At 33.8% G+C, this 129,458-nt stretch overlaps 15 protein-coding genes, 1 long non-coding RNA gene and 1 other non-coding gene across 31 annotated transcripts; 10 read left to right on the top strand and 7 right to left on the bottom strand.

The window, feature by feature from the left end:
• The first annotated feature begins 2,398 nt into the window (after nucleotides 1–2,398).
• LOC18106146 (uncharacterized) lies at nucleotides 2,399–4,960 on the top strand. Its single transcript, XM_024587403.2, has 2 exons — nucleotides 2,399–4,665; nucleotides 4,844–4,960. The coding sequence occupies exon 1, from the start codon at nucleotides 2,399–2,401 to the stop codon at nucleotides 4,493–4,495; it is 2,097 nt and encodes a 698-aa protein (XP_024443171.1). The 3' UTR covers nucleotides 4,496–4,665; nucleotides 4,844–4,960.
• Nucleotides 4,961–9,821: 4,861 nt separating this feature from the next.
• LOC112325841 (uncharacterized) lies at nucleotides 9,822–28,351 on the top strand. 6 transcript variants are annotated; one of them, XM_052447950.1, is made up of 3 exons: nucleotides 9,822–9,962; nucleotides 10,030–10,762; nucleotides 26,758–28,351. In XM_052447950.1, the coding sequence occupies exons 1-3, from the start codon at nucleotides 9,958–9,960 to the stop codon at nucleotides 28,189–28,191; spliced, it is 2,172 nt and encodes a 723-aa protein (XP_052303910.1). In that variant the 5' UTR covers nucleotides 9,822–9,957; the 3' UTR covers nucleotides 28,192–28,351. The 6 variants fall into 6 exon arrangements, with proteins under 6 accessions (XP_052303910.1, XP_052303913.1, XP_052303914.1 ...); XM_052447953.1 differs by having other exon boundaries at nucleotides 10,030–11,382; nucleotides 27,378–28,351; XM_052447954.1 differs by having other exon boundaries at nucleotides 10,030–11,415; nucleotides 27,411–28,351.
• Nucleotides 28,352–38,470: 10,119 nt separating this feature from the next.
• On the bottom strand, nucleotides 38,471–39,990 carry LOC112324476 (uncharacterized). Its single transcript, XM_024587334.2, has one exon. The coding sequence runs from the start codon at nucleotides 39,727–39,729 to the stop codon at nucleotides 38,752–38,754; it is 978 nt and encodes a 325-aa protein (XP_024443102.1). The 5' UTR covers nucleotides 39,730–39,990; the 3' UTR covers nucleotides 38,471–38,751.
• A 2,851-nt stretch (nucleotides 39,991–42,841) lies between these two features.
• On the top strand, nucleotides 42,842–45,889 carry LOC7468934 (non-structural maintenance of chromosomes element 4 homolog A). 3 transcript variants are annotated; one of them, XM_024588047.2, is made up of 7 exons: nucleotides 42,842–43,193; nucleotides 43,343–43,423; nucleotides 43,823–44,070; nucleotides 44,167–44,257; nucleotides 44,541–44,757; nucleotides 44,846–44,937; nucleotides 45,421–45,889. In XM_024588047.2, exons 2-7 carry the CDS (start codon nucleotides 43,343–43,345, stop codon nucleotides 45,676–45,678), a joined length of 987 nt encoding a protein of 328 aa, XP_024443815.1. In that variant the 5' UTR covers nucleotides 42,842–43,193; the 3' UTR covers nucleotides 45,679–45,889. The 3 variants fall into 3 exon arrangements, with proteins under 3 accessions (XP_024443815.1, XP_024443813.1, XP_024443814.1); XM_024588045.2 differs by having other exon boundaries at nucleotides 43,818–44,070; XM_024588046.2 differs by having other exon boundaries at nucleotides 42,842–43,423.
• A 315-nt stretch (nucleotides 45,890–46,204) lies between these two features.
• LOC7483981 (enoyl-[acyl-carrier-protein] reductase [NADH] 1, chloroplastic) lies at nucleotides 46,205–51,441 on the bottom strand. 2 transcript variants are annotated; one of them, XM_002322633.4, is made up of 13 exons: nucleotides 51,239–51,441; nucleotides 50,119–50,430; nucleotides 49,507–49,616; nucleotides 49,358–49,413; nucleotides 49,170–49,254; nucleotides 49,036–49,083; nucleotides 48,269–48,343; nucleotides 48,083–48,194; nucleotides 47,942–47,993; nucleotides 47,800–47,851; nucleotides 47,650–47,707; nucleotides 46,784–46,882; nucleotides 46,205–46,515 (listed from the first exon to the last, which is right to left on the bottom strand). In XM_002322633.4, exons 2-13 carry the CDS (start codon nucleotides 50,393–50,395, stop codon nucleotides 46,364–46,366), a joined length of 1,176 nt encoding a protein of 391 aa, XP_002322669.2. In that variant the 5' UTR covers nucleotides 50,396–50,430; nucleotides 51,239–51,441; the 3' UTR covers nucleotides 46,205–46,363. The 2 variants fall into 2 exon arrangements, with proteins under 2 accessions (XP_002322669.2, XP_052303948.1); XM_052447988.1 differs by having other exon boundaries at nucleotides 51,098–51,245.
• A 6,584-nt stretch (nucleotides 51,442–58,025) lies between these two features.
• Nucleotides 58,026–61,806, top strand: LOC7468933 (zinc finger CCCH domain-containing protein 31). The gene is made up of 3 exons (XM_002323249.3): nucleotides 58,026–58,310; nucleotides 59,641–59,701; nucleotides 60,735–61,806. The coding sequence occupies exons 1-3, from the start codon at nucleotides 58,235–58,237 to the stop codon at nucleotides 61,453–61,455; spliced, it is 858 nt and encodes a 285-aa protein (XP_002323285.2). The 5' UTR covers nucleotides 58,026–58,234; the 3' UTR covers nucleotides 61,456–61,806.
• A 3,887-nt stretch (nucleotides 61,807–65,693) lies between these two features.
• On the bottom strand, nucleotides 65,694–66,732 carry LOC7468932 (major allergen Pru ar 1). Its single transcript, XM_002322632.4, has 2 exons — nucleotides 66,451–66,732; nucleotides 65,694–66,257 (listed from the first exon to the last, which is right to left on the bottom strand). Exons 1-2 carry the CDS (start codon nucleotides 66,632–66,634, stop codon nucleotides 65,962–65,964), a joined length of 480 nt encoding a protein of 159 aa, XP_002322668.2. The 5' UTR covers nucleotides 66,635–66,732; the 3' UTR covers nucleotides 65,694–65,961.
• Nucleotides 66,733–67,436: 704 nt separating this feature from the next.
• LOC7483980 (18 kDa seed maturation protein) lies at nucleotides 67,437–68,813 on the bottom strand. The gene is made up of 2 exons (XM_002322631.4): nucleotides 68,482–68,813; nucleotides 67,437–68,081 (listed from the first exon to the last, which is right to left on the bottom strand). The coding sequence occupies exons 1-2, from the start codon at nucleotides 68,626–68,628 to the stop codon at nucleotides 67,638–67,640; spliced, it is 591 nt and encodes a 196-aa protein (XP_002322667.2). The 5' UTR covers nucleotides 68,629–68,813; the 3' UTR covers nucleotides 67,437–67,637.
• Nucleotides 68,814–75,366: 6,553 nt separating this feature from the next.
• On the top strand, nucleotides 75,367–81,962 carry LOC7483979 (delta(12)-fatty-acid desaturase FAD2). Its single transcript, XM_024587986.2, has 2 exons — nucleotides 75,367–75,535; nucleotides 80,601–81,962. Exon 2 carries the CDS (start codon nucleotides 80,612–80,614, stop codon nucleotides 81,767–81,769), a length of 1,158 nt encoding a protein of 385 aa, XP_024443754.1. The 5' UTR covers nucleotides 75,367–75,535; nucleotides 80,601–80,611; the 3' UTR covers nucleotides 81,770–81,962.
• Nucleotides 81,963–93,326: 11,364 nt separating this feature from the next.
• LOC7468931 (VQ motif-containing protein 25) lies at nucleotides 93,327–94,394 on the top strand. Its single transcript, XM_024587599.2, has one exon. It carries the CDS (start codon nucleotides 93,569–93,571, stop codon nucleotides 94,088–94,090), a length of 522 nt encoding a protein of 173 aa, XP_024443367.1. The 5' UTR covers nucleotides 93,327–93,568; the 3' UTR covers nucleotides 94,091–94,394.
• A 2,565-nt stretch (nucleotides 94,395–96,959) lies between these two features.
• LOC7483977 (probable plastid-lipid-associated protein 13, chloroplastic) lies at nucleotides 96,960–101,893 on the bottom strand. Its single transcript, XM_002322630.4, has 7 exons — nucleotides 101,549–101,893; nucleotides 100,246–100,367; nucleotides 100,086–100,169; nucleotides 99,821–99,917; nucleotides 99,149–99,365; nucleotides 98,094–98,146; nucleotides 96,960–97,357 (listed from the first exon to the last, which is right to left on the bottom strand). Exons 1-7 carry the CDS (start codon nucleotides 101,813–101,815, stop codon nucleotides 97,262–97,264), a joined length of 936 nt encoding a protein of 311 aa, XP_002322666.2. The 5' UTR covers nucleotides 101,816–101,893; the 3' UTR covers nucleotides 96,960–97,261.
• Nucleotides 101,894–103,788: 1,895 nt separating this feature from the next.
• TRNAA-UGC (transfer RNA alanine (anticodon UGC)) lies at nucleotides 103,789–103,861 on the bottom strand. Its single transcript has one exon. It is a non-coding gene; the product is annotated as a tRNA-Ala (tRNA).
• A 91-nt stretch (nucleotides 103,862–103,952) lies between these two features.
• LOC7483976 (DNA polymerase delta small subunit) lies at nucleotides 103,953–109,797 on the top strand. Of its 5 annotated transcripts, XR_008057551.1 has the most exons (15): nucleotides 103,957–104,072; nucleotides 104,188–104,317; nucleotides 104,975–105,081; nucleotides 105,231–105,357; nucleotides 105,739–105,846; nucleotides 106,488–106,603; nucleotides 106,684–106,767; nucleotides 107,187–107,255; nucleotides 107,365–107,436; nucleotides 107,521–107,612; nucleotides 107,708–107,835; nucleotides 108,027–108,128; nucleotides 108,222–108,289; nucleotides 109,281–109,442; nucleotides 109,649–109,797. XR_008057551.1 is itself a non-coding variant. In XM_024587363.2 (14 exons), the coding sequence occupies exons 1-14, from the start codon at nucleotides 104,007–104,009 to the stop codon at nucleotides 109,389–109,391; spliced, it is 1,380 nt and encodes a 459-aa protein (XP_024443131.1). In that variant the 5' UTR covers nucleotides 103,953–104,006; the 3' UTR covers nucleotides 109,392–109,590. The 5 variants fall into 5 exon arrangements, 2 of the variants coding, with proteins under 2 accessions (XP_024443131.1, XP_002323281.2); XM_024587363.2 differs by lacking the exon at nucleotides 109,649–109,797 and having other exon boundaries at nucleotides 103,953–104,072; nucleotides 109,281–109,590; XR_002978347.2 differs by lacking the exon at nucleotides 109,649–109,797 and having other exon boundaries at nucleotides 108,049–108,128; nucleotides 109,183–109,590.
• A 500-nt stretch (nucleotides 109,798–110,297) lies between these two features.
• Nucleotides 110,298–111,130, top strand: LOC7468930 (uncharacterized). Its single transcript, XM_002323244.4, has 2 exons — nucleotides 110,298–110,676; nucleotides 110,786–111,130. The coding sequence occupies exons 1-2, from the start codon at nucleotides 110,302–110,304 to the stop codon at nucleotides 110,873–110,875; spliced, it is 465 nt and encodes a 154-aa protein (XP_002323280.1). The 5' UTR covers nucleotides 110,298–110,301; the 3' UTR covers nucleotides 110,876–111,130.
• A 2,861-nt stretch (nucleotides 111,131–113,991) lies between these two features.
• Nucleotides 113,992–117,845, top strand: LOC7468929 (probable protein phosphatase 2C 68). Its single transcript, XM_002323243.4, has 4 exons — nucleotides 113,992–114,724; nucleotides 115,470–115,834; nucleotides 116,941–117,177; nucleotides 117,265–117,845. The coding sequence occupies exons 1-4, from the start codon at nucleotides 114,412–114,414 to the stop codon at nucleotides 117,532–117,534; spliced, it is 1,185 nt and encodes a 394-aa protein (XP_002323279.2). The 5' UTR covers nucleotides 113,992–114,411; the 3' UTR covers nucleotides 117,535–117,845.
• Nucleotides 117,846–118,624: 779 nt separating this feature from the next.
• LOC7483974 (actin) lies at nucleotides 118,625–121,437 on the bottom strand. 3 transcript variants are annotated; one of them, XM_002322628.4, is made up of 5 exons: nucleotides 121,280–121,437; nucleotides 120,878–120,947; nucleotides 120,377–120,770; nucleotides 119,333–119,946; nucleotides 118,625–119,018 (listed from the first exon to the last, which is right to left on the bottom strand). In XM_002322628.4, exons 2-5 carry the CDS (start codon nucleotides 120,935–120,937, stop codon nucleotides 118,953–118,955), a joined length of 1,134 nt encoding a protein of 377 aa, XP_002322664.1. In that variant the 5' UTR covers nucleotides 120,938–120,947; nucleotides 121,280–121,437; the 3' UTR covers nucleotides 118,625–118,952. The 3 variants fall into 3 exon arrangements, with proteins under 3 accessions (XP_002322664.1, XP_052303843.1, XP_052303844.1); XM_052447883.1 differs by having other exon boundaries at nucleotides 120,878–120,942; nucleotides 121,280–121,383; XM_052447884.1 differs by lacking the exon at nucleotides 121,280–121,437 and adding an exon at nucleotides 121,179–121,193.
• Nucleotides 121,438–125,029: 3,592 nt separating this feature from the next.
• LOC127904442 (uncharacterized) lies at nucleotides 125,030–126,331 on the top strand. The gene is made up of 2 exons (XR_008057646.1): nucleotides 125,030–125,229; nucleotides 126,145–126,331. It is a non-coding gene; the product is annotated as an uncharacterized LOC127904442 (long non-coding RNA).
• Nucleotides 126,332–129,458: the final 3,127 nt, after the last annotated feature.

Here is a 129,458-nt window from a genome sequence, read left to right as displayed (position 1 = left end):
GACCAACCAGGCTCTGATACCATGTTAAAGTAATTTAGATCAAACATAAAAGGAGACTAGAATTATCAATAATCTGTTTATTATGAGTGCTTCAGTTAACCTAAATATAAAAGAATTATATATAGGTTAAACTAAAAATATTATTCTACCTTTAATAAATAAGACTAAATAAATATTATTTAACACAATCATCATATTTCTTGATATACATGACTCAAGTTTCTTTAAGATTCAAATATTTGGTAAAGTTGGCTTACTCATAGCTTGTAATGCTAGATAAATTAGGCGAGAGAAAAAAAAATAGATAGTCAAGTTGTTTTATATATATATACTTAATCTGAATTTAATTGTTTGTAGTTAATGAACATGATGAAATATGACATAAAAAATACGAGAGGGTGAATCTGAATTGAATTCATACTTTACTTTGCATTCACTGTCAAATTATTATATATATGGACATGATCAATTCAATATAATAAAGACATTTGTTTACATAAAACGAAATAATTAATTTGGAAAGGAATCACACACATGATCTTCTTCCTTTCCCCATCCCTCTCTTCATTATAAAATCTAGAAAACCATATAGGAATGACAATGGAGACTTTGAGGTCGGAGGCTTTTTAAGGAGAAATGGTTTAATTGATGAATCCTTGTATAAGAGAATGTGTTTTTAATTTCTCTTTATATCTCTAATTATATAATTTAATTCCAAGATAAATGATTTTTTCTAACATGTTCTGTTAATTTTTTCCATTCAAATTAACAAAGAAGTCACACGACCTTCACAAATGTATTTTGATATAAAAAATATCACTTACTAATAGGGATGAGAAAAAAATCCAAAAACCCATTAAACCGATAAAACCAGAAAAAAATAACCGAAAAAACCAAACCGTGAAAAAAACCAATTAAACCGATTAAAATTTTAAAAAAACTGACCGGTTCGGTTTTATAAGTCTGAAACCGAAAAAACCAAACCGAACCCAAAAAAAAACCGGAAAAAACCGAGTCAAACCGGTTTGAACCGGTTTTTGCCTTAAACAACCGAACCGAAACCGGTCGGTTTGAACCGGTTTCGGTTCGGTTTCAGTTTTTTTTTTAAATTCGGTTTGGTTATTTTTTTTTTTATAAAAATCAAACCGAACCGAAAATAATCACTCATACTTACTCATAATAAGTAGCTCATATTTCCTTTTATCTTAAAGATTATTTCTAATAAGTCTTTCTTAAGTGTAATTATATCAATTATATCTTTAATTTTTAGTTAAGTTATTCAATAAAAGGCAGTACATAAAATATTAAACTTCTACGTTATGTGCAATTTGCTTAAAATATTTTAGTTAATTTAAATGAAATATCATAATTTTTGTTTATTATGTATTTGTTTCACATTTCTAGATTATTAAGAGTAAAATCGTTTTATTATAAAAATTAAACTATAAAGTATAGTTAACATTTATTAATTTATATAGTTCGTTATGATAGAAAAAAAGACCTATTTGAGATTTAGCTAAAATATGTTAATTATATATACATGTAATTATTGATTTATGATTTTAATAATTAAAGGATTTTATCATTAGATTTTTAATTTTAAGTACCTCTACTTGGAAAAAGATTTGGAGGGTGTAAGTAGTTATTTTTTAAAATATTTGTTTTATTTGAAAAAAATATTAAAATAAATATTTTTATTTTTTAAATATTATTTTTAATATCAACATATTTAAAAACATAAAAAAACTTAAATTTAAATATATTTTTTTACTCAAAATACCGTTTAGAAAGCAATTTTAAACCGCTACCCGTGGGCAAATGAGTAATATAAGAAGTTGAGGAGACCCAACTCAAGTCAACGAGTCTTCTTCTCCAACCAGAAAAGACATGGGAAAGTGTCTTCTTATTCACATACTTGAAGAATCTCATCCGCACAAATAGACGAGCCTGTAGCTTTCCTCGTGATCTTCTACCCGCCTCTTCCTTACGGGTAACACCCTTCCTTCCTTTTTGGGGTTTCTTTGAATCTTGGGTCCTTTGCATTATTTTTCGTTTCGGCTCTCTGTCCCATAATCTTTGATAAAGGGGAAGAGGGAAGAAAAATGCTCGCCCAGTAATTGATTGGTATCCGATCTTAATGGAAAATCACTGTGTTCTGGATCTCGTTGGTTGATCTGTAATGTAGCAGTATGCAGCTGTAATTATTTAATTAGCCGTCGGTGAAGAGGTCAAGTTTCAGTTCAGAAGGTGAGGTATTGAATGCTAGTAGCACTCAACTTTTATTTGCCTTTCCATTTCGATAACATATATATTCGGCAGCTTCGATTTGGCCTACCTGAGTCTTGCCTTGGCTCAACACCTCTCATTTCCTGCTCTGTCTTCTGAGAGAGCCAGAGACATGGAGGTTGAACATTTTAGCCACCCAGATCATCCATTGATCCTCGTTAATCAAGTTCTCGAATATAGTTGTGAACTAGTTATTTGCTCTGGATGCGAGGGACCTATATGGGGTCCTTGCTACAGTTGCACCTGTTGCTACTTCTTTCTTCATAAGAAATGCGCTGAGCTGCCCCGTGAGATCAAGCGGCGCATTCATCGTAGACACCCTCTTCATCTACTGGCAAAGTCACCATATAAAGGAAAATACCGTTGTAATCGGTGCACCAAATCTTTCAACAGTTTTGTTTACCATTGTTCTTCCTGTAAGTTTGATCTAGATATCAAATGTGCTTTTGAACCGGGTTTTTTTGAGGTTGATAGTCAATTTGCCCATAAGGATCATCCATTGATTTTGAATGAAGAGCAAGAATATCATGGTGAAGGAGTTGTGTGCTCTGTTTGCAAGGAACCAATTTCGGGTCCTAGCTATAGTTGCACTTCTTGCAACTTCTTTCTTCACAAGAAGTGTGCTGAGCTACCCCCAGAGATCAATCGGCACTTGCATCCAGAACACCCTCTTCGTCTACTGCCAAATCATGATACGATGTGTGATTTTTGCAACGAAACTTGTTGTGAGAGTTTTGTTTACTGCTGTTTTGTGTGCGAATTCAACATCCATATCAAATGTGCTTTTCCACCGTGCGTTTATGAAGCTGATCAGGATCAGGGGCATCAATTTAGACGCCTACTGAATCCACGTTCACTAAAATCAATCTCCTTCACTTGCAATGCATGCGGCACAGATGGAGATGACTCCCCATTCGGGTGCACCATGTGCCAACTCGTGGTCCACGAAGAATGCATTTCATTGCCAGGCACCCTTAAAACGGCACTGCACCATCATCCCCAAATCATCCACACATATCAACTTCAACAAGGTATCGAATCTATAAACAAGTACTGTGGAATTTGCCGTCGGGAAGTTGACACAGAATACGGAGTTTACTATTGCCCAGACTGTGACTTCGTTGCTCACGTGAACTGTAGTATAGAATATGGCGATTCTGCAACAGAGATTGTAGAAGAAAACGAAGAAGAGCAAAGTGTGACTGTTGATGGTCAATTCATGGAACCTAGCTTTCGCGTTGTCCGTGAGATCAAGCATGGAGAGGACAGAATAATTGAAGAGATCGACCATTGGAGTCATCAACATAACCTAATCCTTATTGACAAGGTCGATGATGATCTAAAGTGTGATGGGTGCATGTTTCCAATATCAACTCCATTTTATAGTTGTGCCAGTTGTAATTTCTTTCTTGACAAAACCTGCATAGAATTACCCAGGCGAAAAAAGTGGCAATATCACGAAAACCAACTGATTCTTTCATGGAGCCGAGGGCCACATGATCTGTTCTACTGTGATGTGTGTAAGCAATATTTTCGTGGGCTCAGGTACACATGTGATGTATGTGGACTCTGGATTGATGTCCGATGTTTCAAATCATTGGAAGATTCTTTTGAACATGAAGGTCATGAGCATCCCCTTTATCTTCCAGCGGACAGCAAGAATATTCTCCGTTGCAATAATGGAGGTCGCGGGCGTCCCCCATGGGCTGCAGCGGAAAGAGAGAGTATTCCCCATTGCAGTGGCTGTTGTGTCAGTGAAGAATCAAAGGTATTTTTTAAATGTGTGGTTTGCGATTTCAAGCTGGGTATGAAATGTGCTACACTGCCATACAAAGCAAGACACGAGTATGATGACCATCCTCTCCTCCTCACCTACATTAATGAAAATGACTACCAACCTTCCTGTTTAATTTGTGAAAAAGATAGAGACCCAAAGCTCTGGTTCTACCGTTGTGAGGAATGCGACTTCGATGCTCATCCTGAATGTGCTCTCGGGAAATACCCATATGTCAAGCAAGGGGGGGTTCGCACGTATCCTAAACACCCTCACCCTCTTGTTTCGGTCGACAAGACAGAGGATTATCGTCCACAGGCATGCGATACTTGTGGCGAGCCTTGCGATGACTTGGCCCTTGAATGTACTGATCCTAACTGCAATTTTATCGTCCACAGGAAAAGAAGGCAATGCATTGATCCGTTAATATGGTAATTGGATTGCAGTTGTTGGCTTTTTTCTTATTTTTGGGTTATGATTGTTGGCAGTTGCTAGACAGAGGATTATTATCTCTGTTTCTATTTTCTTGTATGAGATCACTTTTTTGTTTCTCTGTTTTGTTCTGAACAATAAAAGATGCTATTTTATTAAAACTGTCCTTGAAGGTAGTGTTTGTTGTCATATAAAAGAAGAATAAGAACAAGACTCGATTTTCCTTATCTAATTTCAAATCCCATTTCGATTATTTGGTTAGACAATATAAATCAGCGGCGAGGCAGTTTAAAACCTGATTGATTTTTAATTTAGACAATGGATGCTATTTTATTAACACTGTCCTTGAAGGTAGTTTGTTGTTTCTGTGTGCCTTCGTAGTGAGAGAGATGTCTGACCTTCCACCATTTTTTGTAGCTCAGCAGGAAGCTCTTGATCCTCTCCATAAATTATTCTACTTATTGTTTCGATTCCCTCTTTACATTTTTGTTATAGATTTTATTATAAAGGCATAAAAATATTGTCATATAAAATAACACTTATCTAATTTTTCTTAGATAATTACTATGTGTATATCTGCGACGTGTATATGTTGTCATATAATAAAATATTGTCATATAATAATTCTCTAATTAAAATATAATATTATAGTGTTTATATATTAAAAAAATATGAAATAAAAATAAAATTTAAACTAAATAGGAAAAAAAATTATAAATCAACTAATAAAATATTACAAGTTGATAGTTTTTGTGGTTTTATTTGAAAGTCTTACTGATTTTAAAAGGCTATAAAATTCTAATTTTATAGAAAATAAAGCTTTTAAAATCTTCTAATAAAATTTGAGTTGGATAAAGTAAAAAATAAAAATAAAACTATACCCTTCACAAGACTACTTATTTAAGAAAAAAAAATCATATATCAATCTTGTCTCCAATTCAAATTGTTGTTGCTTCAATTTTGTAGGTATCCAATTAAAAATCTCGAACCTTTGCATGCTGCTAGCAATATTCCTAGCTTTTTTATTATTAAAAATCTGTTTATTTTTGTGTTTTAAAAATATTTTTTTTATAAAAAATTTACTTTAAATTAATTTTTTATGATAAAGTTACAAGATAAAATAGTAGAGGAGATCACCAAATTAGAAAGGCCACAAATTAGGAAATCAAAATAAAGATCGGAGCAATCTCTATTCCAAGAAAATCCTTAATCTCTGTTTCACTTGCAATGCATGTGGCACTGATTTGTTGAAGATTATTATACCATCAGACGTCACATCTGTTGCATTTCTTCGTTCAGCTAACCCACTCTCAGACAATTTTCCCTGTGTATAGAAAGTTTCACCAAATTAGGAAATCAAAATAAAGATCGGATCTCTAGGCTAGAAAAACAAGAAACGGGAGCTTGGTTAATGTTGACATATTCACAGGCATTCACAGTTTCTTCAAGAATTCTCTTCCTATATTCTACCTCATTTTGTATGCTTCTTGCAACCACATTTTGTTTCTTACTTTGCCATGTAACTATATTTCCTCAAACTTAAGTACAATATTCTAAAATGGATCTGCATCAGTGTATGCTTGTATTGTCTGCGCTTGTCTGGTTTGCTTTTCAAGCATATGAGAATCCGATAAACTGCTTCAAGATGTTCATGTGCAATGCATGCGGCATGAACATCAATTTAGACGCCTATAATCTCCTTCACTTGCAATGCATGCGGCACAGATGGAGATGAGTGCTGAATATCACCAAATTAGAAAGGCCACAAATTAGGAAAAACAAGAAACGGGAGCTTTGTTAATGTTGGCATATTCATAGGCATTCACAGCTCTTCCTCTTCAAGAATTCTCTTTAGCCATAACATTTCCCAAACTTCATTGCCATAACCCTATATTCTACCTCAGCACTGCTTCTTGCAACCACATTTTGTTTTTTACTTTGCCATGTTACTATATTTTCTCAAACTTAAGTGCAATATTTTAATCTGTATCCTCTATCAATGACTGAACTTGCCCAATTTGCATCATGTATATGCTTCTTTTGTCTGCGCTTGTCTGGTGTACAATATTCTACCTCACCCTCTTGCTTTGGTCGACAAGACAGAGGATTATCCAGCATGCGATGCTGGTGTACTATATTATTGGTATGATCCATTCGATAGCTTTGTCCTTTAAGATATATCGTGAAAAGGGAAGTTAATTCCTGTTTTTAGTATTTTTCTTCTTAAGAAGAATAAGAATAAGCCTCCATCTTCTTTATCTAATTTCAAAACCACGAAGGGATTGAATTAGAGGCCCAAATCTCATTTCAATTATTTGGTTAGATAATATAAATCAGCGGCGAAGCAATCTAGAACCTGATTGATTTTTAATTTAGACAAAAATCCCTCTCGAGTTCAAACCCAATTTAATTATTTTTAATCGGGTACTTCAAAAAAATAATTAATGCTTTTGAAACTTCTACTGCAAGCAGAAAAAACAAGTAATACGAGTAGAATCACTATATTAAAATTCTCTAATTAATATATAATATTATAGTTTTTATTTATTAAAAAATCCTAAACAAAATTAAAATAATAATAATAATAGAATTTTAAACTAAATAGGAAAAAATTCTAAATCAACTAATAAAATATTACAAGTGTGATAGATTTTTTGTGTTTTTATTTGAAAGTCTTACTGGTTTTAAATGACTAAAACGTTCTAATTTTATAGAAAATAAAGCTTTTAAATTCTTCTAATAAAATTTGAGTTGGATTGAGATAAAAATAAATAAAATTATGCCCTTTACAGGTTGCTTATTTTTTAAAATATTTTTGAAAAAAAAATTATTTTTTAAAAATAATAATTTTTCTTTGTTTTTTCATATCATTTTGATGTGCTAATGTCAAAAATAAATTTAAAAATAAAATCACTTAAAAAACATAAAAAATGACTAGAGACATTCCATCAAACCTGTTACCTGGATTACGAGATTAAGATAATATCTTAGAAAGAAAAAAAAAACAACTTGATTTAACCAGGTTAAGCTGTCAAACCGATGATCCTAGTCATGAGACCGGGATAATCCTATAAACAAAAAAAAAAAAACAAATTATAAAGTTCATTCTCAACCAACATAATGTTGAATGATTAATTTTGAAAAAAAAAGTCAATAAAAAAGGATACAAAAAACAACTCGAGTCAACTTCGGTTAATCCGTTTAGCACTATTCTCAAGTCATGAGAGCAAGAAAACTTAGTGAAAAATAAGCCGAAACAAATCATAAAGCCTAATTCCCAATCAACCAAATATTAAAAAATAAAATTGAAAAATAAAACAATTAAAAAATAAAAATAAAAACCGAGTTAACCAGGCTAAGTTGTCAATCCCGCGATCTAGATCATGAGATTAGAACAACCCAATAAAAAAATCAATGTTGAAAGACTCATGACCTGGGTAATGAGACCGAGATAACCTTATAGAAAGAAAATAAAAATAATAACTTTATTTTAAACTTGGTTAACCTGCTAGACCCGCAACCTTAATCATAAGATAAGGATAACCTCATACAAAAAAAATTAAAAAAAAAATTGTAAAGCTCATTTTCCAACTCGTCCAATATTGAATGAGAAAATTAAAAAAAAAATATTTTAAAAAAGACATAAAAAATCACCTGAGTCAACTCGGGTTAATCTGTTAAGTTATTCATAAGTCATGAGTTGTGATAACCTAATAGAAAGCAAACTGAAAAAATTATAATGTCCAACTCAATATTAAATGATCAAATTGGAGGGAAAATCAATTAGGAAAATAAAAAACCTTGAGTCAATTGGGTTAATCAGCTAAATTTATTATTTGAATTATGAACCTGAAATAACCCAATAAAAAATAAATTTAATATTAAAAATGAAATTGCAAAAAAAAGAAGAAGCGTTTATTAAAAAAATCAAATGAAAAATAAGAAAGAAAAAAAAAAGGCACTATAGTGCTTCGTTTAGAGGCCCCTTCGAAAGAATATTGGTGAGGTTATCATAAATATAATACCTTGCCACAGTTACTTTGCCTTAATTTTTTCGGAGTTGATCAATGGATTAACCAAGAAATAGATTTTACCTCTGAAGAAAATCTTTGTTTCACTTTCTTAATACATTTTACTTTAAGAAACAAGGAGAAAGGAAAAATAAAAAGGACAAACGAGAAATTACTTGGTAGAGATAACCAAGAAATAGGTTTATCAAACGAATGACCTAATTTTTGTTCTAGATAAACTTCATGAAGCCGCTGTTTTGAATTTCAAATTATCAAAACTAGAGTTTTTAAACCTGAACTGAACCAAATTTTAAAACTATGATCGAAACACATCCAAACCACCATGTGTATTATAATAGTGATAATTTTTTAAAATGTTTTTTATTTAAAAATATATTAAAATATTATTTTTTTATTTTTAAAAATTTATCTTTAACATTACTATATCAAATCAATCTAAAAATATAAAATAAAATAAAAATTTAAAAACACACAAGAAAAATCAATTCTAAGGTTGAAATAAAAATACATCTATTTGATATGTCATTTCACCTTATTTATTGAACAGTGGTCATTCAAGCACAAACCTACCAGAGGCTCTATATTATATTTCAATTGGTTTGTTCATCGAAGAAGTTATATATAATGTGGGATGCATAAACAAAGAGAAATAAATTATATACATTATTATGTAATACTATTTAACTTACTTGATTTACTGCTGCAAAGATATTAACTTATCAGTAACCCTTCTTTTTGGTTATAAATAACTACAAAATTATAATTATATATCTAAGAAATTTTATAAATAACTACAAAATTATACAAAAAAACTAAATTCATTCGTGAATCACTATGGCTTGTGAGAGGATTTGTTGTGAAAAAAATATTAAAATAAATATTTTTATTTTTTAAATATTATTTTTAATATCAACATATTTAAAAATACAAAAAACTTAATTTTAAATATTTTTTTATTAAAAAAACCGTTTAGAAAGCAATTTTAAACCGCTACCCATGGGCAAATGAGTAATATAAGAAGTTGAGGAGACGCAACTCAAGTCAACGAGTCTTCTTCTCCAACCAGAAAAGACATGGGAAAGTGTCTTCTTATTCACATTCTTGAAAATAATCTCATCCGCACAAATAGAGGAGCCTGTAGCTTTCCTCACGATCTTCTTCCCACCTATTCCTTACAGATAACACCCTTCCTTCCTTTTTGGGCTTCTTTGAATATCGGGTCCTTTTAATTATTTTTCGTTTGGGCTTTCTGTCCCATAATCTTTGATAAATGGGAAGAAGGAAGAAAAATGCTTCCCCAGCAATTGATTGGTATCCGATCTTGATTGGAAATCACTGTGTTCTGGATCTCGTTGGTTGATCTGTAATGTAGCAGTAAGCAGCTGTGATTATTTAATTAGCCGTCGGTGAAGAGGTCAAGTTTCAGTTGAGAAGATGAGGTATTGAATACTTGTAGCACTCAACTTTTATTTGCCTTTCCATTTCGATAACATATATATTCGGCAGCTTCAATATGGCCTCCCTATGTCTTGCCTTGGGTCAACACCCCTTATTTCCTGCTCTGCCTTCTGAGAGAGCCAGAGACATGGAGGTTGAACATTTTAGCCACCCAGATCATCCGTTGATCCTCATTAATCAAGTTCTCGAGTATAGTTGTGAACTAGTTATTTGCTCTGGATGCGAGGGACCAATATGGGGTCCTTGCTACAGTTGCACCTCTTGCTACTTCTTTCTTCATAAGAAATGCGCCGAGCTGCCCCGTGAGATCAAGCGGCGCATTCATCGTAGACACCCTCTTCATCTACTGGCAAAGTCACCATATAAAGGAAAATACCGTTGTAATCGGTGCACCAAAACTTTCAACAGTTTTGTTTACCATTGTTCTTTCTGTAAGTTTGATCTAGATATCAAATGTGCTTTTCAACCGGGTTTTTTTGAGGTTGATAGTCAATTTGCCCATAAGGATCATCCATTGATTTTGAATGAAGAACAAGAATATCATGGTGCAGGAGTTGTGTGCTCTTTGTGCAAGGAACCAATGTCTGGTCCTAGCTATAGTTGCACTTCTTGCAACTTCTTTCTTCACAAGAAGTGTGCTGAGCTACCCCCAGAGATCAAGAGGCACATTCATCCAGAACACCCTCTTCGTCTACTGCCAAATCATCACATGATCTGTGGTTTTTGCAAAGAAACTTGCTATGAGAGTTTTGTTTACTGCTGTTTTGTGTGCGAATTCAACCTCCATATCAAATGTGCTTTTCCACCATGCGTTTATGCAGCTGATCAGGATCAGGGGCATCAATTTAGAAGCCTGCTGAATCCACTTTCATTAAAATCAATCTCCTTCACTTGCAATGCATGTGGCACTGAGAGAGATGACTCCCCTTTCATGTGCACCACGTGCCAACTCTTGGTCCACGAAGAATGCATTTCATTGCCACGCACCCTTAAAACGGCACTGCACCATCATCCCCGAATCATCCACACGTATCAACATCAACAATGCATCGAATCGATAAACAAGTACTGTGGAATTTGCCGTCTGGAAGTTGACTCAAAATACGGAGTTTACTATTGCCCAGACTGTGACTTCGTTGCACACGTGAATTGTAGTGTAGAATATGGCGATTTTGAAACAGAGATTGTAGAAGAAAACGAAGAAGAGCAAAGTGTGACGGTTGATGATCAATTCATGGAACCTAGCTTTCGCGTTGTCCGTGAGATCAAGCATGGAGAGGAGAGAATAATTGAAGAGATCGAGCATTTCAGTCATCAACATAACCTAATCCTTATTGACAAGGTTGATGATGATCTAAAGTGTGACGGGTGCATGCTACCAATCTCAACTCCATTTTATAGGTGTGCCAGTTGTAATTTCTTTCTTGACAAAACCTACATAGAATTACCCAGGAAAAAAAAGTGGCAATATCACGAAAACCAACTGATTCTTTCATGGAACCGAGGGTCACATGATCTGTACTACTGTCATGTGTGTAATCAAGTTTCTCGTGGGCTCAGCTACTTTTGTGATATATGTAGACTCTCCATTGATGTCCGATGCTTCAAATCATTGAAAGATTCTTTTAAACATGGAGGTCATGAGCATCCCCTTTATCTTCCAGCGGACAGAAAGAATATTCTCCGTTGCAATAATGGAGGTCGCGGGCCTCCCCCTTGGGCTACAGATGTCAGAGAGAATATTCCCCATTGCAGTGGCTGTTGTGTCAGTGAAGAATCGAAGGTGTTTTTTAAATGTGTGGTTTGCGATTTCAAGCTGGGTATGAAATGTGCTACACTGCCATACAAAGCAAGACACGAGTATGATGACCATCCTCTCTTCCTCACCTACATTAATGAAAATGACTACCAACCTTCCTGTATAATTTGTGAAGAAGATAGAGACCCAAAGCTCTGGTTCTACCGTTGCGAGAAATGCGACTTCGATGCTCATCCAGAGTGTGCTCTCGGGAAATACCCATATGTCAAGCCAGGGGGGGTTCACACGTATCCTAAACACCCTCACCCTCTTGTTTTGGTCGTCAAGACAGAGGATTATCGTCCACAGGCATGCGATACTTGTGGTGAGCCTTGCGACGACTTGGCCCTTGAATGTACTGATCCTAACTGCAGTTTTATCGTCCACAAGGAAAGACGGCAATGCTTTCAGTCATTAATATGGTAATTGGATTGCAGTTGATGGCTTTTTTCTTATTTTTGGGTTATGATTGTTGGGGTGAATGGATGGATACATCTAGCTTCATACCCTTTACAAGACTGTTAATTTAAAAAATATATCAATCTTGTCTCGAATTCAAATTGCTATCAAATTATTTTCGCTTTAATTTCATAGATATTTAATTAAAAATCTCCAACATTTGCATACTACTAGCAACATTCTTATTATTTTTGGTATTAAAAGCTTATATACTTTTATGTTTTAAAAATATTTTTTTCAATAATTTTTATTTTTATTTTTTTATTATAAATTAAATTTTTATATATTTTCAAATATATGGTAATATTAAAAATAATTTTAAAAAAATAAAAAAAATATTATTTTAATATATTTTTAAATAAAAAAACATTTATAAAAACAACATGTAATCAATGGGTTAGCCTGCCATGTAAAGCTAGACACATGTACGATGATCATCCTCTCTTTCTCACTTGTAATGATCCAAATGACTACCAATTTGTCTGTCAAATTTGTGAAAATCATAAAGCTCTGGTTCTACCGTTGTGAGAAATGCGACTTTGATGCTCATCCAGAATGTGCTCTCAGGAAATACCCATATATCAAGGTAATGGGCGTTTACACATGACTTTCAGACTTACCGATGCACGAATCCATGAATTCTTCTTCTTCTTCTTCTTCTTCTTCTTCTTCTTCTTCTATTACTGTGTTGTGTGTGTAGGTTTTTGGAAGAAGAAGAAGAATTTTATTTCTTATTCATTCAATAGATATGATTACAAGATAAATAGTAGAGGAGATCACCAAATTAGAAAGGCCACAAAATGCAATATTAGATCATGTTTGTGATAAGTAAATCAGCTTTCCCACTAACTTTTGATACTGTGTTGTACTCACACTGGATCACCTTCCTTGTCATCTTCAAGTTTCTGATTGGGATCTGTCTGTTATGCTACAACCACTCATCCCAGTCTCCTTAAGAAGATCAAGGACACACTTCTGTTGGGATATAACGATCCCCTTCTTTGACAGAGCAATCTCTATTCCAAGAAAATACCCGACAGACCTTAAATCCTTAATCTCTATTTCAATGGCATACATGTGATTATTAGTGTCGCACGTGTCACTCTCATATGTAGTAGTGTATCTATCTAGTAAATGTGGAAACTAACGAATTCTTATTTTTTATCAGCGGAAAAACAAATATTCTAATGTGGACTTGGTTAATGTTGGATTGGATCTCTAGGCTAGAAAAACAAGAAACGGGAGCTTGGTTAATGTTGAAATATTCACAGGCATTCACAGTTTCTTCAAGAATTCTCTTCCTATATTCTACCTCAGCACTGCTTCTTGCAACCACATTTTGTTTCTTCCTTTGCCATGTAACTATATTTCCTCAAACTTAAGTACAATATTCTAATGTGGATCTTCTATCAATGACTGAACCCGCCCAATCTGCATCAGTGTATGCTTCTATTATCTCCGCTTGTCTGGTGTGCTTTTCAAGTATATGAGAATTCGATAAACTGCTTCAAGATGTTTTGCGTGTGGTGAATGCATAAACTAGCATACTGAACTCACAACAAATGCAATATTAGATCATGTATTTGATAAGTAAATCAACTCTCCCACTAACTTTTGTTCACCTTCCTTGTCATCTTTAAGTTTTTGATTGGGATCTATTGGAGTGTCTGCTAGCCTACATCCACTCATCCCAGTCTCCTTAAGAACATCAAGGACACACTGTTGTTGGGATATAACGATCCCCTTCTTTGACAAAGCAATTTCTATTCCAAGAAAATCCTTAATCTCTATTTCAATGGCATATGGGTGATTATTAGATTGAAAGGTTTTCCATCTTTGAGAGCACCTTTTTTAAAGTGAAATGAACACAACTTTGAGTGTATACGCTGCTTGTAAGAATAGCATATGTGAGTATGATTTTGAGATTTGAAAGAATTCCTTGTTTAAGAGGAAATTGGACTAATTAAATTGTCATGTGAAATGAACACCTTTTCAATTTATGCCCTGCAAAATATGCAGAAGATTTTATACCGTGTTTATTTAAAGTTGATAATCAGGCACCTCAACTTGCCCACATAGATCATCCATTGATTATGAATGAAGAGCAAGAATATCATGGTGAAGGAGTTATGTGCTCTGTGTGCGAGGAGGCAATGTTGGGTCCTAACGATTGTTGCACTTTTGGCAAATTCTTTCTTCAGAAGAAGTGTGCTGAGCTGAAGATGTCACCTATAAAAAAAAAAGCATCTATCTGAAGATGTCACCTACATGATTTAATGACTTTAGTTTTAGCCTAAAACAAAATTTGACAACACGTTGAGCCATCAAAGTGGCCCGTTTTGGAAAGATTTGGGGGTTGTTTGGAATTGCGGTTTGATCGTGTTTTTGAAAAAAAAATATTGTTTTAGCTTCAAATTATTTTTTTTATTTTTGTATCGTTTTGATGTATTGATGTAATAAATAAATAAATAAATAAAATATTATTTTAATAAACTTATAAAAAAATACTTTGAAAAACAATCTCTAGTACACTCAGGGACGCCCAAAACCACATAACATCGGTTTTGCTTTGAAAACAATGTGGCATCTGAATGGTGGTCTAGTTAAATGCATTTTCCTAATCAACGACAATGATTTGTCATCTTTGCAACCAACGCCTTGTCATCTTCGAAAGAGTTTGGCAGTTTAACCTAATTGATTCGATTTTTTTAATTGATTTTTTTTGTTAATTTTATCATTCAATATTGTGTTTGATTGATAATTAGGTTTCATGACTTATTATGGTTTGCTTTTTATTAGATTATTTCAGCCTCATGACCTAAAAATGGTGCTTCACAGGTTAACTCGAGTTGACTTGACTTATTTTTGTATTATTTTTTAATTAGATTTTTTACAAATTTTATTGTTCAACATTGGGTTTGACAGGGTTGATTAGGAATTGAGCTTTATGAATTATTTTGATTTGTTCTCTATGAAATTATCTCAGTTTCATGACCAGATTCACGAATTTGGTAGGTTAAACCGAGTTAAATCAGGTCTTTTGTTTTTTCTTTTGATGAGGTTATTCCAGTCTCATGACCCTAAACATGGGTTTGGCGGATTAACTCAAGTTGTTCTTTATATTTTTTTAATTGATTTTTTTTAATCTTATCCTTCAGCATTGAGGTGATTAGGGATTGGACTTCATAATTTGTTTCGATTTGTTTTTTATAAGGTTATCTCGGTCTTATGACTCAGGTAACGAATTTGACAAGTTAACTCAGCTCACTTTTTTAGATCTTGTTTTTAGTTGATTTTTTTTCGATTTCATCCTTCGATATTAGGTTAATTGGGAATTAGACTTCATAATTTATTTTGATTTGCTTTCTATACGGTTATCATAGTCTTATTATAACCCGAGTCGTATATTTGACATGTTAATCCAGATTGACCCAAATCAATCAACTATGTTGTTATCTTAATATTAAAAAAAGATGTCATGTTTAGATTTTTTTTAGTCAAATTATGTTTTTACAGCTCATCCAAGTTATTTTTGAACCTGCAAAGTCAACTGGGTCATGTTAAGTCAACCCCACTTAGTTTAATTTTTTTTACTAAAAAAATATGTTAGCAACATCTGTATATTTTTTCACAGTCAAGAAAAATTTGACTCGACCCATAATGCAGCGCGGGTCAATAATCTAGTTATAATACTAAATGGTAATTGTGGTAGGAAAAAACATTTCGACCTCATAAGCAATATAACACTATACAAATAGAAAATGTACCCCCACAAAACTCGTGAACCAAGGCAACCAAAGTTACCTCACCAAACTCGCAAATCGGGTTATTGACTTTATAAAGTTTAATAACTTAGTTTTTTTTATATCATTTTTTGTTTAACTAAACTTTTTTTAAAAATAGACTATACCATGATATTGTGATATTTTTCTGATATCAACTTGATGATGAGATATTTTTTTAATACCATGATAACTATATAAAAAATAAATTAAAATAAATTATCAACTTTAAATCTCCATAAACACGTCGTATAAAAAATAAATTAAATAATAATAATAATCAAAGGGGAAAAAAGGGGTTAAAATGCACACAAAAAACTATGAATTACTATTTGTAATTTACAGTGATAAAGAATGTGGAAAAATAGTATTCCCCCCGTACCTTTTAATTGTATTCTTAATAATACTTAAAGCCTTGGTAAAAAATTTGATGCAATGATTACGAGACAAGTAAATCACTAATATAGCATCATTCATCACTTGTTAGGGTTTATTTATGAAATATGCTATGCATATAAATAAAATATACTAAAGCTTCATACAAATAGATGTTTATGTAATTTTATAAATATTAAATGATACAATAAATAATTTTATATTATTTGTTTGTGTGTATAGCAAGTTTTTAAATTTGGCCCGGTAGTGGATCCAGCCCAAGACCGTGATCACATGTTTTGATCGGGTTATAGAGTCATCCCGGGTCGACTCCAAAATTATTTATTTATTTATAAATCATAACGGCATTGTTTTGGTTAAAAAAATTATAGTCAGCGAATTGTAATGGGGTTTTTGATTGGATATTATTGGATCAAACCACTAAGTCACCCAAATTTTAACTTTTTTTAAAAAAAAATTGACCTAGTTTTGATCCCAAAATCAATCGAGTACAGACCTGTAAGGGGTTTTAAAACTATGTTATATATAGCATTGATTTGTATGTATTACTTTTATGCATATTATTAACAAACTCAATTTTGTTAGAAGTGAAGAAACTTAAAAACTTCAATCATGGAGTAATTGGTCGCTTGCAATGCATATCAATTATGAAATAGGAAAAAATAGAGGGAGTTTCAATAATAATTTAATAAAGGGAAATTAAAATTCGGTCAATGGAATAATTCTTTTTAATAAAATCTGATGGAGACCTTTAGCAAAACTATAAATAAGATATTTAAAAAATACACCAAGCTGTGATGAAACGCACCAAATTAACAGGCAGCTGATATGTGAAATGCTGGTTGTTTATCCTTTTAGAGGAATCTCCAATTTTCCTTGCATATTTAGGTTGAGTACTCGTGCTAGTCACAGTACTCGTGCTTTCCCTTGGACTGGATTAATATTGTTATGAAATAGTGGTTGTTGTTTTGTAAAATATTTTTTATTTAAAAATATATGAAAATATTATTTTTTATTTTTTAAAATTTGTTTTTGATATCATTACATTAAAACAATCCGAAAATATAAAAAAAAAATTAAAACAAAGAAAAAAAATCATATTTTTTTGAAAAAAATTTAAAATGCAAAAACAAACAGGCTTTAAAAGTGTTTTTTTCAACACAAAAAAAAATAAATACAACTATTGTTGATGCATTTTTTTTACCATAACAAAAATTTAAATACGAACTGAAAATTTCATGCGTGTATTTAATAAAAAAATCAAGAATTATACATGTCAATAGATGTTAAAAACAAATTGTTAAGGCCAACCAAATATCAAGTTGTTAAATTAAGAGAAAGACACATATTAAAATATTTAATCTCCTAACATCGAAGTTTTACAAAAAAATAATAATTATACAACAATAAAATTGTTTTTAACTAACATGATTTTTGTCTCAAATTAATTTTTTTAATTATATAAAAAAATAGTCGATAAAAAATATGAAGTTGAATTAAAACAAAAAACCACTCCACCAAATCCAGGGCAACCTGCATGTATCCTATCTTAATGGGAAATCACTGTATTCTGTTCTGGATCTCATTTCCTGCTCTGTCTTCTGCAGAGCCAGAGACATGGAGGTCGAACATTTTAGCCACCCAGATCATCCATTGATCCTCATTAATCAAGCTCTCGAATATAGTTGTGAACTAGTTATTTGCTCTGGATACGAGGGACAAATATGGGGTCCTTGCTACAGTTGCACCTCTTGCTACTTCTTTCTTCATAAGAAATGCGCCGAGCTACCCCGTGAGATCAAGCGGCGCATTCATCCTAGACACCCTCTCCATCTACTGGCAAAGTCACCATATGAAGGAGAATACGAATGTGATCGGTGCGCCAAAACTTTCAAGAGTTTTGTTTACCATTGTTCTTTCTGTAAGTTTGATCTAGATATCAAATGTGCTTTTCAACCGGGTTTTTTTGAGGTTGATAGTCAATTTCCCCACAAGGATCATCCATTGATTTTGAATGAAGAGAAAGAATATCATGGTGAAGGAGTTGTGTGCTCTGTTTGCAAGCAACCAATGTCGGGTCCTAGCTATAGTTGCACTTCTTGCAACTTCTTTCTTCACAAGAAATGTGCTCTCGGGAATACCCATATGTCAAGGCAGGGCGGGTTCGAACATATCCAAAACACCCTCACCCTCTTGCTTTGGTCGTCAAGACAGAGGATTATCCTCCATGCGATACTTATCAAATTAAATAATAGCATCAAAGTTCAATACCTCATTTGAAGCAATTGCATATTTAGAGATCAAATAAAATTTATCTTTATACATGAATAGTAACTAGCAACTTTGATTGTCCTACGAGAGTTTTTTCTTTCACTAGAAGTAGTTATTGTGACATCTTATTTTAAAACTCTCGTTGTTATGAATTTAATGATGCATCCATTCATAATTCTAACTAGCTGTAATGAATTATCACTTATTAAATATTTGAGATAATTTGCTAGATTCATGTCTAACTGAGCTCAGCATATAACTAAGAACAAGGACACTAGATCTGGTAACTCTCCAGACCTACACCCACCTGGGCTCGACACGGTGCCTAGCCCAAGAGCGGTGGGCTTGATATCTTGCCAAAATAATATCCACTTAGACTCGACACGTAGTCGGAGCCTAAAAACATTGGATCTGACAGCTGTCAGACTTGTGTTCCATTAGATTTGACACACAACCAGATCTAGAAACAATGAGCCTAGCATCTTGTTGAAACTATTGTTGGGATTTGCCATTATTGGGCAACCTACCCTAAGGAGTAGGGTTACCATTTGTCAATGGTAGTTGCACCCACCATTTACAAATGTATCAACCCATGTGCAGCTGCTGTTGTTGAAGAAGAGAAGCCACCATACTTGCCTATTTATAGGCATACGTGAGAGAGCAAAATGTAAGAGAGGGGTGAGAATGTGAAGAGTATAGAGAGAAAGTGAAGGGCTGCAATGGCAGCAGCCTTGCTGCCATTGCAGCAGCTGCAAGAGCAGCAATGAGAGTTGATGAGTTGAGTAGAGTGGATGTAATCCTCCTCCTCTACAAGTATTTATTGTAACCCTTTCTCTATCTCTAATACAATGACTCTCTCCCGTGGATGTAGGTGGTTTTGCCGAACCACGTAAAATATTGTGTCAGTGTGCTTACCCCTCCATTTGAGCAACTATCAGTACACCACCGGTCCGCACATGGGGAGCCGAAATTCCCTATCAATTGGTATCAGAGCACATGGTTTAAAGGGGTGTTTGATTTTTGCTCAAAAATGAAAGTTGTCAAAATTGTGTTTTGACCATACCACTGTGTAGAGGAAGAAGCGACGAAGCCACTGGTGAAAACGGTGTCAAAATCGGACGTCGGACATGACCGCACTCTCCGGCAAGGCGTTTGCCCACGCGCCCCACGCACCCCACGCGTCTTCTTCACCCGGATGGGTTGACCCGACCCGAATACCAGTTGACCCGACCCATGTGACTGACCCAGATATGGATGACGTCAGCATGACATAAAAGTGACGTCAGCATGAACAGTAGACATGCCAGGGATGACATTAGCATGATGTAATTGTGACATCATCATGTACAGCAGCATGGCCCATGATGCCATCAGCCTGATGTAAGGGTGACGTCATCATGCACAGTAGGCATGCCATGTCAGCAACCACGTCATCGACCAGTCAGCAGACATGTCAGCATAATGGGAGCCACCTGCCACGTCATCAGCCGCGAGCCGGGCTGAGCCGAGCCGAGCCGTTTTTGAGCCGAGCCGAGCCGCGAGCCGATGGAGAAGATTCTGTGCAGCAAAGTCTACATGCAACCGGATCTGAGATTGAATCTGAGCCGTTTATCAGGCCAGAATTGTTTTGATCAAATCTTAGCCGTCGGAAATGCGATTTAGACGATTTCAGACTTGTTTCCAGCTAATTTGATCGTTCCGGATGCAATGGTATGGTCTGATCATTGAGATTTGAGACCAAAATGATGGTGGTGAATTAACAAAAGAGATTGCCCGATCAGGAGGCATCTGAAGGTCATCATGGTGGTCGATGGAGATGAACAAGAAGAAGGTGCACATGTTTACCCAATTACATGTGCTGAACTGCTAAGTGGGGAGAATTTTAGCTGCCTTGAAGGAAGGCAAAATTGGGACACTCTGGACACCCGATCATGTGGACAATTTGAGGTGGAGAGTGAAAATTGACAAAGACCAATCTTGACGAATCTAAGAATTGGTAGTCTCGCCAAATGTTGAGAAATCATGTATTAAACCAATATATTCCAGATCACTTGTAAAGGGAAGCCGCATAAAAGCTAGCAAATGGTTGTATATACGGAAAGACAGTACGATGGATAGATATGGCCTAAGAAGTTCTGTCTAAGAGATTGGGTTTTAAGCGGGACCAGTGTGACCCCTCCAATCTTTCCTGGGAACTTGCTTAGTGGAAGGATTATCCATACGGTACTATTTTCGTATATATAGCAGTTTGTAATGAAACAGTTGAAGACTAGCAGGACGACGACACAAGGGAACAGTTGGGTTCCGTATGATCAAGGATTTGATGAAGTGGTGATTTCTCCAAAGAAGTTAGATTCGGTGACTGTGATTTCTTGAGGGAAGAATTGATGAAGACCCTGATAATGGAAGAGAAATACAGCAAGAGATAAAGATTGGCACCCTATTTTGACTTGGACAGGTGTTGTGACAGGATGAGCTGCTGTCAAACATAAGCAAGGAATAGGGAGAAATCTGGAGAACAGAAATTGCACGAGGGCACATGGAGATTGTGCAGGAGTACCCATAGGATCCAACAAGGTACTGTAATGAGACAACAGGTGCAAGGAGAAGAAGTGTTCCCAGATGAAGCTCAGAGCAGAGACTGGTAAAGTTTGTACAACAGGAAGTCTCTTATGTTCTTGATGAAGACAACAGGCGAAGACCTTTCCAATGCATGCAAGGATGGAAAGAGAGCTGTTGCAGAGGCACCTAATTGAGGGGGTGCAAACGCCTGTGATAAAAGGCGACCGCCTATGATGAAAGGCGAAGACACCAAAGAGAGTTGGTGTAGGTGGAGCTGTCAAGCAGAAAGGCGTAGAAGCTCCAAACATAGAAATCGAGGTGGAGGATTGCGAGGAGTATACCGCAACTTTCTCTTTCTATGTAGTCAGTGGCAGTAATCTCTCCCATAGTGCATATGGTGGTAGAGACTTTTGGAGCCACTTTGAAGCATCTCAGCTGAAGGAGGATGCGACCACCTATGAAAGGTGAAGACACCTTAGATGGAAGGTGTGTGTGTGGGCCGTGCTAGGAGCCCCGGATCAGACCGCCCTATGACAATGGGCGAAGACACCTTAGAGAAGGTGTGAGGGCCTTGATATGAGCCCAAGATCAGACCGCCCCATGACAACGGGCGAAGACGCCTTAGAGAAGGTGTGAGGGCCGCGATAGGAGCCCCATTTCAGATCGCCGCATGACGACGAGCGAAGACACCTAAGGAGAAGGTGTGTGGGCCACGATATGAGCCCAGTTTAGAACGCCCCAGAGCCAATGTGATGGCTGGATATGAGTGGACAGATGGATAGCCAATGAAGTGGCTATGATGAGTATGGAGACAAATGTAGGATTGACTTTCATGGATATTGCCCCCATGCTAAAGATCAATGAGCTAGAAGACATTTGTCTTGAACAATAAGTGTGTGACTTGTGGAGCATTAAGACGCGGCTGCTATGAAGGAGCAGAGGGCATGCGCAGGTTCCCGGAACAAGTTGACTCTTGTCAAGGTGGTGAGCTCAGTGAATGCATTGTAATACTCAGTATCAAGACATATATGGATCAACCTTTAATGGGCTGCCCCCATGGTTAAAGGTGGAGAGCTACCTGGACTCTTACGACTAAGAGTGAGAGACTCACGGAGAAGTAAGGCGTGGTTTCTAGGGTGGAACAGAGGGCAGACGCAACTCCTGGATGAGTAGACTCTTGGAAGAGTGGTGAGCTCGTGATCATATTGAGATACTTAGATAATGACTGTCGCACTTGGAAAAAGAAATTTCCGTTTGAGGGGGTGTTGTAAGCCTTGGTGTAAGGCTTGATTAATCATTCCGGACCGAGCATGGTTGATACGCTCGAAGGGGAATGCAGTGTGTGCCAGAGACAAGCGTTAACACTCTTCAGATGTGAAGTGGCAGACCATCTGGTTGTAGTGATCCTTTTTGTGTGAGAAAAGGTGTGCTTTGGTAACTCTGATGATTGAAAGGTTTGGCGAGTACCTGTAAACTTGGCCACAGACGCTCTCGGAATGGTAAGCTTGGAAGAGCTGCAAGATACAAGTTTGTGCTGAAGAAGCAAGAGGACAATTGCCCATATAAATGTCAAAGGGGGTGATTGTTGGGATTTGCCATTATTGGGCAACCTACCCTAAGGAGTAGGGTTACCATTTGTCAATGGTAGTTGCACCCACCATTTACAAATGTATCAACCCATATGCAGCTGCTGTTGTTGAAGAAGAGAAGCCATCATACTTGCCTATTTATAGGCATACGTGAGAGAGCAAAATGTAAGAGAGGGGTGAGAATGTGAAGAGTATAGAGAGAAAGTGAAGGGCTGTAATGGTAGCAGCCTTGCTGCCATTGCAGCAGCTGCAAGAGCAGCAATGAGAGTTGATGAGTTGAGTAGAGTGGATGTAATCCTCCTCCTCTACAAGTATTTATTGTAACCCTTTCTCTATATCTAATACAATGACTCTCTCCCGTGGATGTAGGCGGTTTTGCCGAACCACGTAAAATATTGTGTCAGTGTGCTTACCTCTCCTTAGAGCAACTATCAGTACACCACCGGTCCGCGCATGGGGGAGCCGAAATCCCCAACAACTATTTCCTTTTAGATTCAGCACCTAACCAAAGTATAATTATGCCTTTAATTTTTAGTCAAGTTATTAAATAAGAGGCAGTACATGTGTAATTTGCTTAAAATATTTTAGTTAATTTAAATGAAATATCACAATTTTAGTTAAATATGTATTTGTTTCACATTTCTAGGTTATCAAGAGTAAAACCGTTTGATTATAAAAAATAAACTATAAAATATAGTTAACATTTATAAATTTGTTAATTTAAATAGTACGATATGATAGAAGAAAGACCTATTTAAGATTTAGCAAAAATTTGTTAATTATATATACATGTAATTATTGATTTGTGATTTTAATAATTAAAGGATTTTATCATTAAATTTTTAACATTTAGATACCTCTATTGTAAAGAAAGCTTAGAAGTATGGTAGTATTTATTTTTCAAAATATTTTTTTTATTTTAAAAAATTAAAAAAGATGATGTTTTTTTTGTTTTTAAATCAAATTATATGTTTATCAATTATTTAAGTTATTTTTAGACTCGTTAAGTTAATCAGATCATATCAGATAAAATCTCATACAATTTAATTTTTTACAAGAAAAAATATTAATAATATTTGAATATTTTTTTTATTAAAAAAAAATTAATTTGACGCCAACATTGTATTTGCGATTTATTTTCTGTCATCTCTTGCATACGTCAAGTCTAATGCTGCTTCAATGTTTTCAGGCCGATGATTGGTTTGCTTGATGATGCCAAGCCCAATTGGATCACAACCCACCTTCAAATAGAATAAGTATTTTTATCATAAGAATTCCTCGTTCATCTCTTGAGGCCCATTTCAAATCCGAGCAGAGAACCAAACTGATGTTATTCCCTTGCGCATATGCTCATGTACATCATAAATTCTTTCAGCACTGTTTATTTGTTAAAAAATAATTTTTTTAAAAAAAATAAATTTGAAAAAGTGAATTTCAGAAAAATAAATTATTTTCTAATATCTGGTAGTATAATAAAAAATAAATAGGAAAACACTTTCCAGTATTTGATTATGTCATGAAAAATAAGCTGGAAAATAACTTATTAATATTTTATTTTTCTCAAGTTTATTAAAATAATGAGGAATAAATTTTACAAATTAAAAATTTGAATGAGAATAAAATTGAAAAAAATATATAATTTCATAAATTATCTCAAATAAAATAAATAATAATCAAAATAATAGAGATCAAATCTAAAAAATAAAAAAATAAAAAATAAAAAAATTAAAATAATAATAATTAACATTTCATAAATTATTTCAAATAAAATAACTAACAGTCAAAAGAATGAGGATCAAATTTGATAAATAAAAAATTTTAATAAAAAAATGATAAGCGAAAAGCAAATAACAATTATAAAAATAAAAACCAAAGATAATATAAAAATTAAATTTTAAGAGATGAAATTGAAAAATAAATATTCAAAACAAAATATATATAGCAATCAAAAGTTTGAGGACCAAATTTGATATAATCAGCAAATAATATGACATTTCTAAATTTTTCATAACTTTCAGAAAGTGTTTTCCACCCAAACTAAGTCAAATTTTTTTTTAACTGTAAAATATTTTTCGTTGATCAACTTTTCTAATAATAAATAAACACAAAAAAATTTAAAAAATAATTATTTAAAAATTACTTTTCAAAAAAACAAACATAGCTTCAATCTCATTTGTTATTTATCATGCCACCAGCAAAATAATTAAGAAGCTTAAACCATGTCCTTTCAATCTCCTTTGTTCTTTCACAGCCGCCTTCGTGTACAGTGCTCCCTTGAGAGCCCAGTTGAAGTTTTGATTTTGGTATCTCGTGGGTGGTTCTGGTTTCCTTTTTAATTCCACAAAAAAAGAAAGTTGACGGAAATGGATAGAGGATTCAATCGAGAAATATCTAAAAATATGATGACTTAATTTTAGTTAAGCTCGTAAGAAAAATAATTAATTGTAAATACACCAGTTAAGATGTAGACCACCTGCTCAAAATCAAACAAGAAACAAAAGTTGATAAATATCATAATTTATTTTAATTAATATCTATATTGATTTGTATAATTTGGTAAAGTTGATATACTTTTCTTTTAATCATCTTTCAATTTACATGGAATACAAGTTTGTTTAAATTGTTTTTACTCTAAAATATATTAAAATAATTTTTTATTTTTTTAAAATATTATTTTTAAAATACTTGCATCCATAGGCAAACGAGTAATATAGGAAGGAAGTTGAGGAAACCCAGCAAAAGTCAACTAGTCTTCTTCTCTAACAAGAAAAGACCCTTATTCACATACGCACAAATAGAGGAGCCTGTAGCTTTCCTCGTGATCTTCTACCCGCCTCTTCCTTACGGGTAACACCCTTCCTTCCTTTTTGGGTTTCTTTGAATATTGGGTCCTTTGAATTATTTTTCGTTTCGGTTCTCTGTCCCATAATCTTTGATAAAGGGGAAGAGGGAAGAAAAATGCTTCCCCAGGAATTGATTGGTATCCGATCTTAATGGGAAATCACTGTGTTCTGGATCTCGTTGGTTGATCTGTAATGTAGCAGTAAGCAGCTGTAATTATTTAATTAGCCGTCGTCGGTGAAGAGGTCAAGTTTCAGTTCAGAAGGCGAGGTATTGAATACTAGTAGCACTCAACTTTTATTTGCCTTTCCATTTCGATAACATATACATTCCGCAGCTTCAATTTGGCCTCCTAAGTCTTGCCTTGGCTCAACACCCCTCATTTCCTGCTCTGTCCTCTGAGAGAGCCAGAGGCATGGAGGTTGAACATTTTAGCCACCCGTATCATCCATTGATCCTCATTAATCAAATTCTCGAATATAGTTGTGAACTAGTAATGTGCTCTGGATGCGAGGGACCAATATGGGGTTCTTGCTACAGTTGCACCTCTTGCTACTTCTTTCTTCATAAGAAATGCGCCGAGCTGCCCCGTGAGATCAAGCGGCGCATTCATCGTAGACACCCTCTCCATCTACTGGCAAAGCCACCATATAAAATAGAATGCTATTGTAATCGGTGCAACAAAACTTGGAAGAGTTTTATTTACCATTGTTCTTTCTGTGAATTTGATCTTGATATCAAATGTGCTTTTCAACCGGGTTTTTTGGAAGTCGATAGTCAGGCACATCAATTTGCCCACAAGGATCATCCATTGGTTTTGAATGAAGAGAAAGAATATCATGGTGAAGGAGTTGTGTGCTCTGTGTGCAAGGAACCAATGTCTGGTCCTAGCTATAGTTGCACTTCTTGCAACGTCTTTCTTCACAAGAAGTGTGCTGAGCTACCCCCAGAGATCAAGAGGCACATTCATCCAGAACACCCTCTTCGTCTACTGCCAAATCATCACATGATCTGTAGTTTTTGCAAAGAAACTTGCTATGAGAGTTTTGCTTACTGCTGTTTTGTGTGCGAATTCAACCTCCATATCAAATGTGCTTTTCCACCGTGCGTTTATGCAGCTGATCAGGATCAGGGGCATCAATTTAGAAGCCTGCTGAATCCACGTTCATTCAAATCAATCTCCTTCACTTGCAATGCATGCGGCACGGATGGATATGGCTCCCCATTCATGTGCACCATGTGCCAACTCGTGGTCCACGAAGAATGCATTTCATTGCCAGGCACCCTTAAAACAGCACTGCACCATCATCCCCGAATCATCCACACCTATCATCCTCAACAATGCATCGAATCTATAAACAAGTACTGTGGAATTTGCTGTCGGGAAGTTGACACAGAATACGGAGTTTACTACTGCCCAGACTGTGACTTTGTTGCACACGTGAATTGTAGCAGAGAATATGGCGATTCGGCAACAGAGACTGGAGGAGAAAACGAAGAAGAGCAAAGTGTGACTGTTGATGATCAATTCATGGAACCTAGCTTTCGCGTTGTCCGTGAGATCAAGCATGGAGAGGAGAGAATAATTGAAGAGATCGAGCATTTCAGTCATCAACATAACCTAATCCTTATTGACAAGGTTGATGATGATCTAAAGTGTGATGGGTGCATGTTACCAATCTCAACTCCATTTTATAGTTGTGCCAGTTGTAATTTCTTTCTTGACAAAACCTGCATGGAATTACCCAGGCGAAAAAAGTGGCAATATCACGAAAACCAACTGATTCTTTCACGGAGCCGAGGGCCATATGAGCTGTTCTACTGTGATGTGTGTAATCAAACTTCTCATGGGCTCAGGTACAAATGTAATGTATGTGCACTCCGGATTGATGTCCGATGCTTCAAATCATTGAAAGATTCTTTTAAACATGGAGGTCATGAGCATCCCCTTAATCTTCCAACGGACAGAAAGAGTATTCTCCGTTGCCGTATTGGAGGTTACGGGCTTCCCCCTTTGCTTGCAGATGACACAGAGATTATTCCCCATTGCAGTGGCTGTTGTGTCAGTGAAGAATCAAAGGTATTTTTTAAATGTGCGGTTTGCGATTTCAAGCTGGGTATGAAATGTGCTACAGTGCCATACAAAGCAAGACACAAGTATGATGACCATCCTCTCTTCCTCACCTACATTAATGAAAATGACTACCAACCTTCCTGTATAATTTGTGAAAAAGATAGAGACCCAAAGCTCTGGTTCTACCGTTGTGAGGAATGCGACTTCGATGCTCATCCTGAATGTGCTCTCGGGAGAGACCCATATGTCAAGCTAGGGGGCGTCCACACATATCGTAAACACCCTCACCCTCTTGTTTTGGTCGACAAGACAGAGGATTATGCAGCATGCGATACTTGTGGTGAGCCTTGCGATGACTTGGCCCTTGAATGTACTGATACTGAATGCAGTTTTATCGTCCACAGGAAAAGAGGGCAATGCTTTTACTCATTACTGTAATTGGGTTGCAGTTGTTGGCTTTTTTCTTATTTTTGGGTTATGATTGTTGGCAGTTGCCAGACAGAGGATTATTATCTCTGTTTCTATTTACGCGTATGAGATCACTCTTTTTTGTTTCTCTGTTTTGTTCTGAACAATAAAAGATGCTATTTTATTAAAACCATCCTGAAGGTAGTGTTTGTTGTCATATAAAATAACACTCATCTAATTTTTCTTTTAAAGAAGAATAAGAATAAGACTCGATTTTCTTTATCTAATTTCAAATCCCATTTCGATTATTTGGTTAGACAAGATAAATCAGCGGCGAGACAGTTTAGAACCTGATTGATTTTTAATTTAGACAAAAAGCTCTTTGTACTCTAAAAAAATAATTAATGCTTTTGAAACTTCTACTGTGTTTTTTTAAGCGGCAAAAACAAGTAATACGAGTAGAATCACTATATTAAAATTCTCTAATTAATATATAATATTATAGTGTTTATATATTAAAAAAATATGAAATAAAATTAAAATAATAATAATAGAATTTTAAACTAAATAGGAAAAAATTCTAAATCAACTAATAAAATATTACAAGTGTGATAGATTTTTTGTGTTTTTATTTGAAAGTCTTACTGATTTTAAAAGACTATAAAATTCTAATTTTATAAAAAATAAAACTTTTAAAATCTTCTAATAAAATTTGAGTTGGATAAAGTAAAAAGTAAAAATAAAACTATACCCTTAACAAGACTACTTATTTAAGAAAAAAAATCATATATCAATCTTTTGTCTCAAATTCATATAGTTGTTGCTTCAATTTTGTAGATGTCCAATTAAAAAATGTCCAATTAAAAATTTCCAACCTTTGCATGCTGCTAGCAACATTTCTAGCCTTCTTGTTATTAAGAATTTGTTTGTTTTTTGTGTTTTAATATAATAATGTTAAAAAAAAATTAAAATTTTTTTTTTAAATTTTTTTTAAAAAAATCAATCGAATAGTTAATGTGGATTGCGATTTCAACCCTTGTAATAAATGGGCTACTCTGCCATGTAAAGCTAGACACATGAACGATGACCATCCTCTCTTTCTCACCTATAATGATCCAAATGACTACCAATTTGTCTGTCAAATTTGTGAAAATCATAAAGCTCTGATTCTACCGTTGTGAGAAATACGACTTTGATGCTCATCCAGAATGTGCTCTTAGGAAATACCCATATATGAAGGTAATAGGCGTTTACACATGACTTTTAGACTCCCCGATGCACGAATCCATGAATTCTTCTTCTTCTTCTTCTATTACTGTGTTGTGTGTGTAGGTTTTTGGAAGATGAAGAAGAATTTTATTTCTTATTCATTTAATAGATATGGTTACAAGATAAAATAGTAGAGGAGATCACCAAATTAGAAAGGCCACAAATTAGGAAATCAAAATAAAGATTAGATCTCTAGGCTAGAAAAACAAGAAACGGGAGCTTGGTTAATGTTGACATATTCACAGGCATTCACAGTTTCTTCAAGAATTCTCTTCCTATATTCTACCTCAGCACTGCTTCTTGCAACCACATTTTGTTTCTTATTTTTCCATGTAACTATATTTCCTCAAACTTAAGTACAATATTCTAATGTGGATCTTCTATCAATGACTGAGCCCGCCCAATCTGCATCAGTGTATGTTTTTATTGTCTGCGTTTGTCTGGTGTGCTTTTCAAGTATATGAAAATCCGATAAACTGCTTAAAGATGTTCATGTGCAATGCATGCGGCATGAACATCAATTTAGACGCCTACTGAATCCACTTTCACTCAAATTAATCTCCTTCACTTGCAATGCATGCGGCACAGATGGAGATGAGTGCTCGCCTTTCATGTGCACCATGTGTCAATTCGTGGTCCACAAAAAATGCATTTCACTGCCACGCACCCTTAAAACGGTACTGCACCATCATCCCCAAATCATCCACACCTATCATCCTCAACAATGTATCAAATCTATAAAGAAGCACTGTAGAATTTTCCGTCGGGAAGTTGACACAGAATATGGAGTTTACTATTGCCCAGACTGTGACTTTGTTGCTCACGTTAATTGTAGTATAGAATATGGCGATTCTACAACGGAGATTGTAGAAGAAAACGAAGAAGAGCAAAGTGACTGTTGATGATCAATTCATGGTACCTAGCTTTCGCGTTGTCCGTGAGATCAAGCATGGAGAGGAGAGAATAATTGAAGAGATCAAGCATGGAGAGGAGAGAATAATTGAAGAGATCAAGCATTTGAGTCATAAACATAACCTAATCCTTAATGACAAGGTTGATGATGATCTAAAGTGTGATGGGTGCATGTTACCAATCTCTCAACTCCATTTTATAGTTGTGACAGTTGTAATTTCTTTGTTGACAAAACCTGCATAGAATTATCCAGGCGAAAAAAATGGCAATATCACGAAAACCAACTGATTCTTTCATGGAACCGATGGGAACATGATCTTTACAACTGTGTTGTGTGTAATTAATATTTTCGTGGGCTCAGGTACACATGTGATGTATGTGGACTCTGCATTGATGTCCGATGCTTCAAATCATTGAAAGATTCCATGAAACATGGAGTAATTCTGACGAGATAGCTTGAACTTATTCATCTAAACTTTCATTTCTGTAGTCCAAATACATGCTGACGCATTTAACAAATAGCACCAACGTTTCCTTGATCAATGCTATATCCCAAATTCTTCTTCTGGAATCAAACGTCCTAAATGCGCCAATCCTGAAGATCAAAATGTAAGCAAAATGAAAGTTAATCAATGTCAACGTGAAGGCAAAAAGGGATTGGATCTAAACATGATGTTTTCCGTTTATGTTTAAGCATTGCAGATCATCTATCCATACAATTTTCTTTACGATTGTTCAATTCTCAATACCTTACTTTGACTTAGTTATGTTTCTGCTGATTCTCCAAGTTAGTGGTGCAAATGTTTGTTAGCTATTTGGAGACAAACAATGTCCCACCTCCACTATGTGCTTAGTGGGAATACCTAATCTCCACTTAGCACAAGTGGAGGCAAACGGTGGGCAATAAATCATGGCATGATTTATGCCCTTCACTCCTAGCTTAATATATATGTATGCTCAGTGAAGAGCTGGAGTGTTGGTGAGTGAAGAACGCAGAGAAGAGTGAAAACACAGAGAGAAAAACGTGAGAGAGAGAGCTTGAGTTGAGTAGAGAAGATTTTCTCCTCCTCCTTGTTTTGTTGTTTGTATTGTTTCTAAGCTTGATTAATACAAACCAGTAGCTCCGTGGAGTAGGCAAGTTGCCGAACCACGTAAATTTGTGTGTGTTTGAGTTCTGGAATTACCCAACAACTGGTATCAGAGCTTGTTCTTGAAAAAGAGGGTGTTTGATCCAAACTCAAAAATAAAAGTTCTCAAAACGTGTTTTTGACATTACCATCGCGTAGAGGAAGAAGAGACGCATTCACTGGTGAACACCCGGCGAAGAACCGACGTCCTGCATGACCGCACGCTCCAACACGCGCCTACAACAGCACTGCCCACGCGCGACCACTCGCGCCACGCTCTCCACGCGTCGTCTTCACCCGATTGTCTGCAACTGAACCGGGTTGACCCGCCACGCCAGCAGCCAGTCATCTGCCACGCCAGCAATTCTGCACAGTCATCCGCCACGTCATCAGACCAGTCAGCAGACACGTCATTACCTGCCACGTCATCAAAAAAGAGTGCGTGCATTTGCCACGTCATCTAAGGTGGGCCCGGATTGCTTACGTGGATGACACGTCATCACAGTGGGTTTTGATTCAGTGTTTCGCAGACACTATTTCCGCCTGACACGTGGCTTCATCAGCACCGTCTGTTGACCTGAAACTTTGCTGTTAAGATCTGAGCCATTCGAAGTCCGATTGGGGTGATCTCAGTGTCGTTTCCAATAGTTTTGGCCGTTCCGGACACATCTGTAAGGTCAGATTTGACAGATTTAAATCCGAGACATATTAAAATGGCAGATGAAATAAAAGCTGCGGGAATTGAAAAATTTGATGGAACAGATTTTGGATATTGGAAAATGCAAATTGAAGACTATTTATATGGGAAGAAACTTCATCTTCCTCTGTTGGGGAGCAAACCAGAAAATATGCCAGAAGAAGATTGGCAACTTCTTGATAGACAGGTTTTGGGTATTATCCGGCTATCCTTATCGAGAAGAGTTGCTCACAATGTTACAAAAGAAAGATCCACTGCAACACTAATGGAAGCTTTGTCTGGGATGTATGAGAAGCCCTCAGCAAATAACAAAGTGCACCTGATGAAGTTGTTCAACTTGAAGATGACAGAAAGCACCTCTGTGACACAACATCTCAACAACTTCAATACCATTACAAATCAATTGTCATCTGTTGAGATTGAGTTTGATGATGAGATCCGTGCACTCATTTTGCTAGCTTCACTTCCAAGCAGTTGGGAAGGTATGAGGACAGCCATGAGCAATTCAGCTGGAAAATCCAAACTGAAATATGATGACATCCGAGACTTGATTTTAGCTGAAGAAGTGCGAAGGAAAGACTCAGGTGAAAGTTCAAGTTCAGGATCAGCTCTCAACATTAACACTCGAGGGAGGAGACAGGATAGAGGCTTATCCAGAGGCAGATCCAAATCAAGATACAGAAGTAAAAGCAAGTTCGGACCCAGAAAGCAGGTTGAATGTTGGAATTGTGGCAAACCTGGTCATTTCATGAGGAATTGCACAAAACCGAAAAAACCTGAAGCTGACTCTGCAAACGCCACTACAGACGAGGTACAAGATGCTTTGATTCTTGCTGTGCATAGTCCTGTTGATGATTGGATTCTTGATTCTGGTGCTTCATTTCACTGTACACCACACCATGAAATGATGCAAAACTATATTGCTGGAGATCACGGTGTAGTCTATCTGGCCGATGGACAACCATTGGATATTGTGGGTATAGGAGATGTACAAATCAAGACAATGAATGGATCTATATGGAACTTGCAAAATGTAAGGCATGTTCCTGATCTAAAGAAGAAGCTGATCTCGGTCGGACAACTTGATGATAGTGGTCATTCAATCCTTTTTTCTGGAGGTATGTGGAAGGTTTCAAAGGGAGCAATGGTTTTGGCTCGTGGAAAGAAAACCGGCACCCTGTATATGACCACAAGATTTGCAGACATTATTGCCTCTACTGAAGCAGAAAATCAAGCACATCTATGGCACTGTAGACTCGGCCATATGAGTCAAAAGGGGATGAAGGTACTTCAATCGAAGGGAAAGCTGCCAGAGCTTAAAAATGTTGATCTAGACATTTGTGAAAGCTGTGTTCTTGGAAAACAGAAGAAGCTCAGTTTCTTAAAGGTTGGCAGGACCTTAAGACCAAGAAAGCTAGAACTGGTACACACAGATTTATAGGGACCGTCTCCAGTAGCATCTCTTGGAGGTTCTCGGTATTACGTGACTTTCATTGATGATTTCAGCAGAAAGGTATGGGTCTACTTTCTGAAAAATAAATCTGATGTGTTTGAAACATTCAAGAAGTGGAAGGCTATGGTTGAGACTGAATCAGGTCTGAAGTTGAAATGCTTGAGATCCGATAACGGAGGAGAATACATTGATGGAGGTTTCAAAGAGTATTGTGCTGTTAATGGTATCAGAATGGAAAAGACCATTCCAGGCACACCGCAACAGAATGGCGTTGCTGAACGGATGAACAGGACCATCAATGAACGAGCTAGAAGCATGAGGTTGCATTCAGGGTTACCTCAAACATTCTGGGCCGACGCAGTTCATACCGCAGTTTACTTGATCAACCGTGGACCATCAGTTCCTTTGGAGTTCAGACTGCCCGAGGAAGTATGGAGAGAAAAAGAGGTACAACTCTCTCATTTAAAGGTATTTGGGTGTGTTTCCTATGTTCATATAGATTCTAATGCTCGCAACAAGTTGGATGCCAAATCCAAGAAATGTTTCTTCATCGGCTATGGAGATGAAGAATTTGGATATCGGTTCTGGGATGATCAGAATAGAAAGATTATCAGAAGCAGGAACGTGATCTTCAATGAGAAAGTTCTGTACAAAGACAGATCAAGTGCAGAAACAGATAAGGCTGATTCAGATACAAGTCCACAAGGATCTGAATTCATAAGATTAGAAGGCCTTCCCGATGTTACTGAGCAGAACAACAATCAAGAGCCTTTACAAGAAGACTCAAGCATATCTGTACCCGCTACTACACAAGAAGAAGCGGAGCAAATTGAACCAGCTGTTCGCAGGTCTTCGAGGACGATAAAGCCCCCGCAACGGTTCACACTTTTACTGAATTACATTTTGTTGACAGATGGTGGTGAACCGCTAACTTATGAAGAATCCTTACAAGATGGAAACTCAAGCAAGTGGGAGTTAGCCATGAAGGATGAGATGAGTTCGTTGCTGAAGAACAAGACTTGGGAGCTAACCACACTGCCTGAAGGAAAGAAGGCTTTACAAAACAAGTGGGTTTACAGAGTGAAGACTGAGCATGACGGAAGTAAACGGTTCAAGGCAAGACTTGTTGTCAAAGGGTTTCAACAAAAGAAAGGCATTGACTACTCTGAGATATTTTCTCCAGTTGTGAAGCTCACAACAATCAGAGTTGTTCTGGGGATAGTAGCTGCAGAAAATTTACATCTTGAACAGTTAGATGTAAAAACAGCATTCCTTCATGGTAACTTGGAGGAAGATATTTACATGCAACAGCCAGAGGGGTTTGCAATGCAAGGAAAGGAGCATCAAGTCTGCAAGCTACAGAAAAGCCTATACGGTTTGAAGTAAGCTCCAAGACAGTGGTACAAGAAGTTTGACAACTTCATGTGCAGTTCCGGGTATACAAGATGCCAAGCTGATCATTGTTGCTATGTCAAACATTTTGACAACTCCTACATCATTCTACTATTATATGTAGATGATATGTTGATTGCAGGATCCAGCATTGAGGAGATTGATAAGCTGAAACAGCAGTTGTCAAAACAGTTTGAAATGAAGGATCTGGGAGCTGCTAAACAAATACTTGGCATGAGAATCTTCAGAGATAAAGACAAAGGCGTACTAAAGCTTTCACAAACAGAGTATGTCAAGAAGGTTCTCAGCAGGTTTAGTATGGATAATACTAAACCAGTAAGTACACCACTGGGGAATCATTTCAAGCTCAGCAAAGATCAGTCACCAAAAACTGAGCTAGAAAGTGGATACATGGATAAGATTCCATACGCCTCAGCTATCGGCTCTTTGATGTATGCTATGGTCTGTACCAGACCAGACATTGCCCATGCAGTGGGAGTTGTAAGCCGATATATGAGCAATCCTGGAAAGCAGCATTGGGAGGCGGTCAAATGGATCATGAGGTACTTAAAAGGTTCATCGGAAACTTGTCTTAGTTTCACAGCTGGTGGTTTGAAACTTGAAGGTTTTGTAGATGCTGATCTAGCAGGAGATGTTGATAGCAGAAAGAGCACTACAGGATATGTTTATACTCTAGGAGGTACTGCTGTTTCCTGGAGTTCTACCTTGCAAAAGATCGTTGCTCTTTCAACAACAGAAGTTGAATATGTTGCAGTCTCAGAATCTGCAAAAGAGATCGTATGGCTGCAGAGTTTCCTGAAGGAATTGGGCAAGTTGAATGGAAAAGGTACTTTGTATAGCGACAGTCAGAGTGCAATCTTCCTTGCCAAGAATCCAGCATTTCACTCCAGGACGAAGCATATTCAGATCAAATATCACTTCATCCGACAATTGCTAGACGATGAACAACTGATGCTAGAAAAGGTCTGTGGAAGCAAGAATCCAGCTGACATGTTAACCAAAGGAGTTACACTTGATAAACTGAAGTTGTGTAAAACTTCAGTTGGTCTTCAAGGATAAATGATGATTTCATTGTTTGTCTCCAAGTGGGAGATTGTTAGCTATTTGGAGACAAGCAATGTCCCACCTCCACTATGTGCTTAGTGGGAATACCTAATCTCCACTTAGCACAAGTGGAGGCAAACGGTGGGCATAAATCATGGCATGATTTATGCCCTTCACTCCTAGCTTAATATATATGTATGCTCAGTGAAGAGCTGGAGTGTTGGTGAGTGAAGAACGCAGAGAAGAGTGAAAACACAGAGAGAAAAACGTGAGAGAGAGAGCTTGAGTTGAGTAGAGAAGATTTTCTCCTCCTCCTTGTTTTGTTGTTTGTATTGTTTCTAAGCTTGATTAATACAAACCAGTAGCTCCGTGGAGTAGGCAAGTTGCCGAACCACGTAAATTTGTGTGTGTTTGAGTTCTGGAATTACCCAACAATGTTTTGGTTGGTGAGGCTGTTGATCCCTTCAATGATGTAAGGAAACCCAGAATTAAATCCACCATCTGAGCATCATAATTAGGTCCTTCCATTTCAAAGTGTCTCCCAAACAGAATTGAAGCAGTTAAGCCAAAAGGGTAGCCTATGCTTACATAACCAATAATTTCCTCCAGCTTGTCAACAGCAGAACCTTCTAAAATATAAGAACAAAACATCTCAGCCAGTTCGAAAGAAAACAAAGAAAGAAAGAAACTGGGAGATAAAATTCCTTAATAAACCTTCTAAAATATATGTGCAGAAAAATTGTAAGGAAAGATTGTAGGAAATTTTGAAGAATTAATTGAGAGAATAGGTCCACACCCACTTTTTGAGAGGCTTTGAGTCAGGCAAAAATATGTTATCATATAATTCTAATCTCTAGGGATTTTGGCAGCATTATTCAATCATAAATTTCATAATCATCAATGAAAACCAGGCCAAAAATATCTCAAAAAAAGCAAAGACATGTTCACCAGCCATCAGTGATGAGCACATGCAAACAGGAACATAAATCAATAAGTACAGATTCATCTATAATTTTATTTTTTATTTTTTGATATAGATAAAATTTATTTTTTAAATAAAAAATATTTTATTTTCATATAATATTTCTAATATATACAGTCTTGTATAATATTTTTTTTTTATTCAATCAATTTAATGCGTATGTCTATTTCTATTATCGTTTGATTAAATAAATAAATAAGTTTAGCAAACATAACCGGATAAATATCTCATCTTACGAGATTAATAAATATCATAATTTATTTTTATTTTTTAATTTTTTTAATTTTATTTTTAATTATTGTTTATTGATTATTTTTTTTATTACATGGATGCACAGGCTTTTTAAATTTTCGCATGGACTTTTTTTAATTAGAAAAAACTTGTATATATAAGCCACAAAGCTCGGTCAAAAGTATCTATTGAGTGTTATTTTTGGAAATTCATTCAAACATTTACACGAGACCTTCCATCTGCTTGACGTTTATAAAAGGTTCATCGATTCAGATGCTGAGAACTAGTTTCTGCTGTTCTTGGATGTCTGAAAAATCAATTTTTCAGATTTGCTGGTTTTTTAGCAACATGAACAAACCAAACCAAAATCAATCAGTTTGAAAATACTCACCCCTAATATTAAGAGATTTAACAAATGGCGTAGTGAATTTAAACAAAATTCAATATAAATAATCAATACCAGTAATTGTTTATAATCAATAATATCCTGGGCATTTATGAAGCAAAATTCTTTAAAATTCATGGATATGCAGTGCAAACTCACCATGGATGAATCTATGATGGTCAGGGCCGTCACTTGAGTTTTAGGACGTGATGTTCAAGCCCCCAAGTTGTATCAATGAAGACCAGATAAAGAGGACAACAAGCCCATCCAATGAAATTAGACACCACACTGGATTTTTTTGGGAAAGGTAGAGTGACCCAACTCTTCTTCACGCATGATTGCATTATCTGTTCATGTTCATAAACTTATAGGTATATTAATATTAACCTTTCGTATACCTTAAACAAATATGGAGTATTATATTTAATATTAGGGATAATTACATAACTTAAATGATATTATTAAGTGTTCTAATTGTTTACACTCGAGACAGTACCAGTAATTGTTTATAATCAATACAAAACAAAATTAAAGCTCCAACTTTCATTTCTCTAATAAATCAAAATGTTGAATGCGCCAATCAAGGGATTCATATAAATAAATCTTTTAGAAATTGAGCAAAAAAAAATTTTAAAAAAAAAATTAATAATTTTTTATATTTTAAAATTATTTTAATATATTTAAAAATTAAAAAAATATTATTTTATTATATTTTTAAACAAAAAATAATTTAAAAATCAATTACTACGATTCTCTCAAACACTATGCTACCAACAAAAAATAAATAAAATTACAGTTAATTTCGAATTCCTTATCCGAAACACTAATAACCCTTTAATTAATTTACATCTTTAACTTACATGACTAAACCAACCAAAACCCCAAAAAACATAGTTCATCAAACCCTAAATAAACTGAAAAATTGATATGAAAAAAAAACTTAATGTATTAAGCACCAAATTATAACTATCCAGTAATTTCAAGGACCAATTACCACTAGTAGCAGTTCCCTTAAATGCCTTCTTCTTCTTCAATCTCCTTCCATTGATTTCTTCCTCTCATTGTTTCTCCTCCTTTCTACTCGAGGCTTTTAATTCCATTTCTCTCGTATTTTCCAGAATCCAAATCCCCAACTAATAATTTCCCTCCGCCAATTTCTTCACTCAATTCCTCCACTGCTTTCCTCAAATGCCCGTTCTCACTCTGCAAAACCTCTAATTGCCTTTTCACACCCAAACACGCCTCTGCCACCTCAGCATTCCCCGAATCCATCTCCACCTTCCCTGTCGTCCCCTCTTTCTTACTCCTCTCATCTCTACCATCCACGTGTTCAATTCCAATCTTATTCATCACAAAGACCGGTATCGTCCTAAAATTAATCCCAGCCGTTGATTCACCGCCACTCTTAATTTCAGCCGGAACCCGAACTCCCCACCGGAAACTCACCACCGCCTTGCTCCTCACTGGAAGCCTCGTCTTCGCCGTAACCTCCACACCAGAAAACAATCCCGCAACCGCACTCGCCGTCACCGGTGGCAAAACCGTAATCCTCTTCCCACAAAACACGCCATCAACCACATCCGGAGTCGGAGTCGCAGCCTCAACGGCCTCAATCGACCCATGATCATCAGACGAAGCGCCCCCGTTCAGAATCGACCCCGTCAGATGACTCACGTGAGTCGACGACTGCGACTTCTTAATCGAAAAATCCCCAAACTGAGGCTTGAAGTGGAGCATAAAGCTAGGGTTTAAATTACTATTACCTTTACTCAATAGATTGAACTCCGCACTCATAATCATGGAGCTAGAAACCGGAGAACCGAAGTGACCGGTTCCGGTTTTGATAACGAGGGAGAAGGGGTTCCACGTGTCACTAGGACGGTAAGCGATTTTGATGGAGGGTCCAGATTGGAAGAAAGTAGAGAGATTTAAAGAAAGTTCTTTGGACTCTCCGGCTATAATTCCTGATTGAAATGGTAAACCCAAGATGTTGAGTGGCACTTTGGCTCTAAATACCGGGTTTTGCTCTTCCCGGAATTTTAGTGAGGCTTTCATTTCTTGTTTCTTGAGCTCAAGGTTTAATAGTGATTTATCAATGATCAGTGAAGATTGGGTGATTTATATAGTGAAGTGATTATAAAAAGGGTTCAATTTTAGGGTTTTTGATTTGATTTGGAAGGATTTTGACATCTTGGCTGGCAGGATTGGAGAAATACTATAGGGAAGTTGCGGCTACACTTGGGAGCTCCTGTTTGGGGTGTAATTTTGCCGTTTAAAAGGATTATTAATTTTCGAAAGAAAAGGAAATATTTTGAAATTTCGGAAAAGTTTTGTCTCTACTGAAAGGCTCGATTGAACTCCCAGAAATGGATGTTAAACTCTCCGGACCTAGCACGTGGATTTTGTGATCTGTTTGTGAATTTGTTTTAAAATGATATTTATTTGAAAAAATATTGGAAAAATATTTTTTTTATTTTATAAAATTTATTTTTGATATTAATTTATAAAAATATTTTAAAAATTAATTTAAAATTAAAAAAATTAAATTCACTCTCAAACAGTATCAAAATCTTGTCCAGCTTTAGTTTCGACACTGTTAGAGACAAGCCGACATGACTTCCCCGATTTTATCAATTCCAATCATTTTGGTTTTTTTTTTAATTATTTAAAATAATATTATTTTAGTTTATTTATAATTAAAAAAACAAAATCTTTTTATTTAAAAAAAGAAAAAACTAAAATGAACTATTTTATTTTGTTTTTAAAAATATTAAAATAATATTGTTGATCCAAATTGACTGAAGGTTATCAGGGAATGTTTATTTATGTGATGAAGTTTTTTTTAAAAAAAAAATTGTTTTTTAAATTGTTTTTTTTTGTTTTAAAAATATTAAATTAATTTTTTTATTTTCGTTAAATGTTTTTTAATAGTTTTAATGGGTTTATGTTAAAAATAAAAAAATAAAAAAAATATTATTTTAATATATTTTTAATTTAAAAATATTTTTATAAAATACCGCATTACCATCACGCATTTAAATCGGATAAATACCATAGTTATTAAACCCGGACAGGCCCGGCGGGTCGACCCGGGACCCGGCCGACCCGGTGTCTGGACCGGTTCGGGTTTGTTAAAAGACCGGCCGGTGCAACGACCCGACAAAACCCGGACGACCCGGCGGTTCGACCCATGACCCGGTCGACCCGGGCAAACCCGGACGAGACCCGGCGTTTTGGAGTTGGGTCTGCTTGAGATAATTGCAGATCTAGGTTTTGAGATCTTGAGGGTTGGCGTTGGGTTCCATTTCTTCCTTCTGATTATTGATGACTGGAAGGGGATGTAAGAAAACTTGCAAGCAAGATAACTAAAAATTGCTAAGAAATGGCTGGTAGGAGGACTGCAATTGAAACGTGAGCCTTAGGGAAGGCAAAAAAGAATTAGATTAGATATTCAAAGGGAATCCTTCCCTGCTCCTCAGACAAATCCTCCAAGAGGGTACGATCCGTTTCATTATTCAGTCTCATCCAATCGAGGAGCTGGTCAGCTATTTTGTTTTTCCTTTTGACGGCTCCGATTTGAAGAAGCAAACGAAGCTCTTCGCTCACCCGTTTCCTCTTCGTTAGCAGGTCTTGGTCGTCTAGTCGGGGGGCGAACCAAACTCACAGTTTCAGGAGAGAGAGAGGCAACAGGAGCAAGGATTGTGCTTCTGGGCTTCAACAGGTCGTGTTCAACCCTGCACAAAACAGATGGTAAAAAGAAAAAAGACAACTTGGTTGCCTGTGATGAAGTAAGAGAGGATAGATAAAATTTGTGAGGAGATGAGCTGAGCTGAGCCTTTTCTCTTCATAAAACAAGCGACAACATGACTGCCACATGGATCCCACTTCACTGCCTCCCTTCTCCATTTCTTATCTTTAACCTAACCTTACCCTTAAATAACCCGGGTTTTATGGGTTGACTCGGGTTAACCCGGGTTGACCCATAAAACCCGGGACCCGGCCCTTTAGCCGGGTCAATTCCCGAACCGGGTTTAATAACTATGATAAATACTATAACGGGTCTAATAAGTGTTGTACCAGCAGGTTCCCTCTTGGAAATTTTAACTTTGAATAGTAGTCGATTCCTGCAATCAAGGAATACATGAAGAGTAAATTAGAAAAAAGTAAGCTAAGGAAAGGAACTGGCGTGAAAAAGAAAAAGAAAAAAAAGAGAGATCGAGAAAGAAAAAGAATAAGAAAGTATTAGGAAAAAAAAAATGTATACATCAAATAAATATTGTGTCAATAAACGAGGTGATATTTATTTTTATATTTTTTTGATACGTTGATATTAAAAATAATTTTTTTAAAAAATATATATTATTTTAATATATTTTCAAATAAAAAATATTTTAAAAAATAATTACAGCTACATTTCTAAACTAGCAGAGAATCCACAATTTAAACCCTCAAGATCAAGTGAAGAAAACATACCTAGAAAACTCGGAATTTTTTTCTGTGAAAAGAATAACAAAGTTGCTCCATTTCTGTAAAACTTCAAAGAACCCGCCACTGAAAACTCTGGAATCAAGACAATGACACAAAATTAGAAATCCCAAAATCAGTTATCCATCGACTCCAGCAAAGGTTGACTAAAAATTGAAAAAAATATGAAAGTCTGTATCAATTACAAGAAAAATGAAAATAGAAATGAAATCAACTATGAAGGTTAGCTAACTAATCAAGTTTTGAGTTTATTTTTTAATAGTTATGTGTTGAAATCCTTTCAGAATCATTAAAAGTTTAAATAATTATTAATTTTAAAATTTATATAATTAATCAAAGTATGTATAATCTTAATTGAATATCATGTTAATAAAAAAAAATAGAAATGAAACCTAACTCTGACGTAGTTTGTAAATTTTGCAAAATCCTCCGCATACTTATTAAATTTCTAGGAAATTTTTATAAAACTGCTCCTCTAAAATGGAAATTATACATTTTGACCCTCGGTTTATAAAATCTATTCTAGTCTCACGGGCCAATACATGAAGTCCTAAAGACCCATCTCCTTTTCGCAAAAGGCCCAGTTTTAGAATCGCTTCTGCAACCGTTTATTTCCGCTCGTGCCCTCCAAAAGCCGCACGTGTCCCGTTCCGTATTGAGGACGCTTCTCCATGGCTGAAAGCAAAAGAATTCCTTATTGTTAAGAAACCGCGCAGCGCAAATAAAAAGTGAGCGAAAGAAAATAGACTATCGACATTTCTCCCCGAAAATCCTAACAATTAAATTTAAATCTCTTTCCATCTTAATTTCAAACCCTAACAATACCCAATTCTTCTAACAAAACCCCACCTCCATGACCCGACCCGTCAAACGCGAACCCCACATTACCCCCCATCCTGCTGCTGCTGGTAGTACTAGCAGCAGCAGCAGACTCAATAATGGTGGAGCCGAAACGAGCGATATGGACAGTCAAGAGGCCACTGAACGGAGACATCTCCGTTCACGTTACCGTGACGTGAAGAGAATCATAATTGGCACTCTTTTCTTTCTTTCTTTTTTTCTTAATTTTCGTAGTTTGTTTTCGAGTCCTTTCTGTCTTCAGTATTTACAAGTTTCCTTTTTATTTGGCTTTCTTCACAGTTTGACACATGAGTGATGCATTTTTGTTGAAAAATTTGAGCAGATGGAAGAGAGGACGTTGAAAGGGTTGATTCTGATAAGTTTAATTCCATTATTAATCAAGTGGAGGACTTGCACAAATTGGGTATTCGCTACTTCTACATTTCACTAATCATTTCTATTCCTTTTTTTAATTGAGAATTAAGGCTCAAATTCTTGTTCTTGGTTTAGAATTTCATCGTTCGAACACTGATGTGCATTGAGTTTTTTTTCTTCTAATGCTAATTTCTTAGAGCTTTAATTCTTCCCGAAATTACTTCCTGAAAAGTATTGCATTGAATGAGTGCTTCCCATTATTCGAATGCTTTAAATTGCTCTGTAAGTGGTTTGGAAGAGTGTTTTGGTGAGATTGGTATTATTGTTTTTGTTATTGTTGATTAACTCTTGCTATTTTTGTAAAACTAATTACGGTTCTAGTAAGAATGGTCATTTATGATTTTCTTAATTGTTCTTGGTTTTGCAATTTATGTGATCTTCAGTGCAGAAACCTAGAGAACAAGTTGCTGATGCAGAGGCTTTATTGGATATAACAAACTCTTTGGTAGCCTCTGTTAAGGCGCATGGACATGATGGAATAACACCTTCAGATTTTGTCAATGGTCTCCTTAGAGATTTTGGCCGACAAGATGGGCCTAGTACTAGTGCTGACGGTAGCAGAAATTTGATTGCTTGGAAAGATATTGGAGTTGCTGTCTCACATATTTTCAGTAGTTGTCCTGGATGCTGTACCATGTAATAGCAGCAGAGCATTGTCCTTTTTGGAACACCCTTTTGTGTTGGAAAATTTTGAATGAATTTTTTTTCATCTTTGTTTTTCCCCCTGTTTAGGGTTGGGCCGATGGATACTGAGTTAAAGCAACGGAAGGCTGTTGTTGGTAGAAGACGTACAAGACCAACCGGAAGTGTTCAACCCGAAGAGGTGAGGGTGCTTTATATGCTTGTGCAATTGGTTTCTGTTTTGTGAAAAAAGTTGATTGAGTTGGAGTGGGAATTACCAAGTTTGACTGCTATATGCTTAACCTAGGAATGGAAAGAACTATTCTTCTGTTACTTTATCTTGTTTATTCACCTTCAAATTTTGTTTAATTATTCAATTGAGACCTCAAATTGCTCATTCTTCAATCATTTCAGCATTAATATATGCATACCTGAATCCCTTGTCTGGAATCTAGGGTACCAAGCTTTCCTGTTACTTTGTGCAGGTCAATGACAGTGGTGCAAAGGAGAGAACAGATACTGACAAAAATATGGCAACTATGTTTAGTATTTTAAAGAATAAAAGAAGTGTCAAGCTTGAAAATTTGGTTTTGAATAGAAACTCTTTTGCACAGACAGTGGAGAATTTGTTTGCTTTGTCATTTCTAGTTAAAGATGGAAGGGCTGAAATAAAAGTGAATGAGAATGGCTGGCATCTTGTTTGTAAGATTCTTATAAATGCTTTCATTCTAAAATGCCTTTCTCCCCCCTTTTTTCCCTTCTTATTGTCTAAGAATCCCCTACATTTCAGCTCCAAGGAATGCGCCTGATGCTGGTAAAGTAGTCTCGGGGGAGGTAGCTTACCGGCACTTTGTCTTCAGATTTGACTTCAAGGATTGGAAGGTACCTGGATCTTAGTTTGATGAATTAGATTTATATTTTTTATGATAAATTTCTGCAGAATTTTTCTTTTATTTATAAATGCCGACCATTTCAAGGATTTTTAGCCAAAGTTGGGTTCTCTAGCAGCATAATGGAATAGTAGCACAAGTACATAAGTGCAGAATAATTGTCTTAATGATTCTGGAGTAGTTATTTGAAGATTTGATTGTTGCAGGTGACGACCTAAGATAAACTTGTTGGTTTAACATAGTGGTAGGAAGTCCAGATAATTGAGTGTTAAGCTTTGTGTACACACTGCACTTGCCTCATATTCCTTTCACAAGAAACCATGTGCCCAATAGATACATTTACCTAGTTTAATTCTTATATGTTATACCAATATTGCCTCTGAAGTTTGTTGCATTTTCTGATAATGTATTTAGAAAATAAACAATCTTTATAGCTGGTCTAGTTTCTGATATGTGCCAACGCAAAATTTTGCAGTTGATGATATCTGCTGTTGAGGTAGGGGAGGAGCTAATGCCAAATAGGAATCAAATAAACATGCCAAGTGATAGCCTAGCAGATCCGATACCTGTAGAAACTCAGGCAGGAGGACCTACCACTCCCATTCGGAAGTTCTCCAGGAACCGTGGTTTGGTTTTACAAGAGAAGACAGTTGTGGAAGACTCAACTCCTGAGAACGATAATATCCAAGTAAGAATACCCGCTTTTCGGAAAGGGAAGCGAAAAATGAGGTGAGAATGTAAGCATGCGGGGGGATTCAGCCAGAAGATATTGGGACCTCCCCATGAGTCAGTCATATAGTCGTGTACATGCATAGAATGATAGAGGTTAATCAGTATTTTAGCATTTAGGCCATCATATTAATCGTGGCCTTTTTCTGTGTTCCCTAGGGATTCTTTTTGGTAGAAATTTGAGAAGCAAATTAGCAACCATCTTTCCTCTGTTCTCTCATCCTCTCCCTGGTGTTTTTTATTTTTTTGAGCGTGCTATTTTGTGAAGTTGAGACTACGATTACTAACCAAAAAATTCCTTTGACATAAAGTATCCCAATACTTATTAATCCAATATATCAGCTGCACAAGAACACAACAGCCTCCGATTCATTTCTGTTGCTTACTGAAACACTAGATGATGACATAAATTAATTTTATCATTTTGATTTGTATTAAAATTAATTTTATCATTTTGATGTGTATTCTTGCGTAAAGCAGGAACATCAGGTGGGTGAGAGAGAGAGGGAGGGAGAGAGACGACAACAACGTTTTAAAGCTATTGAATGTCATTAAGAAAAATAAGTTCCAATTAATTAGGTAAAGGCAAGGGCTGTCAAGATTTTTTGTGGAACCGATTTACTTTTTGCAAAATACAAAATTTTCAGCTGGCACAATAAACAACATTGTTGGAATTTCAACCTCGAGCTCTAGTTATCCTTCGGAATGTCAAGATCCACAAATATTGGGCTGTCAACTCCCACTCCCATAGCATTCAAACCATTGTCCACATAAACAACTGCTCCAGTGATAGCCGAAGCCAAGGGTGAAGCCAGGAAGGCAGCTGCATTCCCCACCTCCTCTGCAACATTAGATTTCAAGCTCAGGATGGAAGAACAAAGCATGTGATTAAAAGGCAACATTTAGCTGTGAGTGCTATTACGAAACAGTTTTCAAATCTGGCTTTTTTGATTGGGGGTCAAAAAATGAGTCATAGCAAGGGAAAGCCAAACTCTTAATTTTTGAACTTAGATAAACACTTTCATGTAGTTTATGTAATTGTCCTTTTTGTTTCTTTTTATATAACAGTACAATCAAATGCAGACCAATTTGTATAGTTCATAGCTTACCAGCAGATAGTTCCTTCTGTAGGGGTGCATTAGCCGATGAGTAATCGATCATCATATCAATAAATCCAATTGCTTTCGCAGCACGACTTCTTAAGGGGCCTAAAAATATTTGTGAGAACAAATGTGAGTGACATGCACACACAACCCTGCGTATGTAGGGTAATTTAGCATGCTTAGCATTTGACCCGGCAATCCAAAGAAGAAGAAGGAATACAGTCAAAGACATGAATGTGCAATTCTGAGCCACCAATTCTGTTGGTGCTCATGCTTCAGAAGATAGCATTTGCATTTCACACACCTAGAGAAGAACAACTATGCTAATGTTCAAACTTGCAGAATTATAGACGAGGACGGATTGGTCGACTCTTGAGTAGTGTGTATAGACAGCTCATATACCTCAGGACCCAAATGGCAGCATGATTCACAATTTGTCCAATGCAGGGATGCTCTATTTACCTGTGCAAATTACAGTTATGGTGAAGGCCTTTCCATGTTGTGCACATGGATACACCATGAATGGTTGCATGAAGAATTAAAGAGAGAAGCTGGCTGGCTGAACTGACTCCTTAGAGAAACACATGCATATCAATAGGGTGTAGGGGGATCACGGAGAATACAAGTATCTCAACTTCAGCAAGAGATCTTCTTAACAATTATCAAATGGCAACGATCTTCGGATCGCACAGGTGCAATAGATGGCTGCAGTTTCGTTCATGCTCTAAATTTTTATGTTTGAAATAAAAAAAAATCTAATACATTCATGAGCATGTGCCATTGGGCCCTAAATATAGTTCAAGAGATTGCAGGATTGTTATGCTCCTAGCTTTGGCGCATGTAATTTAGTTAACTAGGAATAGCCAATATACCTGCAGATATAGTGTTGACTCTGATTTTGTGTTTTCTTCCAGCTTCAAAAGCCAGCACCTGAATCAAGCATGGAAAAATCAAAATGAATGCTAGAATATGGTAAGCTAGAGATTTAGAAAAAAGAAATGGGAGAGAAATAAGAAACCCACTCTTGTATCACTCTCGAGAGCAGCCTTTGCTGAACTCATGCCTCCACCATATCTGCATATGACAATTTCTAATGATGTTTTTGAAAGGGAAAAAAAAAAAGGCATGGTGACTTCTAGAAGCAATAAAAAAGCATGTGAGTACCCTGGAATGATCCTTTCAGAAGCAATGTAGGTAAGAGAAATTGAAGCGCCACCTGCAATATTAACATTCAACATTGAAACTTAAATTTCCAGGAATAATCACTGGTGATGCCCAAGAAAGAAAATAGGATGATAGTTATACCTGGATTCATTATTGAAACAAATTCTTTCAGTAATGAAACAAAGGAATAGCTCGAAGCTGAGATGGCAGCGAGATATCCATTCCTGGATGTCTCTAGGAGAGGTTTGCTAACCTGTGAAGTTAAGTGATTCAGTGACACAAAAATCTTGAAAAGAAGCACAAGAGGAAAAATGAATATCACAAGACCTCTGGCCCATTAGCAAGTGAATGCACAAGGATGTCAATGCTTCCAAAATCCTGCTTCACCGATTCGACAAGCTCCTGCAAGACATATTACTCATTATAATCTGGTTTAGTATTTTAACTCAACGGATGGAAAAACAAGTACATCCCAACCTCCTACTCAGAAAAACAACAGATTGAGATAAGTTCAATTAATTTCATGTTTCACAGATCACTGTAACAGATTGAGAAGGAAATGACTTTGTTTCTGAACAGAACTCGAAGTAAATTGAACACCAAGTGGAAGCACTAGATTTATGCCCTCACAAACACTAGCATGCAATGCTGAATTCTTAATTTATGCAAATTATTTCATGAATTAAACCAAGCAGCTAGCCCTCATGAGAAAAGAAAGAACAAAATGATTATGAGAAAATACAATGACCCAGCCATCTTATCCTGTTAGAATTACTTTTGAAAATTCATTTATTGTTACTCAAGTCAATCAGTTCAAATACATAGGATTGGAATCTGACTGGTATATTATAAATGCAAAAACAATTTCCACATTTTTCTTGACCATCTTATCTGTAGATGGCAATTCATAAACAAATAAACTAATTCAAAGAATGTTTTATTACACTTCACGGAAATGTAACTTAAAAATTATAAACTCATGATATCTCATTTTCGGACTTCACCACCAATTATCAACCAACCAACTAATGAATCAAACAGATGAATGGGTAGATATTTCATCAAGCATGGTTGGAATAAGACAAGTATGATACCTTAACAGTCCATTTTGAGGACCCTGCATAACGTTTGTTTGACTTTACCTGCACAAACCCACTAATAAGAAATGCAAACAAAAATAAAATATTATACGTATCGTATATGAAAATTGATTAAATGCTATCATTACATCCTCAGGAACATCATCTAGACTGTCATAGACTGCATCCATTGGGTAAACTTTAGTAATTTCCATTAAAGAACCATCTGGCAATCTGAAAAATCAAATTGCAATAACAATCAGCAGTAAGCAAGAAATCAATCATTAAATATTGAATCATCTGCATACATTTCATGAAATGTTAAATTTTCTCTTACACGCGTGATTCATCAAATTTCCCACGCCGTAGACTGCTTTCAAATATGTTCAATGCCTGCAGAAAATATAATTTTTGTCAGAGACTTTATTGTCAGAACTTGAGAATTACAAAGGCCACAAGGGAATAAAGTTGGATCAATTTACATACAGGCACCCATGTACCAACAATAATCTCAGCACCGGCAGCAGCAAGGGACCTCGCTATTGCCCAGCCATATCCATTGTCATCAGCTACACCAGCAATAAATGCTCTCTTACCTGGAGACAATGGTCCCATTGTTAGATGTACTGGATGTTATATTGTTTAGCTGGCAATCATTTCAGATCACAGCAGAAAAACATGGGGCTAGGAATAGCTGCATATCTGGAATTGAAATTTTCTAATGAAATAGAAAATTCAGAGGCAACATGAGAAAGCCTCCAAGTCAAACCTAAGCACTTGCAAACTTGTCGATGAACACAGTAGAAAGCTAGGACCATTTGTCAAGCCATTTTTACTAATATCATTGTTTTACATTTCCTAGTTTTGCATTGTTTAATTTGAACAAAGTATGAAAACTATCAAAGGATACTTAAAGCAGCTATAGTAATTGTGAAAGATATGCAAGGATGTGCATGAATTTTGAAGTCAGCCTTAGAAAGGTTGAAAACTATCAAAGGATCCTTAAAGCAACTATCATAATTGTGAAAAACATGCAAAGATGTGAACGAATTTTGAAGTCAGCCTTAGAAACAATAGGGGAAAAAAGAGACGCCTGACCTCTTAAATCAACAGGCAATCCTGGCAGAGGCTTGTTCTCATTCGCAGCAGACATTGCTCTGGTAACAACCTTCTTAAATTTTATTGGTGCTGAGAAAATGCTCTGGAAAAAAGGTTGCCTTGATGAGATGTGAGAGGAGCTTGTAAGCCTATTCCAAGATGCCTCTTTAGATTCAGTACTGAAACTTGCTGCACTTGACATGAATACTTTGCGAGAAGAAGAAATGCAAGGCTTGATCATTGCCATGTTTGTGGCAGGAGTTGCAGCCGTGGCCATTTTGTAAAGTCAGATCACCAAATATAAAAACAATTCTGCAATATTGAAAAGAAAATATATAATTAAAGCAGAAACATGGTAAGGCCATATATCGAAACATAAACCTGGTTCGTGTAGCTCCCAAAGGTAATTTCTAACTCACGGGAGAAAAACTAAAAGGATGAAAACTTTTTACAGTATCCAATGAAATTCCCAATAACTATAACTAGTTCTTCCAAGAAAATCAAAATTACCAAAAGAAATTGAAATGTACCTTGTTCATAACTGAAAGATATAAAATGACGATGCAACTTTTTATCACTACATCATGGCCCTAAAAATCACTCCGGTGCTGCTTTTAAAAACAAACAATTCCAAGCCAAAATATAGAATTATTCCACGGGCACAAACATAGTATCAATTAGAAGTCCTGGAATCATTTTCACGTAACAAGTTTTGCCACAAACCTCAAAACTTATCAGGACCACTCTCAATTCCATTATACAGAACAATTTACATGGAAGACATTTATGTACAAAGCATGCGAGGCCTAGATTGACGATGCAAAGAAAACATTGATGAAACATGAAATAAGAGTATATGTCTGGTGTAAACAATCATCCATGTAGCCAATACCAAAGCATTTTGAGGTGCCCAGTTGAGAGATGATCACAAAAACAATAGCAAAATATGTGGAATTCAGTCAAGATTAAGCGCACCAACATTTCATTTCTTGATCAATATGAAGAGCAGGAAAACACTTGAAATGAGAACCAACAGAAATACTAATGTACTAGATTGAATTGTTAAAACAAAAATCATGAGACACTGGCCATGTCATGTCAAGATCATTTTGAAACTCACCTCTGTTGTGAGTGTGATGGCCGAGATTTGAGCTAGAAAGAAGGGGTGTTTTGTTTGGATACAAAGGAAAATGTGTTGGTTTGGTTTATAAATTAAGTTGGTGGTTTGGGGTTTCGATGAAACCAAAGTTTTGGTTTTGTTTGGTGACAGTTGGTTTGGAAGCTTTGAAATTGCCGCAGGAACTGGTAGAGAGAGCCTTCCCTGTTGGTTTTGGCGCCCGTTTGGAAATACTCTTTTGCCCCCCACTCTTGGGCCTGAGCCCAGTAGAACCTTGTAAAAAGTGTTTGACGATGCTTTTATAAAAGTATTTATTAATTTATACTTTTAAATTGTTTTTTTTTAGTTTACACTTAGTTTTTTTCCCACGCAATGCTGTGAAACAGTATATATATATATATATATATATATATATATATATATATATATAAAAGATAGGTATCAAAATAAAAAAGCCCACACAAAGAAAAGCCCACATGAAGGAGTGTTGGGCATATCAACTTAGGGATGGTTTGGAACAAGATACTAAAAATTTTAAAAATTTTAAATTTTTTTTTCTTAGAATTAATTTTTTTTAATATTTTTAAATTATTTTGATGCGCTGATATCAAAAATAATTTTTAAAAAATAAAAAAAATATTATTTTGATGCATTTTTAAGTGAAAAATACTTTAAAAAACAACCGTAACCACATTTCTAAACACACTTAAAAGACCACTTTCTAAGAAGTTGCATTAAATCAGCTAACAGACAGATATACTTAAAAGAGTGAAATCATAATTTCACTAGAATATAGAGGCAAAATAGTAATTTCCTAGAATTTAGAGGCAAAATTATAATTTCCTAGAATCAAGACTAAATTATAATTCATGTTATCTTCAAGCTTTACATAGATTTTTTTGCATGCAGCGCTAATTTTCTTTACAGAATGCTACTATATTTCTCTATTTTCTTTCTAATATCCAAATTCTTAATTTTTTCCCAAAACACATCAAAAGTATTTCAATTAAACAAAACCACATAATATTCCATCTCTACTTTAATTCAATTCATGTTCATATGAATATATTTTTACCCACACACTAATCAATTTCAACAAATCCACTAACACATAATTAACATCACATAAACCCTAGAATTCAACAAGTTTATATAAGGAAATAAACTCATAACTATAATATAACAAAATTTAAAAAAAAATGAAGGAAACTTACTCAAACATAAGGATTTTATGGTTAATAGCTTGTTTGGGATTTTGGGGAAAGTTGCATAAATTAATAGGAAGAAGAAGAAGCTCTTGTTGAAAAAAAAGTTTAAAAAGAAATGAACCGACGAGGCGCGTGCGCTCACACACACACACACACACACACACACACACACACACATATATATATATATATATATATATATATATATATATATATATAAAGTCAAGGCTTAAGCCAAGCTAATTTTAAACAATTGGGCTAGAGTCAAAGGGCCATCAAATTAAAAAAAAAAAATGTTGGCCAGACACGTAATAGATCTAAAAAGCCAAAATTAAACCAAATAAAAAAAACATTTTACATGTTTGATCCATTTTTTTTAGCAATATAAAAAATCCAAACCATATTCATTAAACTCCTCTATATAAAACGAACTCATTAACACTAACATTGGTCTTTTTCATGGTTAGGATGTGTTCAACCAACCATTTTTCTCTCCTATTTTCTAGCAATTTCCTCATTCTTTTCTCACCACTTATGGACTAAAAAGTGAAAAAAGATGAAGTTTAGGATTGAATCGTTGAATCCTAAAACTTTAGCAACCAAATATGCATAAATTAAAATTTTAGGGACCAAATTAAAGTTTTTTTAATGCCTTTTGAACAATGAGCTTTGTTTTTCTAATCTTTTCTTTCTATTTTTTTTAATTATAACCTCAAATTTGATTTTGTAAAATTGTTCTTTAATTGAACATCATTTTTTTCTCAAATATTTTGCATACGCAAAAACATGCAATGAGAAGCAAATCTCTACAAATAAAATGTTGTCAGTATATTATGCGATGATAACACTCTAAAAAATAAAGTTGAATGACCAAAATGAAAAAAAAAATCTATTTTTTTCAAAGAACAATGTCATCTACAATGAACTATGTTTAATGTCACAATAATTTATTTCAATTTTATTGTGATTGAATGTTTTCATATTAAAATAATATTTTTAGTTTTACCGCAACTTTATTTTTAATTGGAACCTGAAACTTAGACTTAAACCTAGTGGAGTTGTGAGAATGGTTGATGGTTGATGAGAATAGTTTGCTTTAGATTAAATTAATTAGTTTATAGGTTTGCACCACGTTGTAGGTCAGATTCAATTTATTTTTTTTAATGTAACAAAAAATATTCAAGCCGTAGAGAATTATTTGGTATTGTTATTAAATATAACCCAATGGATTAACTTTGAAACCTCCCCAACCGAAATCATTACCTAGCATGAGTTTAAAATTAAACTGTGTAGAAGTTTCACCGATGTAACCTAGTCAATTTAGTTGATCCAAAAGCAAACTATCATATGGTAAAAATGAGTATTAAGGATGAAATCGACCAAAAAAAAAAAAAAAAACCCTACCAACCAAACTCATCTCCTAAGTTGGGTTTAAAATTAAAATATGTGAGAATCATCCCGACATGATCCAGTCAACTTAGTACGTCCAAAGACAACCTGATCAATTATTAAAAAAATCCAAAGAAAAAAAATGAAATTAACATAAAAAATAGGGGAAAGAAATGACTTGAAAGGGAAAAAAAAGGGAGCATTCTAGATTTTTTTTAGCATAGAAATGTAATGAATTTTGGGTTAGCAGTATATTTTTCTCAATATTTTATTTTTTAATCCTCTAATGTTTAACTTGGTACTTTTACCATAATTCCAAACTCAATTTCTTCTAATTAGGCTATAAAATGTAATTGAAATGAAAAAGAAAATTAGGAGACTAAAAAAAAGAGAAGTTGATACTAGAATGATATGAATATTATAAAGTAATATATAACTCACACAAAGAAATGATTTCGCTCACCACTTTAAGGTACAAAACTGATGAGATACAGAAACAAACAACTCATTACTCTAAAGATATATATCAAATCACCCATTTAGAGATATAAAGTTAAGTTATAAGTCTATCACTCACAAATGAGATACAAAACTTGATAATTTGTCGAAAGATCAAATCAAAGATTCTAAATTCAAATTTTACCAAAAGATTCTTAGTACATAGTCTGAATCACAAGTATATTCTTGGAACTATTTTCCAAGTCTAGGAAAACACTAAAATAACATTATTAAGACCCTAATAAATAACTTTGATAGAAAACTAGACTAATATTAACTGGCATGTGTTTTTTACTTCTTAAAAACACAAACAAACACCTAAACTAAAAAGACTTATTGATAATATAAAAAGATCACATTCTGACCTTGAAAATCACATATGATAGACTTATTTTTCCATGCAATAAAGACAAGTAAATTTGATCTCGAAGTTGGCCACATGCTGACAAAAAACATTATCAAGAACTTCATTCATTTGGATTACCAACCCAAACTCAAGTAGATCAATATAAGGAGAACCATTTAAAAACACTCTCTTGTCAATTTTTTTATGGTTGAGAAAAACTCGTCATGAAATTCAAATAGTTTTTTCCCTAGTCTTGTGGATATCCAATTAGAGCACTTGCACTTCCATAATCTTTTTATGCAAGCCTTGAATTAGAATCTTTTAACATTAATTATATTTTTTCCATGCCATGAATGTTCCTTGAATTATCATGAATGAACAACTCAACTCCTCTATCTTTTTCTAGTTGTATTATGTTTTGAGTTATTGATAATTATTTATGGAATGTTGTCGAAAACATTGCTAAGTTCACTATTATTTTGTTTGAGAAAATCAATTTTGATCCCATTAATTTTAGAATTCTTCTTAATCACATGTGAAGCATATCCTTTATAATTGTTTTCATCAAAACTCACTTTTAAAACAACCCCCTCAACTTGTTGCTCAACTAATATAACAAGAACTTCATTGTTATACTTAAGATCTTCATAAACTAAGATTTATACATCAAAATCTTCTCTTTTAATATCATTTTTCTCATCCTCATCGAATTTTGGTGGTTGATTCTAATCCATAAAAAATCTAAAATCATAAAAAAAATCTAGCTTTTTTAGCATTGTTTTTCTTGCTAAATTCTCTCTTGTATATCTTGATAAAAAAATGTCTCATCTGATCATTATTGCTAAAAGAACCATTTTCAAGAACATTAGCTTTTATATTAAATTCTCAATATGGAATTTTATTACTTTTTCTTTGATGTCAAGAGAAAGAATCATCATTTGAATCATGGCGTGGTTTGTGAAGGGAAGGACTAATTTCATTATCATTATGGTTTCGATTCATAAATTGATCATGTTGCTCCTGGATTTGTTGGATATGCCATCTCATTTCGTTAATTTCATGAGCATGAATCTGCCTCTCAAATTGTTGCACACGACATCCATAAACAACCATGGTTTTAAACTCAAAGCTCTGATACTAACTTGATACTGATATGGTATAAATATTGCAAAGTAACGGATAATTCATATATATATAAATGATTTTGCTCATCACTCAAATGTACAAAACCAAAGAGATAAAAAAACAAACAACTCACTACTTTAAAGATAAACATTAAATCACCACTTTAGAGATACAGAGTTAAGGTATAAGTCCACCACTTATAAATGAGATATAAAACTTGATAGTTTGCCAAAAGACCAAGTCAAAGACTCTGAATTCAAATTTTGCTAAAAAATCATTAGTATATGGCTTGAATCATAAATATATACCTAGAACAAACCCTCCAAGTATAGGGAAACACTAAATTGATATTATTAAGACCCAAATAAATGAAATGGATAGAAAACTAGATTAATATTAACTAGCACATGATTTTTACTCCTTAAAAACATAAACAAACACTTATAAAACTTAAAAACTAAAACAGGTATAACTTCTTTTAGAAAACTCCAATGCATGCATGGTTGGACAACCTGGAAAAATTACATTCTAATCTTGAAAAACATATATGACAAACTTATTTTCCTATACAATGAAGACATGCAAATCCAGACTCAAAGTTGTCCAACGAGCTAATAGTAAATATTATCAAAGACTTCATTCATTTGAATTGCCAACCTAAACTCAACTAGTTCAATATAACTAGGACCATTTAAGAGTACTCTTGTGTCAAAAACTTCACTATTTACATCAACAATAAAGCTTTATGATACTTGTTAATTATTTTAGTATACTAGGGTAATTGAAAATATTTAAAGAATAAATCTAGTTGTAATACTCATTACTAGTACCATAAAAAGGTCTTGGGCTGAAAGGCCTAACTTACCTAGGCCAAGCCCAACGAGTAGAGGCAATAACTTGTCTAGGCTCGGCCCATACGAACTGAGCGCAACCTTGCTTATGCCCAGCCTAATGTAAGATGAATCCAACCCTTTTTGTATATTTTTATACATATTTTCTCTTATTTTTACTAATTTTTTCTACATTATTTTTTTAGTATCCTCCATACAATAAATTTTACCATACAATTTAATAAATAAAATATTTAAACCCATACTTTTTATTAGACGAACAACACAACCAATCAAGCATCCATTCTCTAAAACAATAAAGTTCACTCTCTTATTTCACAATGTAAGAATCTTTTCAGCATGGCCACTTTGCAAGGTAAGCTACAAATAGCCTTGTGCCTCTAAGTCTAACCTTCATATTTGGAAAGGTAAGCCGCGTAACAAATTTTTACAAGAATTAATCACCAGCAAGAGACTAGGACTCTCATCTCCCGACCACACATAAACAATCACCTCTTTCATCTTTTATTTTTTTTATTACTTATCCTTTAAATAATAAAAACTCAAAAGTTGGTTTAAGCATTAGAGAATTGTTTTGTAGGTAACACCATCACAATCCACACTAGGGCAACTCGATTTTTGTTTGCCTTGAAAAAATCCGAAGAAATTATTGAAGTTTTTCATCAACTTCATCACTTAAAATTCTAAAAAAAATAGTATTGCAAATTGTAATTTTCTGATTAATATATGTAAAGAAGAATGCGTAAAATTAGACTCATTTTATCATTTTTTTAAACCACAATCTTATTCCGTTCAACCAAGTTTTTATAAATGTAACAAAACATTTTTTTGTCAAATATTTCTTCATTAACAATAGTGAAAAATAATTTTAGACCAGTTTATATATGTAGGAACTAAATTTTTTATTTTTAAATTTAATGTTCCCTTCATGTTGAAAATAACCTTCTTGAAGTATTGTACCAAGATTTAAATTAAAAAAATTGAAAAAAACGAACAAATTTTTTCAGCTAATAACATAAAAAAAAAAAAGTTTATCACTAAGCCGTATGCACAAATTAAAATCATCTTATAGACTAACTTATAAGCCCATTAAAATTCTTTGGCCCAATTACTTAAATAAATAAAAAAAACTTAATCAATTATTCTTGGATTTCTCACTTACCTCAATAGATACGGCCCACGTGGAATATATATATATATATATATATATATATATATATATATATATATATAAAATATTAATTTGATATATTTTTAAATACAAAATAATGTAAAAAATATTTTATACAGTGGAAAAAAAAACCCTCTAATAATCCTGCAGATAAATATAAAATAATAAATAAAACTCCTCTTAAATAACCAATCATTAAAATATAAAAATAGCTCTCTCTCTCTCTCTCTCTCTCTCTCTCTGAACCCTGCCAGCTTTAGCTGCTTCTCCAAAAGAAAACCCTTATCTGGGGGTGAGGGTTTATGCTCCTGTTTCTGTATCTCTTGTCAGATTCAGGGCGTTAACTCTTTGAGTTCATTACCTAATTGGGATTTTCCAGCTCGTTTTTATTTGGATCTGAGATTTAAATCGATGATGGATACAAGAAAGAGAGGGAGACCTGACTTCGGCACTAATGGTTATGGTGGATTCAAGAAATCTAAGCAAGGTCAGTTCTTTCTCTTAATTTCAATATCCAGCAACTTAATTTCTTTAATTACTATCTGGGTTTTATGTGGTTCATCTTTTTTTAGTGATTTATTTATGCTTTTGATCATTTTATTATTTTTGTCTGGATTTCTATGTCTTAGCTATTAAGAATTTGTTATCTGTACAGTGTTTATTTAAGGAGAAAGTTAGGCTCATACGTTCAAGGAAAAATCTATAATCCTTTGCTTGTTTTAAAATTTAGGTACACGTCAAGAATGGAACTTCTAATCCGAGGAAAAACTGGTTGATTGTTATCTTTGTTGTTTTGTTTTGTTTTGTTTTCTTTCTAAGATGTAATTTATGGTTTTATATTCTTGTTAGAAAGTTTAAAGTATGGTGTCTCGGGGGTTAGCTGGTTAGGCTTTCTTTTACATTGGTTGCAGCTGTAATTTGGCTTGCATGCATGCCTCACCTTTGTTGCTATTTCACTGGTAGGAATTAACCTCATTAGCTTTGATTTTAGTTGTGATTTGCTTGCTTACCCACCTCTTCTGCTCTTTTTTGAATGCTGGCATAGTATTGTCAGGCACTACCTCTAATGTCCTTGTTAAATAAAAAATTTAACTGTCGTTTGTCGTTGAACATGCAAAATTTTTGTCTGGAGAAACCTACATTTATTACAAGTTATACTGTAGGCACCGATATTGTAGCATTCATTTATTGGGTGAAAAGCTGCAAACAGAATACTTCAAACCATGCAAGCACTCAAATTAAATTATCCACAAACTTTAAGAACAGTTTCTCATTATCAAAAGATTGCCCGTTATTTGAGTAATATAATGTATTATATTAACCCAATCATCCTTCAATGACTTTGAGAGATTTTTGGTTTTTCCTCAAACTCACTTTTGTTACATATTTGTAAAATCACCAAACATAACTAACAATATACAGCTTCAAACACAAATACATTTGGCCAAACAAAAACCAAATCATCTCCAAGCATCAATTAAACATGCCCTGAACAAAGTGAAACTCACAACAAAAACAACAACACCCATAAACTTCATTGGAGACTTTGGTTTACTGATTAAGTAAAAAAACGGTGACAGGGTTACCCATATAAGTGGATGCTACATAAGGGTGAAAAATTTGTTGGAATGTAATTGTCAATGTACATCTCTCATTATGCCTTATGCATTCTTTATGTTAGTTGGACAATTTTATTTAAAGAGCTTCAGTTTTTGTAGGGAATACTACTAGTATTAAACTTGGGAATATTCTAGACTAAGCAGATTAAGAATCTGGAAATCTTTTAACTAAGAACAAGTAATTAATGCTTGTAACAGAAATGGACTCCTTATCAACTGGTGTAGGAAGCAAATCGAAGCCATGCACCAAGTTTTTCAGGTTCAAATCTTCTCACCTAAATAAGTATCTTGAATTTCATCTTTTATCCTTTAATATTTAGAAGTTACTGTAAATTTTTATTTATTTTTTATTTCACAATATAAGTTATGTACTGCCCTAATGAAGTGGGTATTTAGCTGTTATACAGGTCCTTAAACATACCTGTGCTTTGTTCAAATGAAGTTAATTAATGGAATTTCATTAGAGACTTTGGTTTACTATTGAACTACAAAAAAGATAATTGCTTGCTGGAATACAGTTGACGCTAAGACAGTTATTTGAAGATTGATATTATTTTTATACCAAGGAATGCCTTCTGGCTGTCCCTGCTTCTCTAACAACAGTAATATTTAACATTAGCTTCAGCTATTGAACCCACTTCCTGTTGATAAATGTGGAATCTGTTAAGATAAATCTCAGGTATGATGCCAGAAATTTCGAATAAAGGATTTTGCTGACATGGACTTGTATTATTATAGCAGCAAGTTCTATTTTTATAGATTTGTATCAGTTTGTGATCGCTATGTTATTAGTCATGCCACTGAAGTTTATGCTATGCTATCTTCTAGTCAATGATAAAGTTAACAGTTTGGAGTCTTGTTACCTTAGCATGTCATCACGTTATGGAATCTCAGTTTAATTGCATCAGCTATTTCCCTTATTTCTGGTTATAACAGAATTTTGACATGGAATTTCATTTTTATAGGAGGTAGCGTGTTCTGCTTTCATTCCCGATATTTGGGGATGCTGTTATACAGCATTCATCATGTGAACCTGCATTATTATCAGAGTTAATTGCCTTTTGGTTATGTGTGCAGTCGATAGTTAGAAGAATAAGCTTGTAGTCAAGCATTTCAATCTTTTTTAATTGTCAAGTGATAGTTGCAGGCCTTAATTGTTCAATTAGTATTTAGCTTTTAGATGAAGTACTTTTTTGACTGTTAAGCAGTGTCATTTATTTTACTTTTATAAATGGTGGATTGACTTGCAGAACTGATTTCTTCTTTTTCCTTGGTTATGCATTGGATTGCAGTACTGCTGGCTGTCCATTTGGCGAGAGCTGCCACTTTCTCCACCATGTTCCCGGTGGCTACAAGGCTGTGGCCCAGATGGTGAATCTGGGACCTACTGTTGCTTTACCGCCTGTACCTAACAGCTCTGCTCCGTCTGCTGTTAAAAGCCGGCTATGCAAAAAATACAATAGTGCTGAAGGTTGCAAATTTGGTGATAAATGCCATTTTGCGCATGGCGAGTGGGAACTTGGCAAGGCTTTTGTTCCATCCCACAACGATCCTCATGCTGCTGGAAGTGTTCCAGGACGTCTGGGTGGTCGGGTGGAGCCACCCCCTCCTGGCCCCGCCACCAGCTTCGGTGTCTTTGCCACCACTACAAGAATCAGTGTAGATGCCTCCCTTGCTGGATCCATCATTGGTAAGGCTGGTGTGCATTCCAAGCAGATCTGCCGCCAAACAGGAATCAAGCTATCTATTAAGGATCATGAAACAAATCCAAATCTCAAGAACATTGAGCTAGAGGGGTCTTTGGAACAGATTGCCCAAGCTAGTAAGATGGTAGAAGAGCTTGTGAGGGTGACTTCAGCAAATGCCGCTGCAAAATCCTCTGGGGGTCATGCCAACCCAGGAAGCAACTATAAGACTAAGTTGTGTGACAATTTTGCCAAAGGGTCTTGCACTTTTGGTCAAAGGTGCCATTTTGCTCATGGGGCTGCTGAATTGCGCAAGTCATCAGTGTGAGTGGACTCTTCAGTTTTCCTAGTTAGTTTATGGCTTTAGCTGTCGTGCAGCCTTTGTATGAGTGAGCTCTATTTTAGTTCTGGCTGTGCAATGGTACCTAGCGAGAGAAAATTATGATCTTACTTTTTTGGGGCTTCTTGTATACTTTTTAGAACTATCATAGCTTTAGCTTCCAATCTTCCTCAATTTTATGTATCATACTCTGCCAGCTTGTCGATGCTGAACCTGGATTTATGTTTCCGAGTAGATAATAATAGGCTTGTCTAATTTGCTAGAAACCCTGGACTTTTGTATGTTATGACATTACTTTCTCAAAAGACTTGTATTGCAAACTGCAATTCTTCTGTTTCACACTCCAAAGCCTTCGAATTATTCAATGGCTATTTCTACCTGATCATTACCAGGTGCAAAAGTTTCTATAATTGTTCGGTTTCTCTATCATGGTTTGAAAGGTTTTAATCGGACAAGGTTTTCCCTGTAATGCAATAAGATACAGAGACTACAAACATACGAAGTGTAAAATATCACTGCAGAATAAAATCATTGCCCTTGGAATTCAATTTTGCAAATCAATGCCGAGGCACATTAACCGTAATTACCTCATGAAGTGTGCCCAGGTGCTTGCATAGGGTTAGTTCAACAGAAAACAGAGATTCTATCTGTCCTATGTTCTCCATTATATAAAATACTACGTCTTCTTGGTGGGATTTCTAAAGTTGATGCGTGGGGTGTTTTTGAAAAACGAAGGACGAGAGTTTTTAATGGGTTTCAGATAGTGCAAGAATAGCTGCAAAACACGTCGCGGTATATTTTATTATACATTGCTTTTCTGATACCCCTCGTGGGTCAAATTGAAGTGGACGATATTTAAATTATTATTTTAACATTATTTATGCTCCTTTTTTTAGATGGAAAACTAGGTAGGTTACCGTGCTAGTTGCTGACTCAATTTTTTTTTTATTATAAAAAATATATCAAAACAGTATAATTATTTTTTAAACCATGATAGAGAAACCTACCTAGTTTTCCATCTAAAACAAAATAAATTTAATAACATGATTAAAAAATAAAATATTAATAATAAATTAAAGAAAAAAATAACAATAATTCAATGCAAAAGATAAATATTTTTCAATATTATAAAAATATATTTGTACAATATTCTTAAAACATCTTAATGATCTTATTTGTACACTATTCATATAACATTTGAGCTCTAATTTTTTTATTTGGAAAGAAAAAAAAGACGCTTATGTTTTTAAAGAGCTAAAAGAAATTCGATATCCAAGTTAAATCTTGATTAATTTAATAATATGATAAAAATATAAGGCAACAAAAAAATAAAAAAATATCAAACAATAAAATTGAAAAATAAAAGACAAAAAAAAATTCCAATCCCTGTTAACTTTTTAATTTGCATGAATAAAATAAAATAAAAACAATACTATGTAAGGTTTCATATATTAAAAAATTTATTAAAAAAATCAATTTTTTTTAAAACAAATTCAATCTATATAATTTTTTAAAAAAACAACACTCAATGAAAATATATCACTCTTTAAAAATTAAATACACCTATCATAAAACATAATTGCAATCTAAAAAAGACTAAATAAACAAAACAAACCATGTAGAAGTGATATTAATTAAATCATATATCAAAAAAATATTTTAAAAAATTCATATAAAATAAGGCATCAATTAAAAAAATTCATCTTTATTTTTTTAAAAAAATTAGGCTAAACGTTGTTGGGCTTGGTAAGCTAGGCCCATGAAGTTACGGCTTGTGCGCGAGCCTTTTATTTTTTTTAAGTTTAAAGAGGTGAACGACGCGTCGTTCTCCCCAACCAATTCTAAAAAAAAAAAAAAATTAACACATCATCCGCTAAGTCTAGAATCCAACCAGTGGCATGCCCGGAAAAACATGACTTTTTTTTTTTACTCAAACTCATTTTTGACCTAAAACACTCATACGCTTAATTATTCTTCATTTTTTTTTATGATTGCATAGATAATTTTCTATTTATTTAATTAAATACTTGCATAATTTTTTTAATTTAAAATTGAATTTTTTTATATTAAAAAACATGTAAAGAATGTTGTCGTGTTGAAATTTTTTTATCTAATCTACAGTGAAACACAGGTCAGATAAGAGTGTTTTTTTTTATTCATATATTTATTCTAGTAACAATCTAGTTTATGAGGATGTGTCAAATAAATTTTCCATCGGAAAGTTTCTTCTTAGTAAACCTTTATAGAAAAGTCACATACCTCAACATTAATACTCCATTTCGGCTTAATGTTTGATAAAAATCAAACAAGATCATATGTGTATGTGTTTCCAGATTAATTAACATAATTATTTAGCCCTCCGATTTATTAATTAGCTTAAGCCAACAGTAGCATGCCACTTGATTGAATATTTGTGAAAAAAAAGGTGAAGCTGCCATGAAGCCAACCATTAAGAGGAAAAAAGAATCATTCTACTTGCTAAAAAAAACTTAGATTGAATACGTGGATCTCACTAATGAATACTGGAATTCAACGATGGCAACCAAAAAATAAATGAGAAAATAAAATTAAAAAAAAAAAAAAAAAAAACCCTCAAAACAAAACAACAATGGCAACCTCAAATGGATCAAATTAACTCCCTTTTTGACTTGAGCTGTTAAACAACGATTGTAGCAACGAGTGGAAGGTTTTTGGAAGTCCAAGTTTGGCCGTTTTCCAGGTTTGATACTGGTGCTTATAGCACACTTGCAACCCGTGTTCCACCTCTGTTCATGTCGACTCAGTAATCTTTGAAGATGGATTTCAAACTCAAAATGTATTTTATTGCTTATTTTAAATTATTTTTAATATATTATTGATTTTTATACATATTGTGATAGTGAGGATTCATTTTAATTGGAGAAATAAGGATAGAAAGTAATACCCGTGATGGGGTTAAGAGGATTGGGATGATTTTGATTTATCCGAGGCATAATAAATTAACCTTGGTGTTAAAGATTTTGTTTGAATATCCATGTTTGCTTGTTGTGTAAAGAGCTTAATCTCTAATTTGATTTTGTTTTTTGGGTTAAAAATAATGGGTTTTAGTGATTTTGATGAATGGTGGCGTTTGAGACAGTTTTTGTAAGAGATATTTTGGGAGTGTGATTGCGGTTGTTTTTTAAAGTATTTTTCGTGCCGAAATGCATCAAAATAATATTTTTTTTATTTTTTTAAAATTATTCTTGAGATCAGCGCATAAAAAAGATCCAAAATATCCAAAAAAATTAATTTTTAATATAAAAAAATTAAATTTTTATGGAACGTGATTTGCACCGCGTTCTCAAATAGTGTCCACTGACTAGTGATTTACATTGAATTTGAAATGTAAGCGAGGAAATTTTTGGATAGTGTATAAATCCATATATGAATTTGCTGTGTTAAAAGGATGAGATATCCTTCCTAGACCTTTTGGTTAAGGATTTTAGAAAATTTTATGTAATGTTAGCTTTGAATAAGTATATTTTATTGTGGATATATATATATTGTGGTTTATTATGGATAGTCACTGTGATTTATTAAATGTTGTTGTATATTTATCTGAAAATTATAGGCCTGAAAAATATAACAATTAACCCAAAAAATTATGAAAATATTGATGGACTCATCAATAAAAAAAAAATTACATCAGCATTTTTGTCAGGAATTTCATTGGAATCTTTGCACCTATTCAAGAACTTTTGATAAAATTTATAAAATGTTAGGATTTAATTATGGAATTCATGACGAACAATTCTAACAACAAACTAGTTGCCGATTAAAAATGAGTAGCAAAATCTAATTTTTTTAACGTAAATACTCCATTACTCACTCTATCAGCATTTGATATTGCTAATGAAAATACAGAAAGAAATAAGATCAGTGACTATATATTTTTGATGACATGTTTTTGTTGGCAATTAAAATAACGATAGAATATTTGCCTAAACTCCGACGTGTGTGTATGCGCGCGGCGGGGCAGGTAAAGTGTAGTGACTGAATGAGACTAGGAAGTAATTAATGGATGGTTTTGGATGCCTAAATTGCTCCAGAGGAAATGCAAGAACACAGTTCTGTTTTCTTCAATAGATAATTACCATGAAAGCACCTAAACCACAAATGTATTTGATTAGAAGTCTAGTCTGGAAGCAACTCACTTCTGCGAAGCATGGCAGAGGAGATAGTCTGGAATTCAAGGAGAGCTTACAGAAAAAAACACATAACAAAATGCTTCTATTATTTGTAATTGTAGACACTTGATCAAGCATGACTTTTGTCACTCGACAGAGTAAAGTAACCAATTGACCAGAATAGCAAACACTAATTATTATCTGCGGCAAAATATGCAAGAACAAAGGGAGAAAAATCATCGCAACGCCAAAGACAGGTTCTGGATAGATAGAAAAAACTTGAAAGCCACACCGAAGTCGCTCCAAGATTGTTCTGATGAGCGTAGAAATATGGAAGTTTTCAGATTTAGGCGTCAGGATATGCCAAGAAGTAAGCTTCAACAGCCTTGAACAAGCCTGCAGTCTTTTTGCCATACACATCCTTGATTTGATCTTTGTTCACCTCAGCATCACCCTTGATGTAATATGTGCTGGTTCTCTTGCAGATGGATCCTCCTTCAGGAGCGGGTATAAATTTGTGCTCGTAAGTGACCTTCTCAACTGCATCCTTCCAGACATCAGCTTCAATCAAGCTAAAGCTGTAGGTTAAGTTCTCTTCATCAATTGCTTCAATCTTCTGCTTGGCGTAATTGAGTTCCTTACCTGTAAGTGAAAAGTTAGACCATTACCTCTTTGTGCAATACATATGTTGATACGCAGTTTCAGAAGTTACGTTGCTGCTAGGCTATAACTTAATCCGCAACGATATTTCTTGATTTTGAACACAAAAGGCAAGAGTTCTCAATAACTAAACAGGTTGATTAATAAAGCTAACTAGAAGAGAAAAATGACTAACCTTCAGTAAAAGTGATCTTTCTAATGGTTCCCGGCCCTCCATATCCTTCAATTATCTCAGAGCTCTTAATGTGTTCGGGTAGAATTTTAGGCATTAGAGTGTCGATATCAAGGCAATATGCCTTGAAGAGCTTGGCTGGTGCGACGGCAACGGGAAACTCGTTTTCCAAAGTGATGACACCCATTGTAATCCTGGTTTTGGAGAACGTACAAGATTGAGAAGGAGAGGAACTTGTTGAGTCGTGGGATGGTTTAGAGGTGAAGAAATGAAAGAAGCAGAGGTGCTATTTATAGGATGAGCTAAAGGTGATGCTGTGTGAAATATCATGTTAAAAATGGTCAAAGCCATCGACAAGATTCTTCATATCTTATGGATGGCCAGGCGATCAATTATTTTAGAGGCCAAAACTGCATTTTTTAATGAAAATTGTTACCCAATTCCAAGGAACTGCCTATCAAAATAGACATATACTCTGTTCTAGATGTTGCACTTATAAGCCGTCCCATTATTTAATAGAATGTGAGAAAAACATTAGCATTCGGGTAATTGAAGCATATAATACATTTTTCTTTTTCTTTTTTAGGCTTTGAATTTTTAGGTGAATGAGTGAGAGTGCCTTTGTTGAAAGTTAAGGCGGCGATTGAATTGAACTATAATTTCAGCCAGTGCTGTTGTCGATTGACGGCGTTACAATTTTGGCTAAAAATGTCTCCTATCTCCCTTTTCTTATCAATTTCATCTCATTGTTTATCTTGTTCAGGATGTAGAGATATTCAGTGCATGTAGGCATAGCTCAGTGCGCGCAGGCAGGTTGGATAATGTACATAATTCCTCAAATTGAACTTTTAATTCAGAATCGTCGTCCTGAAATAAGTTTTCAGGATTGATTGGTAATTATTTTTAGAGTAAAAACATTTTTAGAGGTAAAAAAAACCCTTGAGCTAAAACAAAACTTGGCATATCTGAGCATCACATGGAGCTTGACATTCTCCAAACGTCAAAACTAGATTTCATGGTAATTATTCAAATAAAAACATTAAAATTTATGGTTTACCCGGCAAAGTAGATAGAGAACACATGAAAAGTACCAAAAGAAACAACATTCTGAACATAAAGACACCAAATACTTAAAAACTACAATAGATGAAAGCCCAAATGACCCATAAAGTATTCAGACCACCCATAATTTAAAGCTGCCAGCCAGGTGCATTGCTTCCGGTTCCCGTCCCTGTAGTATATCCGGTGCCACCAGTCCCAGTGCCAAATGCAGCGTCACCGGCACGCGTATTATGGCCAGTGGTGTCACCTGGAAGCCCACCTGGATGTGTCCTCGCCACACCCTCCTCCACTTGCCCACCATATGGCTGTCCGGTTCCATGTCCTGGCATAGCCGACATTTGATGAGTGCCCATGGGGTAACCAGTGACCCCAGTGGCTGAATGGGTGTGGGTGTCATGGCCGCCACTTGTCATGTAACCACCAGTACCTCCAGTTGCTGAAGCAGCATGCTTCGATGCCGCATTGTGCTGTTTTGCATCTTGTTTATTGAGCTCTGCTTGTGTCATCCTCTCTTGTTTCTTTTCTCTTGCCATTTCTTTCTGCACTGGATCATGTGCAGACATCTTCTCTACCTGCAAAAAGTTGTACCATTGGCCTTTAGGAACAAAATTTGCCAAAAGCCTAATTAGTTAAAACTAAAAAAACGTTACTAGATCGTTTGATTTCGATCTTTTATCCTTTCTGAGGGAGATTTTGTCTTAAAAAAATTGTAACCGGTATATAATTTCATAAAAGAAAATGTAAAAAGTTTAGTTGATGCAAATTTTTTCCACGTTTTTGCTCATTGAAAATTAAATTTTCATTGTCTACAATCATTCGACATCAACATCTCTAAATCATTGAACTTTAATTGACATCCTAAACAGTAAAAAAATGAATATTTTTTTACTTAAATAAGACAGGTAAAAAAATTACTTAACAGACAAATAATTGAAAAAAATAAAAAGTAAACGAAGAATCAAACTGATAAACCTTCTCTTGCACAGTAGCTTTGGTCTTCTCCATGCCAGCCGTGGCAGAGGCGGCAACGTTAGCAGCGGTTTCCTTCATGCCTTTCATTTTCTCTTCTTGTTTTCTTTCTATCAACTGATCAGATGTTTTTTTTTCTCGGATGATCATTACCACCCTAACAGTCAGGATTATATAGATTCATACAGTTTCTGGGTTGTTGACACGTGTAACTTGCATGGCACACGTGGTGCTTAATGGGAGATCCTTTGTGTCTTCTTCTGGTAGATTTTAGCCAAATGGAATCTGGATAAGCATAAATGGAGGTTTCCGTCGGTTCAAGGAGCCAGTTTCTGTACGTGGCAGGCAGTGTGAGAAGCGTGGCGACACGAAAGAGCTTGTATTTCTTACACGTATGGTCCTTGTTAAACGTGACCCGAGTAGGCTATGAATTGGACCCGCACATTTGTACCTTTTTGAAATTGACGGCTAGATCTTTTCTAGAATCCATCAATAGGTTTTAGATTGTAGATATTTTTTGCATCAGGGGGGTCGATGAAGCATAGTTTTGAGACCAGCCTGCCGAGTTGATTTTCAACCTAAATTCAGACTGGGTTTAAAAAATTAAAAATAAATAAAATTTGGGATAACCCAGCAAAATTTAGTTAAAAATCTGTTTGTAATTTGTTGATTTTTTTTTATTTTACTAAAATAATGTTATTTTAATTTTAAAATAAAAAATTGATCCGGTCAAAATTCAGAACCCGGACCTTGAAATAAAATTTAGGATGACCCAGCAAAATTTGGTTAAAAATCCGGTTGTAATTCGTTGATTTTTGTTTTTTACTAAAACGACGTCATTTTAATTTTTTTAAAAAATTGACCCGGTTAAAATTCATAACCCGAGCCTTGAACCAGGCCGGGTTTAAAAACTATGCGATGAAGTATAAAATTGATTTTGAAAAAATTATTTTCTCAACTTGAAAGTTATAAGAAATTAATAAATAGAGATGTCAATTTATCCAATGCTTAAAATGTGTTTTGTGAATAACCAATTTGGTTGTGGTTTTGACATTTAATTTACTTTTAAATATTTCGTAATATTTTAAAAACTAATATCGTAATATTTTTAATGTGTTATTTTTAAAAATTATATTTTATGACTTTTAAAAAATCAAAGCCAAAACCGCAATTTTTCCAAACGGAAAAGATGTGTTCGATTGATGCCTTAACTACTCAAATGTTATCTATTCAAACTAGTTTATCCACCAGCGCTTTTATTTTTATGGGTGGGATAAAAATTTTGAAATGTAAAACAAACACATTTTTTAGATTATTAAATTTTTTTTAATATTGTAACTTAAAAAATCCTTATCTAATTATTGATTTTTAGTTAATTTGTCAACCTCACGACTCGGGTTATGGTCTCCACTGAGTTGAATTTATTTTTTGTTTTATTATATGATAGAAAATACCAAGATTAATTTATTATCAAACCAATGCTAAAAAATAAAATTAAAAAAAAAACTCACATAAAATGATGGAATTGGAAAAAATAAATATATAAAAAGTGCAAAAAAATCTTAACTTGACTCGTTGATTCATCAAATCCGTGATTCGAATTGTCCACTCCACTTTGTCAATTGAATTTTTTTATTTTATTATACGATAAAAAAATATAAAAAGTGATTTATTAATTTTTAATATTAAAAAATAAAATTAAATAAAAATTATCCTCTAAAAGATATACTTAAAAAAAAATCCAAAAAACCAAGATGGGTAAGAAAAAAACCTCAGTCACAATGGGTTGGATTTGACGGAAAGAGCTTGGTGCGTGGGCCTAAGGGAAGCCCACACACTTGAATAAAGGTCGTATATGTTTGTTTTAAATTAAATAGTGTTTTAAATCAAATAGTGCGCTCAGAATGACTCGAATCTGTGACCTTGCAGGTGCCCGCGTATTTCAACAATTGGAGCTAAGGCACCAATTTGTTCTAAAAAGCTTTAAACAATATACTAACCTTTTTTTTATTAGTAAAAAATTTTTCTTGGCGCCCCGAGTCTCGAACGGACGATATCACGTTACTTCAACACGGTGACCACTGAGCTACGACCCAAAGCTTTCGACGAGTCAATTAAAACGATATATTAAATTGTTACACTAATTATATGAACAATGAAATTAACCTTCAACTCTTTTAGTTTTTGGTAATTACACAAGCATCAAATTTGATGTGGCCAAGCTTGATGATCTGTCATAAATAGATTACATGGATGGCCTCGTAAATGCTTTTATAGACCAATAAAATAGGTTTAGACTCAGGAAAAAGATTAATCATGACATACTAAAATGGTAGTTCAAAAAATATATAACTTCTTATCTGACCATTAGATCAAACTTAAATTTTTACAAGAGATTTTTATCGAATCATTAGATATAAAAAAACTCGCTCAAACCTCTGATTTTGATAGTTTGTTATTTTTCTTATTATTTTTAGATTTTATATATCGTTTCAGATTTTATGGTTGTTTCCATGGTATTTTTAAATTTTTATTTTTATTTTCTAGTTGAGGTAAGATTTCTGACGTATTTAAGGCTTTATAATTTTTTTAAAAAGATAGACTTTATTAATATTATTTTTAGAGAGAATAAACCAATTAATTTAAGGTTCATATCTGTAATTTTTTTTTATTCATTAAATATCTATATTCTATGTTTATTGTTATCTTTATCTTCCGCGTGCATCAAATTTTTTTCATTAAATGGTTTAAGGGACGGATGCTCTTTTACTTCATCAAGCAGCCATAAAAATACATTTATTATCCATATAAGTATGTTATAATTTTAGAAAGTGACTCATTCTTATATCAATATGTTCTTGTTGCAATTGATTGAGATTTACATGTTCTATTATTATAGTGTGTTTTTTATATTATTTGCCTCGAAACTGTACCACTTTGGAAAATATTTAGCAATCATCTTCACAATACATATTAGGTTTTTTATTAGAGATAATATTTAAGTTTTTTAAGAAATATTTTTTCCTTAATTTTTGGAGAATCAAGAAACTTCAATATTAAGAACTCGAATCATTGTTTTTTCTACTAAAAGGGTTAGAAAACATTATGGTGCTTCATTGTTCATATGAACAATGAAGTACCAAAATAGATATTTTATTATTATTTTGATATCAATGAGTAATTTTTTTTAAAAAAAAATATACATATTAGGTTAACATATAATTAATTGTAAAGTAATTATTAATATTGTCATAAGAACTTTATTGCTCATGAAAAATATTGTATAATTGGATAATTGTTTAAATATTATTTGAATAAATCTATTTTAAAATATTTTTATCCTAAAAAAAATGATAATAAAAAAAGAAGCTAAGGGCCATTTTAAAACAAGCCATGCACACTTAGGGCCAAAACATAAAATCCATAAACTTCATGAACCAACTAATATGTAAATTGAGACTCAGTGATAAAATTAAAGTTTCCCATAGCTTTCCAACATTGGGCTCTATTCCTTGTTTTTTCATTACTCTTTGACCCTTTACATATGTGAGAACATACAAATAAAAAAAAAATCTTGACACATAAAATTATTTAATATAATTTCAAAAGATAAGATCCAAAAAAACTAAAGTTCAATCACTAAAATTAAAAAAATATTATAAAATTAACAATATAGTTGACATTCAAATGTTTGAGAGAGACTTGTAATCAGATGTAAATAAACCACCTCATCATGCAACTGGTGGCTGAATTCAAATCAAAACTTCGATTTTATCAATGGATCCTTTTCTTATCGCCCTAATCAACCCGTTTAAAGCATGCTACAAGTTTTCAAGTTTAGAAAAATGGACTTCTCTTTATAGTTTTCAGATCCGACCCGGTCCAGGACCTGGATTCCAATTTTAACTGGGGTTACCGGATCGCTCGAGTTAATTTTTTTTTAAATCAAAACGACGTCGTTTTAGTAAAAAAAAAACAAATTTCAACAAGTTGCAACCGGGTTTTTCCTTTTTCTATTTTTTCTTCAACCCAGCCCAGTTCTAGCCCTGGGTCGGCCTGGTCGACCTATTAGACCTAACCGGATTTCAAAACTATGCTTCTCATATATGTAAATGAACACGGGATATGTCTGTACTAGTTGATTTTTTTTATTTTTTAATGCAATTCACTTGATGTATACACAGTGCGAGAATATTTTTATTGGTATTTATTAATAAATTTAATGATGAAAAATTTGGTTTGTAAATATCATTACAATGTACCACCAACAAAATTTCAGTGGGTGATTCTATTTATATTTACTAATTTTCTGTATTGTTATCCTTGCCGAACTGGGTCTCCTGCATATTCCAACCACTTTCAAAATTCATGGAAAGAAAACACAAAACCTTTCGCCATTTTATTGCAAGTTCATGAACTCGATTTCTCTGATATCTGGAAGACATGTTTCTATGGAGGATTCGATTGCTTTCTTGAATGAAATCTTGTGTGTGCATTTACGTTACGTTATATAAGACATCTGTCTCAATTTTCAAGCTAATCTTTAACTTATGGGAAGGTTTTACCATTCAGGGAATGATGCATTCCATAGAATTAAAACTACTAAAATCGTAAAGATCATAATTTGTGTTTTTTGAGAAGTCAAACTTCATACTCATCACCGTATGGGATAATTTGATCACCATAGAAAAGCAGGTGCTGGCTATACAAACTCAATTTCAAAAACGTTGTAAGCAGCTTTTAATTCGAGTTTGGGTTAGGCCTGAGTTGGGTTGGTTCGAGTCGAGTTTTTTATGTACTAAATATGATGTGTTAACCCAGTCGAGTAAAGAGTCTTTTCATCAAGATAATACATATTGATCTTAATTGTTTTTATGAAAAAATATATAAATTATCACTTTAAATTTAGTGTAACACCTCACAATATTACATCCTAATTTTTTAGTGTAAAGAATCTTGCATATGGCAAATAATCTTGCTTTCCCAAATCACATTTAAAAATAATAATGCATGTGATTAAAACAATATAAATTCTATTTTAAAACATATTATTGATTTAATGATAGTATATTTATAATTATGAAGCGTTCGGGATTTGTTATTATATATAGATAGCTGAGTTATCATATATTTTTTTTAAAATACATTAGTTATCTAATTTATATCATATATTATTTAATACTTGATATATAAGCACTACCACAATACATTAATATACTAATTTTATTTTATTCTTAAATATCCATCATATTTTTATCATAGGTCAATAATAAATCAACCTCTGGGTTAGGTAAATGGTCCAACAAAGGCCAGGGCCAAGAAAGGACCAAGACAAAAGAAAAAATCAATAAAGTCTAGAGCTCAAGATAAAAAAATCAAATAAAGATATATATTTTTTAGCTATGTGCCCAAAACACATGTTGATTCGCCATATTTTTATTTACATTAATATATATCATAAATATATTTTTTATTAATATATACATGAGAGATATTTTTCATTAATATTAATATATATATATATATATTATGGATATTTCCCATCAATATTAATACATATGACATAGATTTTTTTTTATTAATACTATTAGAGTAATATTACACTTTATCCTCTTCTTTTCATAAAAAAACTCATGAGTTATAAATAGACTATGAGTCTTTCAAATAAAAAGTTTGGAATATCTATTTTTTATTGTATATTTATTTTCAGAATATTTTTCTATAATATTATTGTATTTTTTCTTAAAAAATCATTGATTTAATTATCAAAAAGTCCTTAAAATCATCAAATGAGATTTTTTTGTAAGTATTAGACACCAACCATTAAAGCTAGGAAAAATAGAATAAATTTTCAAAACCAAAAAATTAATCAATTATACAATACAAGACATAAGCCTTGCCCTAAGAATAATTGTAAATTAAACTTTAAAGCTAGAAATTTACATTAGATTTTACACAAGATTTGCAAGAATATAATATTGCAACACATCATCATATATAACCATATAAAAACAAATGAGTTGAGCCTTCTATTAGGACCCAAAATCATCTCTTTCTATTTAAAATATCCCTTTCATGTTTCTATTTTACATGAGAGTGTTTAATATTGTGGTTAAAATATTAATTATTTAAAAAATATATTTTAATATTTTTAAATTATTTAAATTTTTTTTTTTTAAATATATTTTAAAACATAACTTTTACTGCAATCCGAGAGATACTATACATGTCACTCGGGTCATCAACTTATCAGCTCACGTGATTACATGGTGGACTGTAAATTAGTCAAACTAACAGGGGCAACTCCGTCAATATAATAAACTAATATTTCTTCATCGACGCTATTGAAAGGGACGGCTAAGATTTAGGCCACGGCATCTTCTAGAGACTGGATACGCATTAGCAACACAGAAACCATACAAAAACAACTGACAAGGCGTCACGTGAAACCATACCAGAACTCTAAACAAGTCCCCTAATGATGATTGGGATGTCAATTTGGTCCTTATACAACAAAAACCGAATATTTCTATCAATTATTATCAACCTAGCAATCAAATACCCACATTTTATTGGGATAAGAAAAGGTAACGGGTTTCTGTACATGGTGGATATTGTTTTTTTTATTAAAAAACACGTGTGATGCATGATGGATACCTAATCCTGAATTACTTTGTTTCTTAAAAAAAAATATAATAAATAGACTTGAATATTATAGATAAATTGATGTAAACGTCAAAATCACAATAATTTGTTGTTTGGGAATGGATTGTGATCTCCATAATAGTCAAGGGACTGATTTGTGGTTACCCGTAAAACATTAAAGAATCGGCCGACGAAATTAAAAAAAAGAAGGTAAATGTCTAAACGACAAGTTGATCTTTATATATGTGGTGCCCATATTTGTTAACGGTCGACATTTTGCTTAAATACTGACCTCTTCCTCTTCAACGTTCTTCGCTCAAGGGGTCGGCTATTTGTAGAGAGGATTTTGAGGCGAGAGAGAGAGAGAGGGGCTTTGACAGAAGGAGAACCACTCCCTTTCTCTTTTTATCAGGTATTTATTACATTTTCTTTTTCGTTTGATCGTTTTTTAGCTCTCTCTGTTCTTGCTGGTTCAATCAATCATGAACTTGCACTTTGTGTTTGATCCTCTCGTGGGCTATGTTAAACAATGTCTGTTTTCTGTTCTTCTTCTCCAGGGTCTTATATATTTTAGTTAGATCCAGGTACCAAAGATGATAGATTTGTTCAAGATTAATAACAATTTTCTTAAAAAATCTTGGGGTATATTCATTTTTCTTCTCTTAATAAAAGAAAACGTAGCTGATCTAACACTGGCATCATGTTTACTGATAATCTTTAAGAATCCAATGACTGTGTTCAAGTGACATCTTGTTTTTCGCTGTAAGATTTTAATGCATGTCCAGTCAACTACAGATATTTCTTCTATACATCTCTCTGATATTTTCGTTATTATATTTAGATTGGTTGGCATGGATGCTTGTTTTGTAATCAAGTGTTTTTATTATTATTATTATTATTATTATTATTTGGCGGTGTAGATCTGCAAGCATGGCAAGGTATTATTTTTTTCTCAAACTGTAAGCAAGCGTGTTGCTTTCTTTCTTTGATTGCAACTGGTTTGGTGTTTTGCAATTCTTGACAGCTTTTCTGTCTCTTTTTCAACAAGCTCTGCACTTAGCAAATTAATGAAATATAGTTACGGTAGAAGAATTATTCTCTTAATTCCTTAAATATTGTAAAGAACCATTTTAATCCAATAGTTTAAGCGGTTAGATGAAGTTCTAAGATATGATTTATATTATTCTCTAACACATTTCTTTAAATGAAAGCTCCTTGAGCTTGAAACTCGCAAAGAACCATATTACCTTGTGCTTGATTTTTATCAAATAATAGAAACGATGAGATTCGAACTCGTGACCGCTTGGTCATCAAGGCTCTGATACCATGTCAACGAGCCTTGATGACCAAGCAGTCACGAGTTTGAATCTCACCATCCTTATTATTTGATAAAAATCAAGCACAAGTAATATAAGCCTTTACAAGTTTCAAGAATAATATAAATTATATCTTCGGGCCTCACCTAACAGCTTAAACTATTAGGTTGAGAAGGTTATTTGACAAATATAACCCCACACTATCTTATCTATAGTTTTATTAACTAAACCATTTGGACACCAAACTTTGATATTATATTAAAAAAAATCATATAATTTCAACCTTTTTTTAAAAAATTATTTGTCTGATTTTGTTAATTCTTTATTAATCGTTGAACCAAGGTGATTAGCTGAATTTGGATGCTGTTCTTGATTTGGTTTCTATAATATAATATCGAAAATCTTGGTAGACCCAAGTGACTAAGGAATCGAAACGGCGCTGGACCGCTGGTGAATTTTTTTTTTTTTTAATAGTATAGGGTGGTGGCTCTTGACTCTTGAGTGGCAGGTGAAAGAGGCCTGACTTTCAGCCTTGGCTTTCGAGTTTCGACTGTAGTTATAGGCTTATAGCTGTTTTCGTGCATTTCTTTGACCACATTTTTTGACGCACATATATTTTCTCCATCTTACTGTCTGCTTGTGGAATTTGAATTCTGTTTGTACAAGTTTAAATGTCCGTTTTGGATTACAGCCTAACCAGAGTTCGAGTCAAAATTTAAATTTTTTATATATATATTTTAAAATTATTTTGATATTTTATTTTAACAATAATTTTTTAAAAATATATTTTTAAATAAAAAATATTTTAAAAAATAACTAATACTATAATATGAAAAACATGCTAAATTGATGTTGGGTTCGAGGAAGATGGAGCAACAATTTTTGACCTGGGGACTTTGACAAAGACGTTTCTTATTAACACAAAAAGTCTCAAAATCGGTTCAGGGGAAGTGCTAGGCTAGATTGCCAAACTAATATACTAGAACCCTTTTATTGTTATATTTTAAAAGTATTTAAATTTTTTTTTTAATATTCTTGTTTTGATGTCCGGATGTTAAAATTAATTTTTTTTAAAATAAAAATATATATTATTTTGATGAATTTTCAAGCGAAAATATTTTAAAAAGTAACCGCTACCACATTCTCGAACACCTCCTAAGAAATTAACGAGTATATTGGCCCACGCTCCATCGCAGGTTGGACCAATTTCTTAAAAAAATATTAAGAGCACAAAGAATTTTTTAACAGTGTTATTAAACCTGACCAAGTAAGTTAATTTTGAAACCTCTCGACTCAATTCTTTGCCTAACTCAAGTTTTTAATTAAACCATATGAAAGCTAGCACAACTTAAATCGAATGATTTTATAAGTCCAAATACAACTTGATGATTGATAAAAACATAAGTTAACTTTTAAAAAAATTTCAAGATGATAATTTTCTTTTAAAATATTGAGACAATGATAGATTGAATCAACATCTCTCCCCCCACAACCCAGGTCATGGACATTATTGGGTTTAATAATTTTTTTTATAAACTTTTTCTATTTAATTATATGATAAAAATAGATACTCATAAAATTTAGCAACAACCTAAAAATAGACACTAATTTGAGACAATTATCCCTAGAAAACAAACATAAATCAATAGTGCAGTCTATTTCCTGCGAATAAACTCGTCAAACCTGTGAATCAGGTAAGTCTAGCTTGTATGCCAAACCTATGAACGAAGTTATAGATTTCACTAGAATTATAATTTGTTTTTTATTTAAATATATGATAACAATAATAAATTACTGCAAAATCAAACACCAACCCAATACCAGAATTTTTTTTAGATTGCGATAATCTCATAAAAGACAAAACAAAACTAATTATGAAACTAAATTCCCAATTAACCTGATATTTAAGGAAGGAAAAAAAACTAATTTAAAAAAGTTAAACTTGTCAGACCCATGAGCCAAGTCAACCAGTCAAATATGTGAATAGGTACATGAACTTTATAAAGTTTAATAACAAATTTTTTTCCAAAACTTTTTTTTTTAACAATATAAAAAAAAATGGACGATAAAAAAATCAAGTTCAATAAAAAAAACACTCCACCAAACTCGTAAACCAAGGCAACCCGGCTTACCTGACAAATCCACAAACCATGCTAATCTTATAGAAGATAAAATAAAAAAAAAAAACAAATTATGAAGCCAAATTCTCAATCATTTTAATATTAAAAGATGAACTCAATAAAAAAAATTAAAAAACAAATTATAACAAAAATTTAAAAAGAAAAAGAAAAAAAAAACTCCGGGAATTACCAATGTTATTTACAGTGCAACGTATGTAGGAAATTTACTATAACAATCCACAGGTTTTTTTCAGGCAAAGTCCCCACGAATTTTAGCTTAATAATTATTGCCAAACCAGTTAGGCTAGATTGCCAAACCAGTACATTCATGGTATCTGTGGCTGATCGTGACTCATTACCCTCGGAGATTTATGAACGTTTAGATTTGGAAGATAATGAATATACGCTAGTTGTTGCTGATCTGTTAGGACCCGAGTACTAGGCCCACATGGGTAACCAGGGAGTCAATTTCTGGGTCAGGGTTCAATGACCCATGATGTCTTCGTGTGTCAGTGATTTTAGGTGAGTGAGATTCTTACACTATCGCGAGAGCTGAGACTTACGGTTCCGGTATAATTAAACATATCTTAAAAGAATAAAAGTTCTTCCGCTAATCAAACAGATACTACAATGCTAGACGGTTTCTCGATCTCTGTGTTCTCAAATTTGTGGGGATGGTGCATGGTGGATGCTGTAAGGTTTGTGAATGGTGTGACATGACTGCCTCGTTTTGTTTCTCCAGTATTTATGAATTTGGAATATCTTCCGTGTCAGTTTCTTGTTGTTATGGGGTTCACTTGTCTTTAAAGAAAAATGGGAAGGCCCGACAAGCGGAGGAGGGGAGAAATTACAAGGCACAGACTCCTTTCTGCCGCTGTCATGACCCCTACAAAACCTCCCTCTCACTGCTTTGTTGCTCCACCCCACGGGGAATATCTTCCGTGTTAGTTTCTTGCTGTTATGGGGATCATTTGTCTTTAAAGAAAAATAGGAAAGTCCGAGAGGAGGGGAGAAATTACTAGGCATGTACTCCTTTCTTCATTTGTCATGACCCCTGCAAAAACCTCCATCTCACTGCTCTGTTACCCCACCCCACGGGGAAAAAGAAATGAAACTGTGCTATGCCAGGGGACCTCATATTGGCAGCTAGCGCTCCTTTAGTGTTCTAGTGTGCTTGGCCAATCCTGGATGTCTGTGTTATAAGGATAATATCACTTTTTTTCTTCAGTTTTTTTCTTATGATAATAAAAAAAGACAAATATCACTCTTTTTTTTTAATCTCCATCATAAATTAATAATTTAGACAACAAATATCTTGCAATAATGGATGGTGGGCAGTTGTTGATCTGCGCCAATAGGGTAAATTATGGGCATGGTATGGTTACCAATGTAATTTCTCTGGTCCCATGCTAGCAGACTTCTCAAACATTAATTTGAACTTGTCTGGTCGTCTCACCAAGCTTCAACACGACTGGGTGGCCACAAGGATAATAAGCCACTTTGAGTAGTTCACATAGAGTTTACTACTTTACGCGTAATTAATTGAAGATTAATCAGTTCTTTTCCGGGCCAATTACGTTCTTAACACCCAATTATCTACTTGCTTGCATTGATAATTCCATGCTTACGGAAGGAGTTTTCTTCTAATATCTAATTAACAAGTGATTGCGCTCAAAACTGAGCAAAACCTGGATAAATACAAGGCAATTACGTACTTTCTTTATCCCATTACGTTTTATTTTTCTTTGCTTGCATTGAGAGAACTGGTTAATTTGAAGACAAACCAAACTCTTCAAACGTGGGAAAAGCTTGTGCTATGTACGTATATGTGCATATTTTCCACAAATTTAATAATTGCATGTTTACTTTGAAGCCCTCGAGTTGTTGGGAGGAAAGTTGGGTGTTGATGTACACTGCTTCCTGGTCCAACGTTAATTAATACCAGTCGCTGTCCATATATACAACTCTGATAGATTGCCGGTTTACGGAAGTTATTATAAACCTGCGGAAAAACTTACACTTATAGGATTTTTGTTTTCAGGTCGTGAAACAATGGGTGCTGGTGGCAGAATGTCTCCTCCTTATTCCCCCGGGAAGGTGGAATCTCATGTCTTGAAGCGAGCTCCTGACTCGAAGCCACCATTCACGCTCGGGCAGCTCAAGAAAGCCATTCCACCGCATTGCTTCCGGCGTTCTGTTCTTCGCTCATTCTCATACGTTGTTTATGACCTGATCATTGCCTCTCTCTTTTATTACGTTGCTACCAATTACTTCCACCTCCTTCCTCACCCCCTCTCTTATGTGGCCTGGCCGATTTATTGGGCTGTCCAGGGATGTGTCCTAACAGGCGTTTGGGTCTTGGCTCATGAGTGTGGTCATCATGCCTTTAGTGACTATCAATTGCTCGATGACATCGTTGGTCTTATCCTCCACTCTTGTCTCCTTGTCCCTTATTTTTCTTGGAAACACAGTCATCGCCGCCATCATTCCAACACAGGCTCTTTGGAGAGGGATGAAGTTTTTGTCCCCAAACAGAAATCTTCTATCTCTTGGTTCTCCAAATACCTCAACAACCCACCAGGTCGTTTTCTCACTATTACCATCACGCTTACTCTCGGCTGGCCTCTTTACCTAGCATGTAATGTTTCAGGCAGGCCTTATGACAGGTTTGCCTGCCACTACGATCCATATGGCCCTATCTTCAACGATCGTGAGCGTGCGGAGATATATATTTCCGATGCTGGTGTTCTTGCTGTCACTTATGGGCTCTACCGCCTTGCAGTCGCAAAGGGGCTTGCTTGGGTTCTCTGTGTCTATGGAGGACCATTACTTGTGGTGAATGCGTTTCTTGTTCTGATCACATATTTGCAGCACACTCACGTCGCTTTGCCACATTATGACTCTTCGGAGTGGGACTGGTTGAGAGGAGCTCTAGCAACTGTTGATAGAGATTATGGAATCTTGAACAAGGTTTTCCATAACATAACAGACACTCATGTAGCTCACCATTTGTTCTCAACGATGCCACACTATCACGCCATGGAGGCTACCAAGGCAATAAAACCAATTTTGGGAGAATACTACCAATTCGACGGAACTCCATTCTACAAGGCAATGTGGAGAGAGGGCAAGGAGTGTATTTATGTTCAGCAAGACGAAGGTAAGCCGAAGAGCAAAGGTGTATATTGGTACTCGAACAAATTTGATTGAAAATGTCATCACGAATGCATCAGGGAAGTTTCATTTTCCTGTTATAGGAATCTAGCTTCCCTTTCTTCATGGCTTAGGGTGCATCGAATCTTAGAGCTGTTCTTCCTTCCGAATAATTGTCAGCTATTTGAAGGTCCAGTTTGTATTAGTTATGCTGTTAATTAAAACCTTGGTTTTAATGTTGGTAAACAAACATTATTTCTTACAAAAACCACTAGAAAATCCATATCCTTGGATGCATGCATTAATTAGCATTGCTGTCATGTCACGTTAGGTGCAACATTGCACGGCATTCAGTAAGGGAACGCCCACGAAAATGGGTCTGTGATCAATGTCATTGCTGTCATGTCATGCAGCCATGAAAGATGAAAAACATGGATCATCTTTAAAAAAAAATATTTCGCATAAAACGTGTGAATAAACTACTTGAAAAACATGTCATGTCATTGCTGATTTAGATGTTTTTTTAACGTAAAAATAAACACAAAACAATAGTTAAAAAAAAAAAAATCAAAGTAACCCCTGATGAATATCTTTAAACCACGTAAATAAACTCTAAACTTAAATATTTAACAAAGAAAAAAAACAATTAAAAAAATAAAAATTAATTCTAATTGGTTTTTTTTTTAAATTAGCACAGTAATTAAACAAATTTAGTAGAATAACTCTCCTTTTAAGACTTTTTTGAAGAAATAATATTATCTTGAAAAGCGAAATATTAACTAAATATCACTAACACGGCACATTTCAAAAGAGTAAATTTCTAGCTTCTCAAGATACCTATCCAGCTCGCGTGCCAATCCGCGTATAACAGAGAAAAAAGTAAAGTAAACACCAGAAAATCACACCCAAAACCCAAAAAACAAAATGTTTTTTGGGCAATTCAAATCACACCCAAAACCCACCTCTACTTCATCATCTATATTCTCTTCAAGACTATGTTTGTTTCTCAAAATTGATTTAAAAAAAATTACTTTTCAAACTTTTCTATATTTGTTTGTCATTATAAAAGTTGATAAACGAAAAATACTTTCCGGTCAACGAAAAACACTTTCCAGTCAAAGAAAAATTTGGCTTGGTTTTCAGGAAAGTGTTTTCCTTTTATTTCAGGTGAAAAATACTTTCCGGAAGTTGTGAAAAATTTAGAAATATCATATTATTTGCTGATTATATCAAATTTGGTCTTCAAACTTTTGATTGCTATATATATTTTGTTTTTTATATTTATTTTTCAATTTCATCCATTTGAATTTAATTTTTATATTAATTTTGGTTCTTATTTTTATAATTGTTATTTGCTTTTCCCTTATCATTTTTTAATTGAAATTTTTTATCTATCAAATTTGCTCATCATTCTTTTAATTGTTACTTATTTTATTTGAAATAATTTATGAAATGTTAATTATTATTATTTTAATTTCTTCATCTTTCAATTTTTTTATTTTTTAGATTTGATCTCTATTATTTTTATTATTATTTATTTTATTTAAGATAATTTATGAAATTATATATTTTTTTTCAATTTCATCCCCATTCAACTTTTTAATTTGTAAATTATTTTAATAAACTTGAAAAAAAATAAAATATTAATAAGTTATTTTCCAGCTCATTTTACATGACAAAACCAAATACTGGAAAGTATTTTCTAATTTATTTTATATTATACTACCAAACATCAAAAAATAATTTATTTTTCTGAAATTTATTTTTTTAAAAAAAATTATTTTCCAACAAACGAACAGACCGGCCAAAACCCACTACTCAAATCCTTCCAAAACCTGTCATGATCGATCCGCTTCTGCCATTTCCCAAATGGGTTTTCCCTCAAAACCCTTTCTCTGCTTCCTCTTTCTCTCCCCCTTTCTCTTCGTTAGTCTTCCTCAGACCGCCCCTGATTACAGCACCTCGGTCTACAAGGGCTGTGCACAGCAAGCTTTTCAAGATCACCACCGAGACTGGCCAAAACACAATGACTGGTCTCTTTCAATGTAGAGGAGACCTTAGCAACACTGACTGCTACAACAGACAAACTTCGTGGCAAAACAATAGCGGCAAGAATCCAGCTTTATGGATGCTCGCGGTTTTTAATTGTCACGGTTTAGAATCGTAAATATTTAATAAATATTACAGTTAAAAATCTGTTATTTCACCAAATTTTTTCACTGTTGTATTAATTCATTTATTTTTTAAAATTTCTATCCTAACTGCCCAATTTATACAAGTAGAAAAGATGGTGGGTTGGCGTCGCCATCATTTTGATTCAATGTATGGGCTCTCTCCGGTCAGAATTGATGAGATTGGGCTCCTATCAAAGGATTCAAAAAAAAAAACAAAAACCCTTTTGAAATCCGATTGACAAATTAAAAAAAATCATCATATATTTAGAGGATAATAGCATGAGAATTATCCATAAAAGCAATCCAGGCAGGAAGGCAGCCCCCCATGTATGAAAGTGGAAACCTTTGGGCCAAGGCTGATCTGATCAAGGATTAGGCTTGGACTGTCTTTTGCATTGGCTATGGACCAACTGTAAAAATAGGCTCAACATTTGTGGCAGAGTGAGCCCGTTCTCGTTGTTATTTGAAAACGTTCTGCAGCTGCTCCCATCTCTCCAAACCTCATCTTCCCCAATTTTTCCAAATTATTGATAGTTACAGTTATTTCCAAAAAATTAATTTACATTATTAATATAATTAATAATGTGAATCTTCGTCTAAACTTAAATTACTATAACCTTTTAATTTCCTTCTCGTGGTTGAATATGGACCAAGTTTTTGTTACAGTATTCCTATCAGAACACTATATCTCCATGACGATTTTAATGTAATTCTCATGAATCAAAAAAATGGTTGTATATATTAAAGTTGATTTTATTTTCAAGTGGAGGTTTGAAGTTTTAACTCAAAACCTTTAAATAGCATTATCGAACATCTTGTTTAAATATGATGTTTGATTAGTATTTCAAAATATAAAAATAATAAAAATATATTTGCTTGAAAAAATATAAATAAAAATATAAATATAAAATAAATTTATTTTTAGAATAATATAAAAAACTTGTTTTTTTGTCCCTATTATATCTGTGTCATATCCATATATATTTAATCAAAATTTATTTTTAGAATAATATAAAAAACTTGTTTTTTTGTCCCTATTATATCTGTGTCATATCCATATTTAATCAAGTGCTATTTAAAACAACTATTAAAATACAATTTGATATTAGTATATATATAGTGTTTTTACATTTTTTTTATCAACAAATTGAAGATGACTCTGAATTTTTAAGCAAGTTGTTTATTAAACATTGGTAGAGCTGTTTCTACTGTCCAGTCATTTATTTATTTATCTACAGTGTGTGTCATCATAAAATTGATTAATGTTGGAGTGTTTAAAAGTTATTATTTGTTTTTGTGTTTTAAAAATGTTTTTGAAAAAAAAAATTTATTTTTTTTGCTTTAAATTAATTTATTTTTGGTGTTTTTAGATCATTTTGATACGCTGATATAAAAAATAATTTTTAAAAAATAAAAAAATATTATTTTAATATATTTTAAATAAAAAACACTTTAAAAAACAACTATAAGTATATTTCTAAACATACTATAAATGTCGAGGTCTTCTTACGTTCAGCTTTTTAAGCCAGACGTATCATCTCATTCTAATTATTGAAATTACAATAAATTTGGATGGTAGAAGATAAAGATTAGGAAGACAAATCTTTGCTTTTACATTTTATAAAAATTCAATTTTATTTTAATTTTTTTAGTGTTTTTATATTATTTTAACAAGTTGATATCAAAAATAAATTTTAAAAAATAAAAAACAAATAATTTGATGTATTTTCAAACCAAAAACACTTTAAAAATAATCATTATAATATCAAACAAGCTCTAAATAGTTTGGCCAAGAATTTATTTTGATTTCCTCACTTGCATATAAACAATAACAACTTGGCAACACAACAAGATCAAAATCCAAGGCAAATCCATGTTTACATCATACTGAATGAAAAATGAGCAGTTGCGAGGGGAAAAGGCTTGTCCAGTTTTATGTAGGGATCGATGCATCAACAAGAAATATTTAAATTAAGAATAACCAAAATCTCAGACAATCAAATCAAATTATGAAAACGACTAGTAAACGATATGATGTTATTTGATCTTGAACTAGCTTTTCCAAGGAAGCTATAGATGCATGGATGTTAGGCTAAGCATGCCGTTTGGTTAATTAAAAGAGATGATAGGTGAAATGTTAGCATACCTATATATTGCTTTATGAAATTCAAAGTATCAAATTGAATTTTTTTTTTTTTTTTAATGTACATATAAATGGTATCTAGCTAGTTTTGTGGGTGTCTAAAAATGGGTTGCAATCTTACACTAGCTATATTATTTATCATCATATTTAAATTAAATGTTTGATTATATTCACTTTCATTGTATATTTGTTTTTGCATTTCAAAAGTATTTTTGAAAAAAATTAAAATTTTTTTATTTTTTTCTTTACTTCAAATTAATATGTTTTTGATGTTTTTAGATCATTTTGATGCGCTGATATAAAAAATAATTTTAAAAAAATAAAAAAAATATTATTTTGATACATTTCGGAATGAATAACACTTTAAAAAATAATCACAACCACATTTCTAAACAGGCAATATTGTACAATGTTTTAATTTCTAAAGAAAACAATTTCTCAGTAAAATATTCAAATAAAAACAAAAAACTCTTGCTACCCACTCATAATAGTAGGAATTTCTATTATCATTTCACACGAGTTTATCAAGTGTTTGGCATGGATTTTCTTATAACTTTTTATTAAATAAATATTTTTTTTAATTAATGAAAATAAAAAACATTTTAAAAAGTGTTTTCAAACCCCTAATAATTAATACAGTTAAATAAATTCCATGTGTCTCAAGAATATAATGGTACAATTTGGTTTTATAATTATTAGAGAGGTAGGTTGAGTTTAACCAAGTTGTCTTATATTCGGTCTCCCGGCACCAAGTTCTCCGAGCCGACTAGGAAAGGGCACCTATCCACTTCTTCGAGTGTCGTGTCCTCGGAGTAGAGACCTTCCAAGTGTGGTGCCATATAATAATGCTTTGCTATATGCTCGTGCTTTCCCGTGGAGCGAACAAATTATTCTTTTTCAACCACTAAAAAAGAGACAAGAGTTGTTGGAAAAGCACTTTCCAACGTCATGAAATTTTTTTAAATTGCGAGCTAAAAAAGATGGTGCATGTCTTTAATAAAAAAACAATAGAGAATTATATGTTTTAATAATTAACAATTTTAATTAAAAAAGATATAATTAAATGTTAAGAGAAAAATCTTTTTTAGAGTCATTGCTAATGTATTTTTTAGAAGAAAACAAATAATCATAAGTTTAGAATCCAATGCATATTGAACAAAATATTTTCTACGTGATGATATATTAGACATAGTATTTTTTTTTTTTAAATCAGGACAATTATATACTAAACTAATTCGGGTCAAGTCGGGTTAATTTATAAAATCTACAATTCTGATCATGAGATTATGATAACACCATAGAAAAAAATTCAAATAAATTATGAAGTCAAATCTTTAATTAACTCAATGTCAAAAGACGAAAATGATAAAAATAATATTTAATAACAAAAAAGATAAAAAAAGATTGGAATCAACTTGAGTAAATTTATCAAACCCTCAACTAATATCGTGAGAATTGAATAACTTCGTAGAAAACAAACGAAAAAAATTACAAAGAAAAATCTCCAACCAAGTCAAATTTGAATGATAAAATTAAAATAAACTAATTTTAAAAAATAACCCAAAAAATTCGAATAAACTCGAACAAACCTGTCAAACTCATAACTCATATCATAAGATAGGACTATCCTTATATATAAAAAAAAAAATTACAAAGTTCAATTTCAAAACAATCACATAGTGAATGATAAAATAAAAATATCAATTTTAAAAAAATAACTCAAGTTAATTTAGACTAATAAATAAAAAAAATCAATGCAATTTTTTTTTAAAAGAATTAGATAAAAAATAAAAACTCGCAGGTGACTTTACTATTATGGAGATTGCAAGGAACAAACCACTAGAGGAATGGACTCATAGCTAGGAGAGAGGAGATAAAAGAGGGAGAAGAATAAAGAAAAGAGAAATTGACTACTTGAGCCACATCGAACTTATAAATCTAACATGTGTCGCCCTGCTACAATGTCATCTTTGAGACAATTCTAGCGGTACCAAGAAAGACGTCCACCTTTGGAGCGCGGGTGATACCGCACGCGCCACCCCATCATTGTGACCATCCTCATTCATTGGCGTGTGCAGCTGGCTTTTTCTGTTCTTTCACTTTTCCCAAAAAGGTCTGAATATTTGTTTTTTTTTTCAAATATGGTCTCTAAAAAATAAATCACAAATTTCAATAGTAAGAAAAGGCAGCGTAGAAGGACAAATTTGAAAAGAAAGAAAAAACAATGATCGAAAAAACGAAAAGAAAAAAGAAAAGGGGTCACTGGTGCAATCCATTTACTCACAATTCACAATTCACAATGGATTCAAGAACAAAACCCCCCATCTCCTTCAGTGTTTTTGTTATCTTGAATTAAGGGGGTCTCTTTTAGATAAATCTCTATTCCGGGCCGGATATGATTAAAAAAAAAAAACTTAATTTGTGAAAGAATAAATCTTGCTTTAACGCTCAATATTTCATCAGCCAAGAAAAAAAATCTAGAGAATCGGTCATTTAAAGTTAAAACTATTTCATCAGCCAAGAATAAATCTTGCTAAGTAACATATATCGTGTTGTTAGAAGAAGTCAAGAAACCACGACTAGGTAACAATATAGACTTTTTCCATATAAACCTGGCTTTTTTTCTCCGAAGCAGTTGGGACTTGTCCCTTTCTTTCCAAGTTTGAACAATTATTGCATATAAATGTGAAAAATATGAAACTTTCAAAATCGGTAACCCTTTATAATATGCATGAAGTGTATTTCCCAGTACTCACAGTTAAACTTGCTGCTTGACAATGAAATAAACTTATTTCAACAGATGTGAACATGAAACCGCGTATTTCCTTGTGTGAAACTACGAGAAACAACGTCCGAAACATTCTTCAGGCAAGAGCTGTCAACATCACAAATTAATGTTCAGAATTACTAAGATATGTACCAAGCTGTTAATCCAATAGAATAGAGGTGGGAAAAGACGACTAGTTCATCAAACAAGAAATGGTCCCATGCTTAAAGCAGATGAGAACGGCAGCTTCCGGCTGTTCGATCCTCGAAAGGTGGCGAATGGATTTGCATTTTACCCTATCATCCATCGTTCTAATTCCTTAAAACACATCAAAGTTCTCAATAATTTGGTGGCACGAAGACTCATCCAAGAATAGTTTTTAAGGGAACTCAAACTGATGAATATTAAAAAACAAACCTTAAACCTGAGTAGCTCAGCTACCCCCTCATGATTAACATCCAAGAAGATCTTGATGTTGATAAAAGATGTTAAAGAGATAATGGGAGATGCAAGAGGCTGAAGTACTGTACCAAAGATTGCAGTCGTGCAGGCCTTGAACCATGTCAAAGAATTAATGGGTCCCTCTCTTCTCTTTATGACATCTACTTGCTGTCTGTTAGGGTTTGGTTGGCTGGCTCCCGCTAAGGGAACCCAATGGCACTCACGCACCCACGTTGCCTCGCGGACGTAACGTCTTGCTGTGTCAATGTACTCGGTGTATACGGTTTGGGTTGGCCGGCACGAGACTCGTTCGATGATGATGACGTGAACATTAACTGAACGTCTGATCTATTCGAATCTCCGCTTCACGTGCACATCCTACGGTTATTATTCTCTCTCTCTCGCCCGCTCGCTCCCATGCGCTGCACTTGCTTTTTATTTTTCATTTTTTTAAAGTATTGTACCATTTAATTTAGTGGGCTTAAATGAGAAATGACTACAACTCTTACATCTCTGGATTTTGTTTTTATTTTGTTGCCTGTATCATGCCCTCCAGTATCCTTCAATTAATATATTTAATCTAAATTATGGATTTTCTACGTTTATTCACGATTTGCGAGGGTGGAAACGATTTCAACGAGAAATCTATTGATATTGATCAGTAGCTGCAAAGGGATAGAGGAAGAGAAAGAAAATAGCATATGAATAAATCTAAAATATGTGGTTTTCAGCATTGTAGTCATTTTCACTTTACATTAAGGAACAACTGTCACATAGGAAGTGTCATGGCTTATGGAATTTCCATTTGGAATGTGAACTTGCAGTGCTTTTCTGGTTAATGGGATCCAGTTAGTGTGTATCCATTCATATGAAGAAATACAAAACCCTAGCCAGCTAGCTAGCCTTCTTTCTTTGTAAATACTGTAATCGACCTACACCGATGGAAATAATTGGAATGACGACTAAAGGCTTCCGAGAGATTTTTTTATTTTTTAGGAGATAGCTAGCCTCTTGAGCTCTTAGGTGCATGTATCAACATCGAGAACTTTGAAATTGATTGAAGTTTTTGCAATTGAAGGTTGAAAAAAGAATAATGGAAGTGTTTGAGGATACTATAAATTATATTTTGGATCTTATTTAATAGCTTAAGTTATTGGGTTAAGATAATTATTTGATATGGTATCAGATTCTTGATGACTAAGTGGTCACGAGTTCGAATCTCACTATCCATATTTATTTGATAAAAATTAAGCATGCAAAAGATAGTGTAAGTCCGTGTAAATTTTAATGGAATCCTACCTAACAATTTAAATTATTGAGTTCAGATAATTTTTAATTTGACACGAAATGATATTGAAAAAAAATGCTAGAAATCACCTTATCTTGGTTAATTTAAATCCAGTAACTTAGAGTAATTATGAGGCCCGCATTTCATTTTGATTAAATTGTATCTATGATCACTTGAAGCGTAAAAGTGGTTTTTGTCCACAATATAGCAGGTGATCTAGTAGTACTAATCTTGTCTTCGTGATTTTTTGTAACATTATGCAAGACATTATTAAAAATTATCTGCTAAGAAGAAGATTGGTCCTAGCCTTTGTATGTTATTGTCCGCTAGATATGTACAAGGATTCTAGCTTTGCTCATAAATCACATGCAGTCATTTTAGCCATAATTACTTATTGCAAAACTCAATCAATCTCAAAAACAAAGTTGGATTGTTGCCATGACATTTGTTTGTGTACCTTCCAACCACGCGGATTCTTTGTCACAACGTAGTGGTTGAATCTCAGTACGTACATTAGCCTGAAATTAGATTTTTTTTAATTAAGCTATTAATCTTATAAGTCAGTAAATTAAGTTTGCATAATCCACTTAAAGCAAGTTCTATACAATAAAGATATAAAGATAGTTAGAAAATAATAAAAATTATATCTTGGACCTCATCTAACAAGTTTACTTTTAAGATTTGGATGATTTTTTTACGTGGTATCAGAATCTAGATGACCAAACGGTCACGCGTTCGAATCTCACCACCATCATTCTCTCTTCTAAGTTCTAATTAATATCACAAGAATAAAAAACTTTTACTTGAGAAAGTGTGTTAGATAATAATATAAATTATATTTTGAGGTCTCACATAACTTAAACTTTTAAATTGAGATAATTCTTTAATAAAGATATATAATAACGAATATATGTAGTCATTTTTCAAGTATATGGAATAACCTTCATCAACTATAGTGATTAGTATAATTGTGTAGGTTTGTCTTCTGTTGGGGTTATACATTATTATATATGTCATATGTTACATTAATATTAAAAAGAAAGGTGAAGAAGAATCTAAAAACATGGGTTCGTTTATAAGTTGGGATCAGAAACAAGAGGTAATTAATTAATGTCCATTTACTAGTTAGTTATATATATATATATATATATATATATATATATATATATTATCTTGTGTTGCAGGATGGAGCTGATCCACTCTTCTTTTAGATTATCCATTGACAATAATGCATGCGTTATTCTGTAATGTCTAAAAGATGTTGCGTGAGCTGAGTGTGTTAAGCCCAGTTTGTCAATAATGAATTATTAATTAAGAATTCATTTAACATGACTTTTAAAAAAATTATTTTTTGACTTTAAATCATAATTTAAAAGTGTTTTTTTTATATAAATAATTTATGACAGAAATTAATAGTACTCCTCCCAGTTAGATATATTTTTGATAAGAATTTCTCAAAGTAATTTTCTTAAAGAGTAGATGTTGTATAAGTTAGAGTCCAAAAAATTAGTTTTTTATTAAATAAGAATTAATCTGATTCAATTAATTTTGTAATAAATTATTTATTTAAAATAAAAACCTAATTCTAACCAATTATATATATTTATGACTTTTCTATGAGTCAAAAGTTAAAAAATAAATCAAATCAATTTGCAAAAATCATACCAAATTAACAAAACCTAAATAAATTCTTCCCAAGCTCCCAATACGTAATTTAATATGGATGGATATTGCGAAGATAATCGATCTGTGTCAATCTGCGCTGGTGGTGGTTCTTGGATCCGTGGTCTTTGTGGATATATAATTTAGCGTTTGTTCTTCTACAAGGGGCTGAATGTGGGTTGTTGTCGAAGTATTGGCATGGCGATTAGATGACAACAAAATTGAACTTGAAATTAATTCTGCAGTAGTTCTGTGATTAATGATGGAGGGTATGCTTCATGCTGATTAATATAATCATGATTGTGTGTATTTTCTTTGAATTTATGTCTCGATTGTTTATTAAAAATACTTGCTCGCAGGAACATTGATTAAATTATGAACACTTGTTAATCATGCTGCAAGACTAAAATTAGTTCTTTAATATCAAAACATGATCATCATAAATTATTTAATTAACACTTTCGAATTTAATTGACCTAAGGCGATTCTTCCCTTGGTAGCTCAAGAAAGTAATTAAGTTTGCTTTGTGTTTAGAATATCCTGGTACTTTTATGTCTGCAATAAATCATGTAATTAAATCTCAACATCCAAGACATTAAACACAATTAGTTAATCTTAATTTGAAGTACCTAACAGAGAGAACATTAATATGTCAACTGACTGTCTCTTGTTGGGTTTAGTTGGGGGGATTAGATTTAGAAAAAATAATATTTAGGGAGGTTAAATTTTAAATTTTAATAGCTTTAGGGTTAGAACTATATATAAATTGTTCAAGGGGAGGCTGGAAAAAAATAATTCTGCGTCACTGTCTCCATCCCTTTTGTTAACCCTAATGCATGAATTTGATTAGTGTAATTAATAAACAATTAACCACTAGCGAGGATGTCAACAAGAAGAAAAAAGATCATTAACACTGCCACGTTTTTCTTTCCAGAACAAAGGAAAAAAAATGAAAGTTAACAGCACAAGAATGAGCCCATGATCAACCTGGATTCAGAGATCAGGGGCTTTTCAGTCATTTCATGTTCCTCCCTCTCTCAAAATACACACAATAAACCTAGACAGTTGTATATATTAAAAGGTAATTTTTAATAGGGAAATTGTGGGGCCAATGGGTTCTATTACTTTATTGACTCGTCCTTGCCATTTCGTCGTACAATCCTTCCTCTAAGCAGACAGCTTGTTTCTGTCTTAAAAATTTCTCCTTTCGTCCTGCCACTGAACAAATCTTTCTTGTAAGTTCTCCTTCCCCCTCTATATACAAGCTAACCCTCTCTTCTCCTCTAAACAATACACCAACTCCCTCACCTCTCTCTCTCTCTCTCTCTCTCTATCTATCTATCTATCTGTTTCTGATCACATCAAAACATCTTCAATATTAATGGAGGAACTTATGATGAGGAAACAACCAGCAGCTTGTATCCCTACTTCAATTACTCCATCGCCAATCACCATGCATAAAAACTCACACACAATAGCCAAAGTCAAGCCAAAGATACGCATAATTCACATCTTTGCTCCAGAAATCATCAAGACAGATGCCGCGAACTTCAGAGAGTTGGTACAAAGACTCACAGGGAAACCAAGTGATCAAAAGGGGGGTTGCAGGCAGAAACCAAGAAGGGCAAGAACACAAGATCAACCAAGAAACTGCAACAGCGACTTATGTGAAGAAAAGCCTGTTATGACCAAGAAAGTTGAGCCGAGAAGTGGGTTTGGGAGTAGTCTGGGGTCTAGAGAAAGAGTTAAGGAGGAAGAAGAAATGTGGAATGGAGCATATTCAGGAAGCTTCCTAGGTGGATTTACAGACTTGGATGGCTTCATTCAAGAACTTGGTGAATTTCCATTGCTGCCAATGGACGCTAATCACATACATGAGCTTGGACAGACTCAACTTGCCTAGATCAATAATGGTTTTCCTTTTATTCCCTTGCAAAAGCTTGATTATACCAGGCTTTTTTTTTCCCTTTTGGATATATATAATATGGATCTAATTTAGATGGTTTGATTAACTGAGTTCTTCTGCATATCATTATGTCCATTTTTTCTAATTTTCCCAATCTCTATTTGATTTCTCTTGATGTAAATACAAGGGTACAATCTTCTTTTTATTTTTTTCTAACTTGTAGACCAGAAACTGCATTTTCTGCTATTTGAATGTGTGATTGAAGTAAATTGAAAATATATTTTTCTTAATTTTCCTAAAATTTCTGAATTGCTTCTGTTTCTTTCATTTGGATCGATGGGGCATGACCCTTGTCTTATCTATGAGGGTCTCTCTCGCTCCCTCACTCGGTGAAGAACATATTTAGGGTTTGGGAGACCACACATGAACGTGCAAAACTCTTAACACATTTATATATATATATTTGATCAATAAATTACTTTTCTTGCAAGACTTATATTGTATTTCAAGAATTGATTTTTATTACAGCTAGCCGTCTCTCATTAATATCTTTGTGCATCGTGCATGCATCTGTCTCCTTCTCTCTCTCTCTCCCTCTCTCTCTAAATTTTAGCTAATTATCCGCAAATATCACCATATATGCAGTGAATATTGTCGGGATCTTGAGTGACTTCAAAAATTAACCCTAAGGAAGCTATCTGTGTAGCTTCACTATCAATACTAGTAATTGTTGGAATACGACATGTACAAGTCCTATATGTGAAATCATTTTTCCTGCTAATTTGAAAGATTATCGATAATCTTCGATTAACAATTTCTTCAATATTGTAAATTTTCTATAGCATTGTTTATTATATATCCTAAATTGCTTTTTTAGAGTAAAATAATACTTGCCTATTTTTTATTTTGAGAAGTGTGTGTGTGTGAGTATATATATTAATTGTTTGTATATATAATTAACCAATAGATATTAATTTTCAACAATTCAAAAAAATTAATTTCTAAAGCTATCAACTCATTTATGGATCCATGAAGGATTAATTAATTGATTCCAAACTGAAATATATATCTTCGTTGATTATAAAGTCTAATCTGTATTTGGCGATGTAAAACTTATATTTTCTATTTTAAATGCGTTGGTAGCAGAATAAATTGACAGTTTGATTATAAATATGAGAAGAAGAAATCGTTCGCTCTTTACCAATAAAACCCAAGTGTGTTGGTAAGATTTTTATTAAACAATGACTTGGGAAGAACAGTCACAAGTAAACGATTTTCTAAACTGTACGTATTTGCAAATTGCAGTATTATTAGTTAGTGTTTGAGGCGGCTCGTCAAAAGATTATTGAACCATTACCCCTTACCAAGAGCTAAAGGGTAACTTACTTGGCATGAGTTAATGTTGAATGTTTCTTAATTTGACGGCTTGGACTAGTGATCTTAGGCCACAACACCTCTTGGATCGATGAGGTTTTGTAGAAGGAGACCCCATCGCCATGGCAGGGAGAGCTAAGATTTAAATCCATGAGCTCCCCATATTCTAGGCCATGATCAAGTCCTAATGCTAACACTTTCAGGACGAGGTTTACTGGATGTTGGAAAGGTTCCAATGGGGTTTGAAAGCATTATGGGTTCGAGGTGGGATTGTTTCGGGAATGGCATATCTGATTCTGACTGGTAAGGCTTGCCATTAGAACCAGATGCGAGCCCCCGAGCAGTATAAAGGGATCGGAGGCCATAGGCTTCCACTATTTGTCGACAAGCCAAGAACAATTTAAACAAGAATGGGAAGAAATCATGATTTCACATATATGAAAACTACAACTAAATTGTAAAGGGATTTCTGATTTTAATATTAAACTATAAACGCTGATTATTCTAATGTTAACAAGGCACAACAAATTGTTAAAATAATAAAATAAATCAGACTAACTAATAAAACTCGAATTAAATAAAACTCTTGAAAATAAGGAAAACTCTGAAACGTCAGCTTAGGTATGAACACAACTTCATATGATGACAATTAGCTGACCTTTTAGAGAACAAAGTTTGTAGAAATGCCTTCATAAAGTCCCAGCCCAATCTATCAGTCTTGTTAAAAATATTTATCTTCATTTTCATCAACAAGCTTGATTTACTCATTCGTATTTCTTTTTAGATTTGGACCTGTCAATCTGGTTTACAATGTAATTTCTTTTGCTTTCCTGCTTTTTTTTTATATGTATAATGTCAATGTTCAGTTTCTTAGACACTTTGAATTTGTTAAGTTGAAATGCCATTCAGATCTTTCCGACAATCACAAATTAAGAACACTATATATAAACTGATCGGCCCTTCTATTTGGTAGCACAAAATTTTGATACCTTCCCCTCCCACTAATGGCTATTTCCAGCATTATTAATGGCTGTTGGCGATTGCCAGCCATGACTTCTGCCAAAGTAAAAAGAAACCCGATTAGAAAATGAGGATGAATATCTAACTACATATGTATTGGAGTCCGAGGAAAGCCCTGAGCAGGAAGAACTACATAACATGGACAAGAGGGCAAAAATCCCTCTCTCCAAGTGACGTAAAGGCAAGCTTTCGAAACAATATGCTTTGAGGTTTTAGAAACATTACAGCAAAGCACATTGTCGCAACACCCCACGGCACCCTCTTAATCAATCATATTCACACTTCTCACCAAACTCTTCTCAATATTTTTTTCAATCCTCTACAACTTTTGGCAAAAGCTTTCATTTTCAAGCAGTAAATAATACACTTTGTCAATTGATTTTATGCTTGCTATGGAACTGTACAGATTGCAAGTGGTGTATGAAATAGAGAATTGGACAAAACCACGAGGGTTGAAAGTATGCGCAGATGGTGACCCTCAAACAAATCCACAGTATCCACCCACTAATTTTGTATAGAAACCAACAACTTGATCTCAGTCAATTAAACCTTGAGAACACTTCTGAGAGGAAAGCTTCAACAATCTTTGTCAGTGAAGCGTTATATTTCCAATCAGCAAGCATTTAATGAACAAAATCAAACGAGCAAATAAGCATACAAGGGAATGAATCCCCATCTTATTGAGAGTGATTGAGAGAGAGAGAGAGAGATTGTTGACTCTACATTGTATTAGAAGGTGGAGAAAAAAATAATAAACAGTCTGTTTTCACATCTCTAGCTCTCATACTCTGCAATTGGTTCTGCCATTAGAGAGGCTGGTGCATCCAACCTTGTAACAACTTCCGGTACTCCAATAGAATCCCTTAGAATCTGTGTCAAAAACCAGGAAAAGACTCATAATTAATTTGATAATGTGTACCTTTCCTGGTTCACGTTCCTACATATCTGTCACAAAACTAGCTGCTAATTCTTTGAGATTATCCTTTTCTTTCGCAAATGAATGATGTGGTTAAAATATAGATTTATGTCCATGCAAGGTATTTCTGCATGACCATCCTTTGGCAAAACAATACAAGTGATTATATTTCACAGGCTATATCTGTACTGAACACGTACCATATTATGTGTTGAATCTAAAATGGCCACAAGAGATGATAGGAACGGGTAAGGAATGAAGACCAAATGGACAAATTCAAGCTTCTTATAAGAGAGTCAGGAGAAAAGCTAGGAGACATCATTTATTATGTATGAGCCTTCATGACTCTAGGTAGATGGAGACATCCCCACCCATGATAGTTCTTCTAGTTAATAAGCACAATAGATAGTAGTCTAGAATTCCTAAAGATTCTTTTCTTTTCTTTTTTACATTATCACATGAGAATGAAACATCACATGTACTTATGAAATTTTCATATTTAATTCCTTTTGCAATTTATGCAAAGACTATTCTTGAGGTGCTAATGTAACAAAATTCAGATGGCAGATTAATCCTATATATATGCACTTTTCATCCACTTTTGCAATGAGAACACTTGGATGATAATCTAAGGACAAGATGCTTATAACTGCAAAATGATGTGATAAATTATATAAGTTGAATACTTACAAGTATCTCATCATCAAGATAAGAAATCATGAAGAGTCTCTGGAAAGTACTAGCTGCAGGCATAGAGAAATGAACTTAGCAATTTACAAACATCCAAGCATGAAAAGCACAGCATCATTACGTATTAAAACCTTATAAACCCTGAAACTCGAGTTTCTTTTCATTCAAAATTTGTTGCATTGAGCAGGATATTAGAAGTAAATAACTCCCAGTACTATGAAAAAAAGAAAAGAAAATTAGAACTTTGAAACGAGATCATCATCCCATATTCCTAAATCAATTCCAAGAGACCCAATACATTGAAAGAGAGTGGAATTTCTAGACCTGTTACACTTAATGGATTAGAATTAATCTCCATTGCTAATGACATCATAGTAGGTCTAAGAACAACACATGCAGTTGGTTAATAACAGCACACAAAATGTCTGACTATTTATCATATACTCTGCAAGGTAAACTTTTTAAATACAGTGTTCTAATACCATCCTTGGTATAGCGATGGAACACAATTCAGAAAAACACAAAAAACTGTAGAAGACTTTAATTGATGATTATTAAGTAGTAGATAAAGAACTAATCAATGATAAATTAAAAAGAAAAACAGTTTTATTTGGAAATTCTTACACATCTACAAATAATTAGAAGCACAAATGAAAACTTTAGAGATGCATATGATATTCACAAACACCTCAGGATAGGTTTCCGACTCAAAATTTTGATTGTTTTTAAAGAAGATTGGCAGAAACATTGCATATAATAGGCAGAAGAGCATAGAAAGAGTTAGACATCCCGAAATGTAGAACAGATGAGCAATGTGAATTTCAAGCTACAATTACAGCGTTATGAGTTGCTAGAAGGGAGCATCCCTAAAAAGTCCAGGACAATGGAAAGTTGAAGTTATTAGTCAAAGGGCTGGGGTACAGGGACAACAAAATGCCTGTCGCTTCAGACCTTATATGGCTTGAGGTCCAGAGATTCTCTATTCTTCTTTGCTGGCTAGGAAGAAGAATGCTAAATAAGATAGAAAGAAATGATCCAAATATCAAAATGCTTACATAGAGGAATTTTCAGCCCGCTAGAAAAGGCATCCCTAAAAGAAACAGGAATCTGTTGGACTGTGCTAAGAGCCTGACCAAATGCACCTTTTAGCTGTTCAGGTACTGTTTCTTCAATGACTGTTGGTGTCTCAAGGATCCCTTCAACATATTCCTCTTTCATTCTGAGAGGTCCCTCCACTGTTAACTTGGAGGACAGAATGAATTTGCTTTCTATCTGCAGTACACATAAGAATTCAAACCAAAGCTCAGAAGCATAAAACAAGAACAAACATAAATTTACAACGGTATCAACTGGAGGTTGTCTTCATCTGATCATGGTCGCTATATCAATTCCATGATATTTATGGTTACTTCATTTCCATTACACAGATATCACTATCAGCAGGTATGTCATTATTATATATGTCAATTTAAGCAATAGTTAACGGCAGGACACTAGTTTTGAGGTGTATTTTGATCGTGCATAAATTTAGACCTTGGTTTTAACTCAACTAGCCAACATCTTCATGAAGTACGCATCTCAGTAAGATTCTGCTTGCAGTATGCAGGTATAAGAAACTTCTCCTTTATTTTTAAGAAATTTAGTGCAAGGATATTTTTCTAATTTCTTTCATTGATCACATGTTTTTGCAGATATTGCGACTAGGGCATTCAAAGATGGAAGGATACCGAGTATAATAGTTTCATATGTGCAGTAACCTTTGCATTTCCATCCTTAATCACCACGTCCATTTTGGACAAATTAGCCAAATTTGAAGGAAATCTCCTGCAACAAGCAAGACAATCAACTGCCATTCAAATTGACTAACCCTGTTGAAGTTAGGATTCCCATGTAAGACTATTGCAACAATAAAAATTATCACATTCCTCATAGGAGTTACAAATGCATGAAAAATGAAATTTAGAAACAAAGACTCGTCAATATGGTACTCACTCAAATATAAACCTGGCAGCAGATAATCCAGGGCTTCCGGCTCCAAACCACTCAAAATTCCATCGACCTTCCAAAAATGGTGACCTGTATATTGATACACAAGTAAACATCTCACAAAAACAACATAGAAGCAAATTGAAGTGCTTTGTTAAGCACCTACGTAGTTGGTCGAGGTGTTGGATTAAGCCGCTCAAGACCAGTTATTCTTTCATTCACATCAATCCGCTGCATATCTGTTGTCTTTCCAGTGACCAGAGCTTCAAAGCCCCCAGAATCTTTGAACTATATCAATAGCATAGCATTAGACAAACATTAAAAGAAAACCTTAACAAACATCAAGAATTTCCAAAGCCATACAATTTACTGTTTTAATCAAACAAACTATAAATGATCAACATTTAAAGCAAGGGTATTGGTGTTTTCCATACAAATTATTGCATTAATTCTGTGAATTAGTGAATCAGGGATTCTTTTCAAAGCTTGAGAAAGCTTATGAAGCTTAGACCACTAGCTTGGAGTCGTACTGATTACATCATTTGTAATGGCAAAATGGCATTCCTTTGGTGGGACAATTGGCGCCAAGGGCCTATTGATCCAGGCTTTTGGGCAAAGGTTTATTTTTTATTCAAATATCCAAGAGAATGCAGCAGTTGCTGCTGTTATTCAAGGAAATGATTGGACATGGCTTCCTGGAAGATCTGAAGCAAAGGCAGAATTACAGACAACCATTTGTGTCATAATCTTTCCCTGTTCAGAACAAGTTTCATTGGCACAAACTGTTACGGGCCCTCTTGACACATTCCAAAAAACATGCTTTACAGCTCTATCAGCTGTCCTAAAAAGGCTGCATCAACAAACGAAAGAAAGATATATACAGGAAGAAGCATGAATCCTGTCCATTCCCTATGTAATCAAGCATCACAGAGCAAGAACATTCACTTATTTTTCTCATGTCCAAATGCAAGAATAATTTGCAAGGCAAATAATATTACATGTGGGATTGGGATACTAAATTTTTTCAGTCCAAGAATAATCTGAGAAAGAGCCATTTGTGTTTTTTGTTTTTGCTAAAATTCACATCCCATATTCGCATGGCTTCATGTATATGCTATCTTGAAGGAAATGAATCATTGGGGGGTTATTTTTTAACAAAGAAAACATGTAGTGAAGGTTAATAGAATGGTTCGGGATATTTTGATCGGAGTCAACATTTTCTTTTTGCAGGAATTGGGGCTTGGCGCTCTTAGCTACTTCAGTTTTATACAGTTGATTGTACAGCAACGTTTTAGCATAAATAATAATAAATAAATAAATAAATAAAAACATGTATATGCAGATGTCCATTCCAAAAAATTCAATTGTACACATAAATCATTAAATTGCATCGAATTTAACCTCAAAACAGAGAAACGAATAAAGTTTCTTATAATCTAAGGAAGAGGAGAGAGATAGAGAGTAATTACAGCGAGAAGCAGAGATTCCTTAGCAGCGAGTCTCTCCATTTCCTTAGCATAGGTTGCTGGAGATCCTCCTTGTACAGCCTGCTGTACCATAGCAGTGCAGGTCATTCTCCGGCGGATTCCCCGGTAGTCTGAGCTCCTCCGGCAATTCTCTGGTAACTTGGTCAAAGATTGAAACGAACAAAGCGAAGGAGAAAGGCGTGAGCGAAGAGCAGAGATTGGAGGAAGTGAGCATCCCTGAATTAAGGAAGATGAAGATGAAGAAGCCATAAATTTGAAGAGCAGCTGAGATTTTTCTTTCGGTACTGTCTATTGTAGTCGTCTGTTCTGTCATGGTTCGAGCAAGAACCGGTTTTTACTCCTTTTTTTTTTTTTATCTTAAATAAATAAATTCTATATTTGAGAATACATGAAAACAGCAAACACGTTACATGTGATATAAGCACATTACAACTCAGTCCTTGTTTTTTATGAGAATAATGAAGTTAGTCCTTCGGTTTTTTTTTCTCAATTTAAAAGCATGGGTGTTAAACTCGCCGTTGACGATAAATTAACTTAGAAAACTAGAGATGTGCTTAATTTCTAGTTGAATTACAAAATATATTAACTTGATTAGATTTTTAATGACTAAATTAACCTAACTAAATCTAATAAAGTTAATACTAAAATAACTCTGAGGGGTATAGTTCAACTGGTCAGGTTCTAGATTTGCTTTCCAGAGGTTACCAGTTCGAGTCCTACAAACCTCAAGGCCACTAGAGGCTTACATGGTTATTAACTTCAGGGGTCGTGGGATTAGTCGAGGTGCGCGCATACTGGCCTGAACACCCACGTTAATCTAAAAAAAATTAACACTAAAATAAAATTCATGAATTTTAATTGATTCAGTGACGCATGAGTTAATTTAAAAACTCAATAACTCAAGTTCTTTTCCAAATCAATTATTGTATTATATTTTATAATTATATTTAAAAGAGTTAGATATATAATAATCTTTTCCAAAAATAAATAACAATGGATCTTGTCTATCCCATATTTTGCTTAAATTGTTGGTATTTTACCCACAAATATGGCATGTATATATTGAGCAAATAATTTCTCTTTGTTTATTTTGTAAAAAAAGGGTTTTTTACAAGGATGATTTATTTTAAATTCCCTTAATTACCACTCCCTTTATAATTCATTCACTGGGCTTCCGGTGTATTTTACATATAATATAAGAAAAATAAATAAATATAATGTCAACTATTTATTTTTTCCCTCTGAAATTATCCAAAAATATCATGTATTCACAACTTGAAGAGTATTATAGGAAATGAATCAATTAATTTTAAATATCCTTTTATTTTTTTACAATAACTCCATCAAATTAAATCTACCAAAGTTCTAAAAGCCACCAACCAATTTTCACCATAATTCATTAACAAAATTTTCCTTATCAACATTCACAATATTTGGTTGTTAGACGTATAGGAATTTAACATAAAGTGCTTTGAGCAAAAACAACTAATTTATTAATTTCTCGAAATTATAAGGATTAAGTTGCAATTTACTTGGGAGATTAAGTGAAAGGAAAGCACAGGCATGACGAGTGGAGAGGAGGAGATAGCGTGACAAAAGAGAGAGCGAGAGAGGGAGAGAGCTACAGGGTAAGACAAATTGTCATCTTGATTAAGATTTTATTCAACTAATAAAAATATTGGTTAATTTTATATAGAACATTGGCAGGAGCTCGGGCCTTAAAAAAAACATTAATGTTATGCCCACTTAAAAAAACAATTTTAAATTTTAGAACTAAAATATTAAAATTTAAGTTTTGATCCCTTCTAGAAAGACTTTCTTAATTTCAATCCTTTAAAAAGTTCTATTAGCTAATCATCTTCCATATTTAGTAGTATGGTAAAATTTATTTTTTGAAGTATTTTTTATTTAAAAATATATTAAAATAATATTTTTTTATTTTTATAAAATTATTTTTTATATCAGTATATTAAAACGATTTAAAAACATAAAAATATTTAATTTTAAAAAAACATCATTTCAAATAGATTTTCAAATTACATGTATATCTACTTTATCATGGTATCTTTGTAATCTAAAAAAAAAATCATACAAAACTAGCAACAAGGAATCCTCTTTTTGAACAAGTCATTAATTAACAAGCAAAAGAAATTCATTAAACTCCAATTAACAAAATCATCCCCATTTTTATGGCATATATTTGAGGGCACAGAAAAAAAAAATGGAGATGCGGGGGATCGAACCCCGTGCCTCTCGCATGCAAAGCGAGCGCTCTACCATTTGAGCTACATCCCCGTTCGATGGAGGATCTCTGTTGAAACATAATAGTCCTTATAATGTTATTTGACTAGGACTGTAATTTAAGGACCCGCTGCACTGATGGAGGGAGAGCCGAGTGAAAGTGCTGGCTGCTGCTGCTATTTGTTTCTGTTTTCCCGCCATGGCTGCAATGGAAATCGACACAGAGAAAAATCTTCAGAGAAAGCAATCCACTTACCAATCCCTGGTCACTATCTCCCGTTATCTCTTCCCATTCTTCTCTTGTTAAAAAATAATACCAGTGGAGCTTCAAAGCTTCTTTTTGTTTTTTTGTTTTCTCAAAAGTGTTGCTAATACTGCAGGATGAGACATTTGAGATTCAAAATGAGACATACAGAGGTCAGCAATACAGTCAAATATACTTTGCTCGTCTTCACACGATGAGGACTCTGCTTTACTCTCTTGTTACCCATTGGAAACCCCATGTCCCTGGTATCTCTCTATCTTTCTTTTCCTTCTTTTTTTTTTGTTGAATTGAAGTTAATTTTTGCATTTTTTGTTCGTTTAGGTGATTCGGGTTTTGATTTGTTGTGTGTTTTGAGCTTAATTATGGCATTAAATGTTCTAATTTTGGAAGAGGGGAGGAGTAATTTCTGGAATGGTTATCTTTTTAGAGTAAAGTTGGGGTCTTTGCGGAGATCTTTTATGTAGGTGTCTTGTTATTTTTCTGATGGGCTGGTATGTAAGAGGGAATTCGTAAGTTATGCTGATATTTAAGGCTTAGGGTTATAGCATTTGCGTTTCTTTTTTTCTTTGCCATTTCTTTTCTTTTCTTTTATGGGTTTTTGTTGATTTAGTTCATACATAATTTGAAAATTTTGTCATTGGTTCTAGGATTTCAATGAAATTAGTTTGTTGTGAAGGTTTATGTTTGAGTTTGTGCACGTTAGGTCACTTTCTTGATGGGCACTGGCTAATTGTACATGGTGTTGATAAATTTCCTGGTTGGTTTATTTTCCAAGTTTCTTCATTTCCGGCTTTTGTAAGGGTCTTGGATGTAGTTAGCTTGAATTTTTAATGATATGATAACGCTAAATGGTTTGAAGTTGCATGGAGTGGTTTTTCTTAGCCAGCTTCTTTTTGTTGCAGTTTGTACAGTTTTGGAATTGGAAGAAGGCAAGGAATGCATCATTGTTGGAACCCTGTACAAGCACATGAAACTTAAACCTTGCATTCTTGATGAATACTCGAAGGAGGCATGTGGTTGTTAATAATAATTTCATGATATTTGGTTGTTAATAATAATTTCATGATCTTATTATTTCTATTTTTTTCTTGAAATTGAGAAAAAAATTAGGTTGCTAAGGTGTTTGATTTTTTTTTTAAACTTGAGTGCAATGTGCAGAGATCTGCATTGCCTCTTGTCAAGCCTCATAACTTCATGCATCCAGATGATCATTTGGTTTTGGAAGATGAAAGTGGAAGAGTTAAGCTTGGTGGCACCGTGCTTTCACCTTCAGTATATGTCACAGGTATCTCTCATGCACGAGAAATAATAAACTCTTGTGAGATCGAATGCAGTTTGTTGGCAGATATTAGAGCAGCACAACTTCTTAATCTCTTTTTGGCAACAAATTGCTAAGGCCTGGTTGATCACTGTTCTTCTTGTCTTGCATTCATGCTTTTGTCAGGCATTATCTGTTTGTGACATGAAAATCATGTGGTAATAATTCCATGCTCCTCATACTTTTGTTTTTAAACATAAATATATGGTTGGACTGGAATTGTGTGGATGACTAAGTTAGAAATAGTTCTCATGGAACTATTTGTTTTCTACAAGTTGTTGAGCGATAATTTTTTAATATTTGCTTTTCACACATGTTGATTTTGTGGTGATGTGATGCATTTGATAGGTGTAGTTGTCGCTTTGCATGGAAAGGAAACTGGTGCTGGTGACTTTATGGTGCTAGATGTCCTTGAAGCTGGTTTAGCACCACAGATAGAACCCCAACTTAAATCAAGTATGATATGAGTTATATTTCTGGCATCCATATTCGTGATTTTTTTTCTACCTGGATCAGATATATACATATCTTTCTATTTGTTGCTTATAAACGTCCCTATTCATTACGTCCTTTTGAAGATGTATTCATCTGCATTCATCTGCATTGTCATCTATTTGCTTTGGATCTAATAAAAGCTTCATAGAATTTAAAGATAAATTTTAAATTTATTGGCAAACAAATTGTATTTACAGAAGCATTTTGGAATTACTAACTAGCATGGAGTTTTTGTTACTAAAAGTTTTAACATACGAGAAATACATTTGGGACTAGTTTCACAAATTATGACCTAAAAGATTAAAAAAGAAAACACAGTATAACTTAAAGATAAAAAAAAAATGAGGATCAAAATCTCGTTATCTGTTGAAACTTTGAATGTGAATGTCAAGCTGCTTCCTTAGTAGATGAATCACTTAATGCCCATTTCAATAATGTAGACTTTGACCCTTCTTAAGTTTGATATTTGGATTCCATTTCCCATGTTATCTTTTTGGAGCTCACCTTTTATTTTTCTTTGAGAAGTAAAATTGTCTTTTAGACTTAACACTTGTGTTTTCTGCAAGTATTGGTTTAAAGAATTCAATTCCAATTGTATACAGGAGAGGATAAGTATGTTGTTTTTATTTCTGGGGTGAATGCTGGGAGCAGCTTATCAAACCCTCTCCAATTTCAGCTTCTTGTGGATCATATAACAGGACATTTGGGAGATGAAAAGGTATTTGCAGTTTCTTGGTTTTTTTTTTTTAAGGCTGGTCTGCTGCCTATCTTGCTTTCTTGAAATTCTTAACTGAACAGGAACAGGGTATTGCAGCAGAGATAGTTCATGTTGTGATTGCAGGTAATTCCGTGGAAATTCCCCTTGGTCTTCTAAATGGACAGGTAAGAGTTTTATACTTTTCCTGTCTCCTTTATCCAGTTGCAGTTCTGAAGTTCTCTTTTTCAATTTTTGTTTTATCTTTCCATAAAATGCTTTGTGCTATAATCTTTGTATTTTTCTGCCTCTGTGAAATTGTGTAAAGTGAAAGCTAGTGCTCTGCTTAGATATAAGAGTAGCTTCCCTGATAGCAGCTATGCTATTTTTGCTACATTGATTAAACCTGAATGAAATATCGATGGCTGCAGAAGGAGAGAGAGACTATGCTAATTAGCTACTATAAGAATTAACAACATATGTAGATAATTCGCTTTATGGGTTCAAATATTTAGTGGGATTTATTTTTTTTCAGAATTGAACATCCTACATTGTGTCATGTCACCTAAACAAGATAACCATCTTTTGTCCCCTGGTCATTTGGCAGAATTTGGCTTCAAAGGATCAGTCTAGGCTCTCTGAGCCAGTTCAAGAGCTGGATATTTTGTTGACTCAGGTTGATTTTGTTATTTTGACTATTATATTTTAGTTACCTTTTGTTGTCCCATTTTGTCTTTCATTTGGATCTGCTTATCATGATCACCTTGTTTGACACCTCTGTTTAGATTGCTGCAGGTGTGCCTGTGGATATCATGCCAGGATCCAATGATCCAGCGAACTTTTGTTTACCTCAACAGGTTTACCCTTTCTTTATCTTTTCCTTCTTTTGGAATATATATCCTCACTTCAACTTATAAGATTTTTTTCTCTTTTCACTTCAGCCATTGAACAGATGGCTTTTCCCTGGATCCAGAGCTTATAACACTTTTAGGTCGTGTACTAATCCTCATTGTTTTGAGCTTGCTGGTGTCAGGTAAGAAATGAGTGCATAATTCAACAGCGAGCTGTGATAATTAGATGCATTTTGACAATGTTTTTTTTTTTTTTTTTTTCTCTTGTCCTTTTCAGGATTCTTGGAACGTCAGGTCAGAACATTGATGATCTTAAAAAATATTCGGAGGGAAAGGATGAGCTTGAATTTATGGAAAGGACGTTAAAGTGGAGGCATCTGGCACCAACAACACCTAACACACTCGGTAGAAACACCTGCTATGCTATATATTTATGTTTTAACAGCATAAATTTTAGCGATTGATTTTGCATTTTTCTTATACAAGCTTGATTGTTTGGATTCAAACAAAGACATCAGGAATACTTGCAATTAAAATTCAACTTTTTTTTTCATGAGCTCCAAGTTCAAGAATCCACTCTCAATAATGTTTTTCAGGATGTTATCCTTTCACTGATAGGGATCCTTTCCTGATTGAGAGCTGTCCTCATGTTTACTTTGTTGGAAACCAAGATAAATATGGAACTCGCATTTTAAAGGGTACTCTCTCATAATCTCATACTTAACAAATAAGGCAAAATAGATTGTGGTTGAATTTTCTCGCAGTTAAATTTAATGTTGAATTAATTGCAGGTTCAGAAGGGCAGTTGGTGAGACTTATTTCCATTCCTAAATTCTGTAATACTGGAATGGTGGTTGTGGTAAGTTTTTATATGTATTATATTTTTCCAGGGTCTGAAACAATTAAACCTGAACTTGTGTTGCACAAGCTTTTATCATGCATGTTTACATGTGGATTCATGTCTTGCATTTATTTTTTTCTGGATTTGGAGCACGTGGAAGACCTCCTCTTTCTGATTTACTCATCGTTTGTTATTTTATAACAACGACGAAGCCTTGATCACAAACTAGTTGTTGACTGGCTATATGGATCCTCTACACCATTCAACTCGATAACAAACCAAATCCCCACCAGCATCAAGAGGTTTTAAATCCCTCAACACCACTTCCATCCATGTTAAAATATTATTTCATTTAGAGAGAAAATAGCGCTTCTGCTAAAATGAGAAGAAAAGGTAGTCAGTTGCTTGATGTTAGTGCCACTGGAAGATCTAATCATTTTAATAATGCAACCTGCATTCGAGGATAGTTAAGTCACTTTATCTTTGTTTGCTCAACAAAGTTTGTCGGAAAGATGAAAGCAACAGAGATGGATTTAGTGGGAGAATAAAGAATGTAAAAATTGTCAGGGTTGCTCAGCTAGTATTATCACACTCTGCTACTAACAATGTTAAAATGACTCTAGTTTAGAAATATAAAAGTATATTACATTGTGCTCTGCTATAGTGCAGTCTTGGATTGCCATTCTTCTTAGCATGTTAATTTCTGGTTCATTTACGAAGTAGGAAAACTGACCAAAGAATGAGAAGAGAAATTGAGTGTTAGAAATTGGCGCAAGAATATAGTTCATAACTTACTGTCATGAGATTGGGAGCACAAAATTTATCCTTTTTCTCTTCCTGTCTGTTTTTTCTAAAATATTTTTTCTTTCCACAATATTTTCCAATAACTAGAATTTCCATACGTTTTGCAGCTTAACCTGAGAAATCTCGAATGCCACACTCTTAGCTTTGGAACTCAATTCAGCTTATAAAAACACCACATGATGTATGACACTCTGTATTGCTTTAGGGACTAGAACTGCTAGGACTTTTTCATTGCCTGTGCGCTATATCTGAAGCCTTCATTGGAGTGGAGAAAGGTAAATTACTGCCACCAGTAGATTCATTGGACGATACATGATCATCGATAGGATGTGTATCTGCCAGCTGGTTCTTCATTGGTTCTCCAAAGGTAAATTATTCGTAATTTTGGTAGGCCTTCTTGTGAATTGTAAGGTCTTGTGTATTTTAAAATGTAGTTCAGCTTTTTCTTAACTTGAAAATTGAATTACTCTTTGCGGGGTCAGAATGAAATGCTATTGGTAATGCCATGGTCTAAACTTTGTTGTTAATGTGATGTTCAAAAGAGATGCGCGAATTAGCTTTGTTTTTTGATAGGGCTCCTTGTAGCTTCATGAACCCCACTCCCTCGTTGAGATTGAACTTAAAGCTGCTTAGTTCTAGTTGATCGTTAAACAGATTCTGAAGCCATGGACTCATAAAACGCCGCCTATCATTCAACTAGATGACCATTACACAGAAAGAAGCTAGTGGTCCATGAGCTCTTTTCTCTAAGCAGTTTGCCGATATAATGTTGTGGGCACAAGCGTTTTTATTTCTTTTCGCGTTGGCATGAATTATCCATGAATCAACTTTATTTTCTTAGAGGAAATAATTGTTCCTGTTACGTTAAAGTAAACAAGCCCACTTTTCAAAACCCTAATCCTGAATTTACCAGGCCATATATATGCTACTTACTTGCAATCGTATCAGCAAGGAAATGGGTGGAGCGCATTTCTGCTTGGAATCAATGTAAATCTTATCATATTCATGCACTAAATCACATGACAATGCCAATTTAATGTTCCATTAACCCCATTATTCCCTCCTCTAACGGCTATATTTCCTATTTCCATTATTCAAATCATTCCTCTGCCTCAACGGTCCATTTCTCACATAACACCAAAGTCACTACCCTACAAAAGCAGCTCCTCCATATATGCACATTTCCCTTTCATCAAAATACATCCAGAGTCCTCTCTCTCTTCAAAATGGACGCTGCTAATGATAACTCTAGTAGGACTACAACAGTTCAACACATAACCAAGAAGTCTTCAGATGTTTTGCTAAGGAAATTTGCAGAAATGAGTGGTGACGACGACGATGCTAACGAGGCTAAGAAATTGGAGTTGGCAAGGGTGTTAAGAAGGAAGTCAAAAAGGAGGAGGACAAGAAGGGATATCGAAGGTGGCAACTCGTGCGAAAGTCCATCGCACTATAATTCAAGTTCTACCTTAGTGGAGAGGAGGTCACTTCTTCCTCCAGTGACAAGAAAATCTGCACTGCTGAGGCAACTTGGGATTGGAAGGTCACAGCTTAAAGCAAGGGATATCAAGAACAAGTCAATCTTGGCTTCCATTAAAAAGGTAAGACATTATAATCATATTCATAATTCTCTAGCCATTCATCATTAGAGCAACATCTCCTTTCAGCCCGACATGTTTATTTCACTAATTACAATTTCTTGCGATGTAGACATGGCGCAAGACTTTAGAGGGAGCCTCAAAAGTACTCTTAGAGAAGCATTGCAGTAGACATAGGCGTTTGATCAACGATCTGGTGTAGCCTGTGATAATACATCAGCAATATTATTCGTTTCCATGTGGACATATAATCAAACACAGAGAGATCAGTTCATGGGCCCTCCAAAAATCACAGCATGCTAACTCCACAATCTCAAGAGTCTTCAAAAGTTCATTTGTCCTTGTCAACTCTTCTTCGTTCGATCCATTGGCGAGTTCTTTGTTTCAATCACGTGTGAATATAAGAGCTAACCATCTCTAATCTATGATTATATAATAAGGTGTTTTTCTAATTTAACTTTATATGTTTGATTGAGCTAATTTTATTCTTATATATAATTAAATTTTTAATTTAACATCTTAGTGAGGTTTTTAGACCAGTCTATAACGATTAATATGTCAGATGCACTTGATTTAGAAATTTAACACGTATTTAAACTTAAACTTATAATTACATGTAGATTACATAGCTGATTTTGATTTTGATGAGTTGGCTTGAAAATGTCATCCGAATAATAGATCATAAACATAATATGTATTGAAATCAATTGTAAATATAATAACATATTAAAGAAATCAATCGCTTAGGATTGCAGTAATTTTTTCTTTTAAATGCTTTTTAAAAGTGTATTTGTTTTTTAAAAAAATATTAAATTGATATTTTTTTTAGTATTTTTTAATGATTTTAATGAGTTAATATAAAAAATAAAAATTATTTTAATATATTTTTAAACGAGCACCACGGTATTAAACCCACATTAAATACAATCCTTCACTAAACTATCATCTAGTTTGGTATGCAAGAGTGTGGTCAAATTGCTAGTAGCTCGATCTATATTAAAAGAAACTAAAAGAGATTTTTTTTGTTATTATTGCTCACCTACAAGCATAATATTATGGATTGTAATAATATTTTTTTAATTTTTAATTTGATCATCAAACTTTTATTTTGCACGATCTAACCCTTTTGAGTCTAAATTAGCACCCAATTGCAAGTTCTTTTAAGGAGAGGGGTTGAATTGAAAAACATGAAACTGAAGTAAAAAGGACGGATTGAATAAGAGGCGGATTTAAAATTTGTTTTGAAAATTCATTTTCATCCCTCATTTTTTTGAACTATTAGGTAACCGGTCCCTGTAATTTTTAAAAAATCAATTTTGACACCGAACTATTAGACGTTTATGTTTAATGAATTTTTATAAGCAAATTCATTAAACACAACTAGATAAATCATCTATATTATAATTTTAAATATTTTGATTTATATTTATTTTTTAGTTTTTTTAATTTTGTTTTTGTTTATTATCGATGATTTCTTTTTTCATTTATTTACACCATGTTATTAATCAAACTAATCAAGATTTATATAAGTAATCAAATTTCTTTTATTTCTTTAAAAAACACAAGTGTATCCTAAACTATTTTTTCTAGTTAAAAAAATTTAATACAACCGTGACATCACGTGTGCCACCAATCTAGAAAAGTAGTAATGGCTAGAGCACAAATCTCCGACTCATCGGAACTACTCATGGCTAGGGAATCATTGAACAACCTGTGCTAGCACATCTTGAAAATGACCACACCACACCATAAAAACCCACAACCATGATTCATCTGATAATGTGGAGTGGGGCCTTGGGTCTCCTCGTAGTGGTGGCGCCAACAACGCAGCCATATCATTGGTAACTCTTATTAGTTAGAAAGAGGTTGAAGATGAGTAGGAAAAACTAGCACACAACGACTCTCATGTGATCCAAAAAAAGCCCAGCGTCACATGTCTCAGGCGTTGCCCTGCCCTTTTGCTTATCTTCTTCCCTTCTACTGATACAAACAGGAAAGCCGTAGTTGCCATGCCACCTTCTCAACCACACACGTCTTGCATCCTTGCTTTGGATGGTTGGGATTGCTTTGGCCATGTTATGCCAGCCACTCCTCTCCTCCTCCTCCACCTACTACTAGCCACCTCCTCATTGGACTGTGTTAAGTCTAGAAACAGCCATAAGAGTCCAAGTGAGACTTAGGTTTACACCATCTTGAGCTGCTGAGAATTTCTTGCTTAATGATTAAGGATCACGATGATATGCATCGAGTGCTAGGGCTTTGCAAAAACCAGCCTAGTGATAGTGATTTGTTAAATTGTGCTAGTGTTTTAAAAGATTCTAAAAAAATAAATGTAAAGGAAAGAAATGTGTTTGCATCTCTAAAATGATTATTTATAAACTTCTGGCAATGAATTTTAGTTTCATAAACTTAGAACATTTTTGTTTTTTTCTGCTGACTTCTTTTAATTTAATCTAATGTTATGTGGTATCCTTAGGGCTAATTTATATATTCGATAAAAAAAAATAAACAATCTAGATTTGGACTTCCAGTTCTTAGCAATGTCTACCGGTTCTTAGCAACACAGACCATCTCAGTTCCAAGTTTTGAAGGACTTGTGTTGCTTTGGTTTTGGTTTTTGTTATTGTTGTTGTTATTATTATTATTATTATTATTTATTAATGTAAGTGTTTGGATCCGTTTATACATATCTCGATTAATTCTATAAGTTTTGAAATTAAAATCATATAAGTTTTCAATAATCATTATATTAACAATTAGAAGGCTGGATTTGCTGTTGTCATCGTTATTACTGTACACTGTTATTTAACCAGGCCGGTGGGTAGACTGGAATCCGGCAAACTTGTCCTTTGCCCAGGCAAGGTGTCTAAAAAAATCAAACTAGACAATTGATGTTTTTAAATGATATTTTTTAAATTTAAAAATCATTATCCCAGGTCAAAGTAAATTAATTTATTAAACTTAATATTCGGATTATTGATGTTTTTAAATGATATTTTTTAAATTTAAAAATCATAATCCCAGGTCAAAGTAAATTAATTTATTAAACTTATTATTTGGATTTTGCACGTGTTTAAGATTATAATAAATATTATTTTTTAAAAGTATTTTTTATTTAAAAATATATTAAAATAATATTTTTTTTATTTTTAAGATTAAAATATCAAAATAATTTTAAAATAATTAAAATAAAATAAAATAAAAAATTTTAAAAATAATATTGAATAGTAAAAACAAATACGGCCCAAGTCTACGAGGATGGTTTAATAAATATGTTATTATATAATGGAATAATAATAAACACAACAAAAGGAAAAAAAATTAAAAGAGAAAAATACTAAAGAGATTGTCAACTTTCCTCTCTGTAACTCTCTCTTTCGTCTTAACTAGCCAAAAAGTCCAGATCTTTCTCCACTCTCTCTCCCTCCCTCCCTCCCCCTCTCAGCCGAAGTCAGAATTCCGTACTCTTCAATCTCTCTGTCTCTCACTCTGCAACATGATCCATCAATTTTTTGTAGTTTCTTTTTTCTTGGAGTAATACAATCTCACTGTTCTATTTACGTTGGCTTGTTTTGATCCCTTTCTTTTGTGGTTTCTCTCTCAAAGTTCCAATCTTCACTGCCCAGATCTTGAATTCTCTCAATCCATGCAATATCAAGGCCAAAATCTTTAAAGGGTCGGTTTATTTTTTGATTAAAAAAAGTGGGTTTTGTTTTGTTTCTCAATAGGAAATGAGGGATGTTGTCGTGGCTAAAAAGGATAGCAATGGCTTGTTGGAGACCGGTGAGGCGATATGCACGTATGAGCAAGGATGAAATTTTAAATGATGATGATGATTCTGCTACTCCTGACTCTCTTTTATGGTCTAGAGACCTTGAGAAACACTCTTTTGGAGAGTTCTCTTTTGCTGTGGTTCAAGCCAACGAGGTTATTGAAGATCATAGTCAAGTAGAGACTGGTCGTGATGCTACTTTTATTGGTGTTTATGATGGGCATGGTGGACCTGATGCTTCTCGGTTCATATCTGACCATTTGTTCTTAAATCTCATGAGTGAGTGTTTTTTTTTTCACTGTTTGTTTGTTATTTTCTTAGGTTTTTTCATGTGCTTAGGTGTTGAGTTGAATTTGACTTTCGTGATATGGTTGGTAGTTTTATGTATGGTGTTAATGTAAGTGGATTTTGTATGCTTTAGAACAAGTTTGGATTGTTTATGTTAGTTTCATTGACTTTTTTTTTTATGAAATTGATTGGTTTATGAGGTTTGGTTGGGCGAATTTGTTAACCTTTGTATTTGGTGCTAATCTGAAAGGAATTTGTACTTCTCTTTGATACAATTTTGTTGGGTTCTCTACGAATTTGATTGTTGGTTTTTTGGGAGACGAATTGATTTCTTTTTAAGTGTTTGTTGCCAACGTCAACTACTTCTGGTGTTTCTTTACATTAGTTTTTGGGGTCAAGTTTAGTATTTGGAGGCAAAATTTTGGAGATCTATGGTAAGAATGGTTTTCATATTACGGTTATGTGGATGGATGCTTATTCAGGACAACCCTGCTGTTTTGAACATGTCCCCTTCTCTGGTTGCTTGATCTACTAGATAATGGTGTGATTACCGAAATGGAACATAATCCGTTGTTCTGTAGTTGCTCGTGCACCCTTTGTTCGTTTTCAGTAAAAGAATTACATAAAGGGAAGTATTTACTAACAGTATAGTAACTCTTATGGCTTGTGTTTCAATAAATGTTTTTCCAGGCAACGTTCTCTATGTGATGAACCTTGAGCAATTATTAATTTGCAGGGCACGCTAGAGAAAGAGGAACCATCTCTGAAGATATCCTTAGAAGTGCCTTCTCTGCAACTGAGGATGGGTTTCTTGCTCTTGTCCGTAGGTCATGTGGAATAAAACCATTGATTGCAGCAGTTGGATCTTGTTGTTTGGTTGGAGTTATCTGGAGGGGGATGCTATATGTTGCTAATCTCGGTGATTCTCGAGCTGTAATTGGTTCTCTAGGTAGGTCAAGTAAGGTAGTTGCTGAGCAGTTGACCAGGGATCATAATGCTAGTATGGAAGAGGTTAGACAAGAACTCAAGTCCTTGCATCCAGATGATTCACATATTGTTGTTATGAAGCGTGGAGTATGGCGTATCAAAGGCATCATTCAGGTTTGCTTCGATTCTTATGATACCAACTGCGTTCTCGCTTTGAATTTATGATTAGTATTCTGGGTCTCTCCAGTTTGTTGTCCCTTAAGGTTGTTTTTCAATCTGGAAAATTTCCTTGCTTCGTTAAGCAAGTGGGTAGAAATTTTGGTGTTTATAATTTATCATTTGTCTGGCTAAGGGTTTTACATTTTTTTTACATAATGCAGTATAACAATGCTAGAAAAGTCGGCTTTTTTTTTAAATTATCTTCGATTGCATTCATAAACAATTCTGGTTCATGCTTACTTCACTAATGATTCTGAAATATTTTGGGAAAATGATAAAGAGATGCTGGAATATACAAGTTTGTAGTTCTTATCTTCGTCAAAATCCCTCCCTCCCTCCTTCCCCTTTTCAGTTTTCCAGCAAATCATTTTCTCTGGATTATCCCGATTCACACAGCATCAGGTATTTTTTTATATGATACTCATCTATATTATTATTCCAAATAAATTGACTAGCAAAATTTTTTAAAGCTCTGTAGGATAAGGTTTCCCTAGTAGATTTCTAGGCTGTAGAGTCTTTAAAGTGTTAAATGTCCTTAAATTGTGTTGCATGTTGAAAACCAATATAAGATGATTTGGAATCCATCTGTGCGGTATTTTCTTGAAACCATACATTTACCTAGTTCATCACACTTAGAGGAAAAATAGTTGATTAACTGATCTTTGCAAGTGGAGGTTTGCCACTTGGAAGCATCCTCATAATGAGACAAAATCTAAATATGGTAGCCTCTTTGTGGAATTCCTATTCTGAGGAGCTGTGGAATAAAAGAGCAATATTCAAATGTTGTTGTCTGAATTTTCTTTTATCATTTCACTATCATATGAGATGAAATTCAACCTTTCAGAGTATATATGTTGCATGTGTATCTTACATGCTAAGTTCATTGTACAAGCTACCTATGATAAGAGAACTTTTTTATTCAAATTTATTTTATCTCGAAGTTAAAATGATTTTCAATTGCCTGTTAGATTTTTTCTGTTGTTCCCATGCTTATCAGTCAATTTTTTTCCAATTATTAATGAGTTATATTTCCTGTTGGTTTCTCCTGATGAATTGTTTAGGTTTCTAGATCTATAGGTGATGCATACTTGAAGCGGCCCGAGTTTTCTCTTGATCCTTCTTTTCCACGATTTCACCTCCCTGAACCCATTCGCCGGCCCGTGCTAACATCAGAACCATCCATGTATACAAGGGTTTTAGGACCCAATGATAAATTTGTCATATTTGCATCTGATGGGCTGTGGGAACAACTAACAAACCAGGAGGCAGTTGAGATTGTGTGCAATAATCCACGAGCTGTATGCATTTAGCTCCCAGCTCATTTCTTTTTGACCTTTTTAACTTCAAGTCACTGATATTTTCCTCCTATTATCTTTAAATGTCAGGGAATTGCTAGGAAACTAGTCAAAACAGCTCTAAATGTGGCAGCTAGGAAGAGGGAGATGAGGTATGATGATCTTAAGAAGGTCGATAGGGGGATCAGGCGTTTTTTTCATGATGATACGACAGTAGTTGTGATCTTTATAGACCATGAGTTGCTAGGGAATAGTACATCAGCACCAGAGATGTCAGTACGAGGGTTTAACGACACTGTTGGACCATCAAATTTTAACATTCTTCAAGGAATTGATGCGAATGCCCGGTCCACTATATAAGCGAGCATCATTTGAATTGTGCAGTCTAGTCAAAGAAGAGTAAACTTGGCAAGTTTCTGTTGTCGTTCCTTTTCTTTTTCCTTTTCTTTTTTGCCACATTTTACTATATTAGTTTTGTTCCCTCCCCTTTTTCTTTTCCAAGTTTTTGTGGGCCGTTGAGCCTTATTTCTGATACTATGCTCCATGTTGAGAATTCTTATGAGGGGAAGCTACAGATTTTTGGATTTAACATGTGGACTCTGTATACACCTGAAGTTTGTACTATTCATACGCAATGTTTATTAAAAAAGAGTGCTCGTCTGGTTTATTTCCATCGATTCTATAGATGCAGTAGGTCAACCTAATGGAGTGATTCGTAATATTTCAAACAAACAATAATGAATGATTATAAAGCATGATCCGAGGACAATAATTAAGAATGAAGTTTATGATTCTCCAGGCCTACCTTTTTAGTTTTTACTACTCTACTACCAGCCAACGTTCAAGCTTCCAGGGCATTTCCAGTATTCTGGTTCTGCATGCAAATGCAGTTCTGACCATAATCCACCCGTGCTGCAATGGCTCCTCCTGGCATGGTTGTGTAGTTTTCAATTTACTCTATGTATTGACAAGAAGTCGTGCCAGTAAATATTTTATACCGAAATAGCTTTCATTTCAAGAGCACAGATCTTGCTAGCATCGCACTCTTGTTGGACCATCCACAATCGTGTCTCAAGAGATGCCACAGAAACGCCCATTGTTTATGGCACTACTACTCTTGCTGGGTTTATTTCTATTAGCATATCATCAACACGTTCTATATTCAAAGTCGAAGCATGTGATGTTTCATATAAAACTCAGAAGCACTTCATAGTGACCAGAAATGGCTAAGTGGATTCGCTTTCTCAGAATAACAGTTTCTGCTCCTCGCCGATTCTTGAGTAGACTTCAACGTATCATCAGCAACATCCTGCTTGTTTTGTGTATCATTATTCACTCAACACGCAAGCATTGTTGGCAGATGAACCAGAAAGTAAATAACAAAACCAACAAAAAATCTCATCCACCAAAGGTAATGATGCAAGAACTGAGTTGCTAGTACGCATGAATATGAATACAAGTACTGGTTTTATTTAATAAAAATTTCTTAAAGAAACAATAAAATAATGAATCTGAAATTAACCCAAACCAAATCAGTTACATTACACAACTCTTCTACAAATCCAATAACAAATTAAATAATCGAATCTTAAATTTGATCCACTCAACCTCATTTTTGTTGTCCAGACATTGACGGAGCAAAACACAAAAAAAGAGAGAGAGAGAGAGAGTGAAAGAGGTGACGAAATGCAGAAGATAACTTTGCAACCATTAGAAGCCTTCTGTAATACAAAGTGTATATTGTATGTATTTGTCCAAGAGCCTCTTGCTTTGCATGATTAAAAGCACTTCCTGTGGACAATTGATGGCCCAGACTCATCATACTCAGCCTTTGCAATCCACATCTGCACTCAAAAGAAAGTAAATTTCTCCAATCAGATTGGAAAAGCACAGTACAAGAGTCGAGTGCTTGAATCCTGATTATGGTAGATCAAGAACTCGGATACAAACTTCTGACAACATTGCGTCTCTTTGAAGCTTTGCTATCATTCTAGTTACTCCTTCCAATCATCACATAAAGATTAATGTTCTTCAGCATGTAACGTATAATAACACTAAACAATACTGCTAAAGCATAACATTAAAGATACCAAAACGAGTAGAATAGGTTAGAGTTCAATTCTGTTTGCAGCTCAAATCTAATAAATAGACACAGTACCTGCTGGAAGGTGCTGAGGGATGCCAAAATGGAACCTCCTATCCAGACACTGTACTTCCTTTCAGGTGGTGCAACCACCTTAATCTTCATGCTACTGGGAGCTAATGCTGTAATTTCCTTGCTCATCCTATCCGCAATGCCTGGGAACATGGTAGAACCACCACTGAGGACAATATTGCCATAGAGATCCTTCCTAATATCGACATCACACTTCATGATAGAATTGTATGTTGTTTCATGTATGCCCGCAGCTTCCATTCCTATCATGGATGGTTGGAAGAGGACTTCAGGACAACGGAAACGTTCAGCTCCAATAGTGATAACCTGCCCATCTGGCAGCTCATAGCTCTTCTCAACAGATGAGCTGGTCTTTGCTGTCTCTAGCTCTTGTTCATAATCAAGAGCAATGTAGGCTAGTTTTTCCTTCATGTCCCTTACAATTTCACGCTCTGCTGTGGTTGTGAAAGAGTAGCCACGCTCAGTCAAGATTTTCATGAGGGCATCAGTGAGATCACGACCTGCCAGGTCAAGACGCAGAATGGCATGTGGGAGGGCATAGCCTTCATAGATGGGAACCGTGTGACTCACACCATCTCCAGAGTCCAGAACAATACCTAGCCAAAACACATAGATCATGAAAAATGTTATTTCACCTAATTTTTCTCCACAATTAAAGATCCCTAATGTAAACCACCAAGCTGGATTACCTACATGCTTGTCAAAGACAGTTCTTTGGTTTTCATGATCATGATCCCTGTATATATCATATAAATTCCCCAAAACCAAATGTGATTATGACCAAGGGTGAAAAATAGATCGTGTTAACTTACAAACTAGAAACATTGAGGTTTGAGAAGTTATCTAAGACATTCCATTTTTTTATCATGATATAGATAAATTTCTTTCCTGAAATTTATTTTTTCAACCAATCACTAAAATTCCGCCTCATTCCGAAAACTTCCAATGCAACAAGCCAATAACAATATTTTTTCCATTCATCAGTTTGAACATAAAAGCAAATAGAGGATGGACCATATCACTCACCAGTTGTACGACCACTGGCATAGAGGGAAAGGACAGCCTGGATAGCGACATACATTGCAGGAGTGTTGAAGGTCTCAAACATGATCTGGGTCATTTTCTCACGATTGGCCTTGGGGTTAAGAGGAGCTTCTGTAAGGAGAACTGGATGCTCTTCAGGAGCCACACGGAGCTCATTGTAGAAGGTGTGATGCCAAATCTTCTCCATATCATCCCAGTTGCTAACGATACCATGCTCAATTGGGTATTTCAAAGTCAAAATACCTCTCTTTGATTGAGCCTCATCGCCAACATAGGCATCTTTTTGACCCATGCCAACCATCACTCCAGTGTGGCGTGGGCGACCCACGATGCTTGGAAAAACAGCCCTTGGTGCATCATCCCCAGCAAACCCAGCCTGAGATTTCCAATCCAAATCAGTAATCACAACCAATATCACTGTAAGAATCAAAACTTTAAAATCAAAAGTATATCACAAATTCACAAACAAATCTAGCTAAATACCTTGACCATTCCGGTACCATTGTCGCAAACAAGAGGCTGAATATCCTCACTCTCTGCCATTTCCTCTCACCTGCCACGTTCAAAATGCCACCTTACATTAAAATGCTATACAAATAGGGAATCACGACAATTTAATGCACGATTTTGACAAAAAGAGCATGATGATCCCAATGGAAAGTAAAATAAAAAGATCCCATTTCCTTTTTACAAATCATAATCAAAATCTGAATGTTCATTTTGTAAAATCACATCAAAGATCAAAACTTTAGCAATGCTAAATCACAAAATAAAATTAACCCACATTTAAAGATCAAATCTTTTAATGGTTTGACACAATGATGTTATAATCTGAGCTAAACCCGGATCAGAAAGATGAAGAATTTTGAAATTCAAACAGCATACCGTTCAGAAAACTGAATTGTTCTTTGTGTTTCTTTCTTCCTTCGCTGTGTGTGAGCGTTTGTTCAAGGTACCCGCCCTCTTGTTTTAAAAAAGGGGAAGATGTGAAATGAAATTTCAGCCTCGGATGAAATTCAACTTAAATGAACTTCAAATTTGCTTTGGGATGATCTTGGCCGTTGGTTTCGAGCATCTGATCTACGGACCCCATGACGCGTCATGCTCATTGTGTACACAGCTGGCTCGCTTTCGGTTGTTTTATTTGTGTGGACGGATATGCCCTTGATATTTGTTAGAATGCCTCATTTGACCTCTCGTCCTTGGCCAAGGGCATGTTGGTCAGGCAAGCCCTTGAATTGTGGGATTTTTGTTAAGGTTATTGACCAATCTCTCAAATCTCAATTTGACCATTTCATTGCTTATCACAACGCGGTATAAATTATATTTCATAAAAATTCAAAAATTTTTTATTAAAAATTAATTTTTTTAATATTTTGAATCGTTTTGATCCGCTAATCTAAAAAATAATGTATTATAATATTAAAGATTCATCCATATATGATTAAAATATTTATTTAGCTTTTGTGTTTTAAATAATATTAAAAAATATCAATTTTTATCTTAGTTTCATATGCTAAGGTATAATTTTTTTCATTTTAAAAAATTAAAATACTAATACTTTCAATTACAAAACTTATCAATGTAACTAAACCCTAATATTTTGTTTATTTTTTATTCTATTTTAGAGATATTCTGAAGTATTTTTCTAAACAAGTGGGAATAAAAAGGTAAAAAAATGAAATTTAGCTAAAAAAAAATTAGGGCATTCCCATCCTAAATTCATTGCATTGTCTTTGACCGTGTTTGCCTTGCTTTTTTTCACAGGACAGTTACCTTGCTAGTGGTAGTAAGTTGAGATTAGAAACCCTGTTAAACAGGAAATCGTGATTAGTGTACTTGGAATTCCATAATTACCCTTCTCAATTATAAAATTGACAAAAATGAAGGCACGGTTGTGGCATTTCAGCGTCGAGGGGTACATTAGTCCTTGAAAAAGGACCCCGCTAAAAAAAGCAAAATTTTATAATCAAGCAGACCTCTTTTTCGTTATTATTTCATAGGAAAATAAAAGGGAAAAAATAAAAAAAATAAAAAGGAACTTTAATTGCCAACTCAGCATTGCTTTTCCAACTGTCTGGAGATCATGTCGGTGTGTCTTTTCAGGTGTTGTAATGCCCACCACTACCTGTCAATAACACCCTTGATTTTCGCTTCCTAGCAACCGAGCCGTCGTTGACTAGATGGATGAATCAAGGATCAAACGGCTGACATTGTATCTTGCTAAATGAGGCATATGATGTGCCATGCATAACAAACACAACGTGGGACAGATTTATGGTTGACCACTTTTTAATTAATCAGCCGCTAATTGTGGTTGTATTTTCTTTAATTAGAACAGGAGAAGATAAAAATGCTGGCTGCTTTCCTTTCTTTCCTCTTCCTTTTTTCCTTTTTTAAGAGGGCAATATATCCCTCCTCTTTTTTAGCTACAATAATGGTGTACTCTGTTAAAACTTAAAAGCATGGTTTATTAATCTAATTTTTAAAAAATTAAAAAGATATTATTCTTTAAAAAAATCAAGTTTTTTTATTAACTCGTCTTGAGCAAGGTTTCAAGTTAGATGGTCACTAATTCCCTTTTAATCTCACTAATGAATGCTTTAAAATTCCTGCTAAAAATGATTTAGAACATGTAATCATCCTTGAATTGTAATACAATTTATTGGAACCACCTGAAAATTATCATACAAGATATAAGTCAATAAATATCTTTAATTACTCAATATAATTGACATTACTCAGTCACTATTTTTAGATGAACTAGATTTTACTCAATGTAATCAACCCGGCCGGGTAATAACCGGGTTCTAACATTTTCGACGGGATAAAAAGCTCTTCGTTGGTTTTCCCCTCATCTTCATAATTCACCACAAGAGTACATTCTTAAACAGGGCCCCCCTGGTTTTCATGGGTTCACCAAGATCCTCCTAGGCTAAGAACAAACTTGTTAGTGGAAACCTAACAGAAAACACAATTTAATTACTTTAATTATAGCTAGCATTGAACAGCCAAGCATGATTAAACGAGCAAGTGAGATTTAATTAACTTGGATGCCTTTGTGCATGTGAATAACCCTCCCTTTTTCAATCACTGTCATGATCGCAAGTTTTTCTGGCCCCCGCATGCAAAATTACACTTGTTTCTTTTGAGTATGGTAGCCAGTGATCCAGCTATATGTTGCAGGAAGATTACACTTTTTTTCTTGAAAGTTGACGACAGAGACCTTTTCTGCATATGGCGGTTAAGAAAGTGCTTTCATGTGCATCTCATATGCCATGTTTGTGTTTGTCTCTTCACTTATGTACCTGTAATTCTGGTTCATGTGGGTGTTTAGTGCCTAGAAACTTCAAAATTGCGTAGTGTTTGAAAACACGGTTGAAATAGTATTTTTTAAAAATTAAAAAATATATATATTTTTAAATCGTTTTGATGTGTTGATGTAAAAAATAATTTTAAAAAAGATATATATTATTTTGATGCATTTACAATAAAAAAAACACTTTTAAAATCCCAACGACCCTCGTGTAGCTTAGACAATGTTTGAGAACGCAGTTGAAATCGTGTTTCTTAAAAATTTGAATTTTTTTAAAGTTAATTTTTTTATGTTGCCAGATCAGTTTGATATATCGTGTCAAAAATATTTTTAAAATATATTATTTTGATGTATTTCCGAACGAAAAGCACTTTCAAAATCTCAACAACCCTCGTGCAGCTTAGGCAATGTTTGAAAACGCTGTTGAAATTGTGTTTCTTAAAAAAATTAATTTTTTTATATTTTCAGATAGTTTTGATACGCTGATGTCAAAAATATTTTTTTAAAAAAAATAATTATTTTAATACATTTCCAAATAAAAAACACTTTAAACCAGAACCGCTACTTAGACTCCAGGTGTCCGCGTTTTCAAAAATTAAAAAAAAAATTGTTTAAAATAAAAAAAAATTATGTTTTCAAATTGTTTTGATATGTTGATGTTACAAATAATTTTTAAAAATTAAAAAATTTTATTTTAATATATTTCTAAAAAAAATACTTTAAATCCTCGTTACTACCACAATCTCAAACATGTGATTCAAGACAGTCCCCGGTAGCAATCATTTGCACGGTAGAGAATTTGCATGCTCTGAGAATATACAGAAACATAAAGGTTGAGCTCATATGCATGGGTGGTAGTTATGATACATATTGGTGATTCACATCATTCCAAGTAATTTTATTGATTGCAATTCAATCTTCACTTGATCATATAAAGATAAAGGATGTGCAGGGGGTGGAGTTGGTAATTTTAGCTTGAGATAGCAAAATTGGAGAAGAAATTTTAGAGGAAGCTAAAATTTAAATTGTTTTATTTTTAGAACTAAAAATCTAATTTATTAAAGGAAAGTATGGAAAAAAATATTTTACTTGCAGGACCGGGGCCTAGCTCCACCCCTAGGATGGGTAACTTAAAATCTTTTTCTTGTGACTAATATATTATTTGACTTTCTGCGTATTAATTAAAGCAATCTATTAATAATATCTCAAACTACCAAACATAATTTAATGAAAAATCTTTTCTCCGTGACTGCACATGTAATGTTTTGTATTAAAGGGATAGGAAAAGGCTAGGAAGCCCTTGAAGGCTTAAGATGTAGGAATAAATTAAATGAGGGGTAGTGTGGTAATTGAACAATAGTTGATATATATAAATAGAGAGAAGGAAAAAAAAAAACAAAAGAGAGATCTGAATTTTGAGAGAGAACCGGCAGGAGAGAAAGGGAGAAAGAAGAAGAAGAAGAGAAAAGAGGGAAATTAGAAAGGAAATAGAAAGGAGTTGGAGAAAATAAGTAAAAATGTAAGATTATGTATAAATATATGTTAATTAAGCTTTAATTTCGATTTTGATAAATGTTAGGGTTATGAATTTGTGTTTTGGGTTTGATTGATGATTTAATTTGAATATTATAGAGTTAATTGTTGTGGGTATTTGATTATTTGGATGATTTTGAGAGATTGAATTGAAAGATGATGATTTTGAGTTATGATTTTGTTTGAATGGTGAAATTGTGTTAGGAATTTGGAGAGAACAGTAGGTTTCTGTTAAAAATTCTGGGTTGGAGGTTGAAGATGACAAAATTTCGGTATGGTCCCTCAATTTTGGAAAATTACAGTTTAGTCCCCAAACTTTGGAAAATTTGCAGATTGGTCCCTGGAGCCTATTCCGAGATTCTGAACAGAATAACATATGAATTATGGACAGAATTACTGTATAGATAAGAGAATTTAACACTTTCAATTTAGTCCTCCAATTTGACAAAATTACAATTTGACCCTAAAATTTGGTAAAATTCCAGAATAGTCCTTGGAGTATAATGAGATGATCTGGACAGAAATGAGGACTAATTATGGTCAGAATTTCAGTATATTCATGGATTTATGATAAATTTCAGTTTGGTCCTCCAATTAGACAAAAATTGCAATTTGACCCTTAAAAATAGGATAAATTACAGATTAGTCCCTAGCTGTAATACTAGCTTTTGCAGATTGGTTTGATGAATAATTAAGGGTTATTTAGTGAATTATTTCCAATTTTATTAGTTGTTTTATTATGGATTAGATTTCGGGAAAACCGTTAAATTTTGGGTTTTTGAGAAAATTGACTAGTTAGTTCAAAAACATATAGGGTTACGGAATACATCATTAGTTAAGTTTATTAAATAGGTTAAATGTTATTTTGAGTCGTTCTTGAATATGCCTTCTTTGTATTCAGATAATCCTGATATTCTACCGGCAGGACGTCAGTAGGATTTTCTTCAGTATTTGCTCTTGGCTTCTGTTTGCTTTTGAGTCAGGTGAGTGGATAATTTTCCATATTCATGAGAAATAGTATAAATATTTGATTTGTTAATATGAATTGAATCATGCTTCTTGATAATATATATGTTGATTATTATCCTTGTTTTGATAAAGCATGATCAATTGTTGAATCCGAATTCTTGATATGAACCAGTATATATTTTGAATTGAATTCTGAATGATAGCTCCTCATTTGATTGATGTCATGAGTTGAGCCTTGAGATATGAATATGTCTGTTTGATTATGATTATGAACCTATGGTATGTCAGTCAGAATACCCATGCTAACAGGGGTAGTGTTAGTCTTTGTGCACATCGTATCTGAACCCTAGTTGGTCGGGGGAGTCACCAACCTGTGTGGACTGATCATCCCACAGTACGGAGCCTCATGCTCATTGCATTTTGATTTTCTGACGAGCTTTACCATATGATATTCTTGTTATGGCCTATTTGAAAAACCTTTCTATAAGAACCTAGAGCCATACTTGTATATATATTTCTCATTGCTGTATTACCTCGTGTGTGTGTATTTGAAGTCAAACGTAGGCGCAACCTGTTTGGTTCCTCAAAATATAGTTTATTGTGTATAAAGCACTCATATATATTTGATAAAAAAACACTAGTTTATGAAAAGCAACTCTCAGTTGCTTTTCATAAACTTGCGGATGATACATTTAGTGGAGAGTGAATTATAATTCACTTTCCATTTCATTTTCCACTAAAAAAACTAAATGCATTGAACCAGATCCGATCCAATAAAAAAAAATTTATTTTATTTTAAATTTTTAATTGTGTTTTATTAATGACGTAACATTTACAGAATTTGATCGTAACTTCAATTTTGTTATTTTACCTAATGTTGTTGCGCGCTTAAGAAACTAAGGAAACTATAGTCCTTATCGAATGTATTTCATACATGATTGAATTGTAGATAGTTTAATTGAACAATAAAAAATATTTTATATAAAATATTATTTATTTCATGATGTAATAGCAATAGTTAAATCTATAATATTTAAATTCAAAACCATCAATATATATATTATTTTATAACCTCAATTTGAAAAATAATTTTTTAACTAAACACATTAAACTACTTTTTGTTCAACCTCAAATTCAACCACAGTTTTAACCAAACATATATAAATACCAAACCAACCTCAACTAAAAGTACTTTTTTCTAAAACAACTTTTTTCAAACCTTAACCACAAAAACTACCGCAATACCAAACACACTTACAGCTGTAAAATCCTCTTGGTAGTACCTACGTGACTTGGCGGTGCATGTTGCTTCTTCACCTCCAGTTCATTGTTAATGATTGTTTTTTTTTCTTTCTAATCCTAAAAAACATGCTGACCTATATAAAAAAATTAATGTAATCGTTCAATTTGTTTTTTTTTTCAAATTTAATCTCTAATCTTTTGATTAACATTTGTTTTATTTGAAATAATTTATAAAATTATAATTTATTTTCAATTTTATCCCCAGTTAATTTTTTCATCTGTCAAATTTGATTTTTATTATTTTAGTTGCTATTTATTTTATTTAAAATGGTTTATAAATTATTTTTCAACTTCATCCTCATTAAGTTTTTTTCCTGTCAAATTTAATCTTCAATTTTTATTGCTATTTTCTTACCTTTCATTTTTTTTGTTTGATTTTTTTTAGCGATTTCACCCTTCAACATTAAATTTATTGAGAGCTGAGTTTCTTGATTGATCGCAGGTCTGGAGTTTAACGGGTTACGAGTTTAAGATATTAATTCGAGATTAGGAGGTTCACTCAATTTTGTTTGGTTTTTTTCATTCTTTTTTTAATATCATTTTCTTGTTTCATCCTCCCATATTTTTTTTTTCTGCTTTCTACAAGATTTTTCAAATGTTTTGAGAGTAATATGGATTGTTTCAGTTTTTTTTATGATCTTTGTTGGATCTAGATTTTTGAAAATGTTTTTTTTTCATTTAATTAATTTAATTTTTCAATATTAAATTGGTAAGGTATTGCCTCGAAGTTTTTTTTCCTCACTTTCTATGGAATTTTTCATTTGTTTTGAAAACATTGTGGGTAACTATTACAACCCGCGATAAAATGTGTGTGTTTTTCTATGATGTATGTTTTTTTGTTTTTTCTTATTTCTTTGTTCTTGCATTGTTTAGTAAACATTAATTTTGAAAAACCACACTACAATAATTAAATAGGAAGTAAAAAAAAACTAATAGAAAAAGACGAATGAAAAAAAAAAGGTTCGATGTTTGTTAAATGGAAAGCGTGAAGACCCAATTAAAAATAAGGAATTGAAAGAAATAGAAAGACCCAGTAAAAAAAAAAGGGATTTTAATGGAAAAAATAGAGTTGAGATGATTTAATTGTATTTCCCCCTTCAAATGTTTTAATTGTATTGATAATAACATCAAGACTAATCTGTATTATATGTGTTCGTATTGTTAAGTTGGAAAATTACTTTTACTTAACAAAAAGTTAAAATCCAGATGGATTTTTTTTTCAAAAGAAGTTCTTAGATTTGCCTGATCAATATTTTGGATCAAGCCGTAAGAGTAACCTGAACTTGACAACCATGGATTTAAGGTCTTGTTTTTATGTTTTAAAAAAAATTAAAAATTTTTATTTTTTATTTTGCTTTAAATTAATATTTCGTTGATATTTTCATATCATTTTGATACGCTGATATCAAAAATAATTTTTATTTGATGTATTTTCAAATAAAAAACATTTTAAAAAGCAACCACATTCTCAAATGGACTTTAAAAGGATGATCAGGATGATCTAATCCGGATCTAAAAAGCATATAAAATCTCTTCTGAATTTATAAAAAAATTAAGATATTTTAATCTTAAAATTAAAATTACATATTCTAGTTTTTCCACTTTATCAAGTTTGGCTTGTCCCTCAAACGGATGGAGGGGCTAGGTGATCCAAATCACTGTCAATAGTCTATGTTCATGGAAAGTTAGAGCGTACGCATATTCATTATTATAATGTTTTATTAATTGTAAATGTTAAAATTAACAAAAATTAAAAAAATTTATAGCACTAGAAAATAATTAGCGATATGTTATTAGCTATGTATATGTCCAGTTTTAAAAAAAAAACACATGGAAAAGAGAGAGAAAGAAACTCATAGCTCAAAAGTAATATTTTAACATAAAATTTATCTTTCCTATTTGTATTTATATTTTTATTTAAAGTGGACCCATGAAGTAAATAAT

The sequence above is a fragment of the Populus trichocarpa genome, chromosome 16 (assembly GCF_000002775.5).
Source record: "Populus trichocarpa isolate Nisqually-1 chromosome 16, P.trichocarpa_v4.1, whole genome shotgun sequence".
Taxonomy (NCBI): Eukaryota; Viridiplantae; Streptophyta; class Magnoliopsida; order Malpighiales; family Salicaceae; genus Populus; species Populus trichocarpa.
This window is presented reverse-complemented; position numbering and strand designations above follow the sequence as displayed.

Coding starts and splice junctions, on each gene's coding strand:
- LOC18106146 (XM_024587403.2), top strand. CDS start 2,399: ATGGAGGTTGAACATTTTAGCCACCCAGATCATCCATTGATCCTCGTT.
- LOC112324476 (XM_024587334.2), bottom strand. CDS start 39,729: ATGAAAGCCTCACTAAAATTCCGGGAAGAGCAAAACCCGGTATTTAGA.
- LOC7468934 (XM_024588045.2), top strand. CDS start 43,013: ATGACCCGACCCGTCAAACGCGAACCCCACATTACCCCCCATCCTGCT. Junction 43,424..43,817: donor GGAGGACTTGCACAAATTGG/GTATTCGCTACT, acceptor TGTGATCTTCAG/TGCAGAAACCTAGAGAACAA. Junction 44,938..45,420: donor TTGACTTCAAGGATTGGAAG/GTACCTGGATCT, acceptor AAAATTTTGCAG/TTGATGATATCTGCTGTTGA.
- LOC7483981 (XM_002322633.4), bottom strand. CDS start 50,395: ATGGCCACGGCTGCAACTCCTGCCACAAACATGGCAATGATCAAGCCT. Junction 49,414..49,506: donor TTGTTGGTACATGGGTGCCT/GTATGTAAATTG, acceptor TATTTTCTGCAG/GCATTGAACATATTTGAAAG. Junction 48,344..49,035: donor CCTCAAAATGGACTGTTAAG/GTATCATACTTG, acceptor TATGTCTTGCAG/GAGCTTGTCGAATCGGTGAA.
- LOC7468933 (XM_002323249.3), top strand. CDS start 58,235: ATGATGGATACAAGAAAGAGAGGGAGACCTGACTTCGGCACTAATGGT. Junction 58,311..59,640: donor ATTCAAGAAATCTAAGCAAG/GTCAGTTCTTTC, acceptor TGCTTGTAACAG/AAATGGACTCCTTATCAACT. Junction 59,702..60,734: donor CCATGCACCAAGTTTTTCAG/GTTCAAATCTTC, acceptor ATTGGATTGCAG/TACTGCTGGCTGTCCATTTG.
- LOC7468932 (XM_002322632.4), bottom strand. CDS start 66,634: ATGGGTGTCATCACTTTGGAAAACGAGTTTCCCGTTGCCGTCGCACCA. Junction 66,258..66,450: donor AAAGATCACTTTTACTGAAG/GTTAGTCATTTT, acceptor TTTCACTTACAG/GTAAGGAACTCAATTACGCC.
- LOC7483980 (XM_002322631.4), bottom strand. CDS start 68,628: ATGATCATCCGAGAAAAAAAAACATCTGATCAGTTGATAGAAAGAAAA. Junction 68,082..68,481: donor AAGCTACTGTGCAAGAGAAG/GTTTATCAGTTT, acceptor AACTTTTTGCAG/GTAGAGAAGATGTCTGCACA.
- LOC7483979 (XM_024587986.2), top strand. CDS start 80,612: ATGGGTGCTGGTGGCAGAATGTCTCCTCCTTATTCCCCCGGGAAGGTG.
- LOC7468931 (XM_024587599.2), top strand. CDS start 93,569: ATGGAGGAACTTATGATGAGGAAACAACCAGCAGCTTGTATCCCTACT.
- LOC7483977 (XM_002322630.4), bottom strand. CDS start 101,815: ATGGCTTCTTCATCTTCATCTTCCTTAATTCAGGGATGCTCACTTCCT. Junction 100,368..101,548: donor AGGAATCTCTGCTTCTCGCT/GTAATTACTCTC, acceptor CTATTGATATAG/TTCAAAGATTCTGGGGGCTT. Junction 100,170..100,245: donor CCAACACCTCGACCAACTAC/GTAGGTGCTTAA, acceptor ATCAATATACAG/GTCACCATTTTTGGAAGGTC.
- LOC7483976 (XM_024587363.2), top strand. CDS start 104,007: ATGGCTGCAATGGAAATCGACACAGAGAAAAATCTTCAGAGAAAGCAA. Junction 105,082..105,230: donor TTGATGAATACTCGAAGGAG/GCATGTGGTTGT, acceptor TGCAATGTGCAG/AGATCTGCATTGCCTCTTGT. Junction 107,256..107,364: donor TGGATATTTTGTTGACTCAG/GTTGATTTTGTT, acceptor ACCTCTGTTTAG/ATTGCTGCAGGTGTGCCTGT.
- LOC7468930 (XM_002323244.4), top strand. CDS start 110,302: ATGGACGCTGCTAATGATAACTCTAGTAGGACTACAACAGTTCAACAC. Junction 110,677..110,785: donor TCTTGGCTTCCATTAAAAAG/GTAAGACATTAT, acceptor CTTGCGATGTAG/ACATGGCGCAAGACTTTAGA.
- LOC7468929 (XM_002323243.4), top strand. CDS start 114,412: ATGTTGTCGTGGCTAAAAAGGATAGCAATGGCTTGTTGGAGACCGGTG. Junction 114,725..115,469: donor TTTGTTCTTAAATCTCATGA/GTGAGTGTTTTT, acceptor ATTAATTTGCAG/GGCACGCTAGAGAAAGAGGA. Junction 115,835..116,940: donor GTATCAAAGGCATCATTCAG/GTTTGCTTCGAT, acceptor TGAATTGTTTAG/GTTTCTAGATCTATAGGTGA.
- LOC7483974 (XM_002322628.4), bottom strand. CDS start 120,937: ATGGCAGAGAGTGAGGATATTCAGCCTCTTGTTTGCGACAATGGTACC. Junction 120,771..120,877: donor ATGGTACCGGAATGGTCAAG/GTATTTAGCTAG, acceptor TGGAAATCTCAG/GCTGGGTTTGCTGGGGATGA. Junction 119,947..120,376: donor TGCCAGTGGTCGTACAACTG/GTGAGTGATATG, acceptor TGTTTTGGCTAG/GTATTGTTCTGGACTCTGGA.